Source organism: Bubalus bubalis, chromosome 7 (genome assembly GCF_019923935.1).
Source record: "Bubalus bubalis isolate 160015118507 breed Murrah chromosome 7, NDDB_SH_1, whole genome shotgun sequence".
In the NCBI taxonomy this organism is placed as follows: domain Eukaryota; kingdom Metazoa; phylum Chordata; class Mammalia; order Artiodactyla; family Bovidae; genus Bubalus; species Bubalus bubalis.
The window spans coordinates 8939536-9083714 of NC_059163.1; the positions used below are offsets into that span (position 1 = coordinate 8939536).

General features: G+C 39.3%; 1 protein-coding gene across 5 annotated transcripts; it reads left to right on the plus strand.

The window, feature by feature from the left end:
* Window positions 1–3932: 3932 nt before the first annotated feature.
* RAB28 (RAB28, member RAS oncogene family) lies at window positions 3933–112390 on the plus strand. 5 transcript variants are annotated; one of them, XM_006075828.3, is made up of 8 exons: window positions 3933–4148; window positions 8653–8749; window positions 13846–13934; window positions 27586–27715; window positions 84718–84821; window positions 91530–91607; window positions 100131–100225; window positions 101480–102416. In XM_006075828.3, the coding sequence occupies exons 1-7, from the start codon at window positions 4074–4076 to the stop codon at window positions 100218–100220; spliced, it is 663 nt and encodes a 220-aa protein (XP_006075890.1). In that variant the 5' UTR covers window positions 3933–4073; the 3' UTR covers window positions 100221–100225; window positions 101480–102416. The 5 variants fall into 5 exon arrangements, with proteins under 5 accessions (XP_006075890.1, XP_025145478.1, XP_006075889.1 ...); XM_025289693.2 differs by lacking the exons at window positions 100131–100225; window positions 101480–102416 and adding an exon at window positions 112298–112390; XM_006075827.3 differs by lacking the exon at window positions 100131–100225.
* Window positions 112391–144179: the final 31789 nt, after the last annotated feature.

Consider the following 144179-nt stretch of genomic DNA (forward strand, 5'->3'; position numbering starts at 1 on the left):
TAGGGTTCATTTTTGTTCTATATAAATATCCAGCTGACCCAAGATAATTCACTGAAAAGAGAGTCCATTTTTCATTGCTGTGGGGTGCCACCTTTGTGATGCAGCAAGAAAAAAATGATCTCTTGGAACTCCAGTTCTATATTTTAAAAATATTCTGTATATCTTCTATGGTCTTTTCTGTAATTTCTTCCCCACTGTGTTTGTGTCCTTCATTTATTTTCTTCTGAGTTATCTTTTGCCTTATTATTTCTCTCTTCAACTGTGTCTAGCCTTCCCTGGTGGCTCAGACAGTAAAGCGTCTGCCTACAATGCAGGAGACCCGGGTTCAATCCTTGGGTCGGGAAGATCCCCTGGAGAAGGAAATGGCAACCCACTCCAGTACTCTTGCCTGGAAAATTCCATGGATGGAGGAGCCTGGTAGGCTACAGTCCATGGGATCACAAAGAGTCAGACACGACTGAGGGACTTCACTTTCTTTCTTTCTATAGTTTCTTTTGGAGACGGAAATGGCAACTCACTCCAGTGTTCTTGCCCGGCAAATCCCATGGACAGAGGGGCCTGGTGGGGTTGCAGTCTATGGGGTTGCAGAGTTGGACACGACTAAGCAACTAACACACACACAGAGAATAGAGCTTTGTTTCTAGTACTCAGGATCTCAGTTCAATGAGGAATTGCTGCTGCTGCTGCTGCTAAGTCACTTCAGTCGTGTCCGACTCTGTGCAACCCCAAAGACAGCAGCCCACCAGGCTGCCCCTGTCCCTGGGATTCTCCAGGCAAGAACACTGGAGTGGGTTGCCATTTCCTTCTCCAATGCATGAAAGTGAAAAGTGAAAGTGAAGTCGCTCAGTGTCTTGACTCTTTGCGACCCCATGGACTGCAGCCCACCAGGCTCCTCCATCCATGGGCTTTTCCAGGCACGAGTACTGGAGTGGGTTGCCATTGCCTTCTCCGAATGAGGAATTGAGGTAACACAAAAATTGGCTTCAGTTTCTGTGGAGGTGATCTATTTCCACTTCATCCACCCTAACTCTTAAGATATAGCTTTTCAGGAACTTCTTAACCTGAAAAATGGGGACTGGTTTACAAATGTTCCTCCTTTTGATGTACCTTGAGCTTCACTGTTTCTATTTTACAATTTTAATTAATTTATTTAGTTTTGGTTGCACGGGGTCTTCATTGCTTTGTGAGGGCTTTCTCTATTTGCTGGTGAGTGGGGTCTACTCTTCTTGTCGTGCAAGGGCTTCTCACTGAGGTGGCTTCTCTTGTGGCGCACAGGCTCTGGGTGCTCGCACTTTAGTCGATGTAGCACCGGGCTCAGTAGTTGTGGCTCACTGACCGTAGGGTGGTGGGCTTCAGTGGTTGTGCTGCGCAGGCTTAGCTGCTCTGAGGCATGTGGAATCTTCTTGCCCCAGGGACTGAACCCATGTCCCCTGCATTGGCAGGTAGATTCTTAATCAGTTTTGCCACGAGGGAAGTCCTCATTGTTTATTTTTTTAAAATTTGACTGTGCTGAGTCTTCATTGCAGTGTGCTGTCTCCTCGTTATGGGCTTTTCGCTAGTTGTGGCACGCTGGCTTCTCTTGTGGAGCACAGGCTCTAGAGCATGCAAACTCGGTAGTTGTGGTACACTTAGTTGCACTGTGGCATGTGGGATCTTAGTTCCCTGACCAGGGATTGAACCCAGGTGCTCTGTATTGGAAGGTGGATTTTAACTCCTGGACCACCAGGGAAGTCCTGACCTTCACTGTTTGCCCCTTCTCCAAGCTCTATGAGACTGTTAAAGTGCTATTTATTCTCTCTCTTGACTCTAGTCTTGAATCAGCAGGGGAGAGTGGGCCTCAATGCTTGTTTTTGATCTTTGAGCTTCCCTCCTCTGAGCTCCATAATTACCCATGTCATAACTTGGTAATTCTCTGATACTGTCAAATAGATTTAAAATATGTATAACTTTTCTAATTTTCCTCATCTAATCTTTTTTTTTTTTTTTTGTGGAAGCTTATATGATCCTAATGGTATTTTTTGCCACATGAGTATTTAAAATTTTATGTACACCTAAGTATTTAATTTTTTGACTGAGCTTCATGCCATGCCTATATGGCATGGCACTTAACTTTTTCTCCTAATTTTTATGAACACATCTAGTGATGTAGACAGTTGGTAGTGATGATGGCGGAGCAGAGAAGGGAAAGAGTTGGGGACTAATAGCAACTGGGTAGTGACTATTGTGGATGGCTCTATCTACAGGTTAAGGGACAGAGACTCTACATTGGAGCCCTGGGTTTAAGGTAACACAAGTAGAAAGCAGTGATGCGTCAATATGGACTATATCTAATGATGTCCAGGAGGGTGATACCCATTAGTACTGAGTGCTTATTATATGCTAGCCATTGTACTATGTTACTTTGCAGTGGTTACTTTAATTCTCAACCCTATGAAGAAAGCGGTGCCTCTCTTTTATAGATAAGGAAATTGAGGCTCAAAGTCACACCTCTAGTGAGTGAGGGTCTGTGATTAGAACTTCAGTTCGGCTGCCAGCATGAGTACTTCCTTACTCTTTACTGCTTTCCCATTTGAATTCCCATATTCTTTGAGAACTACTGCCTCTGAGCTAAGCTTTTTGTGATTTAAGCTTCCTAATTTGTAAAATGAGATAATTCTACCTAATTAATAGGGCTCCCATGAGGAGTGAACCTGATAATCCATTAAAAGTAATTAACAAGGAGACAGAGTAGGCCGGCATTAATATTGTGTAATTTATCTGACTATGTTGAAAAGTTCAATTATGTTTTTTACCTACCCTACTGGACTGAGATCATCCAGAATAGCAGTTATCAAAATTTTAGGGTTCAAGGCCTCCCTTTACACTCTTAAGAATTATTGTGGACCCCCAAAGAGTTTTTATGTTGCTATAATTCTCATTATTCCATTGAAATGGGTACCAAGAAACATTTGCCCCTTTAGCTCTCAGTGGTGATGCCATACAGATTATGCATCCTCTGGAAAACTTCTAGGTATATTTGTGAGCGCATGACCGTGAAAAAGGAAAGAAAAATTAATTATTAGGAAAGTAGTTTCGACTTTATTGGGACCCCGCAGGGTACCTTGGACCACACTTTGAGAACTGCGGCTCCAGCTTAAGCACTTCGTGAAGGAACCATCGGATTCCGCCGTTTGGCTAAGAAAACGCAGGATCTGAGAGGAGTAAAAAACGAGAAGGCTGCGCCAAGCCGACATTTCACTGTTGCAGCATCACCCCGCGGCAGTTACACTTTCTTAGCCATCGCTTGCTCCTCGGCGGTACTGCAGTTCTTCCGGGCGCGCGACCCTCAGGACCCACCCAGCCGCGAGGCCCCTCCTCCCCTGCGCGCGCTCCTCCTGGCAACCGGCGTCCCGGGCGCCCAGAGACAGGCCCCGCCCCGCTGCCTCGTCTCCGGGTCGGAACTCCCATGGCAACCGCGGAGTGCGGCCTCGGTGTCACCCGCCCACCCGCCTAGTCAGGCTAAACCATTCGCTTCAGGGATCTCCACAGGGGGAGATGATGGAAACAGGGGGATTTCACAGAACGTCTATGCGCTACTTTGCTCCTGTTTTTTCTACCTAGTTTAAAGTATACTCTTTTTTTTTTCCTCTTCATCTTGCTAACGGTCCGTGCGAGGGGTAGTGACGCGTCTTGCCCGCTCGGTTCAAAGGCCCCCTCGGCCCAGGCCGGCACTTGGGCCGGCCCGCCAGGGAGGCTCGCGGTCTGCTCGGGTTGGCTCAGAGGCGGGGCCGCGCGCCCGACGTAGCGCGCGGTGGAGGCGGGGCTGTGCGCCCGACATAGCGCGCGGCGCTGGGGGGGCGGGGCCGGGCTCAAGGGGCGGGGCGGCGGGCAAGATGGCGGCCGGCGAGTGATTCTTCCAGGATACCTCCAGTGGCCTCTGAGACACCGGGGCCGGGGGTGGGGGGAGTCCTGTCCCCGCTGCCGGCGTTCCTCCTCTCCCCCGCCCCCGGAGATTCCCCTCCTTCCCTTTCTTCTATTTCGCGGGGGTGGGGTCGGTGGGAGGGAGGGTAGGCGGGCCTCGTTCCTGGGACACCATGTCGGACTCTGAGGAGGAGAGCCTGGACCGGCAACTGAAAATCGTCGTGCTGGGGGACGGCACCTCCGGGAAGGTCAGTCCTCTGGTGCGCCCGCCGTGCCAGGCCTGCAAGGAATCCCGGCGCGGCCCCGGCGCCCTTCAAACCTCCTCCTCCTCCCCGTCCCCCCGGGCGTCGCCTTATTTCCGCGAGTGCCTGGGCGTCTGGGCTCAGGCCCGCCAGGAGGTGGCTTGGGGCCCGACACAAATTAGACGCTTGAAGTCCGACGAGAGCTGTCCAGCTCCCTTTAAAAAAAAAAAAAAAAAAAAAAAGTCATTTCCTAATCCCTGCCTGGATCGCGAACTCCTGCTTCTCTTCAAGACCTGAGCCAGCATCGCCTCACTGGGAAGCTTTCCAGCTTCTCGCCTCTGAGGACTAGCAGTGATTTGCCAAAACATCTTACCTGTTTTTCCTTTAGTCCAGGTCACACTTTGCGCCTTCCCCCAACCCCGTTTACCGTTTCTGATGCCTCCGCTGCACTGGGAGCTTCCAAGAGCTTGATTCTGGAATCAGGCTCCCTGGGTGAGACAGTTGGGGCTCCCATCACTTTACTGGTCGAGTCACTGGAGGGCAAATTGCTGTCCCTATTTGTGCTTCATCTGTAGGATGGGTATGTTGACAGGGGTCGTTTCGGAGGGGTGAAGTGTACGAATCCACAGTAAATGTAAACATCTACATGCAGCTTGCAGCACACTGAGTGGACGGACTAAACGTTAGTTTCTGTGTTAGAGCATCATACCTGTTCATCTCTGTTCCCCAGCACAGCACCTGTCAACGCAAACATTCATTCAATAAATATCTCTCGAGCTCTTCTTATAGCCTGGGTGCTGAGGGCAGGGCTGCCGGCATGACAGATGGCATCCTTGCCTTAAAATCTGTCCTGTGATGACAGTTGATTGAATGAAGTGAGTGCGTGAGAATATCTGGCCGCCAGTCCCCTTTACCTCCGAGGCAAGGGTCTTTAACCGAGGGTTGTGGAGCTCCTGAAATGGAGCAGACATTGCCCGGTCCTTGCTCTTTGAAGACCATTGGTAAGATGTTGAAGGATTCTGGATCCGCCCCGCCCCCCAAACAAGGAGCAGAGCCTCTGCCCAGGGAGCCTTCACACCTGTCGCTTCTGTCAGTGGCGCCAACGCTGTCTCTGGTCATACTGCTAAAGTTTGTCTCCTTTCTTCTCCCGTCCCTTTTCCCAACCAGAAGCTCCAGAAACGCGGGTTTATTATTGTTACCAGTGTTCTGTTTTCCACTCGATGTTTCCGTGTGCCTGGTGTAGTTTGGATGCTGGTTTCTGTGGTAACCATTGCTCGATACCTCTTCCCTTGGCAGTTGGCACTGCACAGCTGTTCGCTTCTTTCGTGCTGAGATTTCAGTTCCTAGGGAAAGGTGTCATTCATAGGCAGAGTTTGGAGAATTCTGTTCATTTCTTTCTTGCCATCCGTGATACTTTGTTACTGATTTTTACTGTTGAGGATAAACAGTTCAATATTCTCTGATTACTTTTAAACATTTTGAGGAAGAAAAGAACTTGGGATCACTTTTCTTAGTCAAGTATTAATTATATGACTTTTTGTACGTTTATAACAAGTTTTTGAGTGGATGAATTGTTTTAAATAAGTCAGCATTGTTTCTAACACAATAAAGACTTTAAGTTCTATTTTTAATAGTTTTTCTCATCATTCGTATTTTCTTTTGAATGCCTTCTAATTTTTCACTTTCCAAATCTTTATCCTCCACTCATAAAAATTTATTTCCTGTTTAAAATGATAATGACTATAATACTAATACACCTCAAAAAAAAATAACAAAAGTTGTCCATTATCCTGTATTCTGTCATAATTCTTTAAATTTTTGTTTATTTTTTCTCCTAGTACTCATTTGTTATCATGCATGTATTTCTCAATTGAAATCTGTTCATAACTTTCTACCTAGGTTTTTTGTCTAGCCTGTCATGTATTGTCCTCTTTTTGCTAATTTAGTGTGAATAATTATGACTTTTCATATCTAAAATTCTGTCTAATATGTGACAAAGTGTATTTTTTTCATTCTGTATTATGGAATTAGGGATGCTATTCTGCTCCAAAGGATACTGGTGTTCTTTTAGTCTTTGTCATGTTGACTCATCTGTTTTAAAATTGTAAAGATGTTTTTTCTCCCAGAAATTTCTGGTTGCCAGCATCAGACATCTTAGCTTTTTTCATTGTTCATATGTCAAGCTGCTATTTTTTTCCATGCCATATTCAGTTTTCAGATTATTGGCAGCTACTGATTCCCATTCTGTTTCTTTTGCCATCTTTTTCTTTTATGAATTCAGCCTCTCTTTCATTCTTACTTGTATCCTGATTTAACTCCAGTCCGTTTTTAGGCATCGGTTTTTTTTTTTTTTTTTTTTTGGCTAGTTCTAATCAGGACATATTTATACACCCTTACAAAAGCAATAGAGTATTGCGATGACCACTAACAGTTTATGCAAGAGAAGTTTAGCACCTCCTTCCATTAACACATTTTTCTATTTCTTTCCAGTTTTGATTCCTTTGATTCATACTTTGAATTTTATTATATATTAAGATTTTTTTTTTGAGGCAAAATATCCTTTTATGGTGTCTTTTCAGTATTAGTAAAGGTAGTATGGTTAAAAATTGTTAGCAAAAGTTCACCAAACAAACAAAAAAAAACTATGATGAATCAGATTTGATAGATGGTTGCTCACTTCATAATTGTTTAAGAAAGGTATTTCTACAATGACTTCTGAGAAATTATCAAATGAGACAGATAGCATAATATCTAGATAATTGGAGAGAAATTGCCTCTTTCCTGCTGATTCAGATGCTCCTCTTTAATTTTTGTAGTAAGATGTCTGGAGATGATGTAAGAACCCATTTTAATATTCGTTGTTCCTAATGAGCTATACTTTTGACAAGTCATACTTTATTCCAATAGAAAATTCTAGTTTTATATGTCTCAAAAGTGGGAGGGTAGGGCTTTCAAAATCCAGAAGTCCTATTTTTAGGAAAAGAAACACTCTGCTAAAGTTACATGTGCTTTGGATTTCTCTTAGACTTATGAAAGTGTTTCAACCATCCATATATTAAACATTTTGAAATATCTGTAATAGTATAAGTAGTGTTAATTATTTTTCTTTAGAACCCTTAGCCTCTTCATAGTTTTGTGCTCTAAGTTAAATGAGTTCACTGACATAAACAAGGCTAAATAAAAAAAGGCTTTAAAAAGGAATGCTTACTTTTTTTTTCTTCTGATCTCTCAGTTTTTATGTTATCAAGGAAGCCAAATGAATTTTCATTTTGGTGTAGTGAGTTTATTTCTCAGAGTGTAGCAGAACATCTTTCTTATGGTGCTCAATATATATTTGACCAAATATTTTAGCAGTTTCTTACAAATGCTGATTATTTAAATATTAGATGAATTGGAATTAGTGTGTGCAAATTTTCATTTATCTGAAAAATATGATTCTTATGTCAAAGGAATTTTAGGGTTTTTTTGAAAGAAAGTTTGGCCCAGTTTTCTTTTGCACTTACGTCATAATTATAATAAGCTATCTTGCAAATTTGAGATTTCATTATTTTAGGAGTTGACATCTGATTTTACGTTTAAAATAAAAAAGGGTTATTCTTTAACTTTGAGAATCTGTCTTGAAGAGCAGAAAAGCTTAATGACGCTCCCTTTCTCTTCTTTTAGGGGATGTTTATAAATAAATAGTGCATTACAAATGTTTAAGGAGCTTTTGAGTTATTTCACTAGAATGATTAATTATTTGTTTGCATTGGTAAGAAATGGTTCTGTAAAGAAACTAGAGTTTTGAGTGTAACTTTGAATTATTATTTTAAAAATGTAGATATATATTTGTTCTAGTTATAATATTCTTGTGACTGTTAAGCTTTCTAGTTTTTGAATGGAATATATTTTTTTTTGCCTGCTTAATATTAATCTTAAAAATTTCAGTTTCTTAATTTAAAAGATAAATACTATCAGTTCTATAGAATCATTTTCATTTACCATTTTTAATGCAGAGAAAAATTAGACACATTTCTTAGGGTAAAGAAGAAATTGTATAAACAGGTTCTCCTTTCCTTAATTAGCTTTACTTCTTATTAGCTGAGGATACAAACTACGCAGATGTTTGACCTCAGAAATGAAACATCTGTGAAAGTTGTGTTGAGCTGATATATAGGGGCATATAAAATTCAGATCTTTACTCATGTTGTTTTAGTTTTTTCTGTTGATAAATAGAAATTGTAATTTCTAGCAAGGAATAGGAGGTTGACAGTCAGGAGATATAAAGAGATTTAGAGAGATTTAGCTGATTAGTGTGTTGTTGCCACTGATAGCTGGTTGGCAAGTGAAATGTACCTGGTGGAATGAAAAGTCCCTCTTCCCCTTGTAATTGATTAGAACTGCTTAAAGTTGCTTGTTGGTATAATTGGAGTATAAATATTAAGATTACTTAATAAGATATAGTAGTGATTTTGTTTACGTTTCTAAAGCCAAAGACATTAATTTTGATATTCTGTGCATCAATTTTTAGACCTCCTTAGCTACCTGTTTTGCTCAAGAAACTTTTGGGAAACAGTACAAACAAACTATAGGATTGGATTTCTTTTTGAGAAGAATAACATTGCCAGGTAAGAGACTAAAATGTCTTAACATAGAAAGTTGTTCATTCACATCTGACGATAAGAGACATAAGCAGAAATGTGTAACATTTGGGTACTGTTTCTGTGTTGAAAATATATGTAATCAGTAAATGTGTCTTAGGGAGGTTCTTTCATCAGCATCTATCGTGAAGACATACTGTTCATGTGTGTAAGGAAAAAGTTTATATACTCCCCACTCTACACTGTTTTTGACCGTTGCACATTTTTTGAGGATAAACAATAGTTGCTTATAAAATTCTAACCTTAAAAACAAAATCAAATGCCATATAATTATCAACAGATATTGTATAAACTAAATGTGAGAAGACTGGAAAGGATTATTTTTTTAAATGTTATTTTGATTAGCCTCTGCTTCAGTTTTTTGTTTGAGAGAAAGTTGGAACAGAAGTATAATGTAGCTATGGAACTTCTGTGCTCTAATATGTGAATGCTGTTTTATGCAAGGCAGCATGAAATTGCTGGCATTTAATAGACCACTAAAATTTAGGGTCCCTAGGCACTCATAAAAATACAGTTTGAGCATTCAAGATGTTTCAGTTCACCATGCAAAGAAACTATTTAGATGCCAGTTGCAGCACATTTTGTGGGAAATACAGGGAAATAATAACAAAAAAAGAGTGGTTTCTGTTTTAAGTTAGTTTCTGAACAATTGGGGCTTTAAAATGCTCTGTCCATTCACTTGTGCTTAAATTATGTGTTTAAAGTATTTTATTAAAAGCAGTTTGTCTTGATTGACTTCATAAACCAGTCCATCTCTCTCCTCTCTGAGGAAACACATGTGAATAAAAAGAGTTGCAAGTGTAGTGTCAGATTCATATACTGGAACGTGAGTGATATAGTGGGAAGGGGTTTAATAAATTCTAATATTATTGAAATATATTAGTCTCTCAAATACATCTATCAGACAACTCTCTATGAATGTTTTAGAACAGCTAATGAAAACTCTTGGTAATTGAACATATTCTGCATATCTCACTAGTAATATACTCTGTTATATTTTGATGGTTGTTACTCGACTACCAATGAAAAATAGATAAGAAGAAGATATAGCTTCAGAAACGAATTCCAATTATCCATTACTAAGTTATTGTTCAGAAAGAGGTTTAATGAGAAACATGTGTGTATTTTGTTTCATTTGCATTTTTGTATGTATTAAAAACTGAAAATCTCCTTTTTATTATTAGCTTATGGTTAGGTTAATGCTGATATAAATAGAATATTTACCCCAATCACTAGCAGAATACATGTAGAAATCAGATAATATATTTACTGAAAACTTATTTTACAACAGTTTCTTCAGAGATGCCAGCTGTACACAGAGAACCTCAGTATGTATGTAATTACTGTTTTGTTTCAGTGCTTAGCAGAAGCAGTAACTTTCTGTATTATGAATATTGTTTAATTTTTCTGATTTTTGAGTTCAAAGACTTAAGTAAAGGAGCAAGCACCTATTCAGACATTAAAAACATTTTAATGCTGATTCTAAACATTTTATATGTGTAATACATGTTGATGATTTCTAGTTCTTTGCACAATACCAGCCATTTTTGAATTTTGATGACTTTGTAAAAAGTATTTGTTATTTTTGAAATCCAAATTTATAATATATTTTAGAGTAGAAAGTACTTAGGTTGACACTAGGAAATGCATACTCTTATTGAATATATGTTTTAATTTTCCTGATTGAAGCTTTTATTTTGATGGGCAGAGTTCCAGAAAAAAAATTTTTTTTATATAAAAGCAGTTGGTTTTATTCTGTTTAGTGGATTTAAAATTATTGTATAAATATTAGTAGGAAAAAGTTGTAGCTTGATTTGATATTAATAGATATATTAAGAAATAAGATGAATAAATTAAAGGTTTATAGTATACCCTTTGTATAGTTTAATTTTAATTCATTGTGCCCAGTGATTAATATATGTATCATTTACTGAAAAATTATAGGCAGCATTATTAAATTTATGGTATAGCAGCACAGGAGGCAAATCTAGTATTTGTTAGTATTCTAATGAGTCTTCTATCCATTTGGTTCGTTAGAGGTATAATACCTCCTGTCCATCTACTGACATTCTCTTCATGCAAGTTTTCAAGGTCATTACTTTGCAAATACTCATCCGTGTTAGTATATTTCATGATCTGGTATGCTGTATAGTCTGGATGCAACCACTGTGCAGATTTTACTGCTTAAAATAGTGTATCTGTTAGTCAGAGATTCTGCTGATAGAGCTTCTTAAGAGCCTTAGTCAAAATACTTTCAGGAAGCTTGTGGGTACAGTCCAGTAAACAGCGTTCTACTGTGAAAAGGATTTCTAAGTCTTTAGTACAAGAAGTGGGCAGACTTGTGTTTTTAGTTCCATCTTGACTGTGCAGCACTTTAAGTAAGGTTAACCAAGGCACCAAGTGTACTTCTACAAGGTCACTGTTGAATCCTCTTGGTGGCTTTGATTCATACCAAGAGCAACTTACCTGTATTTTGTCACCTCATTTATTTATTTTTTTCCCTAGTTAAATGTCATTTCTTACAGAGGAGCAGGAGTAGCATTTTGCATTTAGGATTAGATTGCTGACAGTTTCCTCCTTAACATTCTTTATTAGTTAGAAATTTATTTTAATGGATTCTTGGTTTTTAAAAATTTTGCAATGTTGATTATTTGCAAATTCTTAGTTTTATAGGCTTGTCACATTGAAAGTATACTAGAAGACTTAATATGTTTTTGCTTGTTAGAACTAAAGGGAATATTAATTTGAATTCTGTATTATTTTGTTTCTCAATTAGGAGGAACTCTGATTTATGTGTTAATAAGCCTAAAATTCAAATGTGGAAGTTGAAAATACATTTCTTGATACATGAAATAACCATGAAGTTAATATCGTTTGTTGAAGCTGTAACAAGAAAAGTTGTTTGTTTTTTGGTTAACATTGTATATTAGTGGGTTATTAGTAATACACAGCTATTTTTATCTGAGGCACTAGAATATGTATATTAAAGAAAAACAAGCCAAGAACAACAAATAGTGTTTATTTGGAAAGGTATGGATTTAACAAATATTCCTTCAATACAGGAATATAAACCTCTCAGGTGGGAGATAGTTGAATAAATGATTTTAAGTCTTGAAATTATGTTGTCAGAATTTTGAGTATGTAGTGAAGATGATACTTCTAAAGTTATAGATAGGATAGGGTCTAAATATCAGAATGTAAAGAAAAAAAGCTTCATTTTTCTTGATATGAAGTTAAGTTTATTGACCTTGAAGAAAATGGTATTAAATGCCCTTTATTAAGTTTACCTAAAATCTTTAAAAAGTTAACACTGTTGAGGACTGGTTTTTGAAGTAAACATTTAACTAAAGAGTCTTGTTAGTAAAATGAATAGAGTACTGCCTGTTTATCTAGAGGCCCCTGAAACTATATGACATTCTTCTGGTGTCAGCTAGCCTTTTCTCCCCTGCTTAATTTGAGACAGCATTGTAGGACAGTGAATTTTGAATTTAGATTTCTTAATTTTCTAGAATTTAATTTTCTTAATTAAATTTTCTTAAAATTTCTTAAAAATTTAGATTTTTAAGATACTGGCTTTATACAAGTTGTTGGGTGAGTCTTCGTCTGTAACGTTTGGTTTTTGTATTTGTAGAATTCTAAGAACACTTCAGTCAGTACTCTGTGAGTGTTGAAAGTGTGTATATGTGGGAAAGATGACGGGTGATAAACTTCAGTAGCTCTCATTAATGCTAATGGAAGTTCCTCATGTAAATCCTGCAGGTTGGCAGATGGAACAGAACTATCTCAGATAATGGAAAGATTGTAATACAGACCCTACAAAACTTAGAGTTAAGGGTAAAAGTTGACTGGTTAATCTAGTGTTGTACTTTCTTTCCAGTTGCTAAGTTGAATGGTGTGACTAACATTCTCCAATTTTAGTGTTTTGCATTGGTATAAAAATTCATATCTATATAACATTTTTTGGTTTGTTTTTGAAGTGAGACGTCTTTTAGTATCTAAGATTTTGAGTTTTCCTGATTGGCAAATCATTCAGAAAGATACATTTTTGGTGTGGGAGCTCCTTTTGAAGATGCTGATTAAAATTCTGTGCACCTTTGGAGAAAACAGCATAATTTTATTAGGAGAAACAGTCTGAAATGTTAAAATACAAAGCATATTGAACTTGGTCTTTAAATTTTGTTGTCTAGTCACTAATTGCATTGATAATAGAGAATAATGTCTTATAAATTTTTTATCAATAAATATTTTACAAAATGGATGAAAGAATTTTAAAGATTGCCTTTTAGTAATTTAGAATGCTTTTATAATGTTTGTATGGGGAAGAGATTTGTGAAATCATCAAATAGATTTACTCTATTTTATGAGGGCTTTGAAGCACATATTATAATTAGTTTCAGTGTAATGCTTTGAACAGATATAAATGCATCATAATAATTTGTGATATCTTGGGTATATATCCTACATCAGTAGTGAATATGGCTGTCAAAATGTTTATATTTTATAAGTTAAATTTGAAAACATGTAATTTTAAAATTATGTTCACTATCATATATAGTAACTGACATTCAAATTTAAAACTTCATTCGAATTGAAACCTTGAGACCATTTTTGTAGTGTGTTGGTAATTTGTGAGTTTTATTTAGAACCTGTAGAGTTTAGAAGTTACAGCAAAATTCATTATATGCAATAAGGTGAAGTTCAATTTTAATTTTTAAATTATATATCTTACTCCACACTCAAGTGCTTTATTGTTTTAGTCTCTGTATAAGAAAATAAATTTAAGGTCTAAGATGTTTGTGAATTAGAACTTTATTTATTTTCTTTTGTTTTGAAGGTGATTATAAATGTGGTTGCATGGAACTGGGGTAAAGTGTAAACCTAAATTCCCCACTGTTAATCTCTTTTGACAGCATTATTTCACAATTCCACTTATGTGAACATGCGGAATAAACATGCACATTAGGTTCAGAGTTTATCACTGTGACTTAATGTTCTGTGAAACTGTATTCAGTTGTTATATTGTTCCTGTTTTTCTCATTTTTATATTCCGTTTTATATTCTAGGAAGCTTGAATGTTACTCTTCAAGTTTGGGACATAGGAGGGCAGACAATAGGAGGCAAGATGTTGGATAAATATATCTATGGAGCACAGGTATGAAATGAATTTTATGATTATTCCAATACTGAATATACTCAGCTTACAAGCACATAGACAGGTACATACACAGACCACACACACATAGGCTCTTTCTACCTTGATTTTTATATCATATGTAGGGAGCCGGATTTTACATTTGTGCTAATCCTTTTATTTCATCCTCCCTCAAAGTCGTGTTTGGAATGATTTGGGTCAGGGAACTGGGTAAATCTTAATAGCTTTCATATGCTACTTGTATTACTAATATTACTGTCAGAAGTTTAATATATGTAGTAATAAATGATATTTTGATATGTAGTAACTGATTTTGGTCACGTTCACTTACAGAATATATAAATTGAATGAAAATTATTAGGAAAATTTAATTTCATTTTAAATTGTAAGGACAAAAACATATATATGTATATATTTTTTATGCTATGAATTAGTTTATTAAATATTTATAAGTGTTCAGATTTAATAGATATGTTATATCAGAAAACTAAGTATGACTATATATGAAGTTTTTTAACATGATAGTCATGTGTAGTGTGTTTTCAGAAGAAAGTCTATGTAGAGAAAGGAAAACTACTTGAATAATTATATAACAAAAAATCTTTGGCAACATGAGCTTATATAGATATATAGATTTTTAAATTAAATTATGCTAATAGAAAATATACATAGTAATTAATGTACTTAATTATTGACATGCTGTGTTTTTGCTCTTTCTCCACTTTGAGTTGGTGTGTATCTTTCATTTCATCGTGAGGTGTTGGGGGTAATATTCATGATCCTCATTTAGTTCCTTGTTGGAGTTTGATGCTTTAAGTGGAGAATCATAACTTGGTTTTGAGGAACTGTGTTGCTCATAAAAAAATGAATCTAGAAAATAAAGGCAGAGTTTTAAGCACTCTTCTATATGAAGTTTGATCCATAACAAATACCATTGCCTTAATTTTGGATGGAAAATAGATTCTGAGTTACCTTCTAAAATATACAGAGAAGGCTGAGGCTCGCATGGTTCTTGACCATGTCTGAAGGCCCTCGAGCTGTGTGTTTGCGTTGTTGACATATAGATTAGGCTTTTAGGACTCCCCTTCGCCTTCTCTTCTACATGTTCTTTGTCTCCTGGAAAAAATTTCACCTGTGACCATATGACTTCATATTTTATGCCTGTTCATTTTCCTCTTAAAAAATATGTCTCAAGTTTTTGTGTCTGGCTTTTTTTATTGTTGTTTCTTTCTATTTTAAACTGGTTATGTTTAAAGTAGATAGTAAGGTAAAGAAAAATTATTGGGCAGAGGTTTGTGGAAAGCCACAGTCCTTGTTTCATTCACCTAGTTGGTAAACTAGGGTTTGAAAAATGACAGTTTCTTTTCACTTTGATCCATTAAAATCTATCTACATAGATACATATTTGATTTAAAAAAATGAGAACTAGATTAGTCAAGCTTCTAATGATATTTGACTCTGAATGTAAAATAGAATAACTTTTTATGGTTCATAGATATATCTAGAATTAGTGGTGAATGGAAAGTTTTTATGCATCTCAGAGTAAATAATATAACATTCAATTAATAATTTTTTTTTTCATTTAAAAATTAGGGGAATATAATGTGTGTGGATTAGACTCGCTTAATTTTACCTTACTCCAAATCATTAAAAAATTTGATATATTTAGTGTTGGTTAAAACAAAATTTATCAAATTTGTAATTTGATTTATAGGAATTTAAAGTTTATTAATATTATAAAATTGTTATATAAAATTAATATTGGTATGAAATTCACATAGTATAAAAACAAACATTTTCAAAGTGTATAACCAGTGATATTTAGTACATGTACAATGCTGTGTGACCATCCCCTCAAATCTTTATAGTTCTTTACAGTGTGTGTTTTATGCTATCATGTAGCTGTTAAAAGTCAGCAGACATTAATGGGCAAATTTGTAGAAATTTTAAAAACTCCATCATCTTTGAGAATAGTTGAGTTTAATAAAATGTCTGTATTCATTTCTAATGTAATTCATATTTTGGGAGAAAGAGAATGTTACATGAGATTTCTATTTTGAAGGTACTTGTTGATTTTCTTTTTTGACAGTGCCTTACATTGTTTATATATTATAATCTCTGTAAAGCATATACCTTGGTTTATTAAAACAATGCAGTAAAGTATTTCTAGGAAGTACATGAACTTTTTCATGAAATCATTCCAGGAAAGTAGGAATTCTGAGATGATAAAATGAATTGTCATAAATTTTTTCTGCTTTCCAGAGATTCTAAGTTAAATGCTATATAAAAATACAATAAAGTACAGTAGTTTCTTTTGTTAAAATATATGTAAACTTTTTTACCCAGACCAGAGAAGCTCTGACTATAGTTCTTTACTATAAATTGGGGGAAATGTTACTTTTAAAAACAATGCTTTCATAAACATTTTAATAGTGTTTAATAATGTTATATAATTATATAACTAGTCTTCAAAATAGATTTGTGTTTAGAATCATTGTAGATCCTGTATATTACCCATCTAATGAATACTTCAGATTTTTGTGCACATGCTAAAGGGTAGAAATCTTTGAGAAATGTTTTGACAAGCTATTTTGAGGACATCAGTATAATGTATTATTTAGGATTATGTTCTAGGTTCTCTAACTTAGGTAATGTGTATGGAAAGAATTAAATATAATTGGGTTATTAAGCTATGAATCTGTTTTTTTTAAAGCATTTTTTATCATCCAGGAAGAAGTTTATTTGTAGGCTAGGAACTAACTTAGATTCAAATCAAACTGATTGTTTTACCTTCTTCACTTTTTACTGTCTTTACTTTTTCTCAACCAGTAGCATTGAATTTTAGTGATAGTATATTGAATAGTGTTGGTTAAAACAAAATCGAATTGACATCCAAGAAGGAACTCGTGAGGTATTTTGTCAAAAACTAGTTCTAAGAATTGTATGTCCCAGTTAAATTCCCTGATTTTAAATTAACTTAAAATTTTCTAGGAGTCTTCAGAAAGATGTTATAGGCTATTTTTCATAGTGGTTGCAAGCAAACACACAGCACATAGTGTTTAGTGCCGTGTAACCTGTGGCTAACAGAGGCTAATAACAAACCTCACAGAAGGACTGGATGTTTCTTTTTTGTAGCTCTTTCTGCCCTGGAATCTAAGTGGTTTGCAAACACTGCTCTACTGAGTATAAACCCAATGAAGTGTAGGCATTTGTGAGTAGAAGAACACAACTGCTAGTGTGAGCCACTGCCCCATGCAGATGAGCCGCCTTGTGAACCACCAACAAAAGGATATGGTGCGTGTATGACAGCTGGGGAGACAGCAGATCTCGAGCTTGGCCTCCCTGACACTCTGCTGTCTTTTACTTTGACTGTTTTTTCAGTTGGATATTTGCCAACTTGTAACTGATTATATTTACAGTCCTCTTTGCTGTTAGTGTTCCTTCTTACAGGTTGTACTTATACAGTAAAATATATGTTGTTATGACTATTGTAATTCATTTCTATATTTAATTAAAATCTAAAGTAGATTATTTGTTGTACAAATGAGCAAGAAAAAATGCCTGCATTTTGGGAGTGAGGAACCTTTCATTAAGTTGTTTGTATTGTTATCTGTTAAATTTTAGAACTAAGTTTTGAAATACCTTATAATATTGTTAAGTGCTGCCACAGTGTTTGTTATTTCAAGATTGCTATTAATTATTCTTTTGAAAATGGTGTCCATTTGATTTACCGACTCATCATACTTACTTGGTATAGTGATAAGTGCAATCCTTGGGGTCGCTAAGAGTCGGACACGACTGAGCAACTTCCCTTTCACTTTTCACTTTCATGCATTGGAGAAGGAAATGGCAGCCCACTCCAGTGTTCTCGCCTGGAGAATCCCAGGGACAGGGGAGCCTGGTGGGAGCCTGGGGAGCCTGGGGAGTCTATGGGGTCGCACAGAGTCGGACACGACTGAAGTGACTTAGCATAGCATAGCATAGCATAGCATAAGTGAAGCAGATGAAAACAAAGTGCTATCTAATATTATGTAGTTATCTACTAAAAGTCTTAAGGTTTATAAAGAGAAGAGTTTTTTTTTTTTTTTTTTGACAATGGTGAAGTTAAGATGGAAAATAGAGGACATTTTTATCAAGAGTTTGTTAAGATATAGAAGGATTGATTAAACTTAAGAGTGTGATTTCCAGAAGTCATGGCAGAAAGATTTGGAAAGAGGAGGAGCATTTGGAGGGTCAATTAGGAAGAGGAAGCACAGGGCAGGATAGAGATGAAGATGTAAATAGCAGAAGGATAAATGGTGGATAGATGTTTGATAGAAGAGGGTATCAGGGACATGAGACATGGTGGTGGGTTTAGATGGCTGCAAGGTTTCCAAGAGACAGTTACTTCCAGCAGTTCCCTGGAGATTCTTCTCAGACTTCAGTTGTTGCCGAAATGTGTTACATTTCTGAGGGAGTTGTACTTTCTGATAGTTTTCTGGAAGAGGGCTGGATTGATTGATGTGGTGAGAGACTTGGCGCTTTGAGGTGCTTGTATTATAGGCTCCCAAAGAGGTGAGTACTTAGAGGTCCGGCTTTGGTGTGCTGAAGCTGGTGGGTAGAAGCTCTGGGAGTCAGTGGCAGCTTGTATGAGTTTTGGCAGTTTGTGTGTTTCAGAGGATTGGTTCATTTCATCTGTGTTTTCAAATTTTTGGCCGTGAAGTTGTTCATATTATTCCTTCATTATTCTTTTTTTTTTTTTTATTCCTTCATTATTCTTTTAATGTCTATGGGAATCAGTAATGACCCCTCATTAATTTGTGTCTCTTTCTCAGTCTCTCTCTTTTTGGTTAGCCTGGCTAGAGGTTATCAGCTTTTGTTAATTTTCTCTATTGTTTTCATCTTTTCAGTTTCATTGATCTTTGCTCTAATTTTTATTATTTTTTCTTCTGTTTGTGCTGTTTAAATTCCTCTTTTCCCTTAGTTTCCTAAAGTGGAAGCTTAGATTTTTGATGTTTTTTCTTGTGATTATATATCACAAGAGATATATATGTCACAAGATATATGTATCACATTCAGTGCTCTGTACTTTCTTCTAAGCACTGTTTTTGCTGTATCTTCAAGTTTTGATAGATTGTATTTTATGTAAGATATTTTAAGTGTCTCCTGGGACTTCTTTTTTTGACCCATGTGTTATTTAGAAGTATGTTTAATTTCCAAATATTTTGACTTTTCCCAGCCATCTTTCTATTATTGATTTCTAGTTTAAGTCCATTGTCATCTAAGAACATGCTTGGTATGATTTCTATTCTTATAAATTTTGTTAAGTATGTTTTATGGTCCAGAATGTGAATGTTTGATGAATGTTTCATATAAACTTGAGAGGAGTGTACATTTTAATGCTGTTGGATGGACTGTTTTATAAATGACGCGATTAGATAAAGCTGATTGTTAGTGTTGTTCAGGTCAACTTTCTGCCTTTCTGCTTGCTTGGTGTATCAATTAATGAAAAAGAGGTATTGATATCTCCAACTGTACTAATGGATCTGTGGGTTTTGAATTCCATACAGTTCTGTCAGTTTTGGCCTCCATATTTTGATATTCTGTTGTTAAGTGTATATACACAAAGGATTTTTATGTTTTCTTGGAGAATTAACCCCTTTATCATTATGCTGATCTTTATAAAACCTCATGATTTCCCTTATTCTGAAGTCTGCTTTGTCTGAAGTTTATATAGCTGCTGCAGCTTTCTTTTTGCTTGTGTTACACGATATTTCTTTATCTCTTAACTTTTAATCTGTATCTTTGTATTTAAAGTGTGCTTCCTACAGGCAACATACAGTTGAGTCTTGGTTTTTTGGAGTTTGTGTCTTGCAGCTCTTTCAAATGTAGCCTTCTACTCATACTGGAGGCCTTTTGGTGTGTGGTGAAGTATGGAGGAGGGGAAACATTCTGTACTCCTATGATTAAGTCACAGCCTTGTGTGACTTAAGCGTTTGTGTCCTTGAAAATGTCTTTTAATTAGTAGATTTAGACTGTTTACAGTTAAAGTGTTGATTGACATAGCTGGGTTCATAGCTTTCATGTTTGTTTTCTGACCTTGTGCTTATTTCCCTCCCCTCCTTTCTGTCTTTTCTCGTTTTAGTTGAACATTTTATCTCTTCTCTTAGCCTGTCAATTATACTTAAGCATTCTTTTTTAAGTAATTGCTCTGGCATTCACAATATACATTTTAAACTAATCTAAGTCCACTTTCATACAATATTACATTGCTTCCTGTGCAGTTCATAAAATATTTCATAAAAGAATATTCTCAGTTCATCTCTACTGTCCCTGATGACATCAGTGTCTTTCATTTCATATGCTATAATATAATCACTCAATACATTATTACTGTTACTAAATAGTTATATTTTAGATTAATTAAGAATAAGACAAATAAATGATTTTATTTTACCTTTTCTTGTTGCTTCTCTGATATGCTTCCTTTCTTTATATGGAACTGAGTTTCTGACATGTAGCATTTCCTTCTTCTTGAAGAACCTCTTTTAACATTTCTTCCTAGGCAAGTCTTTTGGCTGTGAATTCTCTCAATTTTTGTCTGAGTAAGTCTTTTTTCTTCCTTACTTATGAAAGATAATCTTACATTTAAAATTTTAGATTGGTCCTTTTCTTCCTTTCTGTGCTTTAAATATTTCACTTCATTCTTCCCTTACTTGTGTGATTTCAAGTGAGAAATTCTGTATAATTCTTATCCTTGTTCTTGTACAGATAGGGTATTCCCTCACTCCCCTCAGCTTCCGCCTTCTACCTTTTCTCACGATTTTCCCTTTGTTTTTTGTTTTGTGGAGTCTTAAGTATATGATGTGCCTAGGTGTAGATGTTTTTGTATTTATCCAACTTGGTGTTTTCTGAGATTCTTGGATCTGTGGTTTCGTGTCTAATTTTGGCAATTTCTTGGCTATTATTACTTAACATATTTCTTAAGTTCCATCTTCTTTTTCTGATATTCTTGTCCCACATATGATACACATTCAGAGTTGTCCCACAGTTCTTTGATATTCTATTTTATTCATTCTTTTTTCTCTTTTAATTTCAGTTTTGTAAGTTTCTGTTATGTTCAAATTTGCTGATTCTTTCCTAGGTTGTGTCTAGTCTACTGATGAGCCCATCAGTAGTCTTATTTCTGTTACAGTATTTTTGATATCTGCATTTCCTTTTAATTATTCTTTAGAGTTTCCATCTCTTTGTATACTTTACTCACCTGTTCTTTCAGTTTTCGTTCTTTTCCATTAGAGTCTTTAAAATATTATTCACAATTATTTTAAATTCCTGGTCTGATCATTCCAAAATCTGTCTCATGTTTGACTCTGGTTCTCATGCTTGCTTTTCTCTTCAAACTGCCCTTTAGTATGCCTTCTAATTTTTTTTGAAAACTAGACAAGATGTATGGACTATTCAATCCAGTTCAGTCAAGCAGTTGTGTCCTACTCTTTGCGAACCCATGGACTGCAGCACGCCAAGCTTCCCTGTGTATCACCAACTCCTGGAGCTTGCTCAAACTCATGTCCATCAAGTCAGTGATGCCATCTAACCATCTCATCCTCTGTCATCCCCTTCTCCTCCTGCCTTCAATCTTTCCCAGCATCAGGGTCTTTTCCAGTGAGTCAGTTCTTTGTTTCTGGTGGCCAAAGTATTGTAGTTTCAGCTTCAGCATCAGTCCTTCCAATGAATATTCAGGACTGATTTCCTTTAGGATGGACTGGTTGGATCTCCTTGCAGTCCAAGGGACTCTCAAGAGTCTTCTCCAACACCACAGTTCAAAAGCATCAGTTCTTCAGCACTCAGCTTTCTTTATGGTCCAACACTCACATCCATACGTGACTACTGGAAAAACCATAGCTTTGACTACACAGACCTCTGTTGATATAGTAATGTCTCTGCTTTTTAATATGCTGTCTAGCTTTGTTATACCTTTTCTTCCAAGGAGCAAGCGTCTTTTAATTTCATGGCTGCAGTCACCATCTGCAGTGATTTTGGAGTCCCCCCAAAATAAAGTCTGTCACTGTTTCCATTGTCTCCCCATATATTTGCCATGAAGTGATGGGACCAGATGCCATGATCTTAGTTTTTTTGAATGTTGAGTTTTAAGCCAGCTTTTTCACTCTCCTCTTTTACTTTCATCAAGAGGCTCTTTAGTTCCTCTTCATTTTCTGCCATAAGGGTGGTATCATCTGTATATCTGAGGTTATTGATATGTGACCTGGCAATCTTGATTCCAGCTTGTGCTTCATTCAGCCCAAGATTTCGCATGGTGTACTCTGCATACAAGTTAAATAAGCAAGGTGATAATATATAGCCTTGATGTACTCCTTTCCCCATTTGGAACCAGTCTGTTGTTCCATGTTCAGTTCTAACTGTTGCTTCTTGACCTGCATGCAGATTTCTCAGGAGGCAGGTCAGGTGGTCTGGTATTCCCATCTCTTTAAGAATTTTCCACAGTTTGTTGTGATCCACACAGTCAAAGGCTTTGGCATAGTCAATAAAGCAGAAGTAGGTGTTTTTCTGGGCTTCTCTTGCTTTTTTTGTGATCCGACAGATGTTGGCAATTTGATTTCTGGTTCCTCTGCCTTTTCTGAATCCAGCTTGAACATCTGGAAGTTGTCAATTCACATACTGTCAATTCACATGTTGAAGCCGATCTTGGAGAATTTTGATCATTTCTTTGCTAGCATGAGAGATGACTATAATTGTGTGGTAGTTTGAAAATTCTTTGGCATTGCCTTTCTTTAGGATAAGAGTGCAAATAAATAGCCTTTTAATTAACTTGAGGTTTTAGCTTAATTTGGCCAGGAGTTGGTCTGTGTTTAATGCTTACTGAAGCTTTAAATGCCAGAGACATGTAATTCTTTTAGTGTCCTTGTTTTTTTCCCTCCCCTGTCTTTTTGTGCATCTTGAACTCTTCCTTAGTTGGAGTGTGTGTCTTGCAGCTCTTTCATATGTAATCTTCCACTCTTATCCTGGAGCCCTATTGATGTGTGGTAATGGCACCCCACTCCAGTACTCTTGCCTGGAAAATCCCATGGATGGAGGAGCCTGGTAGGCTGCAGTCCATGGGGTCGCGAAGAGTCGGACATGACTGAGTGACTTCACTTTCACTTTTCACTTTCATGCATTGGGGGAGAAAATGGCAACCCACTGCAGTGTTCTTGCCTGGAGAATCCCAGGGACGGCGGGGCCTGGTGGGCTGCCCTCTATGGGGTCGCACAGAGTCGGACACGACTGAAGCGACTTAGCAGCAGCAGCAGCAAAGTATGGAGGGAGGGAAACATTCTGTACTCTTATGATTAAGTCACAGCCTTGTGTGACTTCAGGATTTGTGTCCTTGGGCTATGACTTTCATAGGTATCTTAGCTTTTCTCATTTATGTGAGATAGGTGGGCTAGAAGGGGCTGAAGTTGGAAAATGCATGTGCTAGAAGACTCTGATGAAGGTTTTTTTCCTGGAGAGTATGCCTTTTTTTGGACAATGCTCTGGGCATGTTTTACAATGGTTACTTTCTCTTTCCTCCTACCAGAGCTATGAGGGTATTTTTCTTGATTCTTCACCATAGGTAAAACCCATGAAAGTATGAGGGCATCCCAAAAAGTATGTCTCCCAGGAGTTTCTGATCCTCAGGCTAGACCATGCTCAGCCTTCAGCAGTTTGTCAAGATTACCATTTAAGTGTTTCTACTATTTACTGGTTCTAGGGACTTTTGTTCCAGGTAAGCAGGTTTTTCATGGTGACTTTTTGGATTCACTCCTCTTTCTCCGAATTTCAGGATGTCATTTTGCCCTACAAACTCAGCTCTCTGTTTTGTCTAAAAAAAAGTCTTTGATTTTCCGTTTGTCCAGCTTTTTTCTTAATGTAAGGACAAATGTGATGACTTCCAAACTCTTTACATGTCTGAGCTGAAACTGAAAGTCCTAGAACTTCTTTTGCTTTAATGTCTTTGGCTTTCTCATTTTCCTTTCTCAATTTTTCACCACATTGATGTAATTCAAAACTGGTGCAAAGTTGTCATGTTAGGAGCAAAGATAAAAATCATAATTTTTCATTGAATGATATTGAAAAAGGAATATATGAACCGATAGATATTTGGGTTGCTAGATTAATGGAAAAGTGTTTATCCTTCTATCTTTCTTATGAGTCCTGGACCAATTCATAGGTATTGCTGATTGGAGAATATTAGGATAAATCATTTTAGATGAGAAATTGGCAAACTTCCTTAAGGAACTAGATAGAAAATATTTTAGGTTTTACAGGTCAGACTCTCTTTGTTGTGGCTACACAACTCTGCCATCATAGTGCGAAAGCAGCCATTGATAAAACTTCAACAAGTGAGTGTGACTATGCTTCAATAAAACTTATTTGCAAATATAGGCTATGAGCTGAATTTGACCTTGGGGCCATAGTTTACCGATTCCTAGTCTAGATCAGTTATAGTTTTTATTCTTTGGCTCTGGTCTAGTACTGATTATCCAAAGATGCTGGCCATGTTTTATTTGCATATATTTTATTATGTTCAGATGTTGACCCATGTTGTGATGACTATTTTAATATATTACTTAGAAGAGTTCTAAAAATTTTCAGGTTTAAGAGACACCATAGGTCAAAATTACTGCAGATGGTGACTGCAGCCATGAAATTAAAAGATGCTTGCTCCTCAGAAGGAAAGCTGACAAATGTAGACAGTGTGTTAAAAAGCAGAGGCATCACTTTGCTGACAAAGGTCCATACAGTCAAAGCTATGGTTTTTCCAGTAGTCATGTACAGATGTGAGAGTTGGACCGTAAAGAAGGCTGAGCGCCAAAGAATTGATGCTTTCGAAATGTGGTGTTGGAGAAGACTCTTGAGAGTCCCTTGGACTGCAAGTATATCAAACCAGTCAATTGTAAAGGAAATCAACCCTGAATATTCATTGGAAGGACTGATGCTGAAGCTGAAGTTCCCCACCTAAGGTGAAGAGCATTTCATTGGAAAAGACCCTGATACTGGGAAAGGTTGAGGATAAGAGGAGAAGGGGGCCACAGAGTATGAGATGGTTAGATAGCATCACCTACTCAATAGACATGAATTTGAGAAAACTCTGGGAGATAGTGAAGGGCAGGGAGGCCTGGTGTACTTCAGTTCATGGGGTCACAAAGAGTTGGACTTAGTGACTGTGCAACAAATAGGTCAAAGCTCAATTTATGAGAGTGAAAGCTAGCTCAGAGTTACCTTGAAAATGATTCATATTCATTGAGAATAATAATAAAAAAGTTCCCAGTGATTGTATAGTATCTTATTTTTAAAATAAGTCTGTTTTTATTACTTCACTTAATCATGACGGGTATTATAAAGGTGGACGACAGAAGCATTCCCCAAGATCAGTAGATGGTAGGGCCAGGACCATAATCCAAAATTGATCTGACTTCCAGGGCAGAGCTCTTTAAGCATAATACATTGTACCACTCCTGTCAACTGAAGGTGGAGTCAATGGATTGAGTAGTAGCTTTGTTCAGAGGCTGTTTGTAGGACGTTATTTTTAGTAAGAAAAGTGGGATTATGCTTATTATTTCAAATAATTCTGTGCTGAGTATTATTTCAAAGCATTTAGGAATATAGAAATAGGTTTGTAAGTTGCTAAAATAAATCAGACACATGATTTTGCTTCAAGATTATAGAGTCATTAAACTGAAAAGGATCATAGAGAGTGTTTAGGCAAATAACCTGAGACCCAGAGAAGCTAAGTGACTTGGGGGAGCCAATGTAGTTTAACGAATGACTGTGCAATATATGTAAATTAAGCCTTCATGCTGTACGCCTTCAACTTGTAAAGTGATGTATGTCAACTATTTCGTGATAAAACGGGGGGGAAAAAAGAGCATAGGACCGAAAGGTCATAACAGTAGTGAGCTAGATCTGCATAGGGAGAGTCAGTTGTTAAATTTTTAGGAATTTTTTTGAGCCAATTGTTGAATACATTCAGGATTACAAATATATATATATATATGTATAAACTCATAATTTATATTAAAAACAAAGATTTATATGATCAAAATGTATCACTTACTGATTATTTTACTGTATATTTCTGTTGTTTGTGCCCTCAAGGTTTTTTGTATCTAGTGTATCAAGTGTGTCTGTATAGTGGAAATGCTGTGTGGTGATGTCCTACCCAGCTCTGTTTCGTGAAGTGACATTGATAGATTTTAAATGACCACAGGAGAGTATTTACATTACAGAAATTGGCAAATGCTATAAATAACGCTCTCTCATCCTTTCCTCTCCTTACCATGCCTTAAGCTAGTTAATTAATATTTACGAGCATACCGTTGCCGATGAGTTTTGTGTTATATACTTGTCTATTTGTGTGCCTGTCTTTGTTGCAGGGCTTTGAGTTCCTTGAAGCTGGAATTTATGTCCCTAGTACCCAGCACAGTGCCTGGCATATAGCTGACTGACAAATGTTTATAGAGTAAATGAGTGGACTTTATATTCAGTCCTTGATTCAAATTCTGGCTCCCTGTGACCTTGTGTTATTAGTGAAAATGAGGATAATACCAGTCTTGCATGATATTTTGTGAGGAGGAATGAAAAGATCCAGATATCTCTCTGGTACATAATAGGTGTAAGAAGTTGTCAACATTTGTGATTATAACTTAAGAAGAAGGAGACATAAATGCCATTAGGGTCCAGACTTATATATGTAGAGCTTTGTATTAAGTGTTTGACCACAAATTGGATGAGAATCAAGAATGTAGCAGTGTTATTTTTGTGTGTGTACATACTTTTCCTTCCCACACAAAATAATGGGATGTATTAAAAGGAATATGATATATAAGAGACAGGAAGCAATCCCTCTGTTATATTTGGCTTTGTTCAGACTCTTATTACAGTATCATGTCCAGTTTTACATTGCTCATTTTAAAGAGGATGTCAAAAAACTATATGTAGCATGCCTTGGGAAGAACCAACAACTGTTATTAAAAGGATAGAAAATAGGTCCTTTGAGGCAAGTTTAAGGAATTGAGTTTGTTTATACTGGAAAGGATACTTAACTATCTTCAAGTGAAAGAGTGACTTAACTATCTTTAAGTACATGAAGGGTTATTATAAGGAGGATACTCTCATGTTGTTCTCCTAATGCACAGAGGACCGAAAGAGGAAATCGACTTATTTCATTTAAAGAAAATTGTGTTAAACGCTAAAATTGACTATCAAGGGATGTCACGGTATCTCCATTTTTGAAAATATTTTAAAAGAGCAGCAGCAGATGGTTATTTATTAAAAGGTTTAAATGTTTGACCTCATGAAAGTGACAGGCAGAATTGTAGACCTTGCAGCTTTTTCCACCTCTATAATAAGATTTTTCTTACGTTTATTGAAACTTATCAAGCATATCCCAGATATCTTATTGGGAACTCACTCACAATTTGATATAATCATTCTTTATCTTGCTTTGTATCTTCACATCTTGAATGAAAACATTCAGTATTATCTGTCTGCTAATAACAGAATTAAAGTCAGATACAAACAGGCCTTGCTTGTATTTTTTATACTCAACATATCTATTACTTACAAGTATTTAGTATTAATATTTTTTAAAGCAGTATATTACAAATGTTGTGTAACTCTTTTGTGACAGGGAGTCCTCTTGGTATATGATGTTACAAATTATCAAAGCTTTGAGAATTTAGAAGATTGGTATTCCGTGGTGAAGAAAGTGAGTGAGGAGTCAGAAACTCAGCCCCTGGTTGCCTTGGTGGGCAATAAAAGTAAGTTATAAATGTTTATTTATATGTAGTAAATTTATTTGCCTATCTTATAGTTTTTATCCCTAAAAGAAATGATGTTTGGAAACGTAAGTAGCTTTTTTGGAAAAACAGCTTTTCTGGAGTGAGCAAGTTGAGAAAATTCATAAAGATGTGTACAGTCTTTTCAGTAACAGTTTTGATGCTTGACCTGTGGTAACTGCTCTGCTGCTTTGGCTGATTCCTTGTTAAGGTAAGTTGTGTTCTGACAGTGTGTGTGTTTTGGCTTCCTGTGGTCTAAGGATGCAGTGTGGTCTAGGAAGAACAGCAGCACAGCTGCACGTTTTTATGATATTGCGCTGCAGCTTTAGCTCTGCCCCAGAGATTTTGAGAGATACATTTCATTAAATGGTACCCTGTTCCGGGGAAGGAAGCAGTGTCTGCATGGAATTCTGTGTGTATTATTCCTTGCCCTCATTGCTCATTGACTTTCTTTTTCTAAATTTTTGAGGTTTGCTTTTACATTATAATTTTTTTTTTTTTTTTCTTGAGAAAGTATATTATTGTGGGGAAGGAGTGGTGCTTTGTAGAAATGATGGATAATTTTTCAAATCTGTCTCTTGGGCTATGATATACAGCATGTAAAAATTATAAGATTGATTTCAGTACAGGATTGTTACTTGGTTCGTAGTCCTGCAATGCATTTACCCTGGGAAAAGGGACCTTAATAAGAGTTTTCAAATAGATATGATATGACCCAATCTTCTACAACTTATTTGAGGTCAGAAAAAGAGAAATGAATTTAAATTATACCATGGAGGATTCAGGTCAGAAACTGTTTCCTAACTATAAGCGTTGTTAAATCAGTACCCAAGTTTACTACCAAGAGAATTATCTCTTCCAGAAGTCTTTAAAAATATAGTGCATTTTTGGGCGGGTTTATAATTGTTTAGGAAATAGTACTTCCTGAAGGACCAAACCATGGTTTCTTCATTATGTGGTTTTACACACTTAGATGAACATTTAATAAATCCAAGCCTTGCTTTAAAACCATTACAAAACAGGTGTGAATATAATTTCTCTGAAGAGTTAAAAATATAAATTTTTTACTACTTTCTAGAAAACAGTATAACGTATCACAAAATGGATGAAAACAGTTTTTATTAAGCTTTAATTAAATTTTGCTTATCTGTTTTATAGATGTAACTAAGTGAATCAGATGCTTTTCAACTCATTGAAAACTCATTTTACAAATCATAAGTTTTGATGAGCTTAGGTTCTATTTATGAGTATAGTTTTTCATTTTAGAAGATCATTTGTTAGTCATTTGTCATGTCACCAAAGCATTGGCATATATTATAGTTAAATTTGTGCTTTATTGGAGGTTTCCCATCACCTTTTGGGAAATTACAGAGTACGGAAGTGATGGGAGTTGGGATTTGTTTTCATTTCTTTCAGGATATAATCTAACTACATCTGGAGTAATGGTGTGGTGGTGCACAATTATATACATTATGTTATGTGTTTATGCTATCCTGTGAGGCCTCCATCATTGGTCACTGTCAGGATGTCAGACTAGATGGGCTATTGGACTGTGCTGGTGATGCCATTCTGAGTTTTAAAAACAAACATTTACATAAGTTATATGAACTTATGCCAAAAATTGTTACAGTGTTATGTTTGAGATTTAATAGCATGAAAATTGAAAGAATTTTTTTACTTTTGGAGTAATCCTTTTCTTGTATTTATATTACTAATACTCTGTTTCAGAATGAGATCATGTAATAGAGTATGTGATTACACAAAATATTATATCTATGTAAAATTAAGTGATTAGAGATGAACATGTGTCTGGATATTATTTACTATTATCTGTCACTGGCCCAGTTTCATATGATCAATATGTTCATGTAGTAAATGATCTTACAATTTGTTTCTAAGAGATAGTGGTTCAGTTGCTAAGTTGTGTCCGACTCTTGCGACCCCATGGACTGTAGCCTGCCAGGCTCCTCTGTCCATGGGATTTTCCAGGCAAGAATGCTGGAGTGGATTGCCATTTCCTTCTTCAGGGGATCTTCCCAACCCAGGAATCGAACCTGGGTCTCCTGCATTGCAGGCAGATTCTTTACCAACTGAGCTATAAGGGAAGCCCTTCTAAGAGATAAGGCATTACATTATAGTAGTATTTTCTTTTTGGGGAGGTATAATTATATTAAAAAGCAAAGATTTTTTTTCTTTTTTTTGATTAAACGACTGAGCGACTTCACTTTCACTATTCACTTTCATGCATTGGAGAAGGAAATGGCAACCCATTCCAGTGTTCTTGCCTGGAGAATCCCAGGGATGGCAGAGCCTGGTGGGCTGCCATCTATGGGGTCTCACAGAGTCGGACACGACTGAAGCGACTTAGCAGCAGTAGCAGCAGCAAACTAGTTAAAGAGATTTTATTAAGAGTTTCTATATCAAGGGCCTCATGAACATTGGAAAGTCTTCCAAGTCAAGGAAGCAGCTCTCAGATTCAGAGAATGTTCCAGATGAAAAGATGCTCACAGTTGTTCTGTCCCACCTTTTTCATTCATCACGAGTGTCATATTTGTTCAGTCTGTTGCTTCTTTTTTTCTCCTCTTTTTCTTCCTTGGTTAATTGATTATTTATTATTCCATTTTATCTCACTTATTAACTTATTATACATATTATATATTCATGTATTATATTTTTAGTTGTTTCTTTAGAATTTTGGAGTGGGTGGCCTATCCCTTCTCCAGCGGATCTTCCTGACCCAGGAATCAAACTGGGGTCTCCAGCACTGCAGGCGGATTCTTTACCAACTGAGCTATCAGGGAAGCCCAGAATTTTCAGTATATATCCTTAATTACTCTACCTTCAAATAATAGTATCACTTTTCATGTGTAGTATTTTTTAACACCCCCTCAATTCTTTGTGTTATTATTGTCAGACATATTTTTAAATATTCTGTAAACAACTTTTGCTTTAAATAGTTATTTAGCTTTCAAAACAATTACAGATAAGAAAAAGGTGCACTTTATTTTGGCGTCCCAGGCAGTGCTAGTGGTAAGGAACCCACCTGGCAATGCAAAAGATGAAAAGAAATACAGGTTCCATCCTTGGGTAGGGAGATCCCCTGGAGAAGGGCAATGCAACCCACTGCAGTATTCTTGCTTAGAGAATCCCATGGACAGAGGAGCCTGGTAGCACAGAGTCAGACACAACTGAAGCAGCTCAGCACACATAGCACACACACATTTTATTTTACCTTTACTTATTACATTGCCAACACTTTTATTCATCTGTATACATCCAAGAGTCTGATAGTAGATTCTTTCTCTTTGAAGAACTTCCTTTAACATTTCTTTTAGAGTAGATCTGTTGACAATGAATTTAGGAAGACGTTTGAAGCTGAATTATGATGATTATTATCTATATAGAGTCATTGTCTGCCTAACTGTGCTTTTAAAAATTCATCATTGTGTCCTATTCTGTGCAGCTTGAATGGAAAACATATGTTGAAAAGAAGCATGTGTAGACTAGGAAAATATTGACAGCAGAACCAACTTTTAGCCAAAGTTGAGCAAAAAGATGAGATACAGAGAAAATTTCCGTGCACAGAGTGTGTGTGTCAATTTGCTCCATAGTAAGAACTTATATTACTAAGTTATAAAGTCATTTGCTTTTTATTAAAATATGGTAAATTCTCAGAAATTTGGGCTGAGGATTGAGGATAGTCTTAGCTAAAGGTGAATTACAGGTTTATTTTTGTAAAAATTGTGTTTTATTACGGTTAAATATAGAGAGTAACTAGAGTAGGTTAATGATAGAGCCAGCAGAGGAAGGGACTTGCTTTAATGAAATAGAGTGTTAATTAGTAAGTTAATTATTTCAGTACATACTAAAAAGTATATAATACATTTGATCCTTGAACAACATCACAGGGTTTATAGACATAGTTCCTTCCTGCAGTCAAAAATTCACGTTTTACTTTTAGCCAGCCCTCTGTAAACATGGTTCCTCTGTATCTGTGGTTCTGCATCCATGGATTGAACCAATCTCAGATCATGAGGTACTGTAGTATTTACTACTGAGAAAAAAATCTGTGTGTTAGTGGATCTGCACAGTTCAAACCAGTGTTGATCAATGGGCAACTGTACATAAAATAAAATGTTTTATTTTATATTCAATTCTAAAAGGCTATAAAATACTAGTTAATGTTCTTTCTTTGTACTGTTTAAGACGGAAAATGAAGTATTGAGTCGTGGTTAAGATCAGACGGTTTTAAATTGAGACAGACTTTCCTTACAAGCCCAGTTTTTTCCCATACTAGCAGTGTAATATCACACAAGTTACTTTGTGTCTTTAATTTCTTCATCTGGAAATAAGGATCATAGTTTCTGTGTGATAAAGTTGATTTAATGATTAAATGGGCTATTACATAAAAACACTTTTCCTATATATGTAAGTGTTGATAACAATTATTATTATTAATCATGTAGCCTTTTAAAAGCATGGACTATAACTTCAACTTGAAAGACCATAATTACAGATTGAAGTGAAGTGAAGTGAAGTCGCTCAGTCATGTCCGACTCTTTGCGATCCCATGGACTGTAGCCTACCAGGGTCCTCTGTCCCTGGGATTCTCCAGGCAGGAATACTGGAGTGGGTTGCCATTTCCTTCTCCAGGAGATCTTCCCAACCCGGGGATCGAATCTGGTTCTCCTGTATTGCAGGCAGACGCTTTACCATCTGAACCACGAGCTGAAATAGAAATTTTACAAAAGTAGCCTGAAGGAAATGGTTCTTAAAGAATTCTTTTGTCACCATTTTTTTCTTGTTTTTTAACTTGATAGTTCTCATACTGTGTATTGGGTAGGGCAGTTCATTCAGCAGACATTTTCGAGTGCCACCTATGTGTATTCAGGTAGCCATTATTATTTTGCACAAAAGTAGAACCCAAGAGAATGCTTAAGCAGTGTTTGGGACCTGCTAACCTGGGTCTTAATTTTACTCTTTTTCTATACCATCCTCAAGTTTTCTAGAAATTTGACCTTCTTTTGCTTTGTTTGGTTCTTGGGATTAATAAGTAGTTATGTTCAAATTTCCATGGAAGGCCTTACTTTTCCCTAATGAGAAAATTAAAAAAATTCATTTGGAAGTAGTAACTTTCAGAATGGGAAAGAGGGTAAGCCATCTACTTATTCTGTGTGTTTTATGTTTAGTTGAAGTTTGATGATGTTTGCAGCTGCAAGTGCAGTGAGATGCCTCATAGGCTACAATGACTATAGCCACATAAGCACCTGGAAGCAATTATATTACCATCTAGGATAGCTTCTACAATTTGGGGAGCCAAATGCACCAGGCCTAGACCCTGGTTTCCTGGCCTTGAAGGTCTTGCTGTCCCAACATCCGGGCACTCTCAGTTGACCAGAGCCTGTACTGCAGAGCCTAGGGATTTTCAGTTTATCTCCACTTACTACAGGCTTGTTACAAGTGGACCTGACCATCTTTCATGTGAACTATGGCACTAGCTTCCTAACTGTTCTTCCTGCTCCTAGCTTTGTTCTCTTACAATTCAGCTCCCAAATGGCAAATCATGTTATATGACTTTTCTGCTTAGAACCCTCTAGTGCCTTCTCATCACACTTAGACTGAAATCCAAACTCCTTATCCAGTTTCTCAAGCACAAGGTAATCTGGCTCCTACTTACCTCTCAGACTCATTTCTACTAAATGCTCCCTTGTCCACTGTGTGTGTAAGGCACATTTGTCTTTTTTTCTGTTCCTATAACCTTCCAAGTTAATTTGTTCTTTAGGGTTTCTTCTGCTTGATAGACTTTTCCTTCTGGCCTCTGCTTGGCTGGCTCCATTTTGTCATTTGTAACTCATCTTAAATGTCATCACCTCAGAGTTGCCTTCCTCGACCAATGAAATCTAAAGGAATCTAAAGTCTGTCAGGATGTTCTGTTTCAGTTATCTGCCTAGTCTCATTGTCATCTGGTATCATTTCTTGTTTGTTTCTTGTCTGCCTAAACTCTGTGAAAGCTGAGGATCTCATCACTTACAACAGTGCCTGAATGAATGAATACTGAATGAATGAATAAAAGCCTTTTCATGAAGACTCTGTTGAAATTAGAAGTGTTTATGGCCCGGGATATGTTATTCAGGGAAAATGGTTTCTTAATGAGGAAAAATACATATGTAGATACAGGGAATCTGTTAGATGGCCTTCAGACCAAACTGCCCTAGTGAATTCCACTCTGGTTAATAATGTCAGACTTTCTTAGGAAACACATCGGGGTTATATTATGCTGGATCATGTTTGAGATAAAATGTCATAGATTTTCTGTCATGATTTTAGAGTAAATAAATGTTAAAAAAATTCAGATTTTTCTTCATATTTTAAACTTTTACATATTGGTAGAACTGTACACTTTCAACTTTTAATTTACAGGTTAAAAATTTGTGTGTTTAATTTAAAAATCATAATCTGCACTCAAATACAATTTTAGTTTTAGTGTTTCAGGGAAGGTTCAAATTGAAATGAACATCAGGAATATTAATTTTTTTAAGATTAATTTTATATTCAATCCATGTGTTATAACCACATGACATTTTAATTTATCATTTTGTTATTTTCTATCTTTAAGCTGTTATGTTTTCCTACTATCTGATCCATCACCTAGTTTCTCCCCTGACTAGCTAACATTCTCGGTTGGATAGATTGTAAACAGAAATTAACAGGGTTGCATAGGAGCTGCCCCCTTCCTGATTTATAGCTTCTTAGTTAGTGGAGGGGTGGTGGCTATCAGTAACTTGTATTGGTAGTAGGAATTATCACGCTCCAGTATAGAGTGAATGGATGAATGATTTCTACTCTTAAAGATATTAAACAGATCCTTTCCCAAATAAAGACTAATAACTCAGATTTTTAAACAATCTTCATGACAGATGAGGGCATAGAGAAGAGTGCATCTACACTAATTAACAATGTTGAGTGTATATTCTTCTTAACAGTGATTGATTGTTCTTGGAGTACTATCTCTGCCCAGGAAGTGATGTTTTACACTGTGAGGTTCAAAGGTTACATTTTAATGTACCCTGTAAGTTGTGTTCCCTGAACTCCATGGAAATGTATTAGTAAAACAAGTAAATTTTAAGTTGAAAATTTTACTGATCTTCTCAATAAAATTATCACAAGGCTTTTAGAGACTATTCCTTATTCGTAGTAATAGAGGAGTGTAAGAGAAGGTTATAAGTTCAGCTTTAAGAACTTCATGGGAATTTACATGAAAATACTTGCCTATACTGTGACTTTTTTGAGTCTTAAGAAATTCTTATTTTATCTGGAGAGTGGAAATGTGAAACTATGAAGTAAGTAACATTTACTTTGATTCCTGTTTTGAAGAATTAATATCAACTTCTATAAAAATTGTCATCTATAATATTATGACAGTGAACAAATGAGTCATTACAAATTTGTGTAAGAGTTTACAATTTATAAAGCATAAACAAAAGCTCTTTTGAGGATTTGAAAAGTTCATTCTGTTTATACAGTCTAAATTAAAAGTCTGCTCCTTATCCATTTATTTTAATACTTTGGTTCTTTTTGTTCCAGTAATAGTAATCCCAAGGTATCAAATCCAAGTGTCTTTTTCAGATGGATCTAACATTTCTGTTTCTGTGGCTTTATATGTATATTGCTTTCTCCTCTGTTTACATGTAAATTTTTAAAATAGAGCTATGATTTTTAAAATAGAGTACCTCCAGTACTTACTGGAGGATGATGATAGCATCTTATTCTGACACTGGTAGCATCAGTATTCTGTATATTGAGTGAGTATTTTAATATAAACACTTATACCTGTTCCTTTATGTGATACTTCACCCTACTACTGTACTTTTAAGAACATTTTGATAATATTTCAAGTTTAATTGATTGAGTAGTTTCCTCAAATAAATGCATAAGCTTAAATTCAGACTGGTATTGTGACTGATATATTGGGGGGGAGAAACTGTCATATGAGTGCTTTTTCATAATACTCATCAAGAAACATTTTTCACTTGACAGTTGTTACAGTTATTATGTCATTTCATAGTTACTTTTTTTTTTTTAAGATGGCCTGCTTTAAACCATTTTGGCAGTATTATGGTTTACTTAGCTTGGGAAGTTTAAGGACTTTGTGGTTTTGTTTTTTCTTTTTTTTTTAATTGGAGGCTAATTGCTTTACAGTATTGGGTTGGCCTCTGCCTTATGTGGTTTTGTTTTGTTTGGGAGGAGCTGTGTAAGGATTTTGGGCATAGCAATCTGTTTATATAATTTCTGTCTATCTTTCATTGTCATGATATAGAAAGTTTATTAAATGCTAAAGAAAGCATAATCCATCTTTTGTTTCTTTTATGATGAATTTCTTTGAATTTAATTTTTAGAAGAAAATTTAATTACTAAAAATTAAATTAATATTAAATATTAAAGAATGCAGCTGTAAAAACATTTTTTTGTGTGAAAAGGAGATTGGAGATTTTCATCAGTGTAATTTAAGCCCCTTTAATAGTGTGCTTTATATTTGCAGTGATTATGTAATAAATCCAATATGCATTAAAAGAATACTAGAGTGGGGATCAGAAAACTTTGTACTGCTATTGTCATTTTTTTATAACTTCATTACCTTGGCAATTTATTCACTTAAGATGATCCTCATGTATAAGATGAGGGAATTTTACCAGACAGTCATAAGCACCTTCTATTCCTAAAATATGATGACCCTAACTGTATTTAGATGTACGTCTGATTAATTGAGCATATTTGTTGCTGTACAATTTTAAGAGAGTTTAACTTTATATGTAATTGAAATATCCTTGCAGAGATGATTTTTTAGGCTCATTTTATCATTCAGTTATTAAATATCCATTTTCCATATACATAAATAGATGCATTTACCTAAAACAACAGTAATGATAAATCTTAGTATTGAATTCTGTCTCTTTTGTTCCATTGATATGTGTGTCTCTTTTTATGTCTGTACCATGCTGTTTGATTACTGTAGCTTTGTAGTATAATCTGAAGGCAGGGAGCTTGATTTTAAAAAGCATTTCTTTTTAATTGAAATTTGTTCTTGAGTTTAGAATTTAGTTTTCATTTTCTGTAACGTTTTTTAAAATTTCATATGAATGTCTAGTTTCTGCAGTAAGTAAAGCAATTCAGCAGTTATTTTCTTTGTCTGCTTTCTTACATCTTTTCTTATTCATTTATTTCATTCATTCAGCAAATTTTTATTGAGCCCATACCTGTCTAGGTGTTCCAGTAGAGGAAGATGCTACTAAGTCACTTCAGTCGTGTCCGACTCTGTGCAACCCCAGAGACGGCAGCCCACCAGGCTCCCCCGTCCCTGGGATTCTCCAGGCAAGAACACCGGAGTGGGTTGCCATTTCCTTCTCCAATGCATGAAAGTGAAAAGTGAAAGTGAAGTCGCTCAGTCGTGTCTGACCCTTAGCGACCCCATGGACTGCAGCCTACCAGGCTTCTCCGTCCATGGGATTTTCCAGGCAAGAGTACTGGAGTGGGGTGCCATTGCCTTCTCCGTAGAGGAAGATAGGCAATAAATAAATAAGTATAATACATAATGTATTAAATGGCATTGTGTTGTGTAGATAGATAGAGCAGGAAAGGAGTAAAAGGAATTCTTAGAAGACAGTGTTAAGATTTTAAATATGGTAGTCAGGGAAAGTCTGAGAAGATGACATTTGAGCAGAGGCATAAAGGAGATGAGAGAGAGTGCCACAGAGATACCTGGCAGAAGAGTTATCCAGGTAAAGGGAAAGAGTAGGTGCAAAGGCCTCCCTGAAGTATTTGGTTGTTGTTTTTTCTCTTAGAAACTGTGAGGAGGCACACATGTGTCTGTGTGTACATGAGGGAGAGAAAGAGAAGGAGACAGGAGAGTGGGGAGAGTTGGTAGCTGTGTGTATAGCTGTGTATGGGGAACAGTAACTGAAAGACTAGCATAGGATTGAAGCACGATGGTAGAGAAGGGGAGGACAGGTCAGGAAGGACTGTTGGCCATTGTAAGGACTCTGACTTTTATTTGCACGAGATGAAGAGCCACTGAGGTGTTTGAGGAGAGCTAAATGATTTAACTTGAAAGGATTACTACAGTTCCTATTTTGAGAATATACCATAGTGGGTAAAAGTGGAAGCAAGGTAAATAGAAACTTTTTCACAATCCAGGTGAGAAGTACAGGTGGTAAAGAACCCACTTGCCAATGCAGGAGACCTCAAGGGCACAGGTTCAGTCTCTGGGTCAGGAAGATCCCCTAGGGGAGGGCATGGCAACCTACTTCATTATTCTTGCCTGGAGAATCCTATGGACAGAAGAGCCTGACAGGCTATAGTCCATAGGGTCACAAAGAGTTGGACACGATTAAAGTCCCTTGGACTGCAAGGAGATCCAACCAGTCCATTCTAAAGGAGATCAGTCCTGGGTGTTCTTTGGAAGCAGTGATGCTAAAGCTGAAACTCCAGTACTTTGGCCACCTCATGCGAAGAGTTGACTCATTGGAGAAGACTCTGATGCTGGGAGGGATTGGGGGCAGGAGGAAAAGGGGACGACAGAGGATGAGATGGCTGGATAGCATCACCGACTCGATGGACGTGAGTCTGAGTGAACTCCGGGAGTTGGTGATGGACAGGGAGGTGTGGCGTGTTGGAATTCATGGGGTCGCAAAGAGTCAGACACGACTGAGCGACTGAACTGAACTGAAAGTGACTTTAATGTCCGTGAGAAGTGGTTGGCTTCTGGATATATTTGGAAGGTATTGATGGATATTTTCGAAGATTGGTTATGGATAGAGGGGAGAAGAGGCCATATAATGCCAAGATTTTTGGTCTTCGCATCTGGAAGGTTAAACTTCAGTTTACTGAGATGAGGAAGAGTGTTGGAGGAGCAGATTTGGATAAGATTGGTCTTGGACACGTTCAGTTCAGTTCAGTCGCTCAGTCGTGTCCGACTCTGTGACCCTAGATGTACTTAGTAAGCCTCTACGTAGAGATGTTTAGTAGTTGGATATATGAGTCTATCATTCAGTGACAAGATGAAGACTAGAGATAAAAGTCTGGGAGTCAACACCATATTCTGTAAGTTCAGTTCAGTCACACAGTCATGTCCGACTCTTTGCAACCCCATGAATCGCAGTACGCCAGGCCTCCCTGTCCATCACCAGCTCCCGGAGTCTATCCAAACCCATGTCCATCGAGTCGGTGATGCCATCCAGCCATCTTATCCTCTGTTGTCCTCTTCTCCTCCTGCCCCCAATCCTTGCCAGCATTAGGGTCTTTTCCAATGAGTCAGTTCTTCGCATGAGGTGGCCAAAGTATTGGAGTTTCAGCTTCAACATCAGTCCTTCCAGTGAACACCCAGAACTGATCTCCTTTAGGATGGACTGGTTGGATCTTCTTGCAGTCCAAGGGACTCTCAAGAGTCTTCTCCAACCACAGTTCAAAAGCATCAATTCTTCGGCATTCAGCTTTCTTCACAGTCCAACTCTCACATCCATACATGACCACAGGAAAAACCATAGCCTTGACTAGATGGACCTTTGTTGGCAAAGTAATGTCTCTGTTTTTGAATATGCTATCTAGGTTGGTCATAACTTTCCTTCCAAGGAGTAAGCGTCTTTTAATTTCATGGCTGCAGTCACCATCTGCAGTGATTTTGGAGCCCCCCAAAATAAAGTCTGACACTGTTTCCACTGTTTCCCCATCTATTTGCCATGAAGTAATGGCACCAGATGCCATGATCTTAGTTTTCTGAATGTTGAGCTTTAAGCCAACTTTTCCACTCTCCTCCTTCACTTTAATCAAGAGGCCTTTTAGTTCCTCTTCACTTTCTTCCATAAAGGTGGTGGTGTCTGTATATCTGAGCTTATTGATATTTCTCCCGGCAATCTTGATTCCAGCTTGTGCTTCCTCCAGCCCAGTGTTTCTCATCATATACTCTGCATATAAGTTAAGTAAGCAGGGTGACAATATACAGCCTTGACGTACTCCTTTTCCTATTTGGAACCAGTCTGTTGTTCCATGTCCAGTTCTAACTGTTGCTTCAGGTTTCTCAAGAGACAGGTCAGATGGTCTGGTATTCCCATCTCTTTCAGAATTTTCCACAGTTTGACACTGATCCACAGTGTCAAAGGCTTTGGCATAGTCAATAAAGCAGAAATAGATGTTTTTCTGGAACTCTCTTGCTTCTCAATGATCCAGCGGATGTTGGCAATTTGATCTCTGGTTCCTCTGCCTTCTCTAAAACCAGCTTGAACATCTGGAAGTTCACGGTTCATGTATTACTGAAGCCTGGCTTGGAGAATTTTGAGCATTACTTTACTAGCGTGTGAGATGAGTGCAATTGTGTGGTAGTTCGAGCATTCTTTGGCATTTCCTTTCTTAGTGATTGGAATGAAAACTGACCTTTTCCAGTCCTGTGGCCACTGCTGAGTTTTCCAAATTGCTGGCATATTGAGTGCAGCACTTGCACAGCATCATCTTTCAGGATTTGGAATAGCTCAACTGGAATTCCATCACCTCCATTACCTTTGTTCATAAATCCTTGAGACTAGATGAACTTTACATAGAATGAGTATAAAAAGAAAAGTGGTCAAAAGATTAGTCCTTAAGTTAAGTCATATTTTAAAGTTGAGAAAGTGAAGAGAGATTAGCAAGGGAATTAAGGTGTGGCCAGTAAAGGTAGGAGGAAAATCAGGAGAGTGAAGTATCCTGGGAGCCAAATGTACAGGATTTTTAAGGAGAAAGGAGTGATCAACAGAGCAGGTGTGAGGATGATTAGATTAAGCAGTACAGAGGCAGTTGGTGGTGACCTTAGTAAGCAGGTTCACTGGAGTTGTGGGACTGAAAGTTGAGCAGAGTGAGTTCCAGAGAGAAGGGAAGGAAATGAATTGTAGACAGAGAATGGAGGCAACATGTATATGTAATGCCACTGAGTGATGAGTGGGGAAGCAGTGGGAGGGGACGTGAGTGAGGGCTCACATTAACGGAGGGAAGGTAGTACTGTATACTTTATGTTCCTTGTAAAAGAGAGAGACAGACATGGAGGGGAGGGAGTTGTGCAAACACCTGATGATGTAAAATGAATGTTTCAATTTTTTTTAAAAACTTGTTCTGATTTTAGATATAGTTTTAAATGTCATCTTTCTTTACTCTTCAGTTTGTTGTATTGATTCTCATTAAGTGAAAAGGTAGAACGTGAAGGATGTGTGTGAGCTTTCCCAATTCTTTTTATAGAGGTTGAGGGGAATAAATAAAAAAGGACTAGGTAGGACAGAATACTAGATAGTTTCTCCCTTGATTTTAATACTTATTAGCTGTTTTATGCTTTTTACGCTGTGCCATTTTTCTGAAAAAGTATAACCTTTTTTTAGAGCAAAGTTTGTTTAGTTTTTCCCTTTGGAATCATGCAGGTGTTCTGTGACTAAAGCTCCATGAAGGCAGAGACTGTCCTCTTCACTGCTGTCTCTCTAGGATCCAGTTCAATCCCTGGCCACAGGAAGTGCTCAGTAAATACTAACACTTGTTATGAATGACTACAAAATTATTAATTCTCAATCTCAGTAAAGGATGGAATTATGGAACTTTTTGAGATGATAAAGAGAAAAAATAACACTTTTTTATTCCCCCTAGCTTTTGTAAAACTCTAGGCTAGGTTTTTCATTTGGAAGAGGCATTTAGTAACAGCTTCACTTGGTGCTTATGACTTACTATAACACAAGATCATGTAAAAATTCTTTTATATTACACACATAGTTCTTTTGAAAACTAAACTCTTGAGCCCTAATCGCTTAATTTACCTTCAAAATTTTAATTTTAAAAGATGAGAAGTTGTATTTATTTCCCTTTATGGATATTTGTTTTGTAGTGTGTTCTAGCACTTTAATATCTTTATTATAAAGGCAGTATGAGTAGTGGTCAAGGACAAAGACTTAAGTAAGATCACTTAGGTCAGATATGGGCTCACTTATTTAAACCTGTGACCATGGGGAGGTATTCACCCTCTTGTACCTCAGTTTTGTCATCTGTAAAACAGAAATGACAATACCACCTACCTTATAAGGAGGTTGTTAAAAGAATTAAATACATACAAAACTCCTGGAATCATGCCTGGTATTTAATAGGTGCTATATGTATTAGTTGTTGTTTTATTCCCACTGTCTCTCAGAATCCTGTCTTCTAGTTATGGGTAATGGGAAGAGATACTGCTCAGTCCATGTTGATTTTTAACTTAAGGATTTAAAAATCAAAAATATCAAAATTTTTGTGAAATGTCTTTGAATGTATTTCAAATGATTATTAAAGTTTTGGTTATAATTATTGTTTGGAAGCCACCCTTCACTTGTAGTTTAGAAGTACATTTTTTTCTGCAAAAATATTTAAATTCAGTTGATGGAGATGTTATAATTTTGGTATTCAATCTGAATGGTGAAAGCTAGTGTACAGTTGCCATGATTTTTTATCTCAAGTTTATTTTGCTTTGTAGACATGTGTCTAATAAAAAAAAGATGCTACATAAACCATCGTTTGAGTTTGAATGTTCTTCTGTTTTTGGTTGAGGTATAAATGTTATTTCTGGCTGTGTCCTTCATACTTAGCTCTTCTTACAACAAATGGAAAGGCTTTAATTGTGCCTAAGGGAATAGTTAATCCACAGTGGACATATGGTGGACAAAAGCCGAGTCTAGTAAATGAAATAAAATTATAAATGGTAAACATTTGAATGCTTACAAAGTCTGGCAGCTATAAAAGATAGTGTATTGTTTGAGATTAGCAAATTTTGCGTGCAGCATAACAATTCTTTTCCTGGTGTGTTTGTGTTATGTAGGTGTATGTAAATTCAGTTGAAAGACATACTGTTAATTTATGTATAAAGCATATTTGTCTCCTTTTAGCTTTGTGACTTTGACGTCAGCAATAAAGGCTGATGATCTCACAATTTTGGAAAGTTACTGCTCTTTTGATTGGGGGCAGTTAATTAGCATTAACCCAGAACAGCTCTTGGACTTCATGGATCTGAGTATTATATGAGGTTGCACTGCTCCAGCAAAAGGTTAAGTATTAATGGAAAATGGTCTCAGCCCTTTTACTTAAAGAAAACATGTTACTTGTAAGTTTTCTTTTGATTTTACTTTTACAGTTGCATTGAATGTCTTCATTCATTTAGCCATCCATAAAGCAAATATTGTTGCACATGAGGTGGATAATAAGTCTTTTTAGGACTACTTGTGTGGCATGTCACAGATCATTAACTGCAAGTAACCACCTGACTTGAGGGAAGCCTGGAAGCATCATTATAGTGAAATAAGCTTTTATTTAGGTATCACTGCAGCACATTGATTTATTGAAATGTCACCAATTGCTACTGTGAAAATACATTCTCATTATCATTCAGGGAATGGTTAAGATTAGCCACTGTATGCTGTAAAAGATGTATTTTGCTAACAGTGGAAAAAATAAGAATAAATATTGTGGTCTGTATGGCTCTAATAGTTACTTTAAATGATTAATTAGATGGTTAATTAGGCTAAATTAAGTAATTCTTGTGGGGCTTCCTTGGTGGCTCAGTGGTGAAGAATCTACCTGCCAATGCAGAATATGAGTTTGATCCCTGGGTCAGGAAGATCCCCTGGAGAAGGAAATGGCAGCCCGCTCCAGTATTCTTGTCTGGGAAATCCCATGGATAGAGGAACAGAGGACTGCAGTCCACGGGGTCAGAAAAGAATTGGACATGATTTAGCAACTAAACAACAACAACAACAAAGTAATTCTTGTAGGATGCTTTAAAATCTGTGTGATTCTATATATGTGTTGAAGACATGTTCTGAGTTCTTTCTAATTTGAAATACCTGGAAATTAAGCAGCATACAAAGATAATAGCAAACTTAATGAAACTACTTAGTACAGTCAGTTTATAAAGTAACAAGTTCTTTTTGTGAGCACAGGGCTGCTTCCTGGGCACATATATCATGAATCCAACCTTCAGGAAACTTGTCTTGTTGTGGAAGTAAGATTAACATAATGGGCAAAAAGTACAAAAGAAAAACAATGTATTACTTAGCTCTACTTTATCAGTGGGCAAGAAAGGATTAAGAGGAATCTGGAACTGGAACTGAATCTTTGCAAAACTGTTAGGTTTGGATACATCTTGTTATGGTTAAGCCTTGAGCCAATTCAAGGGTATCTCTCCATTTGGAATTTAATGTTGGCTTAAAATTTTTTTTTTTAATTTATTTTTAATGGAATATAGTTGATTTACAATGTTGTGTTATTTTCGGGTATATAGCAAAGTGAATCAGTTATACATATATATATGTATATATATGTACGCACACACATATAAAATAAAATAGTGTACACACTATTTTTAAAGATTCTTTTCTCATATAGGTCGTGGCAGAGTGTTGAATAGAGTTCCCTGAGCTATACAGTAGGTCCTTGTTAGTTATCTGTTTTATATATAGTAGCGTGTATATGTCAGTCCTAGTCTCCCAGTTTATCCCTAGCCCCCCTTTCTCCCCTGGTGAACATAGGTTTGTTTTCTACATCTGTGACTCTGTTTTCCGTTTTTTTTTAAGATTCCATATATAAGCAGTATCATAAGATATTTGTCTTTGTTTGACTTAATTCACTCAGTATGTCAATTCCAGGTCCATTTGTGTTGCTGCAAATGGCATTATTTCCCTCTTTTTTATTGCTGAGTAATACTCCATTTTTTATACTACTGTATGTACTGTATCTTTATCCACTCCTCTGTTGATGGACATTTAGATTGCTTCATGTCTTGGCTTTTGTAAATAATGGTGCAGTGAACGTTGTGGTGTATGTATCTTTTTGAATTAATATTTTCTTTGGATATATGCCCAGTAGTGGAATCGCTGGATCATATGATAGTTCTACTTTTAGTTTTTAAGAAACCTCCATACTGTTCTCCATAGTGGCTGTTCCAATTTACATTCCCATTTACAGTTTAGGAGAGTTCCCTTTCTCCACACCCTCTCCAGCATTTATTGTTTGTAGATTTTTTGATAATGGCCATTCTGACCAGTATGAGGTGATACCTCATTGTAGTTTTGATATGCATTTTTCTAATAATTAGTGATGTTGAGCATCTTGTGCTTTTTGGCCGTCTGCATATCTTTTTTGGAGACCTCCTGGACTAATGGAAATAAAAACAAAAAGAAACAAATAGGTCCTAATTAAACTTAAAAGTTTTTGCATGGCAAACAAAACCATCAACAAAACAAAATGACAACCCACAGAATGGGAGAAAATATCTGCAAATGAAGCGACTGACGAGGGATTAATCTCTAAAAATACAGAGAGCTCATGCAGCTCAATGTAAAAGGAAAAAACAACCCATTCAGAAAATGGACATAAGATCTAAATGTTGGCTTTAAAATAAAATAAAAAAGAAATCTCCTATGAACTCATTTTCGAGTTTCTTGCAGTATGACTTCCATGTCCATATTTGGTGTTTGTTCCCACGCTGCTGCTGCTGCTAAGTCACTTCAGTCATGTCCGACTCTGTGGGACCCCGTAGATGCCAGCCCACCAGGCTCACCCGTCCCTGGGATCCTCCAGGCAAGAACACTGGAGTGAGTTGCCATTTCCTTCTGCAATGCATGGAAATGAAAAGTGAAAGTGAAGTCGCTCAGTCATGTCTGACTCTTAGAGACCCCATGGACTGCAGCCTACCAGGCTCCTCCGTCCGTGAGATTTTCCAGGCAAGAGTACTGGAGTGGGGTGCCATTGCCTTCTCTGGGTTCCCATGCTAGGAGGATCTAAATTACTGAACAATACTAGAGCCTGTATTAGCTTGCCAGGGCTGCCATAACAAAGTACTTTAATCTGGGTGGTTTAAACAACAGAAATTAATTTTCTCAATTCTAGAGGCTCTAAGTCTGAGATCAAGGTGTCTGCAGGTTTGGTTTGTAAAGGGCTTTGTCTTCACATGGTCTTTCCTTTGTGCATGTCTGTATTCGAGTCTCCTCTTATGAGGTCACTGGTCAAATTGGATTGTTTAGTGTAGCCTCCTTCAGTTAACGTAGCTCCATCTTCTTCTCAAAACTTCCCACAACTTCTCTATGAGCACTTGCTGGTTCACCTTGTGCTTTCATGTTGATGGAGCATGGCTCCATCTCCATGGAGACGGCTTCTTTCCCTGGACCTTATTCATCAACTTTTGTTAGCTCCAAACATTTCTTCTGCAGGTTCCTCACCTCTCTCAGCCTTTGTTAGTTGAAGAGAGTGCCTTGCTTTGGATTTTGCTTTGACTTACAGGAATGTTATGGCTGGATCATTTTCTATATTGACCTCTAAAACTTTCTCTGCATCAGGAAAATGTTTGCAAATGATGTGACTGACAAGGGCTTAATTTCCAAAATGTACAAGCAACTCCTACAATTCAATAACAACAACAACAAAAAAACCCAATTGAGAAATAGGCAGAAGACCTAAATAGACATTTTTCCAAAGAAGACTTAGAGATGGCCAGTAGGCATGTGAAAAGATGCCCATTATTGCTAATTACTAAAGTAATGCAAATCAAAACTACAGTGAGGTACAGATGTACAGTGGAATACTACTCAGCCATAAAAAAGAATGAAATAATGCTATTCATAAAAAGGAATGAAATAATGCAGCAACACTGGTGGGCCTAGAGATGATTATACTGAGTGAAGTAAGTCACACAGAGACAAATATCATAAAATGTCACTTATATGTGGACTCTAAAAATATGACACAAATGAACTTACTTAGAAAACAGAAACAGACTCAAAGACTTAGAAAACAAACTTATGGTTATGAAAGGGGAAAAATGGGGTGGGGGGCAGATAAATTAGGAGTTTAGATTTAGCATATATATGTGTGTTTGTGTGTGTGTGTATATGTATATGTATATGTATGTGTGGGTATATATATATATATATATATATGGCAACCCACTCCAGTACTGTTGCCTGGAAAATCCCATGGATGGAGGAGCCTGATAGGCTGCAGTCCATGGTGTCGCTGAGGGTCGGACATGACTGAGCAACTTCATTTTTACTTTTCACTTTCATGCATTGGAGAAGGAAATGGCAACCCACTCCAGTGTTCTTGCCTGGAGAATCCCAGGGACGGGGGAGCCTGGTGGGCTGCCATCTATGGGGTCGCACAGAGTCGGACATGACTGATGTGACTTAGCAGCATATATATATATATATATATATATATATATATATATATATATACACACACACACACAAAATAGATAAAGACATACTGTATAGCACAGGAAGTTCTACTCTGTATTCTGTAATAACCTAAATGGGAAGAGAATCTAAAAAAAATTTATATGTTTATGTATGACAGAATCAGTTTGTTGTACACCTGAAACTAACATAACATTGTAAATCAAGTATATAAAATAAGAATTTTAAAAAGTAGTAAAATATTTTAAAAAGCTACCTTGAGGTACTATGTCTATCAGTTAGAATGGTCGTTACTAAAAGGTCTACAAATAATAAATGCTGGAGAGGGTGTAGAGAAAAGGGAACCCTCTTACACTGTTGGTGGGAATGTAAATTGGTGCAGCCACCATAGAATACAGTATGGAGGTTCCTCAGAAAACTAATAATAGTGTTACTATATGATCCATCAGTCTCATTCCTAGGCATATACTCAGAATTATAGTTTGAAAGGATACATGTACACCTGTGCTCATAGCAGCACTGTTTACAGTAGCCCAGACATGATCAATGCAAAGAAATAGAGGAAAACAATACAATGGGAAAGACCAGAGATCGCTTCAAGAAAATTAGAGATATCAAGGGAACATTTCATGCAAAGATGGACACAATAAAGGGCAGAAACGGCATGGACCTAACAGAAGCAGAAGATATTAAGAAGAGGTGGCAAGAATACACAGAAGAACTGTACAAAAAAGATCTTCATGACCCAGATTACCACGATGGTGTGATCACTCACCTAGAGCTAGACATCCTGGAGTGTGAAGTCAAGTGGGCCTTAGGAAGCATCACTATGAACAAAGTGAGGTGAGTTGATGGAATTCCAACTGAGCTATATCAAATCCTGAAAGATGATGCTGTGAAAGTGCTGCACTCAATATGCTAGCAAATTTGGAAAACTCAGCAGTGGCCACAGAACTGTAAAGATCAGTTTTCATTCTAATGAGAGGCAATGCCAAATAACATTCAAACTATCGCATAACTGTACTCATCTCACACACTAGCAAAGTAATGTTCAAAAATCCCCGAGCTAGGCTTCTAGAGTACATGAACCGAGAACTTCCAGATGTTCAAGTTGGTTTTAGAAAAGGCAGAGGAACCAAAGATCAAATTGCCAACATCCACTGGATCATAGAAAAAGCAAGGGAATTCCAGAAAAGCATCTGTTTTATTGACTACACCAAAGCCTTTGACTGTGTGGATCACAACACACTGGAAGATTCTTCCAGAAATGGGAATACTGATAGCTTACAGTGAATGGTGTCAGATTCTTGATCTTTGAAGAAGATTTAGCTTTGGGATCAGGGACTAGGCTTGATCACTCAAGAGCTTTTGTGTAGCAGAGTTTTACTAAAGTATGAACAGGGCCAGAGAAAGCTTCTGACATAGACATCAGAGAGGGGGGTGGAGAATGCCCCACTCACTAGTCTAAGCAAGGGAGTTATATACTTTTTAAATTAGTTATTACAGTAAATCAAATGACTGTCTCAAGGTTGTAAAGATCTTACTAGACCCACTCCAAGAATTTACATTTTAAGAAAACAGGATTAGCCAGAAGGTTTTCAGGAAGGAGAAACTATCCTCAAGCAGGATACATTGTTGTTATATAATTTAATCTAATCTAAGCAACAATTAGAACCAGACATGAAACAAAGGACTCGTTCCAAATTGGGAAAGGAGTATGACAAAACTGTATATTGTCACCCTGCTTGTTTAACTTATATGCAGAGTACATCATGCAAAATGCCAGACTAGATAAAGCACAAACTGGAATCAAGATTGCCTGGAGAAATATCAATAACCTCAGATATGCAGATGACACCACCCTTATGGCAGAAAGTGAAGAGGAACTAAAGAGCCTCTTGATGAAAGTAAAAGAGGAGAGTGAAAAAGCTGGCTTAAAACTCAATATTCAAAAAACTAAGATCATGGCATCTAGTCCCATCACTTCATGGCAAATAGATGGGGAAACAATGAAAACAGTGGCAGACTTTATTTTCTTGGGCTCCAAAATCACTGCAGATGGTGACTGCAGCCATAAAATTAAAAGAAGCTTGCTCCTTGGAAGGAAAACAATGATCAACCTAGACAGCATATTAAAACGCAGAGACCTTACTTTGCCGACAGAGGTCCATATAGTCCAAACTGTGGTTTTTCCAGTAGTCATGTATGGATGTGAGAGTTGGACCATAAAGAAAGTTGAGCACTGAAGAATTGATACTTTTGAACTGTGGTGTTGGAGAAGACTCTTGAGAGTCCCTTGAACTTCAAGGAGATCAAACCAGTCAATCCTAAAGGAAATCAGCCTTGAATATTCATTGGAAGGACTGATGGTGAAGCTGAAGCTCCAATACTTTGGTTACCTGATGTGAAGAACTGAGTCATTGGGAAAGACCCTGATGCTGGGAAAGACTGAAGGCAGAAGGAGAAGGGGATGACAGAGGATGCAATGGTTGGATGGCATCACCGACTCAATGGACATGAGTTTGAGCAAGTTCCAGGAGTTGTTGATGGACAGGAAAGCCTGGTGTGCTGCATCCATGGGGCTACAAAGAGTCAGACATGACTGAGTGACTGAACTGAACTGTGACATGGACACAAGCTAAATGTCCATCGACAGATGAATGGATAAAGAAGATGTGGTATGCATGTGAGTATATATGTGTATATTCTACACACACAATAAAATATTACTCAGCCATTAAAAAGAATGGAATAATGCCATTTGAAACAACATGGATGGACCTAGAGATTATCATGCTAACTGAAATAAATCAGAAAGACATACCATATATGATATCTCTTATATATGGAATCTAAAATATGGCACAAGTGAACATATCTACAAAATAAAAACAGATTTACAGATATGGAGAACAGACTTATGGTTGCCATGGGAGGAAAGAATTGGGAATTTGGGGTTCAGTTTATTTCAGTTCAGTCGCTCAGTCGTGTCCCATGAATCGCAGCATGCCAGGCCTCCCTGTCCATCACCATCTCCCGGAGTTCACTCAAACTCACATCCATCAAGTCAGTGATGCCATCCAGCCATCTCATCCTCTGTTGTCCCCTTCTCCTCCTGCTGCCAATCCCTCCCAGCATCAGAGTCTTTTCCAATGAGTCAACTCTTCGCATGAGGTGGCCAAAGTACTGGAGTTTCAGCTTTAGCATCATTCCTTCCAAAGAACACCCAGGACTGATCTCCTTCAGAATGGACTGATTTTATCTCCTTGCAGTCCAAGGGACTTTCAAGAGTCTTCTCCAACAGCACAGTTCAAAAGCATCAATTCTTTGGCGCTCAGCTTTCTTCACAGTCCAACTCTCATATCCATACATGACCACTGGAAAAACCATAGCCTTGACTAGACGGACCTTTTGCAAACTATTATTTATAGGATGGATAAACAACAAAGTTCTACTGTATAGCACAGAGAACTATATTTAATATCCTGTGATAGACCATAATGGGAAACAGTATGAAAAAGAATATATGTATATAACTGAGTCACTTTGTTGTGCAGTAGAAATTAAACACAACATTGTAAATCAATTATACTTTAATGAAATTAAAAAAAAAAAACTTTGTTCATGTTAGCAGTGAGGCTGTTTTGGTTTTTTATCATTTGTATATTCACCAGAGTAATTTGCAATCTTATATGGGCTCAATTTGTGATACTGATACTGTTGTTCAGTCGTGTCTGTCTCTTTGCGACCCCATGGATGGTAGCCTGCCAGGCTCTTCTGTCCATGGCATTCTACAGGCAAGAGTACTGGATGGGTTGCTGTTCTCTTCTCTAGGAGATCTTCCCAACCCAGGGATTGAACCTGGGTCTCCTGCACTGAGGCAGATTATTTATCATCTGAACCACTAGTGATACTCCAAAACACTTACAATAGTGACATCGAAGATTGCTGATTATGGGTCATCATAACGAGCTTCCCTGATAGCTCAGTTGGTAAAAAAAAATCTGCCTGCGATGCAGGAGACCCCAGTTCAATAACTGGGTTGGGAAGATCCCCTGAAGAAGGGAAAGGCTACCCACTCCAGTATTCTGGCCTGGAGAATTCCATGGACTGTATAGCCCATAGGGTCTCAAAGAGTCAGACACAACTGAGCAACTTTCACTTTCACTTTTCACTAACATAAGAAAAATGAAAAAGTTTGAAATATTGTGAGAATTGCCAAAATGTGACACAAAACCCAAAGTGAACAAATATTGTTGTATAAATGGTACCAGTAGACTTGCTCAATGCAGTTGTTGGGGATTTTTTCTTCAGGATTTGGAAGCAACGAACCTGAAAGAATGACACTCGGACAGTCTTGTGCAAGGACTGACAAGTTTATTTCTGCAGTCAAGCCTTTTTGTAGAAGCAGGAACAAAGAGCTTAGAGTATATGGCCAGCAGAGCGCATACGGGGTTAACACATAATCAGTAAAAACATTTCAAGGACAGTGCACTCTAAGTGACTCATGTGCTTATCTCACAACCTGTTTTCTCAAGTAACATCCCTGTTTATTATTAAATCTTGGCGCCGAGCATAACCAAAGGCAGGAGATGTTTTTCTGTCCGCAGTACACAAAGCCGGGGTACTTCTGGCCCTTTGCCATTTTCCCAAGGACTTTCTCCTAATACGGCTATTTTGTACTATGCTTCTCAACAGCAGTTTTCCCACAACTTTCATTTTTTAGAAAATGCAGTACCTCAAAGCACAGTAAAGTGAAATGCAGTGAAATGAGGTTTGCCTGTATCTAACATTCAAGTGAATTGACTTTAAAACAAAAACAATATATTTGGCTTAATTCCAAAAGATTGGCTGTTTCACCTCTTTTTGAGCTAATGGTTTTCTGTTGACTTTTTTTCAAGTTTAATGAATATAGGAATGTCAAGAGGGGTTCTCTAGACTGAAACTAAGCAATCAGGTGCACTGTTTGAACTGTTCAGGTTGAACATTATCTCAAGATAATCCCCAGAGATAATAAATTGGTAATATGATAGTCATAAAATTTAAAATTGTCAATGTGACATTTTAAATCAAATCTTAAGTTTAACTTAAGCTTTAATTTATTTTTCTTCGTTACTTCACTGCTATAGTATTAATACAAGCAAGTGTTGAAAGGGAATGGAAGGGGAATAGTACCTCAAAGGGATAATCCTACGAGGATAATCACTTGTGTGTTGTTTAGAACTGATGCCGCTCCATAGTATAACTACTCTACTGTCTTTCTTGCCACAGAACTCTGTGTGCATGTGCTTTTTTTTTTTTTTTTTTTAAAAGAACAGTTGAACAGAATTCCTGAAATTGCTAGAACCTGTAAAAGCCAAGAACTTTGTCAGAGGTTAAAAGTTTCTATTAATTCTCCACTAATGCTAATTTATCAAGATCTTAAAACAATATATATGGACCAAATTTGGCTTTTTCTCAGAATTCCTCCTGGTCTTTTCCATACACACACACAGGCATGCGTGCACACACATACACGCAGAACACTCTAAAGTAGAATCTGGAGTGCTTTTCATGATGCTGGAGATTGACTTTGCTAGCGTTGAGGTTTCTGAGATAGAAAAATCTGCTTTAAATTACCATGAAGGATTAAAGTATTGAGGAAAACAGATTTGTTGACATTGTTTTATATGAGGTTCAGTCCTTAATTTTAGTAGTAGCCAAGGGAGCTTAATTCCAAAACCGACTGCCTGCTTGCTGATATTTAAAAATTAAAAAAAAAAGTATTGGGACTTTTAGTTTTTTGAAGTAGCTTAAGTTTCACAACAAAATTGAGGGGAAAGTACAGAGATTTCTCATATTCTCCCTACCCCCACACGTGCATAGCCCTGCCTCATTAATAAGCCCCTGGAAGTGGTTCTTTTGTTACCGTTGATGAACATGTAATGGTACATCATAATCATCCAGAGTTCACAGTTTACATTGTGATTCACTCTTGTTGTTACACATTCTGAAGGTTTGAACAAGTATATGATGGCATATATATCCATCATTATGGTAGTATACCGAGTATTTTTACCATCCTAGAAATCCTCTGTGCTCCCCACCTGTCTGTCCCCTCCCTGCGACTACTCGCAGGCACTGGTCTTTTTACTGTCTCCATAGTTTGCCTTTTCTGTAATATTATATATTAGTAGTTTGAATCATGTGGTCCTCTTCCATAATATTATATATTAATAGTTTGAATCATGTAGTCTGTAGCTTTTTCAGATTGTCTTATGAAGGCAATGGCACCCCACTCCAGTACTCTTGCCTGGAAAATCCCATGGATGGAGGAGCCTGGTAGGCTGCAGTCCATGGGGTCGCTAAGAGTCAGACACGACTGAGCGACTTCACTTTCACTTTTCACTTTCATGCATCAGAGAAGGAAATGGCAACCTGCTCCAGTGTTCTTGCCTGGAGAATCCCAGGGACAGTGGAGCCTGTTGGGCTGCCATCTATGGGGTTGCACAGAGTCGGACATGACTGAAGCGACTTAGCAGCAGTGTATGGCTTTTTCAGATTGTCTTCTTTCACTTAGTATATGTATTTATAGCTCCTTCATGGCTTTTTCGTGGCTTAATAGCTCATTTTCTTTTTAGTGCAGTTTACTTATTCATTCACCTACTAAAGGACATCTTGGTTTCTTCTAAGTTTTGGCAGTTATAAATAAAACTACACCAATGTTTACAAACATTTACAAACATTCCTCAGCGATCAATGCAAAGAAATAAGGGGAAACAACAGAATGGGAAAGACTAGAGATCTCTTCAAGAAAATTAGAGATACCAAGGGGACATTTCATGCAAAGATGGGCTCGATTAAGGACAGAAATGGTATGGACCTAACAGAAGCAGAAGATATTAAGAAGAGGTGGCAAGAATACACAGAAGAACTGTACAAAAAAGATCTTCATGACCAAGGTAATCACGAGAGTGTGATCACTGACCTAGAGCCATACATCCTGGAATGTGAAGTCAAGTGGGCCTTAGAAAGCATCACTACGAACAAAGCTAGTGGAGGTGATGGCATTCCAGTTGAGCTATTCCAAATCCTGAAAGATGATGCTGTGAAAGTGCTGCACTCAATATGCCAGCAAATTTGGAAAACTCAGCAGTGGCCACAGGGCTGGAAAAGGTCAGTTTTCATTCCAATCCCAAAGAAAGGCAATTCCAAAGAATGCTCAAACTACCGCACAGTTGCACTCATCTCACACGCTAGTAAAGTAATGCTCAAAATTCTCCAAGCCAGGCTTCAGCAATACGTGAACTGTGAACTTCCTGATGTTCAAGCTGGTTTTAGAAAAGGCAGACGAACCAGAGATCAAATTGCCAACATCCCCTGGATCATGGAAAAAGCAAGAGAGTTCCAGAAAAATATCTATTTCTGCTTTCTTGACTATGCCAAAGCCTTTGACTGTGTGGATCACAATAAACTGTGGAAAATTCTGAAAGAGATGGGCATACCAGACCACCTGACCTGCCTCTTGAGAAACCTATATGCATGTCAGGAAGCAACAGTTAGAACTGGACATGGAATAACAGACTGGTTCCAAATAGGAAAAGGAGTACGTCAAGGCTGTATATTGTCACCCTGCTTATTTAACTTCTATGCAGAGTACATCATGAGAAATGCTGGACTGGAAGAAACACAAGCTGGAATCAAGATTGCCGGGAGAAATATCAATAGCCTCAGATATGCAGATGACACCACCCTTATGGCAGAAAATGAAGAGGAACTCAAAAGCCTCTTGATGCAAGTGAAAGTGGAGAATGAAAAAGTTGGCTTAAAGCTCAACATTCAAAAAACGAAGATCATGGCATCTGGTCCCATCACTTCATGGAAATAGATGGAGAAACAGTGGAAACAGTGTCCGACTTTATTTTTTGGGCTCCAAAATCACTGCAGATGGTGACTGCAGCCATGAAATTAAAAGATGCTTACTCCTTGGAAGGAAAGTTATGACCAACCTAGATAGCATATTCAAAAGCAGAGACATTACTTTACCAACAAAGGTCCGTCTAGTCAAGGCTATGGTTTTTCCTATGGTCATGTATGGATGTGAGAGTTGGACTGTGAAGAAGGCTGAGTGCCGAAGAATTGATGCTTTTGAACTGTGGTGTTGGAGAAGACTTGAGAGTCCCTTGGACTGCAAGGAGATCCAACCAGTCCATTCTAAAGGAGATTAGTCCTGGGTGTTCTTTGGAAGGAATGATGCTGAAGCTGAAACTCCAATAGTTTGGCCACCTCATGCGAAGAGTTGACTCATTGGAAAAGACTCTGTTGCTGGGAGGGATTGGGGGCAGGAGGAGAAGGGGACGACAGAGGATCAGATGGCTGGATGGCATCACTGACTCGATGGACGTGAGTCTGAGTGAACTCCGGGAGTTGGTGATGGACAGGGAGGCCTGGCATGCTGGAATTCATGGGGTCGCAAAGAGTCGGACATGATTGAGCGACTGAACTGACTGAAACATTGGTGTGCAGAGTTTTGTGTGGACATATTTTCAAGTCGTTTATGACCAAGAAGTGAAATTGCTGGATCATATAGTAAGAATGTATTTACTTGTGTGAGATACTGTCATGCTATCTCTCAAAAGTGCTGTACCAGTTTGCATTTTTACCAGCACTGTCTGAGAGTTCCTTGCACTCTGCATCTTCACTTAAATTTGATATTGTCAGTATTCCATTACAGTAGGTTATGTCATTTCATTGTTGTTTTCTTTTCCATTTCCCTGATTGATAGTATGATGTAGAACATCTTTTCATATTCCATTTGCCATTTGTGTGTCTTCTTTGGTGAGATCTGGCTTGTCTTCTCATTTTTTACACATCATCTTTCCCACAGTAGTTCTTAATTTTAACAAAGCTTTATTAGCTTTTTCTCTCATGAATTGTGTCTTTGGTGTTGTATATAAAAAGGTATCACCATACCCAAGGTCATCTAGGTTTTTTTCTGTTATCTTCTAGAGTTTTATAGTTTTGAATTTTACAAATAGTTCTATGATCCTTTTGGGGTTAATTTCTGTGGAGGGAGTAAGGTCTGTGTCTCGATTTTTCTTTTTTTCTTTGCATATGGCTATCCAGTTTTTCTAGCACCAGTAGTTGAAAAGACTTATTACCTTATTACTTATCACCTCCTCTGTATTACCTTTAGTTCTTTGTCAGAAATCAGTTGACTGTATTTATGTGGTCTATTTTTGGTCTCTTAACTCTGTTCCATTGATATATTTGTCTTTTGCAGTACCACATGGTCTTGATTACTGAAGCTTCATAGGATAGCGGTTGGGTAGTGTCAGTACTGTTTTTCTCTTTCAGTATAGTTTTGGCTACTCTGGGCCTCATGCCACTCCATGTAAACTTTATTTATTTTTTTTTTTAATTTTTTTTTATTTTTAAACTTAACATAACTGTATTAGATTTGCCAAATATCAAAATGAATCCGCCACAGGTATACATGTTTGTCAATATCCAAAAATAACTTGTTAGAATTTTGATTGGGATTGCATTGAATCTGTAGATCAAGTTGGATAGACCTCACATCTTAAAAATAGTGACTCTTCTTATCCATGAGCATGGAGTATACCATCATTTATTTAGTTTTTCTTTGATTTTATCAGACTTTTGTAGTTTTTCTCTACATGTACAATTCCTTTATAAGATATAGATCATATACATGATTTGTTAGATTTATACCAGGGTGTTTTATTTGGGGGGTATTAATGTAAATGGCAGAACGAAAACCAGAATCACAGAAAGCTAACCAAAGTGATCATATGGGTCATAGCCTTATGTAACTCATTGAAGCTATGAGCCTTGCCATGCAGTGCCACCCAAGATGGACCAGTCATGTTGGAGAGTTCTGACAAAACATGGTCCACTGGAGAACGGAATGGCAAGTTCATTCAGTTCAGTTCAGTCGCTCAGCTGTGTCTGACTCTTTGTGACCCCATGGACTGCAGCATGCCAGGCCTCCCTGTCCATCAACAACTCCCAGAGCTTCCTCAAACTCATGTCCATCGAGTCGGTGATGCCCTCCAACCATCTCATCTTCTGTTGTTCCCTTTTCCTCCTGCTTTCAATCTTTCCCAGCATCAGGGTCTTTTCTAAGGAGTCAGCTCTTCGAGTCAGGTGGCCAAAGTATTGGTGCTTCAGCTTCAGCATCAGTCCTTCCAATGAATATTCAGGACTGATTTCCTTTAGGACTGATTGAATCTCCTTGCAGTCCAAGGGACTCTAAAGTCTTCTCCAGCACCACAATTCAAAAGTATCAGTTCTTTGGTGCTCAGCTTTCTTTATGGTCCAATTCTCACATCCGTACATGACCACTGGCAAAACCATTGCTTGGACTACATGGACCTCTGTTGACAATGTAAGGTCTCTCCTTTTTAATATGCTGTCTAGGTTGATCATTGTTTTTCTTCCAAGGAGCAAGCTTCTTTTAATTTTATGGCTGCAGTCACCATCTGCAGTGATTTTGGAGCCCAAGAAAATAAAGTTTGTCAGTGTTTCCACTGTCTCCCCATCTATTTGCCATGAAGTGATGGGACTGGATGCCGTGATCTTAATGTTGAGTTTTAAGCCAGCTTTTTCACTCTCCTCTTTTACTTTCATCAAGAGGCTTTTTAGTTCCTCTTCACTTTCTGCCATAAGGGTGGTGTCCTCTGTATATCTGAGATTGTTGATATTTCTCCCTGCAATCTTGATTCCAGCTTTGAGTCATTCAGTCTGGCATTTTGCATGATGTACTCTGCATATAAGTTAAACAAGCAGGGTGACAATATATATCCTTGTACTCCTTTCCCAATTTGGGACCAGTCCTCTGTTCCATGTCTGATTCTAACTGTTGCTTCTCAATTGGCATACAGATTTCTCAGGAGGCAGGTAAGGTGGTCTGGTATTCCCATCTCTTTAAGAATTTTCCACAGTTTGTTGTGATCCACACAGAGGCTTTAGTGTAGTCAATGAAACAGAAGTAGATGTTTTTCTGGAATTCTTTTGCTTTTCTATGCTCCTGCAGATGTTGGCAATTTGATCTCTGGTTCCTCTGCCTTTTCTAAATCCAGCTTGAACATCTGGAAGTTCTTGGTTCACATTCTGTTGAAGCCTCAATATAGAATTTTGAGTGTTATTTTGCTACCATGTGAGATGAGTACAGTTGTGCAGTAGTTTAAACATTTTTTGGCATTGCCTTTCTTTGGGATTGGAGTGAAAACTGACCTTTTCCACTCCTGTGGCCACTGCTGAGTTTTCAAAATTTGCTGGCATATTGAGTGCAGCACTTACTTGGAGAACCACATACACAGTATGAAAAGACAAAAAGATATGACAGTGGAAAATGAACTGGATTTAGTAAAGGCAGAGGAACCAGAGATCAAATTGCCAACATCCAGTGGATCATAGAAAAAGCAAATTCCCAAAAAACATCTGTTTCATTAACTACTTTGGGGTCAGTGCCTTTGACTGTGTGGATCATAACAAACTGTGGAAAATTCTTACAGAGATGGGCATACTAAGACAACCTTATCTGTCTCCTGAGAAACCTGTAGGTAGGATAAGAAGGAGCAATTAGAACTGGACTTGGGAACAACAGACTGGTTCCAGATTGGGAAAGGAGTACATCAAGGATATATATTGTTACCCTGCTTATTTCACTTTTATGTAGAGTACATCATGTGAAATGCCAAGCTGGATGACTCACAAGCTGGAATCAAGATTGCCAGGAGAAATATCAACAACCTCAGATGTGTGGATGATATCACTCTAATGGCAGAAAGGGAAGAGGAACTAAAGAGCCTCTTGATGAGGGTGAATAAGGAGAGTGAAAAAGCTAGCCTAAAACTCAACATTGAAAGGAACTGAGATAATGGCATCTGGTCCCATCACTTCATGGCAAATAGAGGGGAAAAGTGGAATCTGTGACGGATTTTATTTTCTTGGCCTCCAAAATCACTGTGTATGGTGACTGCAGCTATGAAATGAAAGACACTTGCTCCTTGGAGAAAAGCTATGACAAACCTAGAGAGCATTTTAAAAAGCAGAGACATCACTCTGCTGACAAAAGTCCTTATAGTCAAAGCTGTTTTTTCCAGTAGTCATGTATGGTTGTAAGAGTTGAACCATAAAGAAGGCTGAGCACTGAAGAGTTGATGCTTTTGAATTGTGTTACTGTACTAGACGCTTGAGAGTCCCTTGGTCAGCAAGGAGATCAAACCAGTCAATCCTAAAGGGAATCAGTCTTGAATATTCTTTGGAAGGACTGATGCTAAAGCTCCAATACTTTGGCCGTGTGATGCAAAGAGCTTACTCAGTGGAAAAGACCCTGATGCTGGGAAAGATTGAGGACAGAAGAAGGAGGTGAAGGAGGATGAGATGCTTGGATGGCATCACTGACTCAATGGTCATGAGTTTGAGCAAACTCCAAGAAGTAGTGAAGGACAAGAAAGTCTGGTGTGCTGCAGTTCATGGGGTCAGAAAGAGTTGGGCATGACTGAGCAACTCAACAATAGGAATATAGACATCTGCCTATACTGTATTTGATGTGTAGATCTGGCGACATGTAGAATGTCTCTTGACTGGTTTCTCAGTGAAATGGGAAGCATAGTCCTGGTGGTTTAAATTCTTTTCCCCTAACAAAATACATTGAAATCTTGACCTCCAGAATCTGTGAGTATGACCTTATTTGAAAATATGGTCTTTGCAGATGTAAGCAAGTTAAGATAAGTTGTACTTGATTAGGATTATTTGTAAATCCAATGACTGGTATCCTTACAAGGACAGAGAAATTCGGACAGAGACAGAGACACTTAGGGAGGAAAGTCATGTAAAGATAGAGTCAGAGATTGGAGTCAGGGAGCTACAAGCTTTGCCAAGGTATGCTAGTAACCATAAGAGGCTAAGGAGGGGCAAGAAAGGATTCTTCCCAAGAGCCTTCAGAGGGAGCTTGGTCCTACCAATACTTTGATTTATGACTTCTTGCCTCCGAACTCCAAGAGAATACATTTCTATTATCTTAAGCCACCTATTTTGTGATGGTTTGGTTCCAGCAGTCCTTGGAAACTGATACCAGTCTTCAGCTTTGAGTGAGAATAGGGGAATGCTTGATGTTTTGATTTCTCATGGATTTTTAAAAAAAACTTTTCTTTCTTTGACCTAAGACTTTACATGATATCAAGCTTCCTTGACATTTTCACTGGCTGGTGCCTAGAATGTTACTAGGCCAGTTTTTAATGGACAGACTTTGTCTTCAAGGCTACAGTCTTGGTGGTAGTTTTCTTACCTTTTTGCAATTCCAAGCACGTGACTTCTTGCAGGTAGGATTTAGAAAAGCTGATTGCCACACTCAGAACTGATTGACCCTTCTCCTCCCAATGGGCCTCTGTTGAATCAGTTTATGATTATTTCTTTGCTTTTTAACATTCTTACAAAAATTTTTAACATAGAGGGAAGTTGAACTTTACAGTAAACACCTATATACTCACTGTCTAGAGGAAAAGTTTGGCAGACTTTTTCTGAAAAGAGCCAGATAGTAAATATTTTAAGCTTGGCAAGACATACAGCATCTGTCACAAACTATTGAACGGTCCCATTGTGGTGCTTGTCCAGCCATGAAGAATTTACAAATGAATGGATGTGATTGTGCTTTATTTATAGACACTAAAATTTGAATTTTGTATTTCTTATGTCAGAAATTATTCTTTTTGTTTATTTTCAACTTTTTTCAAAATATGAAAACTGTTCTTAGCTCATGGGTCCTAAGAACAGGTGGCAGACCAGTTTTAACCCACAGGCCATATGTGGTTTATTGACCCCGATCTGGGGTTTGCAATGAATATTCTGTTTTGTTTGCTTGATCACATATCTATGCATCTATCCATCCCTCTATCAGTCTAGCAGTTCATCTGTATTTTGATGCATTCAAAATTAGTTGTAGATAGTACCTTTTATATCTAAACACTTTCATTATACATATCATTACTTAGAGGTCAAGCTTGGGGGGAGTGTGGTAAAATTTTCTTACAGTGAAATAAAAAAAGTCTTAAGTGTAGCATGTGTTGACTTTGTCAGGTCACGCCCCTGCATAACCTTTATCCTTATAAAAATATTGAACATTATCATCTCAGACGAGCCCCAGCTTTCCTCCCCGCCCTCCAGATCCTGCTGTAGCCATTGCTACGAGCACAAAGCTCAAGTATTGGAATCAGCAGCAGCTGTTGCCACTGCTGTACCCTCCACTGCCAGAGTGGGAAGAGATTGGTGATGACAAGAATGGGATGCTTGCATTTGTTTTCATTGTCCTTCGTTTTCAATATTGGCTGTTTTCTTGAGGGTTAACAGCTCTATGTCCTCCCATTCATGCTTTTGATTTCTTAAGATCTGTAGACTCTTGCTTGTTCCTATTTAAATATGAATGTAAAATTGAGTAGTATTAGTACCTGATCTTGGAGAAGGCAATGGCACCCCACTCCAGTACTCTTGCCTGGAAAATCCATGGATGGAGGAGCTTGGTAGGCTGCAGTCCATGGGGTCGCTAAGAGTCAGACATGACTGAGCGACTTCACTTTCACTTTTCACTTTCATGCATTGGAGAAGGAAATGGCAACCCACTCCAGTGTTCTTGCCTGGAGAATCCCAGGGATGGGGGAGCCTGGTGGGCTGCCGTCTCTGGGGTCGCACAGAGTCGGACACGACTGAAGCGACTTAGCAGCAGCAGTACCTGATCTGGGCTTCCCTGGTGGCTCAGATGGTAAAGAATCGGCCTGTAGTGCGGGAGACCTGGGTTCAATCTTAGAGTTGAGAAGTTCCCCTGGAGGAGGAAATGGCAGCCCACTCCAGTATTCTTGCCTGGAGAATCCCATGGACAGAGGAGCCTGGCGGGCTACAGTCCTTGGGGTTGCAAAGAATCGGACATGACTGAGCAACTAAGCACACACACAGTAGCTGATCTAGGTTTTAAAATTTATGATGAAGGTCATTATTGGATTTTCTTAGTAGTTCTTACCTTGAAGGTGAGGAGAGCCTTCAGGGTTTGCACCCTGACTTTAGAGTATTGGTAGTATATTGACAATCAGGCTTCTAACGTGTGTATAGACAGGTAATATCGGAGACCCCTGTCCATTGTAGATGTTAGAAAGAAATTATTTTGGACTGACTTAGAGGAGTTCACCACTCTTTACAACTGTTTTTCCTTTCTCTCTTTATACCTTATGGCAGTTTAAGGAGAAGTGGGTTTACTGCTGTTTCTCTGGTGGCATTGTACTAGGTCAGCTTGGCTAAACTGGAAATATATTTCCAAAATTTCCTTTCCTGTACTGGTCATTTAGCACTGGTTACAAAAGACATTCTGTGGAAAGCTGAAAGAGAGAAGTGAAGTGGCAGGCATCTTTCTGGCTCTCTGAGGGTCAGTGCTGTGTTCCAGGCGCTGTGGCAGCTCTCACACTGGAGCGCTCATTTGCTAGCTCACCTTGTAGGTGTGGGATGGCAGGTGGACCTGCAGTTCCTTCAGCACCTGTCAGATTCCCCACCTCAGCATCTCTGAGTATTTGCCCTGCATATGCAGCTCCCTAGAGAAGGTGTGTGTTTCTCCTTTTGGTCACCCTTGGCGTCAGGCTTGGGTTGGTGAGAGACAGATGCGAGTTCAGTTTGTCATTACTGTCATCCTCACAGGTTCCAGTTAGTTCTTGCAGACTTGATTTCTCCTTATCAGTTCCAGCTTATCCTGACAGGTTCCAGTTTGTCCTTGCTCTTTATCCAGTTCCCTTCCTGACTGCTGGTCTGGCTGACCTACAGCGTGACTTCAGGCTCAAGACCAGATGCAGGGGCAACAGCCTGTACCTGTTGCTCAGCAGCTCCCACAGTGTTGCAGTCTGACCACTGTAATAAATCTTTCTTCTTATCATCTATACAGTTCTGCCTCATTGATTGAACCCTAATTGATACACCTTGGATATTCTAGGGTTCACAAATTTATAACATTAGATCCCATATTTGGAGAGTTATTTCTACCAGTTTATTTTATCCCAGAAATTTTTCTGTTTCTCTTCTATTCTTGGCACCTTTTCTTTATTTTTTGTTTCCAATGCTACTGTGTATTCTCATTTATAATACTTCGTATCAGTGGCATTTCAAACCTTTAATAGTTTGGATTTAAAAATCCTTATTGTGCTTAAGTATTAGCTTTAAAAACATTTTAACAGTTGTAATCGGAGAAGCCATGAAATTAAAAGACGCTTACTCCTTGGAAGGAAAGTTATGACCAACCTAGATAGTATATTGAAAAGCAGAGATATTACTTTGCCAACAAAGGTCCGTCTAGTTAAGGCTATGGTTTTTCCAGTGGTCATGTATGGATGTGAGGGTTGGACTGTGAAGAAAGCTGAGGGCCGAAGAATTGATGCTTTTGGACTGTGGTGTTGGAGAAGACTCTTGAGAGTCCCTTGGACTGCAAGGAGATCCAACCATTCCATCCTTTCTAAAGGAGATCAGTCCTGGGTGTTCATTGGAAGGACTGATGCTGAAGCTGAAACTCCAATACTTTGGCCACCTCATGTGAAGAGTTGACTCATTGGAAAAGACCCTGATGCTGGGAGGGATTGGGGGCAGGAGGAGAAGGGGACGACAGAAGATGAGATGGCTGGATTGCATCACCAACTCGATGGACATGAGTTTGAGTGAACTCTGGGAGTTAGTGATGGACAGGGAGGCCTGGCGTGCTGCGATTCATGGGGTCACAGAGTCAGACACGACTGAGCGACTAAACTGAACTGGAGAAGGCAGTGGCACCCCACTCCAGTACTCTTGCCTGGAAAATCCCATGGATGGAGGAGCCTGGTGGGCTGCAGTCCATGGGGTCACTAAAAGTCGGACACAACTAAGCGACTTCACTTTCACTTTTCACTTTCATGCATTGGAGAAGGAAATGGCAACCCACTCCAGTGTTCTTGCCTGGAGAACACCAGGGATGGGGGAGCCTGGTGGGTTGCCGTCTATGGGGTCACACAGAGTCAGACACGACTGAAGCGACTTAGCAGCAGCAGCAGCAAACTGTTGTTAACAGTCTTTTGAAAACAGCTGAAATCTTTTTACCGTAAAGACCCACTTAAAACAGTGAGCTGGGAGTATACCAAAAACCCAAAGAAGTTTTTGGATGTAAATGGCCTAGAGTGAGACAGCAGTGTCAGTTTAAATCAGCACTATGGCAGAGGCACAGTGAGAGGTGTTTGACACCCAACCTTGAGACCTATTTTCACATTATGCTCTAGACATGTAATATTATGTGATCAATTATGAAGTAAGGTCTTACACTTTTCTTTTTGGCAACTTTAAAGTTTGATCACCTATTTCAGTGACATGATTCTCCATTGGAGTCGATTTGTGTATCATTTGTTTTCAACATGTTTGTTTATTATCAGTATATTTTTTATTTCTGAGGTTGATGTTTTTTGTTGGCAGTGAAGTGAAGTGAAGTCGCTCAGTCGTGTCTGACTCTTTGCGACCCCATGGACTGTAGCCCACCAGGCTCCTCTGTCCATGGGATTTTCCAGGCAAGAGTACTGGAGTGGACTGCTGTTTCCTTCTCCAGGGATCTTCCCAACCTAGGGATCGAACCCTGGTCTCCTGCATTGCAGACAGACACTTTACCGTCTGAGCCACCAGGGAGACAGAATTATTTAACCATTCAGGTTAATTGATGCCACTTCGGCCCCAAATGAGATTTTATTATAATGCTTTATTTTTTTCTGAGACATATATAAAGGACTATGAAATAAATAATTGTTGAAAAAATTATGCCAAATGGAGACATTAAAAAATATTATTATATTTTTAGAAATATATTATTAAATATTGGTGAAATAATTTTGTAAAGTATAAGACTATACTTGATACGGTTTTTAAAAAACACTTATTTCCATGTATTTATATCTCATATTCAAGTATTAGCATACTGAATTATTTAAAATTTATCACTTGTATAATATAAGACATTGGCTTAAAATTGAATACCAAAAATGGTTGTATAGTTTTAGTTTCTTCTTTATTCCTACTTCTTCCCTACCCCTGCCATTTATATAGAGAGTTATAATTGGATATGCTAATATATAGAAACTGTGAACTGAATTCTTAATCAGTGGAGATGAATGTTTTCTGGGCTTGCACTCAAGCTTACTGTTTCCTTCAGATCTTTTTTTTTAACCTTTGAAGATTACTGACAGCTATTCTATATTTTAATAAGAAGTGGTGAAAATTGATGAAGTTTTTTTATGTTTAGATTAGGTTCAGGAATGATGTTTTCCTGTTTTGAAATGTTTTTTGTTAGGAATTATCTGTACTTGTGATTTTTCTTAAATAGTTCCTTTTTTTTTTAAGAGGAAGCATTTTTTAAAATCCGTTGTCTTATTATTTATTATTTCTTGGCTTATTGACGTATCAGGCTAGCACCATCTTCTGAGAGTTTGTTACATTACAGTTTAATACTGAAGTCTAAGAGATATTTTATAATGAAGAAAATGCTTTAAGTTTTTGTGAGAATTTAAGAATTTTCTTCTATAATCAGTTTGGTTAAAATATGTTTTGATGATCATGAAAACATAACTACCTGTTTGAATTGGACTTTGTTCTTACTATTGTGAGCAATTCAGTTTCCTCTTACAATATTTTTAAGCATTCATTCGGCCATTCATTCATTAATGAGTGCCTTTAGCGTTCTGAGTCCAGCGGTAGTGCAGTCGGTGTGGTAGTGCTGTCCTAGCATGGTGTGCGTGGTGTACAGGAGGACTTGGTGTACAGGTGCAGAAGCAGACTCCTAAGGGATATGCAGGAGTGTGCCATACGGAGGAGGACAAGAAACAACAAACAGTTCAGGGACAAGTAAAAGAATGAATAAAGCCTCAGAAGCTAGGATATAGCCTGAGATATTAAGGGAAATTGAGCTTCCCTGGTGGCTCAGACGGTAAAAGCGTCTGCCTGCAATGTGGGAGGCCTGGTTCGATTCCTGGGTTGGGAAGATCCCCTGGAGAAGGAAATGGCAACCCACTTCAGCACTCTTGCCTGGAAAATCCCATGGATGGAGGAACCTGATAGGCTACAGTCCATGGGGTTGCAAAGAGTCAGACACGACTGAGCGACTTCACTTTCCTTTCTTTCACATTTTGTTGTAGCTGTAGCATAGGGTGTAAGGCAGGAAGAGTTGAGAAACGGAGACTATATTTTAAGGAGTTTGGATTTTCTCCTAAAAGCTGTAGAAAGCCCCTCAGGGATTTTAAGCAGAAGAATGATTTGAGCAGTGGTGTAGAGCAAGGGTCAGGAAACTGCAGCTTATGCCGCTTTTTTGTATGGCCAACTACCTGAGAATGGTCTTTACATCTTTAAATGGTTGGAAGAAAATCAAAAGAAGGATAATATTTTCTGACACCTGAAAATTATATGAAAATCAAATTTTAGTGTCCATAAATAGTTTTATTGGAACAGAGCCACACTCATCTGTTTACATCTTGTCTGTGCCTGCTTTTTCACTACAACGGCAGAGTTGAGTAGCTGCTGTAAAGAACATATTACCTGCAAAGCCTGAAATATTTACTGTCTGGCCCTTTACAGAGAATGTTTGCCAGCACCTGGTCTAAATACACCAATTAAATTATAGAGATAGTCAGAATGGGTAGAAAAGCAAGACCCACCCATATCCTGTCTATAAGAAACCCACTTTAAATATGAAGATTCAGATAGGATAAAAGTAAAAGGATGAGAAAAGATAAGTTCTATAAACCCTAATCAAAAGAAAGTTGAAGTAGTTTTGTTAATACCAGAAACAAGGAACTTAGCAGGGATAAAGAAGGCTATTACAATAATGATCAAAGGGTCAATTCAATAAAAAGCCATCACAATCCTAAACATATATAAAGCCACCAACAGAAAGAGACTGATAGAACAGAGAAGAGTGATAGACAGATCTACTGTTGCAGTTGAGACTTCAACGCTCCTCTCACTACTGATAGGGTAAGTAGAAAATAATTAGTTAAGGATGTAAAGACGTGAACAACATCAACCAGCTAGATCTAACTGACGTTTACAGTGCATTTACTCTGATGACAGCAGAATACATGTTGCTTTCAGGTGTATATGAAACAAGGCCGTATTCTGACCAATAAAAACAAATTGAAAAGAATTGAATATATTCTCTGACAGTAATGGAATTAAATTAGGAACCAGTCACATAAAGATATTTATAATATCTTTAGTTATTTGGAAATTAAGCAACTCACTTCTAAATAACCTAAGAATCAATAGAAAATTAAACATTTTGAACTGAATAAAAATGAAAGCACTGCATATAAAAATTAGTGGGATGCAGCTAAAGTAATTATTTAGAGAGAAATGTTTAGTGTTACTGAATGCTTACATTTGAAAAAAAGAAAAATCCCTAAAGTCCATAACCCAAGCATTCATCTCAAGAAAATAGAAAATGAAGGGCAAATTAAATCTAAAGCAAACAGAAGAAAGGAAAATGTAAAGCTAAAACCAGAAATAAAAGACAGTAGAGAAATTAATGAAATCAAAAGGTGATCCTCTGAAAAGATTGATAAAACTGGATAAACCTTTAGCCAAACTGACCATAAAAAAAGAGAGGAGATACAAATTATAGTATCAGGAATGAAAGAGGAGAATTTGTCATAAATCCTGTGGATATTAAAAGGAGAATGGGGAATATACTGAGAAGTTTTATTTCCATAAATGACAATTTAAATTAAATGAGCAAATCCCTTTAAAGATATAAACTACTAGAGTTTACTCAAGAAGAAATAGATAACCTGAATACTGTGATATTTATGGAAAACAAACCAAAACTGAATCCATAATTTAAAATGTTCCTACAAAGAAAACTACAGGCCCAGATGGTTTTACTGATGAATTCTGCCAAACACACATGCAAGAAATAATATCAATTGTATGTAAATCCTTCCAGAATACCAAAGAGGATGGAACGCTTCTGAACTCATTTTGTTGTGACAGCAGTGTTAATCTGATACTAAGCCAGGGAAAGACAAAGTGACCACAGACTAATATCCCTCATGAATATAGACACAAAAATTCTTAACAAAGTATTAATGAATTGAATTTAGCAGGATATAAAAAGGATACTACATCATGATTGAATGGTGTTTATCATAGAAATGCAAGGCTGTTTTAGCATTCAGAATCAATTAATATAATTTACTATATCAGTAGGCTTAAGAAGAAAAGACATATGATGATCTCAATAAATGCATAAAAAGCATTTGATAAAATTTAATATCCATTCATGGTATTTAAAAAAAAAACTGAACAAACTAGGCATGAGGATTGACTTCTTCAGCCTGATAAATGGCATCTATGAAAAACCTACAGTTAACATCATACTTGATAGCAAATGAGTGAGAATGCTTTCCTACTAAGACCAGGTACAAGGCAAGGATGTTCACTTTCACTGTTCACCATATTCAACATCATTCTTGAAGTCCTAGCTATTGTAAAACAGTAAGAAGAAAGATACATGACATACAGATTAAAAAGGAAGAAATAAAACTGCAGAATTCTCAGATGATGTGAATAACTACTTCAGAAATCCCTGTGTTGAGAAAAGTATACAGTTTAATATAAGGTGTAAATATAAGACCCAAATAAAAGATAACTCCCATGTTCAAGGATACAAAGACTCAGTATTATAAAACTAACATTTCATCTCAAATTGGTTTACTGATTCAGCATAATTTTAAAACCCAATGCTATTTACATGTGGTATTTAAAGTAACTGACTCTAATATGTATATGGATGGAAAAAAGGGCCAAGGATAGTTAATATGTTCCTGAATTACATAGCAAATGGTGAGGACCATTTGCTATGCTAGTGATAAAAATTATTATAAACAGCTTGTAGTAAATACATTGAGGAATTCACTAAAGAAAATAGAGTGGAAATGCTAGAAACAAACCCTCATATAAAGGGAACTTTGATGTTATAATGGAAGTGATATTGAAGATCTTCTGAAAGGATTGTTATAGTTCAGTCGCTAAGTCATGTCCAACTCTTTGCGACCCCATGGACTGTAGCCTGCCAGGCTCCTCTGTCCATGGGATTCTCTAGACAAGAATACTGGAGTGGGTTGTCATTCACTTCTCCAGGGGATCTTCCTGAACCAGGGATTGAACCTGGGTTTCCCGCATTGCAGCCAAAAGATTTTTTTTTTTAAAGAAATATTTTTTACCTTTTGTGCCACCAGGGAACCCCCATAAGTAATAATGTACACATCAAAAAGCCTAAGAAGTAACAGAGATATAATATGAATCTACAGGAATTCATGTTCATTGCTGGGTGAATTGTAAATTGATACAATGACTTTGAAAATAATTTGCCATTATTCTGTAAGGTTGAACATTCATAGACCCTAGGATTCAGCAGTTTTATATCTTAAACAGACTGCTATACATATGTATCAGGTGACCTGTACTAAGAGTAGTCATGCTGATTCATTGTTGATAATAGCTAACAATTGGAAGCAATTTGAGTGTCCACTTGGAGGAAAGATATATAAATTGTGGTATATTCATACAAAGATGTGTTATATGGAAATGAAAGTGAATGAAGTATTCCACTTGGGATAACATGAATGAAACAGCATCATGGGGAAAATGACGGTTGTAGAAGATTGTACTGCCTGAGGAGAAAGCTGAGTGAGTTAAGAACACAGACTCTGGAGATGGACTGCGAGGGCCTTGAGTTCTGGCTCCTCTCCTTACTAGAAATGTGTCCTTATATGTCATTTATCCTCTCTATGCTTTATTTTCTCATCTGTCAGCTAGTGGTTATTGTGAGGATTAAATAATTTAATATGTATAATGTGCCTGTAAAACACTTTCAGTTCAGTTCAGTTCAGTCGCTCAGTCGTGTCCAACTCTTTGTGACCCCATGAATCGCAGCACACCAGGCCTCCCTGTCCATCACCAACTCCCAGAGTTCACCTAGACTCACGTCCATCGAGTCAGTGATGCCATCCAGCCATCTCATCCTCTGTCATCCCCTTCTCTTCCTGTCCCCAGTCCCTCCCAGCATCAGAGTCTTTTCCAATGAGTCAACTCTTCTCATGAGGTGGCCAAAGTACTGGAGTTTCAGCTTTAGCCTCATTTCCTTCCAAAGAAATCCCAGGGCTGATCTCCTTCAGAATGGACTGGTTGGATCTCCTTGCAGTCCAAGGGACTCGCAAGAGTCTTCTCCAACACCACAGTTCAAAAGCATCAATTCTTCGGCGCTCAGCATTCTTCACAGTAAATGTTAACTATTCTTATTACTCTGGATTTTGTTGCTATTGGGCAGTTTTGTATTTACTGTTTACTTTTGGTTGTGATTTTAAATCATGTTTTATCATTCCCCCTCTCCCCGTGGATCTAATATATGGTCATTGAGGGCAATTAGAAAAGAGAGGAAAATATAAGAAATAATTAAATAACCGTAGTATAATTGCCAGTTGAAGCAGTTCTTAACTATTGCCTCTGATCCTTGCCAGATCCCAGTCTATACTGGTATCTAGGAAAGACAAATACACTTCTTTTTTTTTCATGCAAAAAAAAGAGGTGCCTTTTTTTTTTTTTTAATGAAAGACTTAAGTGAACTGGGACCTTGTTATACTATGTAGCTATCATGCTGATCTTTGCAAATAAACCTATGTAATACTGGCCAGTATGAGATTCTCCAGTAAGAATTCCTATGGAAACTGCCTGAAACATGACTCAAAATAAGAAGAGTCAATATGCAATAAAAGTTACAAACCGTCACGAATACAGAAAGAGTTGCTTCCTCCATGGTATTATGTTGCAATTTAGACCTATTATTACATTTTAATCTGAAGTTAGAGGAGAGGTGGTTATCCATTACCACCACCAGAGAGAATTTAGATAATTGAGTTAATGGTACTAAATAAGTTGAAATACTGTGAATTTTTACATACTCTCCTTCCTGCCCTCTTGATTCTGCCCGCTGTTAATGTTATTCTGGTGACTCTACAGAGTAAATGGTACTTATCATTATCCCCTAAGAATCCTTGTAGGTCTGGTTTTAGATATGTATGTGATTATACAATAGAAAGAGGAGAGTGAAAAAGTTGGCTTAAAGCTCAACATTCAGAAAACTAAGATCATGGTATCTGGTCCCATCACTTCATGGGAAATAGATGGGGAAACAGTGGAAACAGTGTTAGACTTTTATTTTTTTTTTTTGGCTCCAAAATCACTGCAGATGGTGGTGATTGCAGCCATGAAATTAAAAGATGCTTACTCCTTGGAAGGAAAGTTATGACCAACCTAGATACTATATTGAAAAGCAGAGATATTACCTTGCCAATAAAGGTCTGTCTACTCAAGGCTGTGGTTTTTCCAGTGGTCATGTATGGATGTGAGAGTTGGACTGTGAAGAATGCTGAGCGCTGAAGAATTGATGCTTTTGAACTGTGGTGTTGGAGAAGACTCTTGAGAGTCCCTTGGACTGCAAGGAGATCCAACCAGTCCATCCTTTCTAAAGGAGATCAGTCCTGGGTGTTCATTGGAAGGACTGATGCTAAAGCTGAAACTCTAATATTTTGGCCACCTCATGTGAAGAGTTGACTCATTGGAAAAGACCCTGATGCTTGGAGGGATTGGGGGCAGGAGGAGAAGGGGACGACAGAAGATGAGATGGCTGGATGACATCACCAACTCGATGGATGTTAGTTTGAGTGAACTCCAGGAGTTAGTGATGGACAGGGAGGCCTGGCGTGCTGTGATTCATGGAGTCGCAAAGAGTCAGACACGACTGAGCGACTGAACTGAACTGAACTGATGCAATAGAAATACAGTGCAAAGTAATTATGCAAATCTTACAGCAATATAGAGAATCTATAAAAATATTAGAGAATTACTAGAATCAAAAGTAATTAAGAACTGAAGGATCTGGAGGAGTCAGGTAATAAATAATTGAAGAGAAAATCCACAAGATTCATGATGTATATAGAGAAGTTGAAAGAGTATGATTTGATAATTAAGGGACTAAAGAAGTCCTTGGGGAAATTGTGAAAACTATGAATATTTTTGCAGCAGTGACCTTCTTTATGATAATATGAAAAATTCAGTTTGAAGAGAAGATTGTCATATTAGACTTTTTAATATAATGATATATACATACAGAAAAGTACATAAAATATATGTGTAGTTTAAAAAATAACTGTTCCTGGGTCATGAAGTAGAGCATTGCCAAGCACCCCAGAGGCCAACCAGGTGCCTTTATCAGTCCTTTCTCTTCCTTCAGAGTTAACTGCTATCTTTTGTCCTAATGTTTTCCTTGCTGTTCTTCTTAGTTTCATCATCTGTGTATTCTTCACTGATAGTTAATTTTGTCGTTTTAAAATTTCACATATTTCATTAAGAAATGAATGTCTTTCTGTTTTGCTCAACAGGTTTGTGATACTCCTTCTTAATTGTGGTGTGAGACTGTAGCTCAGTTTTTCAGTCCTGTATAGTATTCCTGTAAAATGAAAGAATACATATTAGTTTAGACACCTTTGATATTTTGTATTTGTTTTAAGACCCTAAAAATGTTTTTCTTTCTTTTTTTAAAAGCATTTGTTTATCTTCCGTTGTGCTGGGTCTTTGTTGCTATGCAGACTTTTCTCCAGTTGTGGCGAGTGGGGACTTCCCCCTGGTTCAGTGCACGAGCTTCTCGTGGTGGTGGCTTCTCTTGTTGTGGAGCACGGGCGCACAGGCTCCGTAGTGGCGGCATGTGGACTCAGTAGTCGCAGCTCCTGGAGTCCGGAGCGCAGGCTCGGCAGTTGTGGGGCATGGGCTTAGTTGCATGCAGGATCTTCCTGGATCAGGGATGGGATTTGTGTCTCCTGCCTTGGCAGGCAGATTCTTTACCACTGAGCCACCAGGGGAGCCCCCTAAATATTTATCTTTATTCAACAAATATTTTTGAGTGGCTATTGAGTTTTGTGCTTTTTAAAACAATTTGGTTTTTGTTTTTAGCTGCTTATAAAAGAACCAAGAAATGTAAGCTTAAGTAATAATGAGCTTATTTTCTCGGCGTATTTGATTTCATAAAATCTTAATTTCTGTGAATCTAATACATCGTGAAAAGGAGAATCCTAACCTGAGGGAAACGAACACTGGAAGAAATATGGCAGGTGTCCTTCTTATAGAAAACACACACATTAATAGGATAAACATTAAAAACAGTAGAAATGGGGAAAGGAGGGAAGAAGCATTTCACAAAGAAATTATAAAAAGTAGCATATAAGAAAAATGTTAAACTGCATTGAGGTCTTTTTTTAAGATTTATAGTAGAAATTAGTTTCTTTGATGACACCTTTTTTCTTTATGTATTTGTGGAACCCAGTTTCAGGCAGTTGCATTTTTTAAGAAGTTTGGTTTAAGAATCTCCAAAGTCAAATTCTGGTAATTTTTTATTTTCTTGTGTTAGCAATTCTTCTAATACAGTATGATTTACTGTGTCATCACAGAAAGACAGCATTAGAGAGTGTGCATGGCAGGGTAAAATTAAACATATGCTCACAATCAAATTAATGTATTTCATCTGTCTTCAACTAATAACAATCTGTCATGTTATCTATCTGAGTAGGGGCATAAACAGTTTATTTTGTGTTTGGAGTAACTTCCTGGAGGTAGTTAATGTGACAAGTAGTTTGTTTGAATTGAGTATAACCAGATCAACACTCTAGATGTTTCCTTGATAACCTAAAAATTACTGTGAAAATCCATACAAGTGCTATATCTGTATTTTGCTTCTTTAAGTTAGACAGCGACATATTTTGCAATAACTTCACAGAGACTATTGTTTTTGCCATTATATATGGACTAAGAAGCATAAATAGTTTATACTTTTAATGCTTTCTTTCTATTAACAGGGAACAGACAATAATGTAATAAGTTAGCATCCTACGGTACTTTCACTTTTTTAAAAAAACATGAAGTAATACATTCTGGTTTGAATGAAAAAGTCATATTCATTATAGAATATGTTCTTAATGGATGTCGAAAAGTGAATATTTAGGAAAATAGAAATATCTTAGGCCAATATAAAGCAATATAGAAACTATTATGATTTAAAAATTTTGCTTAAAGTTTTATATTTAGTTTGATTAGTAGCTCTGATTATTATACATTTGATACATAGTTTTTAGGCTATTTATTACATTTGGGACTGTATCTTGGGAGGCTGTTCTGTTCATTGCATCAACGATCCTGTAAGTAGCTACAGTGGAGATCCTGAACATGGATGCCCGGATGCCAGTAAACAAATAGGACTAAAAAAGAGAAGTTGTCATATACTTGGCTTATTAGCATTAGTGTGTGTATATTAGAAGTCAAAATATATACATAATTTTAAGCACATGTAAATCAAATTTAATAAATTATTAAGGGTATTTTACTTGTCATGTGTGGGCTAATCATGATGGATCATTTTTAAACATTATGTAATTTCACAATTTGTATGTACAGCTGCAAGTACTTTGTAAAGGACTTTATATAATCAAGTGCTAAGGCAGAGTGTCTTATTTTGTAATGCTGATGGGATCAGTTTTATGATTTACTGTTATTAATGAATGTTTTTAAAGTACTAGTAAGCAGTAACCAGGTATATAATAGTTCACGTTTTTACAGTAATGAGCTTTTAAAGTTTGATATCTTTATTCTTTTAATTAAAACTCTGAATAAAAGACTGTTACGTGATCATCCCCAAAACTAAGGTTCCTTCTTCTTTGTGAGACACTGGCTGGATTTGGAGCAGGATGGTTTGGTTCTCTCTCGTGCTGCAGATGACTAGCAATGGGACTTTGGTTCAGTCAGTCTGAACCTCAGTGTCTTGTGTGTGAAGTTAGCTAATGCTTTACCTGTCTGTCGAGATTGTTATGGGGCCCCTAGGCGTTCTGTAAATTTTGAAATGGATTTGAGGTTCTTCAGAAGTCTCTTGAAGTGGTTTCTCTGCATCTGTTTTGCCCTTCCAGCTCCCTTCTCCTCTTAGTAGCCAGAGTAAATTTTCCCAAAATGCAAAGATCACATTGTGTCCTTGCGTACAGCCCTCCAGGGACTTTGCTTTGCCTTGTTTGAGTGATATCTTTGTGTTTTACCACACATACCCACACACGCTCAGTATGCTTCTTTGTTTTCCTCAGTTGTACTCAGTCATTTTCCCTTTTACATTGTGTCCTAGTGACAGAAACATTTTTCTCTTCCAACTTTCTCCTATCCTGGTTGGCTTATTCTCATCTTTCAGATCTCAGACCAAAGAGGTCTTTCATGGCTACCTTATAAAATTGCCATAGTTGCCATGGCGGATTCAAGTCAATGTATGGCAAAACCAATACACTATTGTAAAGTAAAATAAATAAACAAATTAAAAAAAAATTGTCATAGTTGCTATCTTGCTTCTTGTCACTCTGTTACTCTCTATCTGCTCAACAACTCCCCCACACACAATTTCTGATTATTGTTACATTGACTTGTTTATGTATTTGTTTATTTGTTTCAGTCTTTAATGTGAGAATAAGGATAGTGTCTATTTTGTTCTCTAATTTATTGCTTACACTTAGCATAATACTTGACATAATAGGTGTTTATATTTATTTAATAAACTAATTTTTTTATGTTGAGTTTTTTTTTAATTTTATTTTATTTTTAAACTTTACAAAATTTTATTAGTTTTGCCAAATGTCAAAATGAATCCGCCACAGGTATACATGTGTTCCCCATCCTGAACCCTTCTCCCTCCTCCCTCCCCATACCATCCCTCTGGGTCGTCCCAGTGCACTAGCCCCAAGCATCCAGTATCGTGCATCGAACCTGGACTGGCAGCTCGTTTCATACATGATATTATACATGTTTCAATGCCATTCTCCCAAATCTTCCCACCCTCTCCCTCTCCCACAGAGTCCATAAGACTGTTCTGTACATCATTAATAAACTAATTTTAAGGTGGTGTTTTCTTTTAAAGAAGTACATGAACTATTTTCTTGGTAGCCTGTGATTTTTGCAACTGCATAGTTAATCTGAATCATCTTAGGTTGACTAATATGCAGTGTAATGACTAATGACTAAGTATAAACCTTGCCATCTTCTATTTTTAAAATTATAACATGACAGTGGCAACTATTTATGTATACAAGATGCCTGAACAGAAAAAAACGTGTCATATTCCTGAAATCTGTAGGAGTGTAACATTTATCATTTACAGTTTTCTTTTGAATAGTCTCTGAAATTAGAAACAAAAGTTGTCACTGTGTAGTTAATAGAAATATTTTGAGTCCAGCAAGGGAAAGTTGAAGGTTTTCCAGTGTATATCATCACCTGTAGGATTTCCTTTCAGTGCTTATATTTTGGCTCAGGTCGACTGGAATATATGAGGTAAGATAAATGAAAGTGTAGTGGTATATTTGTTATCTACATGTATATGAACCTCTTAGTATCCTATAGAAGACCCTTATGCACCAGCCCTGCTGATTTTACCATCTCTTGGAAGCCAGGTTCTTCAGATGCTTTTGCACACGTTCCTTGGTAAAGAATGTGTGTCTCCTCTGTTTCCAAGGTTGTCTGAATAATTTTTCCTCATCCTTCAGGAGTTAGCTGAAGCATCATCTTCTCTTGTGAGATCTTTCTTGTCCCCCTGTGGAGTCTTAGAAGTTTTCTGTATTGCTCCTGTTGTACCTTATCTTAGACAGACCACTGTTGTTCTCTTGGTCTTAGAATTTCATTGTATAATATCTTTCCACATGTGTTTCTCTCAGCCTTCTTAGCAGTTAGCACTTAGAAGGCCCTGGATAAATAGTTCATGAATAAATAGATTAATGACAGTAATACTTATTATATGCCAGTCACATACTATGTACCTTGCTATGTACCAGTCATTGTTCTATGTGCTTTATATGTATTTAGTCATTTTATCTATTACATATTAATATTATGTGGTAGGTACTATTGTTGTTCCCATTGCATGAGCAAACTGAGAGAGGTTGGTTGTTCAAGGTTCCACAAACAGAAACCACAAGGCATCAAGCCCAGGCAGTTTGGCTCTGCAGACTGTATTCTTTACTACATCTTCTACATCCTTTCCAAATAAATTGTGAATGATTGAAGGACCATAGTTTCTTCTCTTTTTGCCATAATGCAAACATTTGAGAAGTTCAGAAAAGTTATTTCTTTTTTTTTTTTTTTTTAGAAAAGTTATTTCTTTTACTGAGACTAGTGTTTATATATAATCTACCACTCCAGATAGTAAAATAATAACAAAGATCATCTATTGGGATATGAAAAATATTGTTGTAATGACACTTACTTTATGATGATATTTGACATAATGTCATTTTTATCAAGATTGTGTATTGTTAATTAAACACCATTCACTTTCTGTTACTCATCAAAATCTGTTTCTATATCCTGATATTAAGGCCACTTTATCCTGAAAGTTATCAAGATAAGTAAATTTTGAACCATCACATCAGTTTAGGGGATTAGTGTCCCATTGGAATCAGCAGGACCAAATGAAGGATGAAAGTGACAGCTTTAGATTCAAAATTCTCATGTGTTGCTTCTAAATCAAAGCTTTGTTCTTCATTAAAACCAAAAAAAAGCATCTTAAGAATATATCATAAAATATTTATGGTTGAAATGACATGGCTTTGATTTGCTTTAAAATAAGAACGTGGATATGGATGAAACAAGATTTGTCATGACTTGATAATTTTTCAGATATTTTGTATCTTCCAGCGAAATGTGTTAACAAAAGGAGAATGCACTTTTGTTTTCATACTGTTTTCCATGTACATATTACTTGAACTGTTAAATGGCAGAAGAAAGAACATTTCTCCAGTGGTTTATATTTGGTTTGTATTTGTTTCCCTGGTAACTAAAAATGTAATTGCCTTTCAATTTATAATTAAGTTTGATGTAATTTTTAAACTGTTTAGTTGAATATGACATAACCAGAATCTAAGAGATGGTTGTAATGCTGGATTTTGTGATCTGACTAATTATAACTTCAAGTTTTCATTAGTTAATAACTCAAGACCCTATATAGGCTCAGGAAGAGGTTTATTGTTAACAAGAGTGATGAAAATCTATATTTTATGTTAGTTAAGGTAATTAGTGGTAAAGAATCTGTTCAATCCCTGAGTCAGGAAGATCCCCTGGAGAAGGAAATGGCAACCCACTCCAGTATTCTTGCCTGGGAAATTCCATGGACAGAAGAGCCTGGAGGGCTACAGTCCATGGGGTCACAAAAGAGTTGGATATGACTCAGCAACTAAACACCACCACCAACAGTCTGTATTAGTTAAGGTAATGCTAAATGCTATAAACAGACAGTCCCTGAAGTTTCACTGTCTTAACGCAATAACAATTTATTTCTTACTTATATAAAGACCAAACCCTGTTACTGCTTATCAGTGTCTCATCTCCCTTTCAGAAACCCAGACTCCTTCCATTTTTCTGGAACTGCCATTTTCAACAGATGGCTTCATAGGTTACTGTGAAAAAGGAAAGTAAGGACTATCATACTAGGGTTCAAGCCTAGTAGTGATCAATTCAGTTCAGTTGAGTCACTCAGTCCATGTCCAACTCTTTGTGACCCCATGGACTGCAGCACGCCAGGCCCCCCATCCATCACCAACTCCCGGAGCCCACGTAAACTCATGTCCATTCAGTCCGTACTGCCATCCAACCATCTCATCCTCTGTCGTCCCCTTCTCCTCCTGCCCTCAATCTTTCCTAGCCTCAGGGTCTTTTCTAAGGAGTCAGCTCTTCGCATCAGGTGGCCAAAGTATTGGAGTTTCAGCTTTAGCATCAGTCCTTCCAATGAACACCCAGGACTGATCTCCTTTAGAAAGGATGGACTGGTTGGATCTCCTTGCAGTCCAAGGGACTCTTCAAGAGTTTTCTCTAACACCACAGTTCAAAAGCATCAATTCTTCAGCGCTCTGCTTTCTTTATAGTCCAACTCTCACATCCATACATGACTACTGGAAAAATCGTAGTCTTGACTAGATGGACCTTTGTTGGCAAAGTAATGTCTCTGCTTTTGAATATGCTATCTAGGTTGGTGATAACTTTCCTTCCAAGGAGTAAGCGTCTTTTAATTTCATGGCTGCAATCATCATCTGCAGTGATTTTGGAGCCCCCAAAAATAAAGTCAGCCACTGTTTCCACTGTTTCCCCATCTATTTGCCATGAATTATAGTAAAAATTGTACATATTAATTTTTCAAGCAGCTTTCCAACTTCTTATCCAAATTATTCTTGTTAGCCAAAGTTAATTGGCTTCTAAGACTTCCATCTTATGTACCATGTGAGTTTTAAGAATATGGCAGATAGATTTAGTATCTTGATAACTTATTTTCTTTTGTTCCATTTTAATTTCCAGGTTAAGGTGAGTGAGCTAAGGGATTTTTTGGGGGGCTGAGCGCAGTTGGTTTTGACAGTGAAAAATTTGGGTTTTCTTGTCTGTCCAACACCATCTTAGAATTTTTTCATCTCGTGTTTTTTTAATCTCCGTTTATGTCAGCTACACAAGAAAGCCTTTGACATTGTTATTATTGATTTACTTCCTGCATTCGGATCCTATACAGTTCTGACCTTCACTTTTCAGACCCCTGTTTCTGCCCTTTCTTAACTTCTGAGATTCTTCTATTGGGTCTTCAGGAACTTACAAATAAGATATCAGTAAAATTCCTATACTCTCAACATCTTCCTTGAACCAAAGTTTTTAAACTACTTCTGTCACTTAGCTCTCCTGTAAGGACAGTACTGCCGTCTCCTGAAGCTCTTTCAAATATTGACGTCCCTCCTGTATCTGCCTTATCATTAGTACTGGAGGGTGGGTAGTGACCTTCTTGTTATTGCTCTTTCCAGATCTTCTTTATCTTGCCTAAAAACCCTTAGATTTGACTATCAAGCTGTATGATTATACATGAGCCAACCCCTGAATCACTCACTGCCTTGAATTTCTTAAAGATTTTGGTTCCTGGGTCAGTCACTGCATTACTATTGCTATCTTGATTAGCAATTTTAGTTGCATACCAATTATCCTTTTAATACTTTGGTCTCTCAGTTCCTTGAATTCATCATCTGCTATAATGTTGCCACCTGTCAACACTAAGATAGTTTTTGTTGTTGTTGTTGTTGAAGGATAATTGCCGAATTTTGTTGTTTTCTGTCACACCTCAACATGAATCAGCCATAGGTATACATAGTTATTCTGAAGACTTACTCTCTCCATAATATCAATTACCACTTTCTTGTGTCCCAGTTTGTCTGTTATCTCTCATCTTTGGTAACCCAATTTCAGTAATTTTTAAACCCACTTAAGACTCTGACATTGCTTAATCTTACCAATTTTTCATTTTCCGAATTCCTCTTCTTATCTAACTTAAATTCCATGCTCTTTTCAATATAATCTACTCCTTAACATTTTTTATCTTCAATTACCTGCCCTTCTTTTCAGTAATTGTACATGATTGGGAAAACTCCAGCACTACTTAACTGTAAATCTTGATCTGCTCAGCAGCTCCATCCATGCGCTGTGTGTACCTGGAACAACACCTACAATACACTGTGTCATTTAAAATCCGGGTTAAACCATCTTCAAGTGATTCTCTTTATCTTCTACATCCATGTCAAATCTATTAGTATTTCTTACTCACTTTTTATTCCCAAAATATATTGAGAATCTACCCTGCTTTTTATCATCTCTCTTGTTCCCACCTTTGTCCAAACTACGGTCTTCTCTTTCCTAGAGTTTTACTGTAATCTAACTCCGTGTCTTCTCTGCTTTACATTTAATTACAGTTTATTTCCCAGTAGCTCAGCAGTAAAGAATCCACCTGCAATGCAGGAGATGCAGGTTGAGAAGATCCCCTGGAGAAGGAAATGGCAACCCACTCCAGATTTTAGCCTGAGAAATCCCATGGACAGAGGAGCCTGATGGGCAGTCCATGGGGTCGCAAAAGAGTCAGACAGGACTTGGTGACTAAAACAACAAACAGTGGTTTATTCAGCAGCCCCAGCCTTTTAAACTGTAAGATTACATCTTAAAATTTTTTTTTTCCTTACAAACCTCCCACTAGCTTTGCATCTCTCTTTTAGTGACCTATATAGTTCCTGGCTTTTAAAACTTCATTTCCTGCTGTTTCCCTCTCTTGCTAACTCATCAGCCACTCTGGCCTCCTGGCTTCTCTTTGAGTGTGGTAAGTGTGGTCTTCACCTTAAGGGTCTTTGACCTACGTGTTTGAAAGAGTAATTCCTCTCATGTATATTTTATTTTTTTTCAATAAGATATATCAACATTTGCAATACTTTGTAATTTACTTGTTGGTCTGTTTCTCTGAATTAAAATGTAAGGTCATTGTTACATATGCAGCTCTTAGGACAGTGCCTGGCCATGTCTGTGTTTGTGTTAGTTGCTTAGTTGTGTCCAACTCTTTGCGACCCCATAGACTGTAGCCCACCAGGCTCTTCTGTCCATGGAATTCTCCAAGCAGGAATACTAGAGTGGCCATTTCCTTCTCTTTGCCTAGCCATAGTACGCACTCAAATATTCGCTGAATGAGTAGAGTGAGTGATCAGTAAACTGGTTATCCATTGAAATTGTTAAGCATACTTTAAGCAGGGTATAGTATAGTAGAGCTGAAAGAAAGTTGCGTATTACAATGTTAATGCCCATGTCCTTCAGTTGTTTAGATATTGGAAGGATATACACCAAAATTTTAACAGTAGTTGTTGCTAGTTAGTGACATTTTTTATATCCTTTTGATAATTGTTTTTCTGAATATTTGGGAAATGTTTATGTATTAATGCTGTTGGGAGATTTTAATTCCGTTTTCAAAAATAAAATACAGGAACTAGCTGTATTAAAATAAGAAAATAATAAGAGTAAGTATTTTATTAAAAAAAATAAAATACTGGTTTACTGAAGTAGGGTCCCCAGCCCCTGGGCCATGGACTGGTACCAGTGTTTGGCCTGTTAGCTACTGGGCCGTACAGCAGGAGATGAGTAGCAAGCTGGTGAGCGAGCGAAGCTTCATCTGTCTTTACAGCCATTCCCCGCTGCTCGCATTGCCTCCTGTCAGATGTGCGACAGGCATTCTCATAGGAGTGAGAACCCTACTGCGCTTGAATTGGTCATGGAAAAATTGTCTTCAAGTCAATTGAAGTCTTTGGTCCCTAGTGCCAAAAAGGTTGGGGACCCCTGCACTGAAGGATATAAGGGAAATTAAATCATATCAGTAAGATTGTTACCACATGTATGCTAGATGAATACTGGATAATAATTTTAAGGATGCTTTCAGAAATCGAAGAAATGAAAGAATTTACCAGTATCTCACTGTAGTTTCATTGTCAGAATTTATTTCTGGATTATTTAGAATGAAGTATTCTAGTAACTAGGGCTTTCCTGGTGGCTTAGAAATAAAGAATCCATCTGCCAATGCAGGAGACATGGGTTTGATCCCTGGGTCAGGAAGATCCCCTGGAGAAGGAAATGGCAACCCACTCCAGTATAGTTGCCTGGGTAATCCCATGGACAGAGGAGCCTGGTGGCTATAGTCCTTGGGGTTGCAAAAGAGTCGGATACAGCTTAGTGACTGAACAACAACAGACTCTAGTAATTAAGGCCTTTTAAATTTTGCTCACTAAATTCTAACACAACAGAGGAAAACAATGGTCAAATTCTGCGAGGGCCTTTTCTATATCTGCTGTGTCATTCTCAAAATCTCGGTTATTTAAGATAACTTTTATGTTTCTTAATGGTTTTTTATATTCCCAATACTGGTGGTAATTTTTTTAGGACCTGGATTGTATCTCTTTGGGTTCTCACTGCCTACCATAGAGCTTGGTATATAATAAATACTTACTGAATAATTTTGTATCAATTGATTAGTGATAGTTATTAGTCTCTAATGATTATCTTTGTTAGGGAAAAAACTTTTGGTTAGTAAATCCCCCAGTGCTATATAGATAAATTTATAGTAGTTTATCTGTGTAAGTAGTTGAGGAGTTATCTGGTAGGGCAAGTGGAGAAGGGAGAGAAGAAAGAAAGAAAGAAAGACACAACCGTGGCAGACTGTCTTCATTAGAAAAGACAAACGCACATACATGTTGAATGACAGACTTTATTTTTTTAATTGGACAGTGATTTCACTGGGGAATTTTCCTAGTGACATGATTTGTTCTTACTCTTGTTGAATTAGGAAAGTATTCTAACTTCAATATTATGGTAAACTAGATGTACAAATGTCAGTGCTAATAGCTTAGTATTTTAGTCATCAACAAATTGATGCCTGTGGTATCTGGACATTTTTTGGCCTCTTCTTGTAAATAAAGTCTCAGTGATGTTTAAGGAACAGCAAGTTGTGGCCAGAAAAGAAAAAAGGTGCATATTATCCTAGTTAAGCAGTATAAATGGGGCTCAGGAATCCCCCAGTAGATCAGAAATCTCCTAGAGAAAGATCTCTTGAGCTTACAAACTAAAGACCTTCAATGTAATTTCAAATAAAGACTTTTACGTATTATGAGAGCATTTTTTAGTTGATAAATCAATTGCCACTATTATGTAAGCTTACTAGATTTGCAAATTTACAAGTTTTTACAAGTCAGTTGGGTCCCTTCCTCAGGAAATCAGTTTAAGTTTTTTTTTCCTATATTGACTCAAAGAGCCTAGTTGTCCTTAAATCCTGTGAATATATTTGCCTTATAATTTGACAGCATTGAATCAACACCCTTATAGGGTTTGTAGTGTTGTAAAAAGAGAAACTGTTCAATAAAAGATCACATTTGAAAAAATTAGACTGTGTTGGATAAAACCAGTATTGGATATGAGTACTATGCTTTGCTTTAAAGCACCTACCACTATTCAAGAAAATATATTCTGGCCCATTACTGCTTTGAGAATGGACACTTTTAGAATTGGAAAGCAAATGAGCTATGTCTTTGTGAAATTAAGCCATAACTGTAAATAAAGTAAGTAGACAACGAAATATTGATATCTTTTGGCAGAAAATTAATAATATGCTTGTGTTAACATTAAAGTTTATAGAGATTACAGAACTATTGTAATTAATATATTAAGGTAGTTAAACTTTCAAACCAAATATGCTGTGGAAAGTATATGTTACAATTAATCACTATGTTTAAATGCATTATACTAATGCATATTTTTGAGTATCATCAAATGTGCCTCAAACTATATAGATAATAGGAATGATAGCTTTTAGTTTTCTGGGCACTTAACATGTGCTGGTCATTGTGCATGAAAGTGAAAGTCGCTCAGTTGTGTCTGACTTTTTGCGACCCCATTGACTATACAGTCCGTGGAATTCTCCAGGCCAGAATACTGGAGTGGGTAGCCTTTCCCTTTTCCAGGGGATCTTCCCAAGCCAGGGATCGGATCGAACCCAGGTCTCCTGCATTGCAAGCGGATTCTTTACCAGCTGAACCACCAGGGAAGCCCCATTGTACACTAAACATGGATTAATTCTCAAAGAACTTTGTATATAATAGATCCATTTGTTTTTCCCAGTTTTTAGATTTAGAGACTGAAGCATAAAGAGATTGAAAGAATTGCCACAAATTATACTGCTAGTGTCTAAGCTGGGGTATAATCTTGGAAAAGAAGTCACATTTAAACTTATTAAATATTTATTGATTGACTTTGTTACTGAATTTTGTTCTCTGTTTTTGTTTACCTTTCTAGTTGATTTGGAGCATATGCGAACAGTAAAACCTGAAAAACACTTAAGATTTTGCCAGGAAAATGGTTTTAGTAGCCACTTTGTCTCAGCAAAGACAGGAGACTCTGTAAGTAAGATAATGAATGCTAAATATTATAAATGATGTTTTACTTTTATTTACTAATACTCATAGGAAGTATACTTCCATTACTTAACTTTTGGATTAATTCCTATTGAAGACATAAAATACCTTTAGGTTATATACAACATGCTTACTCTATTGATACTCCTCTTATAATTTATTTAACATAATTTCATGGTTCTTTTAGGGAATTAAAAATACAAAAGTTAAAAAGAATATAAATCACTCATAATCTCACCCTCCAGAGATGATCATTCATAACCTCATATGATAGTCTCATTTTCTGATGCTGCTGCTACCACGGCTAGTGGACTGCGATTACTGAGTGCCTACTTTGTGATGGACATGTACTGCTTTGATTATCTCTATTTAGTTGTTAATTAATTAATTGTATTTGAATGGATGCTTATTCTGTAAATCACCATAACCATTTAAATAAGAAGTTTAGAATGATGTTAAAATATTTTTGAATTAGTCTAAAATATCTTCACATATAAGTCAGATTTATTTTCTAGAAATCATAAGTAATTATCTTTGTTTTATAGAATAGTCTTATGTTGTGGGGGTTCAGGGTTCACAGAATAGGTGGTGGAGATAGGATTTGTAAACCTAAGGATTGACATTCCAGGGTTCACCATATTAACCATGCTAAATGTTTATTTTTTAAAAAATTGAGATCATAATATAGAAATAATTTTGTATTTTTTTATTTAATATGTTTATCTGTAGAAAATTTTCTCATGTCACTTAATATTACTAAATAGATTAAAATCTCACTAGATTTAATAATCCATTAAATAAATGTTCAGATTTATTCAACCAGGTCCCTATTGTTAGATATATAGATTGTTTCCAAGTTCAGGACATTGTAAAATTTTGCAAAATTTCTAATGTAAAATTTTGTCTGTAAGTTTTGATTATTTCCTTGGAAGAGAATTGAAACCTTTTGCCAAATTACCACCAGAAAGCCTAAGTTAATTTATCCTACCATCAGCATTGTATGAGTGCCATATCTCTGTAATCTTTTTTAACATTCAGAATTTATTTATTTTTAAAACTTTGTCAGTTTGGCAGACAAGGGATTAAAAGGTATTTTACTATTTAAATTTCTTTGACTGCTATTGAGCTTGAAATTTTTAAAATTTTATTACCTACTTTCTGCTTATTATCTGTTTATAATATTATGTACTTATTATAAATTTATTGTTGATTTTCTGCTTATTACCTGTTTATTATATTTTTGTTGCTTTTTAAAATTTTCTATGACCTTTTTGTGTTAGGGATAACATAACAGCCATTTGTCATAATTTTTGCAAATATTCTCTTTCCGCTGCCCAGATTTTTGTTTGATCGTTAATTTTCTTGACCAAAGGACGTTTGAATTTTTCTGTGGTTTAATCTTCTTCATGTTTTCCCTGTATGATTTCACTGATGGTTTATATGCTTAGGGTAAATATTAAATAATATAAAGTTATTTAATCTTTTGAGGGATCAAACTCATTTAAAAATGTGATATGTTAGAACCCTTTACCCAGGATAATGCTAATGTGGGACACCTACCTACTTTAAAAATGTATACAGTATCAATATTTCTTGATAAACCCATCCATGGATTGGGCTTTTACCCTCACTTATCTTCCTGGGGTTCTCTTGTCATTTTAGAATTATTTTAACTTCCAGTATTTTAGCTTGTGTTTAATGACTTAGTATTTTTTGTGTACTTGTAAAAATCCTCATTGTTTTCTTTTTAAAGGCAACTTTGAAATGGTTTGTTCTTGTGAAGTCACTTTACGTCATCTCCGATCACGGGTTACTTCCCTTCATTGCTTGAGAAGTTGATCTCCGGTCTTACTGTACTTTCTCTGATACTACCTTTGTCATAATTCTTAGTGGTGTCAGTATCTTTGTTCACCACCCCACCTCATCCATGCACCCCCATGCTCTGTCATTACGGATTACTGTAGCCCTTCTGTTATCTCATATCTCAGTATCAGGCATGCTAATTACTGACCAGCTTGAATGCCCTAGTCTAGTCAGTCTGCAGCCGCAGCAGGGCCTACATGACATTGATCCTAACACTTGCCCCTGACCTTTCATGTCCTCATTTTCCTTTCTTCCTTACTCATGGTCAGTCAAAATCATTACCATGCAATACTCTGTCAGTTTCCTTTCCCGTCAGTCACTTTATCTGACTTATTTGACTAAACCTTGACTACGCCCCTTTATATGATTGCACTCATGTATTTGAACATGACGAGAGAAAAAAGCTTAGAGGAATGTTGGAGGTTTCACTTACAGTCCACAGTCAGCTCACTTCAAGTGGACCTTAATGCTGTTTAGTACTTACATCCTTAGGCCATTGTCTCTCTCCTTCACCTAGATGAGTGTTTCATAGCTTCTCTTCTCAAATCTTCAAACCTTCATCATCCATTCTCTTAGCGGATTCCCTTGTTTCTTATTTTATAAAAAAAATATTGAAACAAAGGGAAGACAACTTTGACATACTCTTGCCACCTTGTCTCCCCCAACTCTCCTTCCCACCCACTGTCCATTCCCACCTCTCTGTCCCCTCTGAGATTCCTGTGGGTTGGGCTGTCTCTGCTCGTAGCTAGGCTCAACTCCTTCCTTGTGCATTAGTCCCATGTCTCTTTGCCTAGTAACAAACATGGCTTAAAATTCTCACTCCTGCATCATTTTTTTCCCGTCTACTGGATTATTCTATCAGCACACGAAATGTTATGACTTCTCTTACCTTAAATATAAGAAAATGCTTGATCACCCACATTGTTAGTTGTTTCTTACTCTTTGCTACTTACCAGTAGAATGTTTTCAAAAGAGCTATCTCCAGTTCTCTCCTCCCGGTTTGTCTTGAAGAGTTCCAGTCAGACTTTTGCCCCTAATATTTCACCCCAAAATACTCTTATTAAGGTCATCAGTGACCTCCTTTTTGCTCAATTCAATGGCCAGTTCTTAGTCCTCATCTTACTTGATTTAGTTGTAGCATATAAAATAGTTGATCACTCGCTCCTCTTTGAAATACTTTGTTCACTTAGTTTCCAGAATACTACATCTTCTGGTTTCCCTCCTACCTTGACAACTACTCTCTTATCACCTTTGCAGATTCCTTCATTGAATTGCCCTAGGCACAGTCCTTGGATATCTCTCTTTTTTAAACTTATTCCCTTTGTGACCTCATCTAGTCTCATGGCTTTGGCCAAACCTCTTTGAACTCCAGACTCATATAACCCAGCACTCCTGCTTAAGTGTCTTAAGAGTCAGTCCCAGTTTAATGCAGGATTCAGGTCCAGAACTGAGCTCTTGATATTTCTTCGTCAGATCTTTTCCAGTCTTCCCCACTTCAGTAAATGGTAGATCTCCTATCTGTTGCTAAGACCACAAAATTTTGGAGTCATCCTTGACTCCTGTCTCTAACATACCACAACTCTCACCAAGTCCTGTTGTTCTGCTTTCAAAATGTGCCCATAATCTGGTGACTTTTCTTGCCATTGCCACTGCTGCCACTTTGTTTCAGGCCTCCATCATCTCTTACATTAATGTTCTTGCCAGTTTCTCTTTTTGACCCTTGATCTTCTATAGTGAATATTCAGTACAACAACCAGATTGACCTTGTTAAAACAGAAGTCACATCAAGCCACCCTCCATTTCATTCAGAGTGAATGAAAGCCAAAGTCCTCCCCATAATAGCCCAACAGATCTTACCTGATTTGTTAGGCTTACCTGATGCTCTTAGTCACTCTGCTGTTTTTCTTTTACAGTCCTCCTTTTCTCTCCATTTCACCACACTAGCTTTCCTGTTTCTCCTTGAACTTTGACCATCAGTGAACTATAATATGTAATGCTCTTTGGGGTACAAATGACATAAGCCTTTTGGGGACATCATCTCTTTTTGATTAGAAGTTAAAATTAAGTTGTTGAAAGTGAAAGTCATTCAGTCCTGTCTGACTCTTTGCAACGCCATGGACTGTACAGTCTGCGGAATTCTCCAGGCCAGAATACTGGAGTGGGTAGCCTTATTGAACTTGTGATAAATATTCAGTAAGTAGTCATGAGTACAAAAAAGTTCTTCATGACCCAGATAATCATGATGGTGTAATCACTCACACTCACCTGGAGCTAGACATCTTAGAATGTGAAGTCAAGTGGGCCTTAGGAAGCATCACTATGAACAAAGCTGGTGGAGGTGATGGAATTCCAGTTGAGCTTTTTCAAATCCTAAAAGGTGATGTTGTGAATGTGCTACACTCAGTATGTCAGCAAATTTGGGAAACTCAGCAGTGGCCACTGGACTGGAAAAGGTCAGTTTTCATTCCAGTTCCAAAGAAAGGCAGTGCCAAAGAATGCTCAAACTACCGCGCAATTGCATTCATCTCACACGCTAGTAATGCTCAAAATTCTCCAAGCCAGGCTTCATTCAGCAATATGTGAACCGTGAACTTCCAGATGTTCAAGCTGGTTTTAGAAAAGGCAGACGAACCAGAGATCAAATTGCCAACATCCGCTGGATCTTGGAAAAAGCAAGAGAGTTCCAGAAAAACATCTATTTCTGCTTTACTGACTATGCCAAAGCCTTTGACTGTGTGGATCACAATAAACTGTAGAAAATTCTGAAAGAGATGAGAATACCAGACCGCCTGACCTGCCTCTTGAGAAACCTATATGCATGTCAGGAAGCAACAGTTAGAACTGGACATGGAATAACAGACTGGTTCCAAATAGGAAAAGGAGTATGTCAAGGCTGTATATTGTCACCCTGCTTATTTAATTTATATGCAGAGTACATCATGAGAAATGCTGGGCTGGAAGAAACACAAGCTGGAATCAAGATTGCAGGGAGACATATCAGTAACCTCAGATATGCAGATGACACCACTCTTATGGCAGAAAGTGAAGAGGAACTAAAAAGCCTCTTGATGAAAGTGAAAGTGAAGAGTGAAAAAGTTGGCTTAAAGCTCAACATTCAGGAAACTAAGATCATTTCATCTGGTCCCATCACTTCATAGCAAATAGATGGGGAAACAATGGAAACAGTGTCAGACTTTAATTTTGGGGGGCTCCAAGATCACTGCAAATGGTGATTGCAGCCATGAAATTAAAAGACGCTTACTCCTTGGAAGGAAAGTTATGACCAACCTGGACAGCATATTAAAAAGCAGAGACATTACTTTGTCAACAAAGATCTGTCTAGTCAAGGCTATGGTTTTTCCAGTAGTCATGTATGGATGTGAGAATTGGAATATAAAGAAAGCTGAGTAGTGAAGAATTGATGCTTTTGAACTGTGGTGTTGGAGAAGACTCTTGAAGAGTCCCTTGGACTGCAAGGAGATCCAACCAGTCCATCCTCAAGGAGATCAGTCCTGGGTGTTCATTGGAAGGACTGACGTTGAAGCTGAAACTCTAATACTTTGGCCACCTGATGCGAAGAGCTGACTCTTTAGAAAAGAACCTGATGATGGGAAAGATTGAGGGCAGGAGGAGAAGGGGACGACAGAGGAGGAGATGGTGGGATGGCATCACCGACTCAATGGACATGAGTTTGGGTAGACTCTGGCAGTTGGTGATTACTGGGAGGCCTGCTGTTCTGCAGTTCATGGGGTTGCAAAGAGTCGGACACGACTGAGCGACAACTGAACTGAACTGAGTCATGAGTAAGTAGGGGTCAGAATAAACTCGGATATTTAGGGGGTAAAGACAAGATATGCAGACAAGCAAAGACTGTATTGGAGCTCCAGGAATCATAGTGGGCCCCATATAAGCTATCTATGTACGAAAGGATGTTTATAGAAGTCTTTGCAGATTTTTGTTTCATGATACTGGATTATGAAAGTGAAAGTGAAAGTCACTCAGTGGTGTCCGACTCTGCGACCCCGTGGACTATACAGTCCATGGAATTCTCCAGGCCAGAATACTGGAGTGGGTAGCCTCTCCCTTCTCCAGGGGATCTTCCCAACTGAGGGATCGCACCCAGGTCTCCCGTATTGCAGGCAGATTCTTTACCAGCTGAGCCACAAGGGAAGCCCAAGAATACTGGAGTGGGTAGCCTATCCCTTCTCCAGTGGATCTTCCTGACCCAGGAATCAAACCGGGGTCTTCTGCATTGCAGGCTATCAGGGAAGTCATATACTGCTGCTTTTCTGTTTGACAAAATACAGTACAGTTTACTAAGTTTTTTGCTCCAGAGAGAATTTATTAAAATTGATTAGAACTTTAGAGATTGTGAAAGAGTGGAAAGTAAGACCTTTCAAGGTAGGCTAATGCCATATCAAAAGATCAGTGTAAAATTGGCAGTGAAAAACTTTACCCTACTTTCATTTTCTTCAGGACTTACAGCAGTTTATTATTTGGCTAGTAGTTTGTTGTTTTTTTTTTTTTTTTTATGTCATAGCTGTAATTAATTATGTTAACTCTTTAAAAGTGTAAGTTTTTCAGGATAAGTGTGTAAATTTAGACCAGTTCAGTGAAGTGTATGAATTTTCAAATTATGGTTTAATCATTTTAAAAATTATTATACTTTAAATGTTGCTGTATTTGACAAATAAAGCTATTCTTGGAACAACCTGGTACATCATATTTTTGCAGCTCTTGCTGTTTATCATTTTTTAGAAAGTTCAATTTGTTTGAAGGTAACTTAGGCATGCCTGTTTTAAATCATTTAAACCTGTTTTTGTTATGCAGGTCTTCCTGTGTTTTCAGAAAGTTGCTGCTGAAATCCTTGGAATCAAGTTAAACAAAGCAGAAATAGAACAGTCACAGGTGATTATACTGAACTGTATACTTAAAAAAAATAATTTATTTCTTAAAAGACATTAATTTTCTCTCTGAATCCTTTTACATTTATGCATTCTATGTACATATCCCTAACAGCCTTAAAAATAGATTGCGTGTATGAGTCATTGTTTATTGCAGAAGATGGAGGATGTTAAGTTTTTGCCAAATGATGATACCCTTGAAACCTCGTTTTGTCTTTTTTTTGTTGGAAAAATGAGATTAAAGTAATAAAAATTTCATCAGCAGTTAAATAATGGCTAAGGAACTGACCATATTATTTTGTACTTCTTTATTTAAGTTCTTCTTCCATGATTACTGTATAATATCCTTTTTATGTTTTATATAAAATCCCAACTATTTATTAAAGTTTAGCCTTAAGTAGTAAGAGTTTACCCTATTTGGCATCTTCTGTGTTTGGTTTGGTGAAACACTATAAAAAATAGTGTTGCTCTCTGTTCTTCTGTAAAATATCCTGCATTGTAATATTAATTCTTGATGTTATTTTATTGTTAATTTAATAATGGTATTAATTATTGAGGATTTCTGAATTCTTCTACTCTTCCTAGACAGTTCTCTTAGACTAAGAAATAGACATGAATACCAATAGTCAGCTGCTTAAAGATACAGTAGCACACTACTTTACATGTTTGATTGAATAAAAGAATCAGAGCCTGTAGTTTAAAATTAGACTTCAGAAGTGGTTTGCTTAGAAGCAACATATATTGATAAATTACATTTTCCCTCAACCCTCTCTACTTTTTCCCTGCTTTGTGAAGCTACAAAGGTATAATGATCTTTCTCCATCCTTAAATTTTTCTTTAATTCTTTTTGAGTTAATTCTGTGTCTTCTTTTCATGGTTAGTCTTTGTGTGTGCATGTGTGCATGTTTTTAGACAATTTAAGCAAATATCAATTGAAAATTGTTATGCTGATATGGCTGTTTCTAGAACTTCATTTAAATATTTGGAACTCTGGAAATCTACCTTTACTTCTCACTATTCCAAAGACATTTCAACACTTGCTGTGGCCAGACACAGTGTTTAGCTATTTGTGCCTTATAAATTGTTCCCAGACACAAAGTAGTTACTTGATTTTGGCCTAGGAGGATGGATACAAGAAGAGAAATCAGTGATTTGCTTGACTATACAGAACTTGGCAGATCCAAGAAGTCACGTGATGCCTCTGCTTTGTAGCTTCACTTTCTAAAGGATGTTTGTGCCTGGTTAACTAGGTAGTCCATAAATGATTTTCAGGCGATCATAAATGATTAATTGATCATATAAGTGTGGTTTACTGCTGGATCCAGAGGAGATTTAAGAGTTTAAGATGCAGTGAAGAAAATTAATAAATGTGCCAGCTACTGTTACATCATTTAATCCTTACAATAACTCTGGGGCAGGTGGCACTTCATCATTTTATGGTTGGAAAACTGAGACTGCAGAAAGGTTAAGTAACTCGATCTGCTTATCCACAGCTGGGCAGTGGTGGACCCAGGATTTGAACTCGTGTCTTTCTGATGGCAGTGCCCCTAATGTTTCCACGCTACCATACTGGGGGAAGATTCACTGGGTGGTTTGGAGTGGGGAGTTGAAAAAGAAGCTGGCACAAGCAAGTTAAAAAGTTTAGATTGTATTTTGGAAAGAGAAGAGCTGTTTGGTTAAAATAAATGACCATTTGTGTTGGAGTGTGAAGGAAATTTGAGGAAAGATTATGGACATTTATGAATGCCAAGTTGATAATTTTAATCTCACATATTGACAGTGGAAAATAATTTTAAGCAGGGAAATAAACGAAAGCAGTTTTTAGATGGGATTAATCTAATGGAATTTGTGTGTGTGTGTGGATGGGCGCCAAAGAGGTTGAAGCAAGGAGACTGGGTTACTGCCCTCGTGTGATAAGGACCGGAATCGGGTGGAAGGGGAGGGATGGATGTAAGAGACATTTCACAGAAGAATCAGTAGGACTTGTGGAATGACTGGATTAAAGGGAGCAGTCACCCCAGATCACTGGAGGAATGGAAAACGGGAGAGCCAGTGATGAGCCCCTCTAGAGGAGAAGGGGTGCTGGTGCAGCGCTCACGGCCCCGGACAAGGGGTCCATACTCGCCCGAGCCCCCAGCAGTGCTCAGGTTCTAGGGCATCTCAAGAGAGGCGGAGTGACTGGGGTGCTGCTAAAAGGCAGAATTCTAGGGATGCTTGATTCGTATTTTTAGCTCACTCCTGGTCACAAGAGACAGAAAGTTACTCTTTGGACTTTTAGAGATCGACTTAACAGCTAGGCACGTTTTAACTAAACCCGTGTCAGATGTGTTCACTACAGAGCTCCTCACCCTCCCTGTACACTCCACCTTGTTTGTAAGTGCACCCCGGCTTCTTAGGCTATGAAGTTTAGTTCTGTTTTCGACTTGTTGGGGTTTACTTTGAATGCATTCATTTGAAGATGAATTCAAGCTACTAAGCCCTCCTTCACTGGGTCTGTCAGAGCCTTTGTGTAGGGAAACCTCATTCTCCATTCCTTAGACCAGTGAATTTGGTGCCTTTGCCAGTTAAATTATGTATTTCACAGTTAAGTTTTCTCAGTGGAAGGAAACATTTTTGAAAGTTCATTATTTTTAAAAGATGTTTCTAAGAACATACTTGCAAGCTATCTTGAGCACAGTATTATTTTTTATTGAGATATACTTGGCACAAAATATTATGTAAATTTAAAGTATATAACATGTTAATTTGATATCTTTATATATTATAATATGATTTTGCCATTATAGCAGTAATTAGTACCTCTATCATGTTACATGAATATCTTTGTTAGTAGTTGGAATAATTAAATTCTAATCCCTTAGCAAGTTTGATGATTATAAAACAATATTGCTTTCTGTATTGACTGTACTGTGCATTATTTCTAGGACTTATTTACTAATAATGGTAAGTTTGTACCCTTTAGAGGACATCTTTCCTATCCCCTCATCCTCTGGGAACAACCATTTTATTCTTTTCTTTTTTTTGCAATTTTGCTTTTTAAAATTTCATGTGTAAGTAGTATCATACAATTCTTGCCATTTTCTGTCTGATTTATCTCATTTTGCACAATGTACTCGAAGTCCATCCAAGTTTTTACAAATGGCAGACTGTTATTTCTCATGGCTAAATAATATTACATTGTGTGTATATGTACATATATTTATATTCTACATTTTCTTTATTCACCTATCAACAGGCACTTTGCTGTTTCCATATTTTGCTTATTGTAAATAACACTGTAATGAACATGGGAGTGGATATATTTTCAGATAAATACTCAGACATGGAATTGCTGGATGGTATGGTAGTTCTGTTTTTAACTTTTTGAGCAGACTCCATACTGTTTTCCAGGGTCTGCACCAGTTTACAATCTCATTCAGGGTTTCCTTTTTTTCCACATCCTCTCTAGCACTTATCTCTTATATTTTGAGGACAACCATTTTAACAAGTGGGAGGTGATATCTCATTGTAGTTTTAATTTGTCGATTAGTGATATTGAGCCTCTTTTTATGTACCTATTGGCCATTTGATGTCTCTGAAAGTTCATTTAAAAGCAAAGAAGTTCAGATAATCTGAACTTCATTTCTATATATAATTCTATATATAATTTATATATATAATATATAAATTATATATATAAATATATATAATTTCTGTATATAATTTATATATATATATAATTTATATAGGGCGGAAAGGAAGGGAGAGAGCAAAAGCTTGTGCCCCTGCGTTCTGTGGTTTTATGTCATTCGAAAGAGTCCTGAAGGAACTCAGTGTCACAGAGTGATAAAGTGTTTTGTATTATTTTATACAGAAGAATTTAGATTGTAGACTCACCAGTCACATGGAAATTGATGCTATAGTAATTTTGTTTGTGGCAAATATTTATAATAAGGCCTCAGTCTTAGTTCCATTCACTGATTATTTAAAGAGATTCTGCTATTTTAGTTTTAACCTAGATTATTCCCATTTGACAGTCATATAAAATGAGTTATCGACACACTTTACAAGCTGTTCAAGGAAGAGAAGATGGAGAAAAGAAAGAATGAAGTTTACTAAGACAGCAGATGTTTTTTGAGGGTCTTTATGCAAGAACACTGAAATCTGGGGATACAGAGATGAATAAGTCACAGTCCTTATCCTCAGGGAGCTCCCAGATTACATGAGGGTAGACAGATATGTCAAGTATGCTCTAGATCCGTTTTTTATTTCTCTATTAGTGACATTTTCACTGGCCAGTTAATAAATTATGACTTTGTTTGCTTTGAACTAGGTATGCATTAGTTTTAGTGATCCTATATTTTTATAGATTATACTTCATATAGTTATTAAAAATAGTAACTGTACATTATTTCCATGTATTTTATTTATTTTTATCCCTAGTAGGTTGTGCCTCTTAATCCCTGTCCCCTATCTTTCCCCTTTCCTCTTCTCTCTACCTACTGGAAACCACTAGTTTGTTCTCCATATCTGTGAAGCTATTTCTGTATATAATTAGTTTGTTTGTTTTATTTTTTAGATTCTGCATGTAACTGAAGACACACAGTATTTATTTTTCCTCTGTCTGACTTATTTCCCTACACATAATAACCGCTAAGTCCATCCCTGTTGTTGCAAATGGCAACATTTCATTCTTTTTATGGCTGAGTATATTCCATTGTGTGTGTGTGTGTGTATCACATATTTCTTACCCATTTTGGGCTGATGAACACACGTGACTTCCATATCTTGTTTATTATAATTAATGCTGCTGTGGACATTGGGGTGCATATATCTTTTCAGATTAGTGTTTTTGTTTTCCTCAGGTATATACTCAGGAATGGAATTACTGGGTTATATAGTATTTCTATTTTCTATAGTGTTTTGGGGAGCCTCCATAGTGTTCTCCATAGTGGCTGTGCCAATTTACATTCCCACAGCAGTATGGAAGGGCTCCTTTCTCTATATATTCTTGCCAATACATGTTATTTCTTGTCTTTTTGACAGTACTTCTTCTAACAAGTGTGAAGTGATACCTCATTGTGGTTGTGATTTGTATTTTCTTAACTGTTAGAAGTGTTGAGCATCTTTTTCATGTGTTTTTTGGCTATCTGTATGTCTTGTGTGGGAAAAATGCCTATTTCAGTCCTCTGAACATTTTTAATTCTGTTTTTCTGTTGTTTTGTTTTTTTGATATTGAGTTGTATGAGTTCTTTATATATTTTGTATATTCACTCTTCATCATATCATTTGCAAATGTCTTCTCTCATTTAGTAAGTGGCCTTTTCATTATTTAATGATTATTTAATGTGGCCTTTCATTGATGGTTTCATAACTATCACCCATTTTGTTGATGGTTGGTTCCCTTGCCTGAGGAGAAAGTTCCAAAAAAATATTGTTAAACCCTATGTCAGATCAAGGCTATGGTTTTTCCTGTGGTCATACATGTTTTTTGTATGGTTTTTCCATGTATGATTGTGAGAGTTGGACTGTGAAGAAGGCTGAGCGCAGAAGAATTGATGCTTTTGAAGTGTGGTGTTGGAGAAGACTCTTGAGAGTCCCTTGGACTGCAAGGAGATCCAACCAGTCCATTCTGAAGGAGATCAGCCCTGGGATTTCTTTGGAAGGAATGATGCTAAAGCTGAAACTCCAGTACTTTGGCCACCTCATGCGAAGAGTTGACTCATTGGAAAAGACTCTGATGCTGGGAGGGATTGGGGGCAAGAGGAGAAGGGGACGACAGAGGATGAGATGGCTGGATGGCATCACTGACTCGATGGACGTGAGTCTGAGTGAACTCCAGGAGTTGGTGATGGACAGGGAGGCCTGGCGTGCTGCGAATCATGGGGTCGCAAAGAGTCGGACACGACTGAGCTACTGATCTGATCTGATCTGATCTGATATCAGATCATATTCCATTTTTTTTCTTTTTCTATTCACTTAAAAAAAATTTTTTTCCATATAGTTTCAAAACCAAATGGGAGCTTAGCGGCCACATAGATCAACCTTGTGTTTTATAGATTAGGAGAGTGTGAAGACCAAAGAGGTCAAGTAGCTTGCCCAGAGTTGTGACTGTTACTGACAGCCTGTGATGACATATTATGCAGTGTATGCGTATGCCATTACATGGAAGGAAAAGGAGAGTCACTTTCTTTAAGCTCCTACTGTGTGCACGGTACCATGCTTTTAAAAAATGCTATATCTGTGCTTTGAGTGGTAACCTATAACTTTTTGCACGTTGAATTTGTATCAATCATGGTATTCTTTAATAATTTATGCATTTGTTTTCCTTGCTAGACTCTTAATGCATCTCAAAAAAAAAAAAAAGAGATCATGATTGCTTGCAGGAATGTTTCCAGTACCTGGAACAGTGGTTTGCTTTGAATGAGTGATAGTGACAGGTGTTTTAGCTGTCAGAGTATGTTTCCCTTCTATCCTGAGGGTGACCAACTATGACTTTTGTAAGGTAAATATGTTTCTACTCTCTGGATTAGAGCACAGTTCCAGAATTGACCAGATTTATCTTTCCCGAGTCCATCTCTACTGCTTATACCTTACCACTTGAACTCCTAAGTTGCTTTCTTGCTTACCCTAATGGAGAGCTACCACTTCCAGTTCTAGGACCTGACTCTGACAACCCTGACAAAACAAGGGTTAAGCTGGTGTTCAACCACACAGCTCCCTTTATCTTAGGGCCACTGCATTGTTTTCGTTCACTTGACTAATAGCAGAGAACAATTGAGTTTACTCTGTAGCTCCAAACATAAAGACTGGTGTTTTGTAGGTAACGCTTTTCTCTGAAAACATCAATGATTGAATGATTTGTAAACAAGAAACTACTGTGAAGTCCCCTACCATAAAGTTTATATCATAGAAATTATGCTTTATTTACTCAGAGAAAGCAAAGTCCTGAATATGTAGAACTTTGATTCTGGCTTCCAGTTCAGAAATTTTGTACAGAGCTTTATGTCAAACAACCAAGGCCCTCAAGAAGGATGTTGCCTTGTTAGTTCTTAATTAATTTGATGAGAATTAGTGGTGAAAATCCAAGTCGTTTATGTTAGTCAATACTTTGACCAGAATGTCTTGACCATAGGTCAGTGACCTGGTTGTGTTTATAAGATAGGATTTAAACCATCATTTTGGAGGATTAATGAGTTGCTTGCTGATTATGAAAATCCCTTCTCTTTATTGTAACCCATAGTTTGGCATGAAGCAGTTAGGTTTGGGGAGGCCAGATGATGATGTTCAACGGGTCACTGATGCGCCCCCCTCATACGTCATGTGGCAGTTGGCAATGCTCCTGTGATAGCATCAGGCTGAGTGCCTAGTAAATCATGAGTCTTGTCCAGAAGTTAATACTGCTTGCTGGAGAACTGGAGCAGAGCCTGTGCAAGGCTAATACACCTTAGTGTCCTGTTCATTTACTCTCGGTTGTTTATCCAGGCTTTATAAACATTAGCACAAGCAGCAGCCTGATTAATATGTTTTTCTCTATGTGCTAATTAATGGATGCTATGATGAAGGAAGATCTTTCCAAAATAAAATATTGGAACTCATTAAAAGTGGGTATAGTTCCAAGTCTAAAAAATTTGGGGAGTGTGTTATCTCTGTCATATTTGTCTTATGTGGTCTTCTCATCTTAAGGGTTATAGTAATCAAAAAATCTGACTAGTTTTGATTTGTTACTTAGCAAAATTCATTTGAAAATATCAGCTGTCATGCTTAAAATATGGTATGTTTTTTAACTATAAAAAATGTATTTTGATCTTATTTCTGTATGAAATTTCAAAACTTGGAGGTTAGGGCTGTGAGAGCCGGGGAAGTGACCATCAAAAGGAAGTCTTTGACAATAACGAATATGATTAAATGTAAAAACCGTGAATGACATGCAGCTTCCTCTGATGTATGCATCCTCTACCTTCAAAGAAAATGAACCACTCTTTGTTCCCTCCACACGTGTTATAAATCCACTAGTAAATTTCTCATCTGGTATGACAGTGAGCTGTGTGCATGTTCCCTTCCCACAGCAACTTATGAAAAAACCCTGTGCAGTTCACCATTTGTCCCAGTGTAGAGTGACTGGCCCACGGACATCCTCAGTAATGTTCGTAAAAAGAAATTGAATGAGTACCTCAGCTGCACTTTAGTAGAGAAAAGCCCCCAAAGTCTTTGTTGTCTTCTGAAATACTGGGCATTATATGCGTTACCTGTAATTGTGATATCAAAAATAGAGCCCACAGCTTTTCTGAGAGGCTCAGTAGACATGTCCATTTCAATAATTAAATAGAATTGTAATGTTTCTTGTATCTTTGTTCATTTTCTTTCCTTTTATATGCATATATCCTGCTATTTCTTTTGTGGCTTGTTTAAATTTATGTGCGTATTTCTTTTTCTACTTTGGTGTTCCCATCTATTTTCAGTCATTGAACACACTTTCCATTTTTTTCTTTCTTTCTTTTTTTCCCCCTTTCTTCTGCATCTTGTTTCTGTTATACGGAATTGACAGCGTATTGTCAGGGCAGAAATAGTGAAGTACTCGGAAGAAGATAACCAACATACCAGCTCTGCTCAGAGCAGAATCTGTTCAGTACAGTAGTGCAGGTATTAATCGATAAACTATTGCAATTTGTGGGAGGAGGGTGGGGAGAACTGATGAATGTTATCTTGTTCTTTATGAATAAAAAATTCAAAGATTTATTGTACATTCTTGGGAATTAATATTGCATAAGTCCTGTTCTGGAACTTTGAAAAATTGATCCTTTGCCAGACTTACGACTTAAGGAATTGGGAACAAATTAAAATAACATTTCATTTACTTTCAAATGTATTTGTCTTTATGGTCATGTTTATTACATGTGCAGTGAAGTGGAGAATTGAAGCAGTTATTTCATTATTCTCTCCTTACTGTTATTCCTGAAATAGCGTAGTAATTGAAAGAGTATTTTTAAAGTTTGCCTTGAATTACCCTTCTTTGTCTGCTTATGTGTGCAGACTTAGTAGGAGTTGAAAACAGTTCAGGATTTGTTTTTCCTTAAATTATTACTTAAAGAAGAATGTTAGGGCATGTCGCTAAATTCATTGTTTAAAATATTCCTTGAAGTTGTGTTAGAGGAAAAGAAGGAAGAGTTAAACGTGTCTTTTGATTTAAATTATTTTAAACACATGAATGTGAGGTAATATAAGTTTCTCATTATTCTATATTTTGTTAGAGTCATTATTCATGACCCAGTAGTGGAGCCATTTGGAAGTAAGTCAGGGATTTAGGAGAAAAGTTTTAAAAATTGGAAAAGTTCTGCTCGAAACATTTCTTATTTATATGTGACTTCTCTTTAACATTTTTATTTCTTCTCACTAACTCACAAATTGATAAACATTTTTAAAAGAGTTATGCCTGAGTATAATAGTATATGGAAATATTAATAAATAATATTTTTTACTTTGAAATGATGAGGCCTTATCTATGAATCAAAACTTGTAATGATTAATTTTAAATCCTTTGCTTTAAATTATAACCGGGGTTTAGTTTTTCATATTGATTTGCCAGTTTTTTATTAGACTTGTGATAACCTCATAGATATCATAAAACCAGAGACGACTAAATTAAAAAATTGCTATTACATCCTTAACAAAACCAACCCCTTCCCCACCACCCCTTAGCCCCCCACACCCCCAAAAAAAGAAAATCCCAGCTTGACATGAGTTGGTTCTGGCTGATTCTTTTAATATCAGCTTCTGCTTCATTTATGATGTCTGTCATCAGGAGTTCACGAAGTTCAGAAAATAAAAATATACTTTAAGGAGCTCTTTCTAAATGTTCTGATGTCCTGATAATAACTCTGTTTTCTTTTATGACAGAGAGTGGTGAAGGCAGATATTGTAAACTACAACCAGGAACCCATGTCAAGAACTGTTAACCCTCCTAGAAGCTCTATGTGTGCAGTTCAGTGAGCACATTTTTCTTTTGTATTGATAGTTCTGACTGCCCTTCGCCTCTTTGTGGGCCCCGAGGACCTCTAGGAACTTGTTTTATCAGTGACCATCTCTGTAGTTCAGTTAACACTTTCCACTCAACTCTCTTCATCATTGCGTGTTGCCTCAGCCTCAGGCAGCTCCTCCGACTGGAAAGAATTCAACTTCGGGACCACACACTTTGAATTCGGCTTGGAAAGCCCATTCTCTGGAATCAGACTGCTCCATTGAGAAAGAATAATGTTGGCTCTCTTATGGCCTCACTTCTTTTTTCTGTGATGTAAATTTTTGTTTAAACAAATATGAAAACTATCCAGGTCTTGATTATCAGCCAGGATTTTGCTGCAGCACAGTTTCATTCTCTTATCTGAACTCAAACCTGGCAAAGTACACTTCAGAGTGCAAACATCCGAACGAGTAATATATTTTATCTACTGATACTTAAGAAAGGATTCTTTTGCTATCTCTTGTGAGTAAAAATATATAAAGCGGTATCTAACTGAAAATGCTTGAAATAAAGCTGTAATAGAAATATTTTCTTCATTATTTTTAAGAAAGAGCCTAACTTGTTTATATTTTAGCTGTAGCTCACAAAGTAGTGAGTATTTGATAGTGTATTTTTATTATTGTATCATGGTCATTATGTCTTGTGTAATACTCTGGTTAGATGGTTTTGTGATTCTGATGCTCCATGCGGACTTGCTCCTACAGCCTGTGTGAGAGTCCTCCCAGAATGAGCTGTGACTGTTGTTGGATCATTGTGGATCAGACTGTACCTGATGGGCAGATATTTTTCTCCTGCAAATAAATTTATTTAAATTACCTTTGGGGGAGAATTTTCTTTCAGCCACATCCCTTTTCGTTACAGAAAAGGTATATTTGGATACAAATCAATGGTTGTGTGAAGTTTAATAAACATTCAGTCACTTAGAGTTGTTAGGACTTTGCCAATGGCTCAGCGGGTAAAGAATCTGGCTGCAACGCAGGAGACACAGGAGACAGGGGTTCAATCTCCGGGCCAGGGAGGATCCCCATGGCAACCCGCTCCAGTGTTCTTGCCTGGAGAATCCCACGGACAGAGGAGTCGCAGAGAGTTGGATATGACTGAGCACACGACCCACGTTCAGTTGGTAGGTAGGTAGAGCTGTTAGGGAGCTTAGTTGAAGGATGAAAATCCAGACCCCAAAGCCTGACGTTCAGGGGCTCCATGTCAGTCGTATCCTGCCCCCTGCCTTTGCTCAGGCTGCTCTTCTGGACACAGCCTCCCGCTGTGCCGGCGGAGTCACGGCCACGCCTGGGTGCTTTGTGACACGCTGCCTTCCTGTCTGCGCTCCACAAGTCCCTCTGCCTGGAATTCCTGCCCCCTCTCTGTCTCCCTCCTGCCATCAGCCTTCAGGCACTGTGAAGGCAGGTGGCTTGGTAACAGTTTTGTTTTTTTGTGCTCGGGCACAGTGCCTGGCATGTGGGTGCTCTGTGTTGGCCACATCGAAACAGGATGAATGCTGCCCCTCTGCAAAACCTCTGCTGTGCTCACAGCTGCGGATTCCACATGAGCACCTCCTGGATGGCCATTACCCCCTTCCTGCCTGGGATCACGGTTATTTGTGTCCTTTGTTTTATTGTTCATAGACCATAAGTTTATTGGAGAACATATCTCTCTTTTGGTCTCACATCGTTCAGGAGTGCCTGTCAGGGCACCTTATTCATAGGAGACCTGCCAGAGGTGTGTGGAGAAATTTTGGCATCTGATTTTACAACTAAAAGATTTTAGAAAGCTTGTTACTTCCATCTTGTGTGGCTAAAGAAACTGAAGTCTGGAAAGAAAAAGGAACTTGACAGAGATGGGGAAGCCCCTAGGGGTTCTGGTGCTGGGCGAGCAGGACTGCTTCTGATTCTTCTTGCTGTCCCAGCCCTCTGGGTAGGGGCTGCTCCAGTATAATCATATTTAAGAAAAAGAAAAGGAACTTGCCAGAAGTCATGGAATCACAGAGGTAGATCCCATAGGAGATCTTCTGTCTCTCAGCTGGGGAGACACTTTTTCAAGAGTGGTTGGAAATTTATGAAATGTAGAAATTGTGGCTGCTGTATTTATTAGGCAGTGAGTTCACTTTTTCCCTAATTTCTGCATTCATTTTATAGCAACTAAGCAATCTTTTAAGCTCTTTTCCAAGGTGGCATGCCCTTCAAGATAGTTCAATTTATCCTTCCTTTCAACATCTAATATATCCCAGTCAGTCTGCTAGGACCTTTAGGAGAATATAAAGTGGGATAAAAGATTTCAACCCTCAGGGACCTTACAATCTGGTACGAGAGATGTTTGTTGTCATTACTACTATTTTAAAGCTACGACTGATTGAAGTCTACTATTGAACTAAACTTGCCCAAGGCTTTACATTCAATAAGGGGTTAGGACATGCCGTTTTGATCATTTCATGTTATTTATATACCTATGTGAAAATTTTGAGGATTTACAAAAGTGAGTTTTTTTTGTTTTTTTTTGTTTTTTTTCAGTCTCATTATTGTAGTACTAAAATGTATGACTTACCACTCATATGTGATGGTACAGGCATCTGGAGGAGACAGAAAAGACAAAAAGATCTGTGATCAGACCAAAATACTTGAGTTGTGTGTTTTAAAGTCAGAGCACTGAATGGGACTGAATGGCCTTCATGGGCTTGCTCTGTCTGGTACACATCCAAGAACTTGTCACAGGAGCTATTTTATTTGCACACCAGTCATGAGAAGGCATATCACAGTTCCTTTCATGCACGTGGGGATGTGGAAGCAGGGAGTAAGTGATTATACCAAGCCCCTCCTCCAGTAAGTGGTAGGGTCAGGACCCACATAAACCATTTCTGAGGTAGGTTGGACCAGGCCGAGTACCAAACTAGGTTACCTTCCATTAGAAAAGATCATGCAGCGGGCCTTCCTGGGGCTTGACTAGGCCTGGGTGTTACGTTGCTCATTTGAAAAGTGGTGATGGCTAACGCTGGTCCACCCACTTTCTCACACTGACCATCTAGACCTGCAAGCAGTGTGTGTCGAGAGAGGCTGATAATCAGTTGCTAAGTCGTGTCCAACTCTGCCACCCCATGGACAGCAGCATGCCAGGCTTCCTTGTATTCCACCAGCTCCTGAAGTTTGCTCTCAAGTTCACGTCCATCGAGTTAGTGATGCCATCTAACCATATTATCCTCTGCCTCCCTCTTCTTTTGCCTTCAATCTCTCCCAGCATCACCGTCTTTTCCAATGAGTTGGCTCTTCATATCAGTGGCCAGAGTATTGGAGCTTCAGCTTTAGCATCAAACCTTCCAATGAATAGTCAAGGTTGATTTCCTTTAGGATTGACTGGTTTGAGGCTAATGGGTATATTTGCCCTCTGATCACTGAGGTGAGGATGGAAAAATGCCTTCCCTGCATTTGATCTCCTTGGTCTTCTGTCTCTCCCCTCTAAGCCTGACCAGTCAGTGAGAGTCGTTTGGCTCAAGGAAAGCAGGCACAGTGAACATGCCATAAAGGACAGGGCCAAAGCAGATTTCTGAATTCCATATTACAATTTTCCCCATACCTCGGGTGTTATTTTTGAAACAGAAACATTGGATTGATGCTTATTTTACTTTGACTGTTACCTCTCCTGTCCACACTTTTTAATTTAAAAAATTACAAGTCTTTCCATCTAGTTTTAGGCACTTTGTCTCCTGAAGACGCATGCTATAAAGTTTCAAACACATTGTGGTCACTTTTGGTGCTTATTGAACTTTTTGAGAACACAAAAGTTTTCAGCCAGAACCGGTCATTGGATGCTGTCTTTCAAGTGCACCCTCTATTATGTGTGGCAAACCACTCTGGAGTGGTTTTTGGAGTGGCCCAGAGAACCCCTCCTGTGACTGCTTTATTATTCCAGGAGGAGGTAAGCCAGGGCCCTTTAAAGTTGATCACTGAAACAATGTGATGGGGCATAATAATGTGTGTGTGTCGTTTAAAAATAGAAAAGTTTTCTGGCCATAACCCATGCTGGTGATTGCTGCAGTGCTGGACATCCTGAGAAAACGCTCGCAGGATTCAGAGGAAATGGAAATGCAGACCCACGGAGCATCGAGGCCGACATCTGTTGGCCTCCTCCCCAGCATCGCGTCGCCACTTCTCCCAGCAACAGTCGTCTCCCTGGTGGAGCCCTCCTCCATTTTCAGCTCCGAGGGCTCTTGGGAGTACATTCTCATTGGCTTAACCCCATTAGGATATTCATTTCTCTTGGCCTCAGTGTTGGCTAAGAAGTGAGTGGTTAATTCCATCAGAGCTAATGAAACCGGAGAGGACTTTGCTGAAGTTTCTGAAAAAGAGAAACAAGAAAGCTTTCATTGCCTGAAGTTTGCAGAGGACGCTCTGCCCGCTGGGCTTGAATGAGAAAGCGGTAGCCGCTGAGCAGCGCTCCGTCTGGAAGATCCAAAGGGTAACCCTGCCCAAGTACAGGGTTGACGCTGAGGGAGCGAGGTGAGAGGTGGGGAGAACCCCTGTCCCCGACACTGGGCTCCAGGTCATGCCATGCCATGAATCGTTTCCTTTATCCTTCTTGGGGCAGTGTTAGTTCATTTTTTCTGTTACTTCTTACATAAAAGTGTTAGGTAGTTAGAATAGGAAACTGGAGTCCAAAATGGCGGTGGCTAAAAGACAAGGAAGGGAAAAGCCCGCGAAAATAGAACAAAGGAAGGTCAAAGGAAGGTCCGAGGACAGGAGTGAGGACCTCAGGTAGAACAAACAGCACTCCTGGCTAGCCCAATTTACATAGGGCAGGCCCAGGGGAGGAAAAAACAGAAGGGGCAAAGGGCCAGGGGTCTCTCTCCCCCGCGTGCGTGCTCTCTCTCTCCTCTTTGCATCTTTTGGGTTGGCATGCCCCCATGCCTCAAGGATGTATTTTCCTTTATTTTCTAAATAAAACTGAGGGAGCTATAGCACTGTCCCAGAGCTTTGACGCGCCGAGGGCTTTATTATCCCTCGCTTCAAATTTTTGTTGAGATGAGACACAACCAAGGAGAATACACTTGCTTGACAAAAGCAACAAAGATGAACATGATCTGTGTTTGGTCCTTAAGATCTTCCTCTAGGCACATGTATAACTCATCAAAATGTAATTAGACTGTTAAATGCTTCCATAATACTTAATACATAGGAAGGTATGGCTTGCTGCTGCTGCTGCTGCTGCTGCTGCTGCTGCTAAGTTGCTTCAGTTGTGTCTGACTCTGTGCAGCCCCATAAATGGCAGCCCACCAGGCTCCCCCGTCCCTGGGATTCTCCAGGCAAGAACACTGGAGTGGGTTGCCATTTCCTTCTCCAATGAATGAAAGTGATAACTGAAAGTGAAGACTCTGAGTCGTGTCCGACTCTTAGCAACCCCATGGACTGCAGCCTACCAGGCTCCTCCATCTATGGGATTTTCCAGGCAAGAGTACTGGAGTGGGTTGCCATTGCCTTCTCCGAGGTATAGCTTAGTGAGTGAAAAAATGGATTTCAGATAACAGGACTCAGGTCAACAATATAACTGCCTCTTAAAAGATTGAATCATGTAATCTTTTTCAGTTCAGTTCAGTTGCTCAGTCGTGTCCAACTCTTTGCGACCCCATGAACCGCAGCACGCCAGGCCTCCCTGTCCATCACCAACTCCAGAAGCCTACCCAAACTCATGTCTATTGAGTCGGTGATGCCATCCAATCATCTCATCCTCTGCCGTCCCCTTCTCCTCCAGCCTTCAATCATTCCCAGCATCAGGTACCCTTTTCAAATGAGTCAGCTCTTCGCATCAAGTGGCCAAAGTACTGGAGCTTTAGCTTCAACATCAGTCCTCCCAATGAACACTCAGGACTGATCTCCTTTTTACTAATTTTTATTGCAATAGAGTTGCTTTACGATGTTGTGTTGCTCTCCTCTGTACAGCAAAGTGAATCAGCTGTCTGTATACATATATCTCCTTGTTTCTGGATTTCCTTCCCATTCAGGCCTCCACAGAGCATTGAGCAGATAGAGTTCCCTGTGCTGTACAGTAGGTTCTCATTAGTTATCTGTTTTATACACAGCAGTGTGTATATGTCAGTCCCAATCTCCAAATTCATCCCACCCTTCCTTCCCCCCCTTGGTGTCCATACATTGACTCATGTAATCTTAGGCTATGTCAATACAGAAAGAGGCTCTGTTCTCTGAGTTGGTTTGTGTGAATCAGCTGAAGAATATTGATTCAGTTAAGTCTAGGGTGGAATTTGAGGCTCTGCATCTGTAACAAGCTGGTAAGTGATCCTAGTGCTGATGCTGGCTTTTGGATTGCACTTTGAATTGCAAGAGATTAGAGCCTGCCTGCATTATTTGTTTTCCTCTTATGAGTGCTCCTCTTTTCAGATGTGTGCATGCTCAGTTGTGTCTGACTCTTTGCAACCCCATGGACTGTAGCCCGCCAGGCTCCTCTGTCCACGGAATTTTCCAGGCAAGAATACTAGAGTGGGTTGCCATTTCCTTCTCCAGGGGCTCTTTCCAACCCAGGGATAGAACCCATGTCTCCTGCATCATCTTGCATTGATTGGCAGGCAGATTCTTTACCACTGCACCACCTGGGAAGCCCCTCTTTAAGAAGGTGCTTTCTGATTATGGTGTCCTAAGAAACGGTGTCCTAAGAAACAGATGAAGACAGACAGTGGGCGCTTAACATGGAAAAGAGAAGGCCTCAGAGTCTCTGATGATGGTTTCCAAACTGATGAAAGTACTGCTTTAGAAAAAGGTTCAACTTCCAATATGGAACCTATAGAACTCTAGATATAGGATAGGTAGATAGAAGCTATAGAAAGGATTTTGATCCAGTCCAAGAAAGAACCTTGCAAACATCCGTTTTATGCATTATGAAATGTTGTGTCATATTGAAGGGCTGCAAATGCATATGGCATCAGGGGCTAGGAGGTAAATAATACAAAGCAGTTAAGAATAGAAGACAGCAGGGAGTGGGCTGCAATTTGGAGAGCATGTACCTGTCTCAGTTCAATTCAGTTCAGTTGTTCAGTCATGTCAAACTCTTTGTCACCCCATGAATCGCATCACGCCAGGCCTCCCTGTCCATCACCAACTCCCGGAGTTCAGCCACCCCAATCCCATTTTTAAAGTTACATTGGCAAAATAAAACCTGTGTATGGATAAGGCCACTGCCAGTGGGTATAGAATCATTGGGCCAACTAGAAAAAAATCTTCCTTTCTCACACCACTTTATTTCTGTCTTTTAGAAGACTGTCACACTGTTTTGTTAGAACAGATCACTTTATTATCCTGGAAAATGGGTGAATCTACAAGACCTGTGATGTGAATGGCAGCCCTATTGATGGGGGGATTCAGCCCTTGGGATCACACCCTCAGTGTCTGGATGTGAAGCCGATGAAACTGGGAGAGAAAATTACTTGTCAAGGTCTTTCAGAGAACAGAAGCGGTGTTCAGGCGCTAGGGACTGAGATGCCTAGGGACATAGTCTCTGCCCTCAGCTTAGCAGGGCACCTCCCTGGTCTCAGGGGAGGGTCCATCGTGGTAAATGGTGGACAGGGTGCTGAGAGCAGCTCCGTTCCTCCAGGCAGGCCGGGGTGACAGGGTGGTCAGACAGATTGCACAGGGAAGAGATGCTCAGCCTCATGGCCTTGAGGGAGACAACTCTATCAGCACCTCCATCCCTGGGAAGCCGGCCTTTCAGTGGAGCAGGGCCTTGGGGCTGAACTCGGAACCACATTCATCCCATCCTGCCTGGCCCTTCATTTCATCAGTTTGCCATATTGGAGAGCCGGAAATGAGAGGAAAGGCTCTTTGCTTTAAAACCCTGCTTCCAAGTGGGTTGGAAGCACTGAATGTTCTTAGGCCTCTGACACTGTAGATTGAAGCAGACACAGGGCTGGTGATGAGGGTGAGGGAGGCGTTTATTGTTGCTGCTGTGGACACACTGGCTTGGTGAGCCACTCTCACCTCAGCCTTGCCAGCCGGCCTCCTTCATCCTTCCTTAACCTGCATCCACAGGTTGCATGTAGATAGGACACCTGGACACGGTGTCTCGTGGGTATCCTTTTCCACCGCTGCCTTCATTCCCCGATCCAGGAATGTTCCAAAAGCCTGCTGAACTTTGACTCATGGGTTTGAATCAAGTCACTCTTGTTCCAAACTCCCCATGGCTCCTCATGACCTTTTCCATCAAAGGAAAATGACTTCCTCAGCTAGATACTCAGAATCCTCTCACAGCTTCCCTGTCCTTCCTTCTGAGACATCTGTTCATCTTCAACCCTGGTAACCGACTTTGTTCTGTTACAGCAAGTGGTTGCTCACTGCTGTGGCTCCACTGGGATTTCCTGTAGGGAAAGAGTTATAAACCCTAGCAGAGGCAAGTTAGAAAATGTGCTGCTTCTCTCGGCTCAGAAACCCACTGGCTGTAAGACTGGTCAAACTGCTTAACGTCTCTGAGCTGGTTCGTGGGGCTCCTTTGTGAGTAGTTATATGTCTGTGTTATCGTCACTCTGGCTTATAAAGAATGCAGTGCAGATACACCGAGCCCTTTATAAACATCTCTTCCTTTGATGGATGGGTTACTCAGCCTTCAAGACGGCCCCCATGATCTTTGCCATCAATTTGCCAGCCCCTGGATGCGGTTGAACCCTCTGGCTTTATCTGACTGCAACTTTGGCAGATACCTCCAGCTAGAAGCACCCAGCCGAGGTCCCCCCAAATTCCTGGTCTGCAGAAACTGTGAGATAATAAATCATTATTGTTGTTTTAAGCCATTAAGTCTTGGAGTAGTTTGCTTTATAGTAATAGGTGACTAATACCATGGGTACTTGTGTTACCTTTGATAGACAGGGAAACTGAGGCTCAGGGCAGTTTAATATCCTAAGGTGGTATACCTGGGGAGTTATGGAACAGCGATCCAAACCCAGGTCTGCCTGGCTCAGCAGCCTGACTTCTTAGCCATCATGTTGTCCCCCTCAGTTAGTATTACACCATCCCTGTGCCCCGTTCATAGTAGTGCTTATTAAACAGTTTCAAGTGAATGAACAAACTGTTTTCATGACTGAATATATAAAGGAATTACATGAATGTATATTCACGGAGAGGAGCCTGATAAAGAATGAATGAATATTTGCAATCTCTATTAAATCAAGTAGGAATTAGCCTAGTTTCTTCAAACGTTTTAATCTCCAAATGAAAATAGCTCTATCATTCGTTCTTACTGTAGAAGCACTATAAGATACTTATTGCAGAGAAAAATAAATTAAAATCACCCCCACCCTGCTCATTATTGTTGACATTTTGATGAAAAATAATCTTCCAAATATGCATGAATACACATGTCCAGGAGCTATATTTAAAATGCATTATATTAAATAACTCACTTTGAAATTTGCTTTTCTCAATAAAAGTGATAACAGACATTTTCCAAATTCATAAACAAATGCACATCGTCATTTTTAATGGCTTCAGAGTTTTCAAGTGTAGAAAAGAAGAAAATGGAACTTGTTCAGTTGTGTCTGATTCTTTGCAACCCTATGTACTGTAGCCCACCAGGCTTCTCTGTCCATGGGATTTCCCAGGCAAGAATACTGAAGTGGGTAGCCATTCTCTTCTCCAGGGGATCTTCCCAACCTAGGGGTTAAACCCAGGTCTCCCACGTTGCAGGCAGATTCTTTACCATCTGAGCCACCAGGGAAGCCTTAATAATAGTGAAAACATGGGGTAGGGGAAATAGCCATAGATTGTGGATATTAGACTAGATTATCTAGTCCTTCTGCAATCTATGGGCATTTTCCCCCAAAATTTTCACTATTTTTATAATGTATGCTTTGTCGAACATCCTTTTCTATGTTTTCCTTTATATATTTATCCTTGAGATAAATTCCTAGAAGTAGAATAGCTGGTTCAAAGGGTAGTTTGAAAGTATTTTATGTATATTTTTTAAAAATTTGCAAGCCGCACTTCAGAAATATTGTACAACTTATTCTGCTGATGGCGACTGAAAGTGTTCACTTCCCCATGACCTTGGCAATGACCCTCATGACCCTCATGCAGGTGTAGGGACTTCGCTGACCTGTTCAGCCCTCTGCCTGGCCCTGGTGTGGACCGATTTTCACCAACAACCTTGAACCAAGGCAGATGTGGTATCTCTGTGGTTGTGAAGACTCGTCCTACAGGGATGTTTTCCTGGTGCCTCTATTTTGGTCTTAACATATTTCAGTCACGTCACATGGTTTCTTATATGCCCAGTAAATAGCCTTAGAAATCTTGAGTTCACCATCGTTTATTCTAACTTGAATAAAGTCACAGCACACAAGTGGCTTATTAAAACAAAATAACCCACCTTCCATAAAAGGAGCCTTTGTTTTCCTTATTTTTCTCTCCCTTCCTCTGTCTGAAGCCTCATGCCTTCCCCCTGCAACTCCCTCCACCCTCCTAGCCCCTAGCCAAGCAGCAGTTACCAAGCCGTCTTGTGCCTTTTGCTCAGACATGGACGTGAACCCTCCAGCTTTCCATCTGACTGCAGCTACACCGGAGGCCCTGAGCTAGAAGCACCAGCTCTGAGCTCATGGCACCCCCCAGGCCACCCAGGATTCTAAGGCCAAGATCCCTGTTGTTTGTATCTCCCTGGCGCCTGGCGCTGAAGAAGCACTCAATAAAGGTTTATTGAATGAATGAAACCTATCTCTGTTGTAGGTTGTCATGAGCAACGAAACAACCCAGGGGATGAGCTGGGATGAGCTCTGTCCTGGAGACTGCCGACCCAGAGGCTGACTTTATCTCTGCAACCGACCGGCTGTGTGACCATGGGCTTATTCCTCTCCTCTGTCAGGCTCCGTTTCTTTATTCTGAAGTTAATTTGTTAGATGCGATCAGTGGTTTCCAAACCTGTTGTCATCAGAGTCACCTGGAAGGCTTTTAAAAAAAAAAATACTGATTTGGGGGCTCCACCCACCCCCCTCACCCAATGCAGAGTCCTGGAGGAGAAAATGGCAACCCATTCCAGTAATCTTGCTTGGAAAATCCCATGGACAGAGGACCCTGGTAGGCTACAGTCCATGGGGTCGCAACAAGCAACTGAGCATGGACACACACTTCCCTCTGTGTATCTGCTTCTCCCTTATGTGACCAAGAACATGTTGCCAGCTTTGAGGCTTCTGTTTGCAGATCTGTAAAATGGGGATGATAACCACGGAAAGTGCCCTGACAACTAACTCCATGGGGCTGAAAAGAGATTCTAATTATGGAGGGGGGGATGGACCTCAAAAACTTATAAGAATGCCAAACATGTGCATAAACTATTGGCCTCTTCTGTCTGCTTTTCTCAGTGTGACTTGGGGTCTGGTTTTGGATAGCCAAACCTGGGGCTTCCGTAGTGGCTCAGATGGTAAAAGAATTTGCGTGCTACGCAGGAGACCCAGGTTTGATCCCTGGGTTGGGAAGATGCCCTGGAGAAGGAAATGGAAACCCATTCCAGTATTCTTGCCTGGGAAATACCATGGACAGAGAAGCCTGCTGGGCTACAGTCCATGGGGTTGCAAAGAGTTGGACATGACTTACCAACTAAACAACAATAAAAACCCCCATGTTAGGTAATGCCTTGCTGAGGCCCCTGTTTTTTTTTTTTTTTTTTTTTTTTTTTTTTTTTTAAATTTTATTTTATTTTTAAACTTTACATAACTGTATTAGATTTGCCAAATATCAAAATGAATCCGCCACAGGTTTACATGTGTTCCCCATCCTGAACCCTCCTCCCTCCTCCCTCCCCATTCCATCCCTCTGGGTCGTCCCAGTGCACCAGCCCCAAGCATCCAGTATCGTGCATCGGACCTGGACTGGCAACTCATTTCATACATGATATTTTACATGTTTCAATGCCATTCTCCCAAATCTTCCCACCCTCTCCCTCTCCCACAGAGTCCATAAGACTGTTCTATACATCAGTGTCTCTTTTGCTGTCTCGTACACAGGGTTATTGTTACCATCTTTCTAAATTCCATATATATGCGTTAGTATACTGTATTGGTGTTTTTCTTTCTGGCTTACTTCACTCTGTATAATAGGCTCCAGTTTCATCCACCTCATTAGAACTGATTCAAATGTATTCTTTTTAATGGCTGAATAATACTCCATTGTGTATATGTACCACAGCTTGCTTATCCATTCATCTGCTGATGGACATCTAGGTTGCTTCCATGTCCTGGCTATTATAAACAGTGCTGCGATGAACATTGGGGTACTCGTGTCTCTTTCCCTTCTGGTTTTCTCAGTGTGTATGCCCAGCAGTGGGATTGCTGGATCATAAGGCATGTCTATTTCCAGTTTTTTAAGGAATCTCCACACTGTTCTCCATAGTGGCTGTACTAGTTTGCATTCCCACCAACAGTGTAAGAGGGTTCCCTTTTCTCCACACCCTCTCCAGCATTTATTACTTGTAGACTTTTGGATCGCAGCCATTCTGACTGGTGTGAAATGGTACCTCATAGTGGTTTTGATTTGCATTTCTCTGATAATGAGTGATGTTGAGCATCTTTTCATGTGTTTGTTAGCCATCTGTATGTCTTCTTTGGAGAAATGTCTATTTAGTTCTTTGGCCCATTTTTTGATTGGGTCATTTATTTTTCTGGAGTTGAGCTGTAGGAGTTGCTTGTATATTCTCGAGATTAGTTGTTTGTCAGTTGCTTCATTTGCTATTATCTTCTCCCATTCTGAAGGCTGTCTTTTCACCTTGCTAATAGTTTCCTTTGATGTGCAGAAGCTTTTAAGGTTAATTAGGTCCCATTTGTTTATTTTTGCTTTTATTTCCAATATTCTGGGAGGTGGGTCATAGAGGATCCTGCTGTGATGTATGTCAGAGAGTGTTTTGCCTATGTTCTCCTCTAGGAGTTTTATAGTTTCTGGTCTTATGTTTAGATCTTTAATCCATTTTGAGTTTATTTTTGTGTATGGTGTTAGAAAGTGTTCTAGTTTCATTCTTTTACAAGTGGTTGACCAGAGTTCCCAGCACCACTTGTTAAAGAGATTGTCTTTAATCCATTGTATATTCTTGCCTCCTTTGTCGAAGATAAGGTGTCCATATGTGCGTGGATTTATCTCTGGGCTTTCTATTTTGTTCCATTGATCTATATTTCTGTCTTTGTGCCAGTACCATACTGTCTTGATAACTGTGGCTTTGTAGTAGAGCCTGAAGTCAGGTAGGTTGATTCCTCCCGTTCCATTCTTCTTTCTCAAGATCACTTTGGCTATTCGAGGTTTTTTGTTTTTCCATACAAATTGTGAAATTATTTGTTCTAGCTCTGTGAAGAATGCTGTTGGTAGCTTGATAGGGATTGCATTGAATCTATAGATTGCTTTGGGTAGTATACTCATTTTCACTACATTGATTCTTCCAATCCATGAACATGGTATATTTCTCCATCTGTTAGTGTCCTCTTTGATTTCTTTCACCAGTGTTTTATAGTTTTCTATATATAGGTCTTTAGTTTCTTTAGGTAGATATATTCCTAAGTATTTTATTCTTTCCGTTGCAATGGTGAATGGAATTGTTTCCTTAATTTCTCTTTCTGTTTTCTCATTATTAGTGTATAGGAATGCAAGGGATTTCTGTGTGTTGATTTTATATCCTGCAACTTTACTATAGTCATTGATTAGTTCTAGTAATTTTCTGGTGGAGTCTTTAGGGTTTTCTATGTAGAGGATCATGTCATCTGCAAACAGTGAGAGCTTTACTTCTTCTTTTCCAATTTGGATTCCTTTTATTTCTTTTTCTGCTCTGATTGCTGTGGCCAAAACTTCCAAAACTATGTTGAATAGTAATGGTGAAAGTGGGCACCCTTGTCTTGTTCCTGACTTTAGAGGAAATGCTTTCAATTTTTCACCATTGAGGATAATGTTTGCTGTGGGTTTGTCATATATAGCTTTGATTATGTTGAGGTATGTTCCTTCTATTCCTGCTTTCTGGAGAGTTTTTATCATAAATGGATGTTGAATTTTGTCAAAGGCTTTCTCTGCATCTATTGAGATAATCATATGGTTTTTATTTTTCAATTTGTTAATGTGGTGTATTACATTGATTGATTTGCGGATATTGAAGAATCCTTGCATCCCTGGGATAAAGCCCACTTGGTCATGGTGTATGATCTTTTTAATGTGTTGTTGGATTCTGATTGCTAGAATTTTGTTAAGGATTTTTGCATCTATGTTCATCAGTGATATTGGCCTGTAGTTTTCTTTTTTTGTGGGATCTTTGTCAGGTTTTGGTATTAGGGTGATGGTGGCCTCATAGAATGAGTTTGGAAGTTTACCATCCTCTGCAATTTTCTGGAAGAGTTTGAGCAGGATAGGTGTTAGCTCTTCTCTAAATTTTTGGTAGAATTCAGCTGTGAAGCCGTCTGGACCTGGGCTTTTGTTTGCTGGAAGATTTTTGATTACAGTTTCAATTTCCGTGCTTGTGATGGGTCTGTTAAGATTTTCTATTTCTTCCTGATCGAGTTTTGGAAAGTTGTACTTTTCTAAGAATTTGTCCATTTCTTCCTCGTTGTCCATTTTATTGGCATATAATTGTTGATAGTAGTCTCTTATGATCCTTTGTATTTCTGTGTTGTCTGTTGTGATCTCTCCATTTTCATTTCTAATTTTATTGATTTGATTTTTCTCCCTTTGTTTCTTGATGAGTCTGGCTAATGGTTTGTCAATTTTATTTATCCTTTCAAAGAACCAGCTTTTGGTTTTGTTGATTTTTGCTATGGTCTCTTTTGTTTCTTTTGCATTTATTTCTGCTCTAATTTTTAAGATTTCTTTCCTTCTACTAACCCTGGGGTTCTTCATTTCTTCCTTTTCTAGTTGCTTTAGGTGTAGAGTTAGGTCATTTATTTGACTTTTTTCTTGTTTCTTGAGGTGTGCCTGTATTGCTATGAACTTTCCCCTTAGGACTGCTTTTACCGTGTCCCACAGGTTTTGGGTTGTTGTGTTTTCATTTTCATTCGTTTCTATGCAAATTTTGATTTCTTTTTTGATTTCTTCTGTGATTTGTTGGTTATTCAGCAGCGTGTTGTTCAGCCTCCATATGTTGGATTTTTTAATAGTTTTTCTCCTGTAATTGAGATCTAATCTTACTGCATTGTGGTCAGAAAAGATGCTTGGAATGATTTCTATTTTTTTGAATTTACCAAGGCTAGCTTTATGGCCCAGGATGTGATCTATCCTGGAGAAGGTTCCATGTGCGCTTGAGAAGAAGGTGAAATTCATTGTTTTGGGATGAAATGTCCTATAGATATCAATTAGGTCTAACTGGTCTATTGTATCGTTTAAAGTTTGTGTTTCCTTGTTAATTTTCTGTTTAGTTGATCTATCCATAGGTGTGAGTGGGGTATTAAAGTCTCCCACTATTATTGTGTTATTGTTAATTTCTTCTTTCATACTTGTTAGCATTTGTCTTACATATTGCGGTGCTCCCGTGTTGGGTGCATATATATTTATAATTGTTATATCTTCTTCTTGGATTGATCCTTTGATCATTATGTAGTGACCATCTTTGTCTCTTTTCACAGTCTTTGTTTTAAAGTCTATTTTATCTGATATGAGTATTGCTACTCCTGCTTTCTTTTGGTCCCTATTCGCATGGAAAATCTTTTTCCAGCCCTTCACTTTCAGTCTGTATGTGTCCCCTGTTTTGAGGTGGGTCTCTTGTAGACAACATATGCAGGGGTCTTGTTTTTGTATCCATTCAGCCAGTCTTTGTCTTTTGGTTGGGGCATTCAACCCATTTACATTTAAGGTAATTACTGATAAGTATGATCCCGTTGCCATTTACTTTATTGTTTTGGGTTCGAATTTATACACAATTTTTGTGTTTCCTGTCTAGAGAATATCCTTTAGTATTTGTTGGAGAGCTGGTTTGGTGGTGCAGAATTCTCTCAGCTTTTGCTTGTCTGAAAAGCTTTTGATTTCTCCTTCATACTTGAATGAGATCCTTGCTGGGTACAATAATCTGGGCTGTAGGTTATTTTCTTTCATCATTTTAAGTATGTCTTGCCATTCCCTCCTGGCTTGAAGAGTTTCTATTGAAAGATCAGCTGTTATCCTTATGGGAATTCCCTTGTGTGTTATTTGTTGTTTTTCCCTTGCTGCTTTTAATATTTGTTCTTTGTGTTTGATCTTTGTTAATTTGATTACTATGTGTCTTGGGGTGTTTCGCCTTGGGTTTATCCTGTTTGGGACTCTCTGGGTTTCTTGGACTTGGGTGATTATTTCCTTCCCCATTTTAGGGAAGTTTTCAACTATTATCTCCTCAAGTATTTTCTCATGGTCTTTCTTTTTGTCTTCTTCTTCTGGGACCCCTATGATTCGAATGTTGTAGCGTTTAATATTGTCCTGGAGGTCTCTGAGATTGTCCTCATTTCTTTTAATTCGTTTTTCTTTTATCCTCTCTGATTCATTTATTTCTACCATTCTATCTTCTAATTCACTAATCCTATCTTCTGCCTCTGTTATTCTACTATTTGTTGCCTCCAGAGTGTTTTTAATTTCACTTATTGCATTATTCATTATATATTGACTCTTTTTTATTTCTTCTAAGTCCTTGTTAAACCTTTCTTGCATCTTCTCAATCCTTGCCTCCAGGCTATTTATCTGTGATTCCATTTTAATTTCAAGATTTTGGATCAATTTCACTATCATTATTCGGAATTCTTTATCAGGTAGATTCCCTATCTCTTCCTCTTTTGTTTGGTTTGGTGGGCATTTATCCTGTTCCTTTATCTGCTGGCTATTCCTCTGTCTCTTCATCTTGTTTAAATTGCTGAGTTTGGGGTGTCCTTTCTGTATTCTGGCAGTTTGTGGAGTTCTCTTTATTGTGGCGTTTCCTCGCTGTGTGTGGGTTTGTACAGGTGGCTTGTCAAGGTTTCCTGGTTAGGGAAGCTTGTGTTGATGTTCTGGTGGATGGAGCTGTATTTCTTCTCTCTGGAGTGTAATGAAATGTCCATTAATGAGTTATGAGATGTCTATGGTTTTGGGGTGACTTTGGGCAGCCTGTATCTTGAAGCTCAGGGCTGTGTTCCTTTGTTGCTGGAGAATTTGCTTGTTATGTTTTTCCCTGGAACTTGTTGGCCCTTGTGTGGTGCTTGGTTTCAGTGTCGGTATGGAGGCGTTTGATGAGCTCCTGTCAATTAATGTTCCTTGGAGTCAGGAGTTCCCTGGAGTCAGGGATTGGACTTAAGCCTCCTACTTCCAGTTATCGGTCTTAATTTTACAGTAGTTTCAAAACTTCTCCTTCTATACAGCACCACTGATAAAACATCTACGTTAAAGATGAAAAGTTTCTCTACTGTGAGGGTCACTCAGAGAGGTTCACAGCATTACATGGAGAAGAGAAGAGGGAGGAGGGAGTTAGAGGTGACCCAAATGAGATGAGGTGGAGTCAATAGTGGAGAGAGTGGGCTAGCCAGTAGTCACTTCCTTATGTGCACTCCACAACTGGACCACTCAGAGATGTTCACGGAGTTATACAGGGAAGAGAAGAAGGAGGCAGGAGAGAGAGGTGGCCAGAAGGATAAAAGGGGGAAATGAAAAGGCAGGAGACAGATCCAGCCAGTAATCAGTTCCTTAAGTGTTCTCCACCGTCTGGAACACACAGAAATTCACAGAGTTGGGTAGAGTAGAGAGGGGTTAGGGAGGAGATACAGGTGACCTGGTGGAGAAAATGGAGAGTCCAAAGGGAGAGAGAGCAGCCAAGCCAGTAATCTCGTACACTAGTGAAAAATGGGTCCTGAAGATTGGGTTCTTAAAGGTACAAAATTGGTAACAAATACATAAAAACAAAAATTAGAAATCTAGAGTAGAGTTTGGAATTTCAAAAATGCGATGTTAATGAAAAGGAGAAGGAAAAGAAAGAGAGAAAAAACGAACAAAGAAAAACAAACAAGGTCGTGAAAGTAATAAAGAAACTACAGGTACAAAATTGATAACTAATACCAAACAGCAAAAATTAAAAATCTAGAGTAGATTTTGGAATTTCAAAAATACAACGTTTAAAAAAAAAAAAAAAAAAAAGAAGAAGAAGAAGAAGAAGAAAAATAAAGAGAGAAAACAAACAAACCAACAAAAACAATGTCGCAAAAATTATAAAGAAAATACAGGTACAAAATTGATATCAAATACCAAAAAGCATAAATTAAAAATCTTGAGTAGAGTTTGGAATTGCAGATATACGATGTTATATAAAAGAAGAAGAGAAAGAAACAGAGGAAAAAAAAAGTCACAGCAATTATGAAAAAAACTATAGGTACAAAATTGATAACATATATCAAAAGGCTAAAATTAAAAATCTAGAGTAGAGTTTGGAATTTCAAAAATGCAATGTTAAAGAAAAGAAGAAAAAGAAAAAAAAAAAAAAACAAAAACCACGGTCAAAAAATTATAAAATATGTATATGAAGTTTGCTGAAGAAGAAAAAGAAAAAAAAAAAAAAATAGGGTCTTTTTTTTTTTTTTTTTTTTTTTTGCAAAGTAATAGTTATAAAAGTGAAAATTAAAGGATAATAGAGGACTTAAAAATTTTTTTTAATTAAAAAAAAAAGAAAGAAAGAAAGATTGATCGTAAAAATAGTAAAAATATATCTAGGTCTTTCTCTGGTTTTGTTGTGAGTATTGTGGGTTCAGTTCATTTTTGGCAGTTCCTTAGTCCGACTTATATTTCTCAAGATCTCTAGGCCCCTTCCTATGTAATCCGTAGTAACCACAGGGTTTTAATCTATGGCCTGTAGCTTCCAAGGCGTTTCCCTCTGTTATAGCTTCTTCTGTTTGCTGGTCTCTTCAGTGTCTGGTTCCCGCCCTGACACGAAGGGGACGGTGGAGGACCCTATTTTTTTTTTTTTTTTAATTTAGGCTCACTTGTTCAGCCGCGCTGTGGGGAGGGAGGGAGGGATGCTGCAAACAGATAACACTGGCGTGCGCTCGCAGTGCCTCGGCCACACTGGGTCTGCCCCCGCTCACGGCGCGTGTAACCTCCCTGCCCACACTGCTTGGGCTCTAGGTTGTTCCGCCGGGAACAATCAGAGGCCGGACCTGGACTGAGCTCCCAGGTCCAAGCCGCTCAGGTTCAGGCACTCGGGTAGTCCTCAGAGGCGCAGACTCGGTTGGGCCTGCGTTTTGTGTTCTTCCCAGGTCGAGCAGCTCAGGTGATGAGGTGTTTGGCGGGCGCCAATGCTGCGACTTATCGCCTCCCCGCCACTCGGTTATCTGGGTGTAAAACCGGCGCACCTTCTCAGGCAGATGTTGACTGTCCAGACCCCCAAGAAGTTTTAGTTAGCAAAGAAGCCTGCTTACAGTTTTATAGATAGTGTCTCTCTGGGGCTGCGATTGCCCCCTTCCGGCTCTGGCTGCCTGTCACCGGAGGGGGAAGGTCTGCAGCCGGCTATCTCTGTTCAGTCCTTTGTTCTGTGCGCGGGCCTGGCGGTGTCTTAGGTTAGGGCTGGCTTTTCGCGTGGTAGATATCCCACAGTCTGGTTTGCTAGCCCAAATTATTTCGCTCAGATAGCGCTCAGGACATTCGGCCCGATTCTTACTCTAAGGGACACAGCCCGCGCCGCGCTTCCCTGCCCAGCCCCCACTTGCTAATGCCGTGTGCAGGCGTCTGCGCCGCTTCTCCGCTGGGGGGGTTACCGTAGGGCTCACAATCCGCGATTTTTAATTGTTTATTATTTTTTTTTTTCCCCTCCCTTTTATGTGGCCCTCTGTGCTTCCAAAGCTGGGCACAGATTCGGCAGTGAGAGGGTTTCCTGGTGTTTGGAAACTTCTCTCTTTTTAAGACTCCCTTCCCGGGACGGAACTCCGTCCCTCCCTCTTTTGTCTCTTTTTTTGTCTTTTATATTTTTTCCTACCTCCTTTCGAAGAGTTGGGCTGCTTTTCTGGGTGCCTGATGTCCTCTGCCGGCATTCAGAAGTTGTTTTGTGGAATTTACTCGACGTTTAAATGCTCTTTTGATGAATTTGTGGGGGAGAAAGTGTTCTCCCCGTCCTACTCCTCCGCCATCTTGGCTCCTCCCCCCCGGCCCCTGTTTTGCTTGTCCCACTGGGAGTCCAGATTCTCTTGAAATCTCCACCCCGCCCCCCTCCATTTGTTTCTCACTTTAGAGCAGGGGATAGTCTCTTTCCAGCTTCCCCCAAACCCTTGGCTCTGAGCTAACTAACCCATTCCCTCTCATCCCGCCTCTATCCCCTGTTCTGTCCCTTATCCCAATCCTCTGACACTTTCTCAGATTTGTCTTCCAAGTTGGCAGGTGGCCCACTCCCAGATTGGCTGGCTGCCCTGTGTTGGGGTCAGGGTATAGGGATGATGCTATAAATGCTGACAAGAAGCTGAGTAAACCAAGACATGGGTACCATCTCATTACCTCTCCCGTGACCAGGAACGGAGGGGACCTGGTCTAGTTTTTCTCGTGCTCTCTCTGAAGGCCTGCCCCCTGAAGACTGTTGTTGATGAGAAGCGAGAGAAGGAAGATAGAGCAAAGGCATCAAAGATTCACTGAGGAGCTACTCTGTCCCGGGTCCCATCCTCGGCCACTCTATGCGTGGTCTTCACGACAGCCGAGCTTTACAGTGCATCTCCTTTGCTGCACAGTCTCCTTCAGCTCAGCTCAGTCGTGTCCGACTCTTTGTGACCCCATGGACCGCAGCACACCAGGCCTCCCTGTCCATCACCAACTCCTGGAGTTTAACTCAAACTCATGTCCGTTGAGTTGGTGATGCCATCCAACCACCTCATCCTCTGTCGTCCCCTTCTCCCACCTTCAATCTTTTCCGGCATCAGGAGCTTTAGGGTGTCTAATTTAGCCGTCATCTCACGCCTGCAATGGGAGTTGTGATCCTCACCTTCCTGGTGAGAAAGCCGAGATGGAAAAGTGACAAGTCTAGTCCAACCTCACCCATCAGCAGGAGGCAGAACCGGGGTTTGAACCCTGCATGGGGGACTGACTCCAGGGTCTGCCCTGCCTGACGGGATTGGGTGCTTGTTCACACTCCATGTTTAGTGTTTAAATTTCCAGGGAAATGCTTGAACCTAGAATGGGATTTCGTCTTAAGTTTTTGGAGCCAAAATTATTTTAATTTTATGGCTAGGAAAAATGTAAACTTACATTTTCAGCAGACCAGAAATGATAAAGTGTGCATTTGTCAAATAAAATTCTTTGCCGTGATAAAGTAAATTATTCCTTGGCCTTGTAAAAAATTAGGCCTCACTTGAACTGTTTTCACTTCAGCCTTTGCTAATATTTCTGTTATCTCCATTAGGGATTACAATGATGAATGCCTTTTATTCGCATCGTTAAGCACTTCAGTGAATGTGTGAGCACACAGAACATCATAAGTCACGGGGAAATGAAACAACATGGTCTCCCGGAATGGAGGGAAACCTTGAGAGCGTGACAGATTGGGGTTAGCAGCCTGTCTCTGCCACTCTCTGGCTATGCAAACTTGGTCAAATTCCTCAGCTTCTCTGGGTCTCTGCCTCTTAATGTGTAAAACACAGATAACAAAACTTATCTCGCTGGGTAATTTTAAGGATGGAATGAGATGACATACTTACAGCACTTTGCACAGTTCCTGGCATGAAGTAAGTGTGTAATAAATGTCATGGTTATTACTGGAATGGCTCTCATGCTAACTAACTGTTTAATGACACGCCCAGCACTCACTCCAGTTATTAGTCCTTCGGGCAGCAAGACTGAGTTTAGGCCTCACTGTTTGATGGACCCCAGCTGCTGATGTACTTCTGCCCCTGTTAGAAATAGGTCAGGCAGTAGGCAAGTGAAGCTCATTAGTGGGTCTTATCTGTTGAGATCCTTTTGGCTGCAAGCAACAGAATATCCTGGCTTCCCAGGTGGCACGAGTGGTAAAGAACCCACCTGCCAATGCAGGTAGACATAAGAGACACAGGTTGCATCCCTGGGTCTGGAAGATCCCCTGGAGAAGGGCATGTCAACCCACTCCATTATTCTTGCCTGGAGAATCTCATGGACAGAGGAGCTTGGTGGGCTGCAGTCCATAGGTTTGCACAGAGTTGGATACAACTAAAGCGACTTAGCACTCATGCACACATGCAACAGAATATACAACTTAAAGCGTCTTAAAAATTAAGAATAGTAGTCACCTCTCACAAGAATTCTCAGGGTAAGGTGATTCTGAGGTTAAGTTGCTGAAAGATGCCACCAAGTTCTCGAAGTCTTCCCTTTCTTCTTAGCCATTCTCAGCCTATTGTCTGTTAGGCTGGCTCCCTTATGGTCACAAGATGGCTGCAATAACACCAGGCATCACATTTTTACAGCACAAAATCCAAAGGTCAGAAAGAGCAAAGGGGAACCATTCCATCCTCATAACCCTTTTAAATAAAGAAGAAAAATTTTCTCAAAGCTCAGCCTTCCAGAATATTTCTCACCACCTTTGTTGGCTAGAGTTATTACCAGACACTCATCCCAGACCAGTGCTAAGGGGCATGGTTCAGGCTAGTGATTCTCAACTCTGGCTGAGATTGAATTCAGTTCAGTTCAGTTCAGTTGCTCAGTCATGTCCGACTCTTTGCGGCCCTATGAATCGCAGCACGCCAGGCCTCCCTGTCCATCACCAACTCCCACAGTTCACTCAGACTCACGTCCATCGAGTCAGTGATGCCATCCAGCCATCTCATCCTCTGTCGTCCCCTTTTCCTCCTGCCCCCAATCCCTCCCAGCATCAGAGTCTTTTCCAATGAGTCAACTCTTAGCATGAGGTGGCCAAAGTACTGGAGTTTCAGCTTTGGCATCATTCCCTCCAAAGAACACCCAGGGCTGATCTTCAGAATGGACTGGTTGGATCTCCTTGCAGTCCAAGGGACTCTCAGGAGTCTTCTCCAACACCACAGTTCAAAAGCATCAATTCTTCACTACTCAGCTTTCTTCACAGTCCAACTCTCACATCCATACATGACCACTAGAAAAACCATAGCCTTGACTAGACGGACCTTTGTTGGCAAAGTAATGTCTCTGCTTTTCAATATGCTATTTAGGTTGGTCATAACTTTTCTTCCAAGGAGTAAGCATCTTTTAATTTCATGGCTGCAGTCACCATCTGCAGTGATTTTGGAGCCCCCCAAAATAAAGTCTGACACTGTTTCCACTGTATCCCCATCTATTTCCCATGAAGTGATGGGACCAGATGCCATGATCTTTGTTTTCTGAATGTTGAGCTTTAAGCCAACTTTTTCACTCTCCTCTTTCACTTTCGTCAAGAGGCTTTTTAGTTCCTCTTCACTTTCTGCCATAAGGGTGGTGTCATCAATTGGGCAGCCTTTAAAATATCAAGATAAACAGATGTCCAGGTTCTATACTTGGAGACTGATTTAATTGAGCTCAGTTGGGGCCCGGTTGTGCATACACACTTTGTGTGTGTGTGTGTGTGTGTGTGTGTGTGCATTCCAAAGAGCTCTGATAAGCACCTAGGGTTGAGAATCATTGACTTAGACTCTCCAGGTCTCTCCCTGTGGGACAGAGCATCCTGGTCTTCAGTGAAGCACATGGCCATAGGATATCTGAGCCAACTGAAGTTCTAGAAACAGGACTGCGGTAGATGTCCAGATGCATCTGCCAAGACAGGTCCAGGCAGAATATCTGGATGAGCCCACATGGTATTATGAAAAAAATACACTACAATCTGACAGACCTGAGAACTCCAGTTCTATGCTTGTAGATTGCATCAGTTTGATAAACTTCATCTCTCTGAGTCTCAGTTTTCTTACCCAAACAATGAAGGGAACACTACCATCCTCTTGGAGAAGTTTTGAAGTTACTGACGGCCAGGCAGTAAGAACTGCTGAAACAGATGAGGGCTCAGCACATGCTGGTTAATGTCCCTGGAGGTCAGATTTTCCTTTTCTAGACCAGAAAATATAATTGGCTCCACCCTGGGGCCCTTTTGCCCTGTCCAACGTGGTTGTGACCTGAATACTTGACCAAAGCAACAAGAGCAATGTTCCTCTGTCTTGTTTGGATCAGAGGCTTGGCACAGAGTGGGTCAGAACAGTGCCCTAGGCAGAGTTGGGTGGAAGGTTTCAGAGACCATGTAGGAAAGAGTGAGGTGTGAGTTCTGGCTGGATTTGAGGCATATCAGAGGCTGCAGAGCCCAGGCCTAACTACTTAATGGAATCCACTCTGGGCCTGTCCAGCCTCCTCCCTGTCAACCTGGTGGCCTCTTTATCTGCCTACCAGCCAGAAAAAGAGTCAAGTGTAAACTGGCAGTTCATGGAAATGGGTTGTCAGGTCATTGAATCAATATATTATGGTTAATCTGTTAGAAACAGCAAGGCTCCCCATTTGTAAATGTCTCCTTGATAAGCCCGTTAGAGCATATACAGCTGGGAAAATGAATGGCTTCCCACCAGCAGCCCTGGGATCAGTGTCCCCCTGTGCTTGTCCAGATGACCTCCCAGTTCAGCTTGACCCAGCCAAGCTGACCCCAACCCAGTCCTACACACAGGGACCCACTGGGCAGAGCTCTGTGCTTTTCCACTGGGGACAAAGGATCTCCAAGGAGAAGGTGCAGACCTCCATTTTTTAAAGGCTCAGAGAATGGGGGATGGAGTAATTCTAGGAGTCTTCCTGGTGTAAGGATGTGATTGTGGGCTGAATACTCAGAGGACACTGGGCTTGGCTCCTGGTTCTCAGCTTGATGCTGTGTGGCTCCAGTACGCTGCTGAATCACATCCTATGGGCGCTTAACCTCCATAGACATAACGCCACAAACTTGGTAAAAGAGCCGGTGAAGAAGGAAGATGGTTATCTACAGCGTGGGTGGTTTTGCCTGCCTGTCTGCACAGTGAGCACATACCCTGGAGTGAGAAGTAGGCAATATGGATCGGAGTTGTCTAAGTCAGTGTTTGCTTAGCCCCCGTGCCACGTGCATCTTACTGTGTTGGGTGTGGTTCAAGCTGCTGCTGCTGCTGCTGCTAGGTCACTTCAGTCGTGTTCAACTCTGTGCAACCCCATAGACAGCAGCCCACTAGGCTCCTCTGTCCCTGGGATTCTCCAGGCAAGAACACTGGAGTGGGTTGCCATTTCCTTCTCCAATGCATGAAAGTGAAAAGTGAAAGTGAAATCACTCAGTTGTAACTGACTCTTAGCGACCCCATGGACTGCAGCCCACCAGGCTCCTCCGTCCATGGGATTTTCCAGGCAAGAGCACTGGAGTGGGTTGCTGTTGCCTTCTCCGTGTGATTCAAGGGTCTTGGGCAAATGTGTTTGACTGTAGACCTCTTTTGCCAGGCTTGCTAGCTTCGGAACCCAAGTCCTGTGCAGGATGGAACTCCATTCTCTCTGGCAACAATGACGGCAGTGGCTAGGCTGTGTTACCTCATTTTTCCTTCCGGAGTGGGAGGCTCCTTACAGAGAAATCTAGTTCTTCTCCAGCTTTTAGTTGACCTTGCTTCCTCTCTCTGAGAACCTAGTGTAGAGCCCTGCACTTAGTAAATACTGAGACTAATGCTTGCATGCTTGTGTGCTAAGTCACTTCAGTTGTGTCCACCTCGTTGTGACGCCATGGATTGTAGCCCACCAGAATCCTCTGTCTGTGGGATACTCCAGGCAAGAATACTAGTTGCCAAGCCTTCCCCCAGGGAATCTTCCCGATCTACAGATTGAGCCCACGTCTCTTAAGTCTCCTGCATTGGCAGGCGGGTTCTTTACCACTAAAGCCATACTTGGTGCCCATCTATTTCCACTTCCTTCTTAAATGGAAGCTGAGGCAGAGATACTATTGTGACTCACCTTCTCTAGCCAAGTTGGTCTCAGCGGTGAGTTCCTAGCCCAGACAGACGAGTGAGTTCCTTCTTTAGGATTCCTGAATTTAGGAATGGCACAGTGGCTCAGGAATAAAAGATGGAGGCAGAATTTTTAACAGCATTCAAACCCCTGGTTTCAGTATGTCCTGGAATCCAAATACTGCTTGCGTGAGACCCAGTATCCTTATGCACTGGGATGACCCAGAGGGATGGTACGGGGAGGGGGAGGGAGGGGGGGTTCAGGATGGGGAACACGTGTATACCTGTGGCGGATTCATGTTGATGTATGGCAAAACCAATACAATACTGTAAAGTAATTAACCTCCAATTAAAATAAATAAATTTATATTAAAAAAAAAAGAAACTTGCATGCTTGCCTAGTTCAAGGTCCATTTCAGTTACCTGAAGCCAAAGGAGTTTTAAAGCAACACAATAAATTGTGTAGATTAGACAATGACCCATGTCACTTGGATCAAAGGTTCCAGGTAGGCTTATTGGCAGAGATTCTCACAGGCTATTCCACCTTAAAAACGAACTCTGTTAAATCTGAAACTAATGCAACATTGTAAATCAGCTATACTCCAATAGAATTGTTTAAAAAGAAATATATATTTGGTCATTCAGATCATCAAAAACAATAACCAAAAAAAGAATGAGCCTTGTTGAAGATTTTGGAGTGGCCCCAGGGCTGAAGATATTAGTTGATTGTCTCAGTCTGGAATGTTGTGGTTTGAGCCAGAGCTGGTATGAGGGTACTCTATAGATGGAGATCTCTCAGGCCAACCAGTTAGGAGACGCTGGTTATGTGTCATCAGACGAAACTAAGGACTCAGATGAAATGTGGAGACTTGGTTTTGCCTTTTCCATGATAACTCTTCCCTCAAGCAACTGCATGTTGGGAAAATGGCTCCGCTTCAGTACTTTGGTTCAGTCTGTGAAATGAAAATATCTCCTGCCATATCAATAAACAAGAAATGTCGCAGCAATTTCTGGCCTCCAAATGTAAATGAGGGCTCCCCAAACTGTGATCCAGGGATGCTGCCACCCCCACGGGGATTGCTGAGGAGCTGGGGGAGCACAAGAAGCAAGGTGAAGAAGGAAACAGGATTGGCCCCAGATAGCTGAGGTGTCTATGAAAGGAATGAACTCAGTGAGCCCAGAGGCTTACATCATCCCACACACAGAATGCTACGTTCCTTAACTTGATCCCTGATCTCTGATGTTCTGACTGTCTGCTCCCCTTGTTGCAAACTTGTATATAGCCTGACTCTCCCTCCTGCCTCCTTGGAGCAGTTTTCTCAGAGTTCCTGGGATGTTGCCTCCTGGGCTAAACATTCCCACCAAATAAAATAACTTTCTACTTTCAGGTTGTGACTATACTTTTTCGTCAACAGTTCTAACCCAGAACATGGCCTTCCTATTCTGTTATTTATGGTGAAACCATAACCAAAACTTTCAGGAGGCAGTGTGGGTCTGAGACTTAGAAGACCTGAGTTCTGGTTTTCTGTGAATGATTTGTTTCATCTCTCTGGGCCTCCATTGACTGATTTTAAAACATGATTATCAGACCAGAAATGGGATGAAGGTTTGTCTTGCCTTCTCCTTCCACACTTGCCAGCTGACTCAACTACTACCTTCTCACCCAAATTAGCAGGTAATGTTCACTGCACAAACTCAGGAATGCAAGACATATTTATACCTTTGTATTTTTCTACAGTGAACTTGATTTTTGTCTCAAGCCCCATTTATACTTGAGTAGTCTGTCCTATCTTTCACCAGGGTCATGGGCAACTTCTGGAAGTTTTTTAGAGGCTGATTCATTGACCTTTATTTACCCTCTTCATCCCCCCCTTATCATGTCTTGTTCTCAGTCTTTGCTAGTTGCTCTTGCAGAGGCCCTTACGTGAATCCCATGGACCTTTCTCAGGGTGTATCTTTATGACCTTGCCTTTTCTCGTGACTTCCTTGGCTTCTGGGATGTCTGTCTCTTTCCCCCTCCAAACTCTCTGCATCCCCCAGTCTCCATCTGTCTTGCTTCTTGGTGCTCCCAAAGATCTCACTCTTGGCCTCCTCTTATCGCTTTAGAGACTCTTTCATTCTCTGGAATTTCATTATTTCTCAGTTTAAACCACTCTCAGTAAGTTACTAACCCCATCAAACCTCTCTGGGTGTGTGTGTGTGCCTTCTCAGCCATGTGCTACTCTTTGTGATCCAGTGGACTGCAATCCACCAGACTCCTCTGCCCATGGAATTTTCTAGGTAAGAAAACTGGTGTAGGTTGCTATTTCCTTCTCCAGGGGAACTTCCGAATCCAAGGATTGAACCTGTGGCTCTTGTGTCTCCTGCATTGGCAGGGGAATTCTTTATCACTAGCACCACTTGGGAATCAAACCTCTATTCCTATGTTAAACTCCTCTCCTAAGCTTCTTTTGACGAATACATGTCAAGAGTTTTATGCATGCCAGGATTTGCCCTAGATTGGATTCAGAGATGAGCAAAGCCCACTGTTTTTTGAAGACATTGGCTTTTGGACATCTCAACTGGGGTAACACATGCACGACTCTTACTGAACTCATGCCGTAACTCACCGTCTCACCCACACCTGCTCTGGTGCCGGTGTTTAGTTCATGGTGTTATCATCCAGCTAGTTGCTCTGGGTAGAAACTCAGGGGTTATCCTAGACCAGCTCTAACCTCAATCTCTACGTCTTCTGATCTTTTTCAATGAATGTTTCTGAATCTTTATGCTGACCCTCTGCTTTCTCAGCACAGCTCTAAACTTGGTGTCACCCCCTGGTTAAAACTTCCGAGGGCTTCTCCTGGTGTCTGGAGTAAACTGCAGATACTCTACTGTGATATCCATGTGATATCCTGTGTGTCCTGGCAGCCTTGCTCACTCCTCTTGCTGTTTCTCTGCCATTCTGTGTCTTGCTTTCGAGCACTGAGCTGCTTGTAGTTTAACCACCTTAATTGTTTTTTAGGTGCATGACTCCCCTTGCTTGTAGTCCCCTATTCTGATTTCTCACTTACCTAGTTCCATTTTTTCTTTAAACCTAACCTCAAACATCAGTATCTCAAAAAACATTTCCTGGTCTCTCTCTCCCCACCTCATTGTACTTCGACACCCTGGGTTCTATGCAATCATACCAGTCTGTCCATGTCTTTCCCATTATACATCCCATTGTTTTATTTGTCCACATATGTCTACCATTGGAATTGAAATAAATGTTGAAAAAATTAAGTTAAAAATCCCATGTATGTGCTTAGCTATTTTATGTTACTTACTCAATCACGCTGGCTTAGAAGAATTGTGGGGCAGGGGAAAAATGTGTCCACAGGATTGTCTAAAGTGCCCAGCTGGGCCAAGAACTGAAATTTCACCTCTGACCTCCTGACTTTCCATCCCAGGCCCTGACTTTAAGACCACAGCAAAGCTCCCAGAATTTCAAGGCATGGGACAATCTCTCTGCCCCACAGATTAATTTTAGAGTCATTGAAATTCTGCCAGCTCTGGGGGCAATGATTGGGAGCCAGGCTGACAACCAGCAAAGGAGGAAATTACTCTGTGTCTATTTCAAGATGAGGGAGCTGTAACCACTGGTGCCTCCCCCAGTGATGCTGTTCGAAAAAACATAAATTTAATACTTTCGTGAAACTCAATCTTCTAACCATAAGTGTTTCAGGGCTCTCTTTGATGTTCAGGAAAAGTTTCCTGGTGCCAATGTCTTTTGCACATATGGTGTGAAAGCCTCCTTGCACGTGAGTCCAGCATCTTGGGGCCCTGGCTATCTGAAAGGAAGAATTAACACTTGTTTCAATAACGCAACAAATATTTATTCAGTGTCTGCAATGTTTGAAGCACACTGTGCTGTGGAAGGATGAACACAGATTCTGGGTCAGTTGAAAGGGTGTTCAAATCCTCTCTTGGCCCCTCAGTGGCCAAGGATCATTGTCAAATCCCTTCTTCCCTTGAGCGTTGGTCTCCTCATGTGTGAAATGGGCTTATGAGATCGACCTTTCAGGGATATGAGAAAGATTGTATAAGGTAGAGTGAGAAAGATTGTATAAGGTAGAGTGAGAAAGAGCCTGCCTAGCACAGTGCCTGGTACCTAATTCTTTATTTAAGATAAACAAGGAGAAGCCAGTTTCCTACAAATATAATTTAGCTGACAAGTGGTAGCTCTTCTTTTAGGACAAGTAGAATTAAAAACCCTTAGAGATGCATCGATTGGAAATGTATTTGGCTGCAGAGACACAAAACCAGTGGCGGATCAGTAAATGATTAACAATTGACTCTGGGGAAAAGTGAAACCCCAATTTGTAGTGTTTGCTGTTTTTCACAGTGGAAATACACCCACCATGGCTGGTTTTAAGCTACCAGTGTGATGGAACTTGATATGGAGTTGTAAAGATATATAGTATCTAGTACAGTATATACTATGTACATAATATGGAATGGGGAGATAAACAGAGGGATATAGTCTCAGGAGCATAGAGAGTAGTAAAACTTTAAGTGAGTGAAAGTCACTCAGCTGTGTCTGACTCTTTGTGACCCCATGGACTATACAGTCCATGGAATTCTCCAGGCCAGAATACTAGAGTGGGTACCCTTTCCCTTCTCCAGGGGATCTTCGCAACCCAAGGATCAAACCCAGGTCTCCCACAATGCAGGCAGATTCTTTACCAATTGCGCTATCAGGGAAGTCCCTAAAACTTGTGCAATATTTAAAATATTGCAAATATTATAAAATTTTTTAATAATTCCCTCTCAGAAGTTGGTTGAGTCAGCTCCAGCACACAAAGTCCTACCATAGTGACTTAAACATGTCATATTTTGTTTGTCTTACGTGACCTGAAGTTCAAGGATGGCCAGCCCAGGGTGAAGCATCGGAGACCCAGACTGTGCTGGCCCGAGCATGAGTCCTTCATCCTCATGGATATTACTGCAAGACTACAGAAAGGCTGCCATCCCACCAGACGCTGTATCCACATCCCATGCAGCAAGAAGGGGGAAGGAGAGAGTGAAGCATGTTTGTTTGAGAAGAGACACTGTATAGTTCCGAATTGCTGCTGTAACAAACTGCCACAAACTTAACACCAAAATAGCAATGGTTAAAACAGCACAAGTTTAGAGATCAGAATTCCAAAAGGATTCCCAGTGGGCCAAGGTCAAAGACTGAGCAGGGCTGCATTCTTTTTTTCTGGAGACTCTGGGGGAGAATCTGTTTCCTGGATTCTTCCAGCTTCTAGAGGGCACCCACATTCCCTGGCTTGTGAATCCCTCCAGCAGGGCCTGGTGTGTCCCTCATTACGTCACTCTGCCTCTGATATTGTCACATCTCCTTCTCTGATTCTACTGCCTCCCTCTCTCACTTGTAAGGACCCTTGTGGTAGCAAAGGGCCCATTGGATAATCCAGAATAAGCTTCCCATTTCAAAATCCTTGCCTTAATCTCATCTGAAAAGTCTTTTTTTTTTTTTTGCCAGAGGAGGAAACTTTCACAAGTCCCAGTGTTTAGGACATGAACAACTCTGGGGACCATTTTTATGCCTACCCTAAACACCTTCCCCAGGGACAATTTCCTATCACCCACTGGCCACAGCTGGACTGTCCCAAGGCCATCCCTAGTTCAAGGCAAGCCAGGAGATCAAGCTTTAGCTTTTAGAGAAACACAGAAAATGTGGATAAGGCAGTTGCCTAGTCACTCAGTTGTGTCCGACTCTTTGAGACCCCACAGACGGCAGCCCTTGAGTCTCCTTAATCCATAGGATTCTCCAGGCAAGAATTACTGGAGTGGGTTGCAATTTCCTTCACCAGGGTAAGGGTAAGGGGCTGGAAATGACCATTGGAATGTGACAGCCAACCAGTGTTGTCTGCCATGCTGGGGAACGATTAGCGAACACCTAAACGGTTCTGTTCAGGGGGAAGGACAGCTCAGTCTCCTCTGAATCAATGGAATTGTTTTTTTTTTTTTTAATAGAGTACTATCCTAAATTGGTCGTTGGTGGGCTTACTATATTAAAGGTCATTGTCCAAGCATGCTTCTTGCTTGCCTGCTGCACTCCTCTGTCTCAAGCGTCCTGGCCTGTTTTCTGGCAGAGGAGATGGGTTAGGGCGCTTGCTTTTGTGTCTCACACAGGCTGGATGTGAAGCTGATCCCCACGCTTTTCACATCAGGCAGGAAGCAATAGGATGCAGCCTTGTGACCAGCTACTTTCATGGATCCACCAAGAATCACTCTGGAAAAGTTACAGACCTCTTCTGTCCTCTCTCCATTTGTTAGACACCATAATGGGAAGGCCCAGTGGGTAGGGAGTCAGGTGAGTAAAAGTGAAGTCGCTCAGTCATGTCCGACTCTTAGCGACCCCATGGACTGCAGCCTACCAGGCTCCTCCGTCCATGGGATTTTACAGGCAAGGGTACTGGAGTCGGGTGCCATTGCCAAAGGCATCTGAAGGTCAAATACGGTGACTTAGAGAGTAGAGTTACCTTTAGGGGAGGAGGGACTTCAGGGTGCAGCTGACACCATAGCTCCTCATTGGCTTTGCCATGGGACCTGAGTTTTCCCACATAATAGGAAATATGGCATGCAAAAATTTGTAACTGGAAGGACTCCTTTTTGGGGGGGCTTTTGTGAAGTACTTTATTTTTAAGAACTTATATGCCTTTAATTGAAGGAGGATTGCTTTGCAATATTGTGTTGGTTTCTGCCATACATCCACATGAATCAGCCATAGGTTCCTCTTGAACCTCCCTCCCACCCCCCACCCCATCCCACCCCTCTAGGTTGTCACAAAACCTGGTTTGAGTTCCCTGTATCATACAGCAAATTCCCACTGGATATCTATTTTACATATGGTAATGTATATGTTTCCAAGCTATTCTTTCCTTTCCATTCATCCTACCCTCTCCTTCCCTCTTCCCCTGTTCTCTGTGTCTGCCTCTCCATTACCAGTGAAGTCATGTCCGACTCTTTGCGACCCTGTGATCAGTTGCCTGCCAGGCTCCTCCATCCATGGAATTTTCCAGGCAAGGGTACTGGAGTGGGGTGCCTCTCCATTGCTGCCCTGCAAATAGTTTCAGCAGTACCGTCTAGATTTTTAGATGGTAGAATTCTAGATTCTATATATGCGTTAATATACATTATTTATTTTCCTCTTTCTGACTTACTTCACTCTGTGTAATAAACGCTAGGTCCATCCACTTCATTAGCATGGACTCAAAAGTGTGGAAGGATTTTTTTTTAAATTAATTAGTTTGGCCGTGCTGAGTCCTAATTGTGGCATGTGGGATCTAGTTCCCTGACCAGGGATTGAACCCTAGCCCCTGCTTCAGGAGCCCAGAGCCTTAGCCACCCGACCATCAGGGAAGTCCCCTGGAAGAACTCTTGATCTCCAACTTGGTTCCTGCAAACAGAATAGAAGCCAAGAGAAAACGGCTTCTCTTCTCCTTACCAATAGAGAAGTAGTAAACATGGCAACACAACAAAGCCAAATGAAAATTTTCACATTCCAGGAAAGTGTTGACCATTTCTCACTAAGTCGATGTCCCTTTTCCTTGGCCATGTGGCTTGTGTGATTTATTTCCCTGACCAAGGATCGAACCTGGGTCCTTGGCAGTTAAGAGTGCAAAGCCCTAACAACTAGACTGCCAGGGAATTCCCTCTGTGCCCCTTTCATAAAGTAAGACACTTCAGAATTGACTGTCCTCAAAAGCACTGTTTTCCTTAGAAACTTCTAGGCGTCTTCGTCTTGGCACCAAGAACTGGTGTAACAATGCATCTCTCTCTCTGAAGCTCAGCTACAGAGGCTGTATTAACTTGCACAGCGTAAGTATTTTCTTTCTCCCTTTCTTCCTCAGTCCTGATTGTGTCATACAACCTTTATGCATATATGTAGGAGCTTCCATGGTGGCTCAGTGGTAAAGAATCCGCCTGCTAGTGCAAGAGACTCGGGTTCAATACCTGGGTCAGAAAGATCCCCTGGAGGAGGCCATGGCAACCCACTCCAGTATATCCTTGCCTGGAGAATCCCAAGGACAGAGGAGCCTGGCAGGCTACAGCCCATGGAGTCGCAGAGAGTCAGATGTGACTTAAGTAGGAGCAACAGATGTTTCCTTTGGGCAAGCAGGTGAAGTAAGGATTGATTTGAAAACCAGAAGAACGAGTGAGAGAGAGAAAAGCTAGAAAATCAGGTATGGGCAAGCAGGGGAGGCCAGAACATTCAGAGGGGGCAGGGAAGGGAGAAGCCACATTCAGAAAGATAGGCCGAGCCACAGAAAGCAGGAGGCCGCTTGGATAAACACTTGACATCTCTATATAGTGCTGAGGCCGCAGGAGGCCCGGAAGGAATTTGCAGGGAAGAGATATTATAGACTGAGAACTTCCCTTTTGAGCCTCCCTAAACAAGGGCTTCGTATGCATATGGAGTGGTGTGGTTTGGGTGCTGCTGTTTCTCCTTCTGTAAACCGCATGTGCTGCAGAAATGAAGCCAGCCTCCCCGGGAGGGGGCTGAGGACACGCGGGCCCCTGCCACGGGCTCTGTGCCTCTTAGGGCTCCCCCAGCCATTTGAGACTCCAGGGGTTTACCGTTCGGACCCCGATGTCCAATTTGTCTTTGTCCCTTCCTCTTCTCTGCCACGCAGGGGTAGCCTGGGTCACTCAGTTCATTCAGTTCAGTTGCTCAATCGTGTCCGACCCTTTGTGACCCCATGGACTGCAGCACACCAGGCCTCCCTGTCCATCACCAACTCCCGGAGTCCACTCAAACGCATGTCCCCAGGATCTTGAGAATCCACTTAGACACGTCAGCAGTAGGAGCCTTCAGTATGTGTCTGATTTGTTCAGCACAGTGATTGAAGCCACTTCCTGGTGACAGGGCATCCGTCTTAGCAAATGGTGTGGGGTCAGTGAGAGCCAGAGACGCTTAACCTGAACGTGTGATCTTTGCTCAAAGACATTGGAGAGTGTGGCAAGGACAGATTTGCTTTTTTAAAAGTTGTGGTGAAACATTCACAATGTAAAATTGACCATGCTAATCATTTTTAAGTGCACAGTTCAGTGGCAGTCTATTGATACTGTTGTTCAGCTATCACAACCATCCCTCTTCAGAACTTTCCTAGTTTCCTGAAAGGAAACTCTGTTCCCATTAAACCATAGTTCTCCTTTCTAGAAGTGAGGGAGAGGAACCTAGAGCCTGCTATACAGAGTGAAGTCAGAAAGAGAAAAACAAATATCATGTATTATCGCATGTATATGGAATCTAGAAAGATGGTACTGATGAACCTGTTTGCAGGGCAGGAATAGAGACACAGACATAGAAAACAGCCTTATGGACACAGAGGGGAAGGAGAGGGTGGGACGCCTTGAGAGAGTAGCACTGAAGCATATACACTCAGTTCAGTTCAGTTTAGTCGCTCAGTTGTGTCCGACTCTTTACAACCATGGACTGCAGCATGCCAGGCCTCCCTGTCCATCACCAGCTCCCGGAGTCTACCCAAACTCATGTCCATTGGGTCGGTGATGTCATCCAACCATCTCATCCTGTGTCGTCCCCTTCTCCTCCTGCCTTCAATTTTTCCCAGCATCAGGGTCTTTTCCAATGAGTCAGCTCTTCGCATCAGGTGGCCGAAGTATTGGAGTTTCAGCTTCAACGTCAGTCCTTCCTTATGTTACTCTTTGCCATTTCCTTCTCCAGGGGTAAAAACAGATAGTGGGAAATTGCTGTTTAACACAGGGAGCTTGACTCTGTGCTCTATGATAACTTAGAAGTGTAGGGGTGGGAGGGAAGTTCAAGAGTGAGGGGACATATGTATACTCATGGCTGATTCACATTGTCGAATGGCAGAAACCAACACAATATTGTAAAACCATTATCCTTCAATTAAAAATAAAGTTAAAAAAAGCAGGTAAGCAAGCAACAAAAAATAACAATAGTTCTCTGTTTCCCTGCCCCACCTCAACCTCTGGCAAGCACCGTTCTCCTTCTGTTTTGATGAATCTGACCACTCTCAGGATCTTGTTTTTTGATGAATCTGACCACTCTCAGGATCTTGTTTTTTGATGAATCTGACCACTCTCAGGATCTTGTAGAAGTGGGCTCATGCACTATTTGTCCTTCGGTATCTGACATTTCACACAACACAATGTCTTCAAGTGGGCTTCCCAGGTTGTACTAGTGAAGAACCTGTCTGCCAGTGCAGGAGATGTGAAAGACGTGGGTTTGATCCCTGGGTCAGGAAGATCCCCTGAGGGAGGAGAGCTTGGCAATCCACTCTCGTATTCTTGCCTGGAGAATTTCATGGATGGAGAAGCCTTGTGGGCTATGGTCCATAGAGTCGCACAGAGTTGGACATAACTGAAGCGTCTTAGCACACATGCAGTGTCTTCAAGGTTCATCTCTGTTATAATATGTGTCAGAGTTTCACTCCTTTTTCTGGTCAGATGGTATTCCATTGATATACCCTATTTTGTTTATCCATCCATCTGCCATGAAATGGTATCCCATTGTGGTTTTGATGTGCATTTTCCTAATGATCAGTGAGGTTAAGCATCTTTTCATGGGCTCATTGGCCATTTGTGTGTCTTCTTTGGGGGAAATATCAGTTCATATCCTTTGCCCCCTTTTAACTGAGGTTGTTTGGATTTCGTTATTGAGTTGTACAGATTTTTGGATAACAGATCAAGGACCAGTGAACTGTGATATTTAGAGTCAGTCCCTGGTAAACAGGTCTGCACATCCTTCCCTCATTTCAGGTGCAAGATTTTTCAAGCGTCATTCATAGATTTGTTTCTGGGATGTTGCAATCTCATTTCATCACCTTGACAATGACTGGATATTTCCATTCAAAGGCATCCATGCTAGTTGTGTTGCATTGTTTTAGAAAGAGAGAATCTACAGAAGGAAGAATCGGAAATCCAGCTGCTGGTCCAGTTTGAATCTATAATGTCGACTTGGGCAGAGGGCCTGAAGTGGTAGAACCCAGGATGTCCATGTTCTAATTATCTTCTGACCACTGTAGGGAAAAGAGCCATCTAGCCTACCTCGTTGGCAGTTTTGCTGCCCAAGCCATATCATCTTGGAGAAACAGGGTGGCTCTCTGTACAGAATGCTATGGAACATAAAAAAACAGAGAAGCTCAGTCTCATTGCAGGGGTCAAAGGCAGGGTGGGAGTGGAGTGGGGAGAAACTCCAGCCTCCAGGTACCCTCAAAGCCTTCCACAGGGTTCTGAGAATCCCAAGAAGGCAGCCCATCTTCTGTCCTCTAAGAACTTGCCCTTTTGGAGTTCTGTGGCTTTAGCTTCATTCCTCTCCCAGTCTTGATCTCAACAGCAATATGGTTTCTGGGCTTTGCTTGTCAAAGCTTTTCACCAGGGATGGTGGTGCCTGCCAGTGCCTGCTTGAGGCTGATGAAACTGGCCTCAGGCACACCTTGACCAAATGATGCCTCAGCTGCTGGCTTCAAGGTTGCGGGTACCTTACACTTAACATGTCCCATTCTTCTAACTTGTGTTTGCTTTCGTATGACAGCCCCTGATCACAAGTCAGACTCAGATGCTGTGTACAGGACCTCAGGGCTGTGTGATCGACAGTGTGAGCTGTACCCAGACCCACCATGGATACAGGCACATTGCCTCTGGTCGAGCTCATGTAAAGAACTCATGAGATTTTCCCCACCAGGGTACTCTTCTCACTCTCCCTTATGAAAATAAGTCTCATTGGGGTTCCCCTTGCCAGCTGTGAATAAACCTCAGGGTAGGCACAGGTGAGGCTCAGACTGGGACCCCATTACATTATTTTGAAAAGAAAAACACTGTGTTTTGGCTACTCACTCATTTTCCTCTGGAGATGATTCTAGCACAATGGTATATCTGTGTTTCAAATTGCAAGATCTACACTTCATCCCTCCAATCAGAATATTCCCATGTATTTGGGAATTTTAATCTTAAAATATTTTACTCTGTTCATATATGTGTATATATGAACTTATTTTTAAATATATATATATATATATTTATATTGGGAAGATCATGACTTAGAAGTCATGACTGACTTTTACTTTCACTTTATTGAAAGTAAAAGTCACTCAGTCATGTACAACTGTAGGGAAGAATACTGAGGCAGGTAGACTTTCCTTTCTCCAGGGGATCTTCCCAAGCCAGGGATTGAACCCAGGTCTCCTGCATTGCAGGTGGGTTCTTTACCAGTTGAGCCACAAGGGAAGCCCAAGAATACTGGAGTGGGTAGCCTATCCCTTCTCTAGCAGATATTTCCAACCCAGGAATTGAACCAGTGTCTCGTGCATTGCAGGTGGATCCTTTACCAACTGAGCTATTAGGGAAGCCATCAGGGAAGCCCTATATTTTAAAGCAGCTATAATGTATAATTTATGTATCATAATTAAATATATATTATATTATATATAAACAATATAATTTATATATTTGTTGTTTATTTAATTAAATAAATAATATAGATTTAATTGTGATATATAAATTATACATTATAGCTGCTTTGAAATATATATGAATAAATATAACTTTTAATGGGGTTGCCCTAGTGGCTTACTGGTAAAGAATCAGCTTGCCATTGTAGGCAATGCAGGTTTGATACCTGGATCAAGAAGATCCCCTGAAGAAGGAAATGGCAACCCAGTTCAGTATTCTTGCCTGGAGAATCCCATGGACAGCAGAGCCTGGTGGACTACAGTTCATGGTATCACAAAAGAGACAAGACTGAGTGACTAAACAACAGCAACAAATCATTATTAATATATTCATTTCCCAGTCCTCCCAAGGAGATTGGTGAACCTAGAATATTTAATGGAATTTGGAGTCTTTCTGGAATAACTAAAAAAACAGTCATTAAAGGATAACGGGGTGCAGTTATTAACATTTAGCCTCCTCTGCATTCTATTCTCAGAAACAACCCTGGTGGAGAGGAAACTAACTCTAGTTGGTGTAATATTGGGACTTACAGACAGGGAAGGCAAAGTGTGTGCTCATTGAAGAAATAGTTCCTTTTTTGACTTGGCTTTAAATGGCATTATAATCGAAACTGGAAGAAGCACTTGCGGTTAATTTAACAGATCCGGTCGTGAAAGGACCTCTGGACAAATGTCCAAACTTTCCATTATACAAACAGGGAAGCTGCACAAATGGGGAAAATGAGTAGCTGGAACTCAAATCCTAAGAGAAAATGTCACTTGTTCATCATCTGTGGCCAAATAAGTCCATGCAGGTAGCTCTGAATCACAGTCATTACCCTCAAACTGTTTGCTCGTGGTTGTCGCTGACGGGTAATGGCTCGTGGTATTTACCTTTCCAGAGTCTAACATTTTAACGTGTAACAGAACACTGATGCGCAGGAAGAAGACGGTTTGACTGTAAAGTCAGCTCTTCTCTAAGACCATCTAGAAAACTGAATAGGCAGAACCCTTTTACCTAGGGTCCTTGGAAGGACTGCAGCCTCTGATATCATATGAATTATTTTATGCACAGGCTATAGGTTTGTGCATTTTCTTTAGGCAGAGGATCTATTTATCCTGGACTCTCTTAGCTGGATAAGAGAGAAGCATTGAGCATAAAGGTAATTTATTGGCTTGTTTTCCATGGGCTCATACCCAGGATACTAATAGCTTCCAGAATGGCTCACTATGGTTGTTCTGTTTCTCGACTTTCTCCACTTCTCCACTCAGCTTACTTCTCACTTTATTCCGACTCGAGGTTCTTTGTGCTTGGTAAACAGAAAGGCCACCAATGGGACTTCCTTGGCGTCTGTGGTTAAGACTCCAGGCTTCCACTGCTGGCGGCATGGGCTCAATCCCTGGTTGGGGAACCTGCATCCTGCAAGGCATGTGGTGTGGCCAAAAATTAAAAAAAAAATAAAAGAGAAGCTCTCTTTATTATTTTTTATTGAAAAGAAAGTCAAGTGGCTCAGTCCTGTCTGACTCTTTTCGACCCCGTGGACTGTAGCCTACCAGGCTCCTCTGTCCATGGGTTTTTCCCAGGCAAGAATACTGGAGTGGGTTGCCTTTTACTTCTCTAGGAGATCTTCCTGACCCAGGGATTGAACCCAGGTCTCCCGCATTGTAGGCAGACACTTTACCCTCTGAGCCACCAGGGAAGTCCATTTTTATTGAAAGGCCACCAACAATGCTATACTTACATCTCCCAGCTTACACTGCCTAGTAGGCAGAGAGTGACTCTCAGGCCCCTATCTAGGTCATACGGACATGCCTTCACCATTCGCTGGGTTTTAGGGTGTTGAGCCCCTCTGGTTGAGCCACCTGGGTCACTTTTGCACCCTGCGCCCTCACAATGATAGGGACCCACGTGGAGTCGGGGAGGGGCTCCCCCCCCCCACCAGGTGCAAGAAGAAGGGAAATGGGAAAGCCCACAGAGCAGATAAAACTATACCAAAAATAGGTCATCACTCACCAGACTTTCAAAGGATCTGTGATCAAAAAGGTCAAGAAGCTTAGGTCTTCTTAGAGTCAAAGGCCATACCATGGATTTCCTATGAGGTCATGTTCAACACTCTGCTGGCCTAACTGAAGAAGATGGGACATTTGGAATGGAATTTGGATGGAACACATTTTGCTTCAGCCATGCAAGTGTGCTCTGGGTACTCACTCTGTAAAATGGCTAGTGATTTCAGTTTCCTTTTAGGAGACATTATCGTGTTTGGATTTCCTTCATCTGTACAAGTCTGCCGATTGAGTCTTTCCAAATGACTTGGAACAGATAAAAACAAATAAAAGATCCTGTGCTCTGTAAAATGTAGTTTTAAGCATGATGAACTTTATCATGGTCTGACCATCTGTGACTGCATCCCTGGAAACTCTCCATATAATTTCCATTAACCAGAACTCAGGGAGATCTCAAATGAAGGATATTTTCTTCCCTCACTCTCAGTGCCTGGAACCCTGCTGCGGTGCACATACAAGGGGCTCAGCACCTTTACAAAATCACATGGACACTCAGGTTGTTTGCCTTCTCTTCTGGAATAAAAGTGAAGTCGCCCAGTTGGGTCCGACTCTTTGAGACCACATGGGCTGTAGTCTACCAGGTTCCTTCATCCATGGGATTTTCCAGGCAAGAGTACTGGAGTGAATTGCGATTTCCTTCTCCAGGGGATCTTCCCAACCCAGGGATCGAACCCGGGTCTCCTGCATTGCAGGCAGACGCTTTACCATCTGAGCCATCAGGGAAGCCCCAAACTGAAAACCTAGCTATAAAGAATGAATGAATGAGTGAAAGTTGTTCTGTAGTGAGCAACCCCATGGACTATACAGTCCATGGAATTTTCCAGGGCAGAATAGCCATTCTGCTTCCCCAGGAGGTAGCCATTCCCTTCCCCGGGGGATCTTCCCAACTCAGGGATCAAACCCTGGTCTCCTGCATTGCAGGTGGATTCTTTACCAGCTGAGCCATCAGGGAAGCCCATAAAAGAAGTGCTGTTTTAGGCCATTCTAAAGAGGGGTGTTAACCTCTCCCTGGCTTAATAGAAAACACCTCCCCAAGAGAATGGAAATTAGACAATGTTCTGTGTAGATGTTGCCCTCAGGAGAAGGGAATGAGTTTCCATTGGTCTTAATTAGGGGATCTGTTTTAATGCTCCATTGAACTGCTTTCTGATGGCCCACCAGAGTCCATGAGAGTGATGTTAAGCATCATGGCTTTCTGCGTGAGATATCCAGTGGGATGGCATGGGGTGATGGAGCTACAAAGAGAAGGGGAAAAGGAAAGAGATAACCAGAATGCCCTGCATCTTGGTTCTGGTGCTGGTCCACTCTCCTGTCTAAGCAGGAACAGTGTTGGGTCAATAGACCACCAGCTGACCACTCCCACAGGGAGCTAAGCTCTGTCACTGGGAGAATTCTACCTGCTGCCTTCCCTCAGGGCAACTAAAGGCTCAGGAGACTTAGGAGACCAAAGTGCTACTTGAGATGCTAAACTGAGCCTCTGGAAGTGCTTAACTGGGTGGTCGGGGGAGGAAAGAGGGATACCTCTATTGCACAAATTGCATTTATCAGTTGAAAATCAGTGAGTTGACAGGACAGGAGAGTCAATGCAGGCACCACTCTCATCCATCTAGAGTAAAGACAGCCTGCTCCTCTGCAAATCACAGGCAGGAGCCTGAGAATGACATTTCCCAAAATTTCTTGCAGCAATGTTTCAGATTGGACTGCGTCAATGACCACAGGCATTAAGGTATGATTCACCAGCACACAGAGGCCAAATTAATGTTATTGCTTCTCTGGTGGTGATGGGCACATGCGTAGGTTTTGGCAAATGAGATGCTTTGGGATGACCCCAGATGTTATCCTTGGATAACCTGTCTTTTTGCTGCCCATGATTATCAGCAGTGGTTGTTCTGTGACTCCAGCTTTCTAATCCTCTAAAATTAGTGGTGAATCTAAGAGCTGGTGGGAGCTCTAACTTTCTCTTCTACAGCTCTTCCAATGGTCTTGTTAGAACCTATTTCCCTTCCAGTTTGAAATACCTACAATGCATTTTTTTCTAATTGATTCTTAATGGCTACTCGTTGTTGTTCAGTTGCTAAGCTGTGTTGGGTTCTTTGACACCCCATGGACTGCAGCACACCAGGCTCCTCTGTCCTCCAATATCTCCCAAAGTTTGCTCAAGTTCATGTCCATTGAGTTGGTGATACTATCTAATCATCTCATCCTCTGCTGCCACTTTTCCTTTTGCCTTCAATCTTTCCCAGCATCAGGGTCTTTTACAATGAGTCAGCTCTTTGTATCAGGTGGCCAAAG

Bases quoted from the DNA above. Each gene is read 5' to 3' on its own strand.
- RAB28 (XM_006075827.3), top strand. From the start codon at position 4,074: ATGTCGGACTCTGAGGAGGAGAGCCTGGACCGGCAACTGAAAATCGTC. The intron at 27,716-84,717 runs GTAAGTTATAAA...TTACCTTTCTAG, and splicing joins TGCCTTGGTGGGCAATAAAA to TTGATTTGGAGCATATGCGA. The intron at 84,822-91,529 runs GTAAGTAAGATA...TTTGTTATGCAG, and splicing joins CAGCAAAGACAGGAGACTCT to GTCTTCCTGTGTTTTCAGAA.